The sequence below is a fragment of the Castanea sativa genome, chromosome 12 (genome assembly GCF_040712315.1).
Source record: "Castanea sativa cultivar Marrone di Chiusa Pesio chromosome 12, ASM4071231v1".
In the NCBI taxonomy this organism is placed as follows: Eukaryota; Viridiplantae; Streptophyta; class Magnoliopsida; order Fagales; family Fagaceae; genus Castanea; species Castanea sativa.
The window spans coordinates 8,948,256-9,070,151 of NC_134024.1; the positions used below are offsets into that span (position 1 = coordinate 8,948,256).

The 121,896-nt window shown below is 35.4% G+C and overlaps 7 protein-coding genes and 2 pseudogenes across 8 annotated transcripts; 3 read left to right on the forward strand and 6 right to left on the reverse strand.

Annotated features, from left to right (window-relative positions):
- Positions 1 to 508: 508 nt before the first annotated feature.
- LOC142620136 (uncharacterized) lies at positions 509 to 1,510 on the reverse strand. The gene has a single exon (XM_075793553.1). The coding sequence runs from the start codon at positions 1,508 to 1,510 to the stop codon at positions 509 to 511; it is 1,002 nt and encodes a 333-aa protein (XP_075649668.1).
- Positions 1,511 to 5,739: 4,229 nt separating this feature from the next.
- Positions 5,740 to 14,886, forward strand: LOC142618441 (laccase-14-like; annotated as a pseudogene).
- An 18,125-nt stretch (positions 14,887 to 33,011) lies between these two features.
- On the forward strand, positions 33,012 to 38,877 carry LOC142621035 (putative laccase-9). The gene is made up of 7 exons (XM_075794355.1): positions 33,012 to 33,144; positions 33,258 to 33,409; positions 35,409 to 35,653; positions 35,861 to 35,986; positions 36,666 to 37,257; positions 37,730 to 38,088; positions 38,359 to 38,877. Exons 1-7 carry the CDS (start codon positions 33,049 to 33,051, stop codon positions 38,556 to 38,558), a joined length of 1,770 nt encoding a protein of 589 aa, XP_075650470.1. The 5' UTR covers positions 33,012 to 33,048; the 3' UTR covers positions 38,559 to 38,877.
- Positions 38,878 to 70,783: 31,906 nt separating this feature from the next.
- On the forward strand, positions 70,784 to 74,567 carry LOC142619856 (abscisic acid receptor PYL8). The gene is made up of 3 exons (XM_075793193.1): positions 70,784 to 71,249; positions 72,271 to 72,486; positions 73,902 to 74,567. Exons 1-3 carry the CDS (start codon positions 71,088 to 71,090, stop codon positions 74,118 to 74,120), a joined length of 597 nt encoding a protein of 198 aa, XP_075649308.1. The 5' UTR covers positions 70,784 to 71,087; the 3' UTR covers positions 74,121 to 74,567.
- A 6,667-nt stretch (positions 74,568 to 81,234) lies between these two features.
- On the reverse strand, positions 81,235 to 94,316 carry LOC142619662 (ATP-dependent zinc metalloprotease FTSH 11, chloroplastic/mitochondrial). Its single transcript, XM_075792868.1, has 17 exons — positions 93,464 to 94,316; positions 91,543 to 91,696; positions 90,096 to 90,188; positions 89,394 to 89,479; positions 89,129 to 89,252; positions 88,489 to 88,608; positions 88,072 to 88,122; positions 87,127 to 87,188; positions 86,059 to 86,116; positions 85,423 to 85,548; positions 85,268 to 85,348; positions 84,648 to 84,777; positions 84,357 to 84,505; positions 83,000 to 83,281; positions 82,590 to 82,679; positions 82,450 to 82,503; positions 81,235 to 81,747 (listed from the first exon to the last, which is right to left on the reverse strand). The coding sequence occupies exons 1-17, from the start codon at positions 94,180 to 94,182 to the stop codon at positions 81,592 to 81,594; spliced, it is 2,535 nt and encodes an 844-aa protein (XP_075648983.1). The 5' UTR covers positions 94,183 to 94,316; the 3' UTR covers positions 81,235 to 81,591.
- Positions 94,317 to 97,026: 2,710 nt separating this feature from the next.
- Positions 97,027 to 104,884, reverse strand: LOC142619663 (polypyrimidine tract-binding protein homolog 2). Of its 2 annotated transcripts, XM_075792870.1 has the most exons (12): positions 104,687 to 104,884; positions 103,617 to 103,863; positions 103,216 to 103,425; positions 103,007 to 103,064; positions 101,700 to 101,762; positions 101,539 to 101,612; positions 101,049 to 101,144; positions 100,777 to 100,834; positions 99,999 to 100,103; positions 99,804 to 99,885; positions 98,995 to 99,107; positions 97,027 to 97,619 (listed from the first exon to the last, which is right to left on the reverse strand). In XM_075792870.1, the coding sequence occupies exons 3-12, from the start codon at positions 103,248 to 103,250 to the stop codon at positions 97,260 to 97,262; spliced, it is 1,044 nt and encodes a 347-aa protein (XP_075648985.1). In that variant the 5' UTR covers positions 103,251 to 103,425; positions 103,617 to 103,863; positions 104,687 to 104,884; the 3' UTR covers positions 97,027 to 97,259. The 2 variants fall into 2 exon arrangements, with proteins under 2 accessions (XP_075648985.1, XP_075648984.1); XM_075792869.1 differs by lacking the exon at positions 103,007 to 103,064.
- A 4,430-nt stretch (positions 104,885 to 109,314) lies between these two features.
- On the reverse strand, positions 109,315 to 111,539 carry LOC142619665 (uncharacterized). The gene is made up of 3 exons (XM_075792871.1): positions 111,129 to 111,539; positions 110,067 to 110,318; positions 109,315 to 109,832 (listed from the first exon to the last, which is right to left on the reverse strand). Exons 1-3 carry the CDS (start codon positions 111,483 to 111,485, stop codon positions 109,548 to 109,550), a joined length of 894 nt encoding a protein of 297 aa, XP_075648986.1. The 5' UTR covers positions 111,486 to 111,539; the 3' UTR covers positions 109,315 to 109,547.
- Positions 111,540 to 113,085: 1,546 nt separating this feature from the next.
- On the reverse strand, positions 113,086 to 115,980 carry LOC142620137 (uncharacterized; annotated as a pseudogene).
- A 457-nt stretch (positions 115,981 to 116,437) lies between these two features.
- LOC142620138 (uncharacterized) lies at positions 116,438 to 119,662 on the reverse strand. The gene is made up of 7 exons (XM_075793555.1): positions 119,377 to 119,662; positions 119,150 to 119,230; positions 118,990 to 119,058; positions 118,804 to 118,872; positions 117,700 to 118,100; positions 117,425 to 117,608; positions 116,438 to 117,327 (listed from the first exon to the last, which is right to left on the reverse strand). Exons 1-7 carry the CDS (start codon positions 119,660 to 119,662, stop codon positions 116,438 to 116,440), a joined length of 1,980 nt encoding a protein of 659 aa, XP_075649670.1.
- Positions 119,663 to 121,896: the final 2,234 nt, after the last annotated feature.

A 121,896-nucleotide genomic window follows, 5' to 3' on the forward strand; every position in this document is an offset into this window, starting at 1 on the left:
CACTTCCATCATCCACCAAGACTCGTTTCACGTTATATCCCCCGATACGAATAGTTACTACCAATGCATCATCATGGGGTTGACATGTTCCCTCCTTATCTTCCTCAGAAAAACCCAACACTAGCGTTGCCGAGAACCTCATCCTTTTAGCCAGTTGATTGCTTCCCTCCATGACTTCATTCCCAAAACTACTATGCACGGATATGATCCGAGAAGGATCCTCGGCTCCTCTTCTCGGTTGCGCCAAAATGACGTTAATGGTGCCTAATGCTGGCCGAGGAATATTTTCACGATACATTCTCGTACCTTGATGTCCAACTTGCCTGTCCGGCCTAGACAAGAAATGATTGAGCTTTCCCATCTTGGCCAATTGGTTCAAATGGTCACGCAACGTCCGACACTCTTCTGTGGTATGTCCCTTCTCTTGATGATAATGACAATGAAGACTTTGATTCCTCAAGGATGCATCTCCACTCATCTTGTTAGGTTGTCTAAAGTATGGTTCGTCTCATATTTTCTCCAATATTTGATGTATAGGTTCCTTGAACAGTGAATTAACCAAAGGAGTTTCAGCTGGCAATGGACAACTTGGAAAATCTCGCCTAGGCCGACTGCCTTGATACCCCATTCCCCGAAGATCTTTCTTCTCCGGAAATAGCTTTGCTTTACCCTTGCTTTGAATCTGGTCCTCCTCAACCTGTTTATACTTGTCTATACGATCCATAAGCTGGCGCATGTCTACAGCTGCTTTCATTGTCAAGGACTTCCTCAATTCGTGCTCCATAGGGAGCCCCACCTTAAAAGTTCTTACAGCCACATTTTCAACATCTCCATCAATTTCATTATACATTTCCCAATACCTATCAGAATAAGTTTTGAGTGTTTCTCCTTCCCTCATTGCCATAGATAGTAATGCATCTAAGGGCTTTAGGACCCTACTACATGTTATGAACCTCCCCCCGAATGCCCTCGTCAACTCTTCAAAGGACTTTAGGGAACCTTCCTCCAAAGCATCAAACCATCGCATGGCCACTAGTCCCAAACTGGAAGGACAAACTTTACACATCAACGCTTCATTATTCGAATAAACTGCCATCTTTTGATTAAAATGACTGACGTATTCTACAGGATCAGTCATGCCATTATAAATGGTAAATATAGGTTGAGAAAATCTATGGGGGAGTTTTGCCTTATTTATCCAGGCCACGAAAGGGGATTTAGAGATTTGCCTCAAGGCTTCACCCATTGCATCATTCCCCTCACCTTGATATGACCCATCCTCACCTCGCGTCTCCTCCCCCCTCTTTGCATTGCCACCAGAAAAAGTAATCAAACGGGACTCACTGGGAAGAGACTTAGATGCTTGATGATCATTTCCTCCTCGTTTTTCCTCGGAGCTATCACTGGACGAGTAAGATGGGCTCCTCCTACCATGCTTCCTACGATCTAAGCATTTGCACAGATAATCTATCTCTGATTGCATTTGCTGTAACACATCATCACGAGACATTTGCCTCTCAGTCTGTGATCATCGTCCAGCCACTCGATCACTACGATACGATTCTACCACCACACTTGGGGTGTGTTGCTTTCCATCCCCACGTTGCATGTTTATAGCTGGGTTTCCCCTTTGGGAACCTACTGATTCTTCCCTTTCCTGATTCACCTCCGCCATTCACCTTCAAACTAGAACGTCCCACTTTATTGTTCCCACAAACAGCGCCAATTGTAAGGACTAAAAATCATGCACAAGCCCAACAATAATAGCGTTTAATAATTTAAGGCCCAAAAAATGAATTTGTAGAGAGGGTATCAACAACAAAGTTCATTGTGTTGTGATTATCTCCCCCTTCTTCTTTTCCTTCCTCTCTTATTTATACTCCTTGCCCCTACTATCTCAGCCCTACACCTCTCATCTAATCAACCCCATTTACTGACACTTATCCATTCCCTTGTAGTCGGTAATGGAGAAAAGCTCTTGCTCTGTGTTTTGTACTGTTCAGGTAATTTCCACATTAATGCAACGGATAAAGCTGGTACTCCCTATTCAATGCGACCAGAAAGCCTGGTGCAAAACATTCAATGCAACGTTCATAGTTATCTATCTCAACCCAGATATTTGCAATATCCCCCATACATTACCAATCTACCTTTCGTACTTTTCCGGACCATCCCACTTCATCCTTGGGCCCTTGACTTTTCTTCTCCTCTATTCCTTACGCTTCCCAGTATGTCTTTGGGTCTTTAGGTCTTCGGGTCCTCGGGTCCTCATAAAAAGAATATTACCTCATAAAGCCAAAAAGCAGAGAGTAGAGATCAGAGGGCGAGGGCGAGACCGAGAAGGAAAAAAGAAAAAAAATACCATGTGTAATGTAGGCACAGACCCAAACACAAACACAAACTCACCCCTTTTGCTTTTCTAGTTCAACAAAATTCTGGAAAGCAAGCAGATATGTCCTCCTCCACCAACACGATTTCGATTCACAGACCTGAACTCTTCAGGTTTCCCTACGATGCCATGTGTTTGAACACTTCAAAGTTCAGATGCCAAGAGAGTGAGGCAGAGAGAGCGAGGGATATTCAAAGAGAGTGAGCTTGAGTTGAGTGAGGCAGAGAGGCAGAGAGCTTGAGACCGTGAGAGTGAGGCAGAGAGGCAGTGAGATGAGAGTGTGAGAGTGTTTAGGAGTTAGGACTTTAGTCTTTAGGGGTAGTTTTTAGGTTCTACGCCAAAACGACGTAGTTTTAGGCTAGGAAAAGGACGAAAAATCCCAACCGATCAGTAACCTATTCGACCATGACAGTTCCCGGTTATCCGATTGAACCGGCCGGTTTTCAAATTTTCTCGATTTTTAAGCTATTTCTAGTTTTTGCCCATAACCAGACCGGATTAAAGGCCAATTCCCGGTCAGTCTGGTCCGGTTTTTGAAACCATGGTTATAACACCTATTACAACGACATTAGTTGTTATTGTAATTGCATTGACTTTTTTGTCGTTACAATAACACCTATTACAACGACATTAGTTGTTATTGTAATTATAATTGTATTAAGTCTTTTTTCTTGTAGTGCCATTCGGACAAAATGTCACAACCCAAAAAAAAAAATAATAATAAATAAATAAAAGAGAGAGAGAGCAAGAACAAAAAACAAACTATTCTATTTTTGCTGAATCCGAACCAGTAGAACAGTAAAGAACGCATCCTGCTTATTTGATCAACTCTAAACCTAATCCAAATGGAAACGATGCCTATAAAAACGGCATGCGTGCTACACTCCAACTCGCTAAGCTTGAGTTCTATCATCTAGGTCATCATCAATCTCTCAAATAAGGTTCTCATAGTATAGTATAGTAGCTAGAGATCATTGGCCATTTGAGTTGATCTAAGCTCATGACTGATAATCAACAGGGCCGGCCTTAGGCTTAGGCCAATTAGGCCATTGCCTAGGGCCCCCTTACTAGAGAAGGCCCCAAATTTGGGGGAATTATTTATTTATTTTTTATATATAAATATTTTTGGGAAATATTAAAACATTTTGGTTTAAATTTTTTTTCACTATTAAGTAGGCTCAAAGAATTAAGTAATGCTAGAGATAGAGATAAAAACAAATTTAAATAAATAGGTCTTATAAACAGACGTGTTACTTATTACAAGTAATTCAAATAGGAAAATATTAAAAATACTATAAATTTTACTACATAAATTTTATTTATTTAATTATTTTTATACAAGATAAAAATTCTACTGTAGCATAATCTAAGTGTATATGTATGCGAAACTCTCTTCTAGAAACTTAAATCTCGGCCACACCCCACAAAAACTTATACTTATGAAGTGATCACTGCACCAAGGGTACGTGGTGGTCTCCATAACTTATATAATTTGATGTAACAATGATTATGATAGATGGATTTCAACAAACTATTGAATGCGTTTTTGAATGAATATTTGTGATTGGTGATATATTTTTGTAATTCTCATGTTGTAAATTTTATAATATTTCTAGTACTTTTGTAAGCCTCATATCATTGATCATATTCATTACAACACCAGTTTGTAGTAAAAATTTGTTATAATTTTAGCATTTTCTAAAAAAAAATTCATATTAAAAAGTAAAAAGAATGGATTTAAAAAAAATTATTATATAAAATGTTAGTTAAATATTATTTAAGTGATAACATAATAGCCCCATTTGAAGATTTCGCCTTAGGCCTCTAAAACGCTTAGGCTGGCCCTGATAATCGCTAACAATTTTATTGGGCTTTACAAAATCACCCCAACTTAATTATCTAATTCATACAATTTGGGTTAAGTTAGTCTTCATATAATTATAGATTTTGATAATTCAATAGTTGGAGAACGAGAGATTTAAAACTTGAATGTATTGTTCAAAACACCAAAAAATATTAGTTGAGTTATAAAACTCTTAACTTATTGGATTGTATTTAAAAAAAATTCAATTAAAAAATGTTACATTGAGAAGAAAAATATTCCAAATCCAATCCAAGTGAATCCAACTCATACAAACCCTATTAACCAAATAAAACCCCGACTCTATTGCATAGATACACTGATACACAAGCACTGTAGACGTTGCCTGTGCTGACAAAGCTCAAATATTGAAAAGTAATAACCCAGCAGATATCACGTTGGCTATTATTTTAGTTGAATTTTTATTTAAAAATAGACGTTAATAACAACTTTCAATTAAAAAATAAAGATTATTGCTAATCAACTATACTATTACTAGTTTATAAAAAAAAAAAAAAAACTATACTATTACTAACTGCCCACTACAGACTACCAATCTTTCAACGAAATTCAACATATATAACCACAAGGAACTCCAACTCAACCTAACTATATGAGTAACGAATGACAATCCTAAAATATTTCACAATATTTTTCACAATTGTTGAATTAGTATACTAATATCATTTTTTTTTATGTATCAATAACAATCTGTCATATTACGCAGTACTATCTAGCCTATTTGAAAAACTTACTTTTACAATTTACAGTCTATCATGTCAAAGTTATAAGGCGAGTTTTTATGGTATGCTTTCGATTCCTAACCTTGTCATCTCTATATATGTGGAATGATCCTTTAGTAATTAGTTGACTTGAGGCAATGCCGAGATGCTAGGCAGAGAAAGATGATGCTCTCATGTCATGTGGGGTGTATGGGTAGTCGAATTTCAATGTTGTAGAGGGCTTGGTTCAGTTGGTTGTATATCACATGGTCTGTGGTGCTCGGTTGGAATTTCAATACCTACGACGTCTAGAAATCAATGATTCAATCCCAAAAATGTGGCTCAAATATCGTATTAAAACTTCAAACTTTCCATATAAGAGATTGTTTTAAGTCAAATGGCATTTAAAAAAAAAAAAAAAAAAACTCCTGGAACTAGGGAAGAAACAACGTGAAAATAAGAAAATCAATTATCGTGGTGAAGATCAAAAACTCAGATTTTAGTCTACACAGCTATTGTCCGTTTTGCAACCGAATATTAAAAGCTAATTTTTTTCCTTAAGGTTCTCTTGCTTCACTTCCTGGCCAGCATTAAAAGATTACAACAAGCATTCAACGTAACGAGGAGGAAATCCAACGCAACCTAACCATACATGGACACCTAAGACCTAAGTACTATATAAGCTTAGCCTCTGCATATATCTGGCTCTCAGAGACAGTAGAGTGAGCAAAATTTCACAACAGATAGCTTGATCAGTAGGGCTTAAGATGATAGGTATGCTTTCAGGGTTTCTTAAGCTTATGCTTCTCTATGGGATGTTCCTTGGGTTGGCTCAAGGCAAAGTCCATTACCACGAATTTGTTGTAAGTGCCACCTCTCTCTCATCTGTTTTCCTGTTATTTTTTGTTACCGGATATGGAGGAATACTTGTTTGTAGTGAGTTGCAGTTTTATTTTTTATTGTTCATTAGTTCATGTAGCTGAAGGAGGCTAACTTTACAAGGTTGTGTGAAACCAAGAGCATGTTGGTTGTGAATGACAGTTTTCCAGGGCCGGTCATTCATGTAACAAAAGGGGACACTGTATATGTTAATGTCCAGAATCAAGGAAACTATGGTCTTACTATTCATTGGTAGTTGACTCTCTCTCTCTCTCTCTCTCTCTCTCTCTCTCTGTCTCTCTCTCTCTCTCTCATATTTATAATGTTCATTTTGAGAAAATACACTAATATCCCTTAAAATTTTATAAAATGATATTACTAAAACTATGGACAAATTGACATTCCTTCTTAACCAAATAGTGTCTTTTTTTAAATGAAAAAATAAAATAAAAAAATAATATCCAAAGTACGAGCATATTACACTTACTACCTTGATGTTTGTTAAAGTGGCACCAACAACTAATAAATACATATTCAGCCACTTCTTATATGATTCGTGACATATCAATTTGTTAAACTAAATTTGTCATATTCCAAGTATTACTCATCTGATTGATACCACTTTAGTAATATAATTGTTAGTGTATAGCTTAGACTAGTTTAGCCCATTGGGCTTAGCCCAGTATACTGTACTTGTAATTTACTCGTATTACTTGTACTACACACATACCAAGCCTATATAAGACTCTTTATTATACATTGTTATATACACATCTATATACAGACTATTCAGTCTTTCTCTCTCACTTTATATTGTTAACATGGTATCAGAGTCATTCCTTTGACTTTCTGGTTCCTGTGGACATCTCCGGTGTTCTTTCGCTGCCCTCGCCTTCATCTAGTAGTCACTGTCAGTAGCAAGTCATCGCCGTCACGCCCACAGCCCCTAGAACACTTAAATTTCGTCAGTTTTGTTGATCGAATTGCCAAAGTCAAAGCATAGATTGATAGATCTTCCAATCCTGAGCAAAACCCAACAAAGCGTCACCAGAAACCACCTCCCATGCGCCCACACGTGCTGGCTGAAGTTTCTGCCTCACGAGCACCCGCTCCACGCGCCGCCACGCTCCGTTAGCCATTCACACGCGCCTCACGCACTAGGACAGTGCCGTCACGCACCCCACGCGCCTGCTCCATTTCACGAACTGCCACGTCAGCCCTAGGTTGACGTCACACTGCCACGTCAGCACACGAGCCATTGACTTTGACCAGACCGTTAACCGTTGACTTTGACCAAAGTCAAAATTTTTCAACAGGACCTGTCTTACTTAGTTTTTCGCGTAGATTCCGATTTTGGGCTCCGTTTTTGCATTTGAGGTCTCTAAATCCCATTTTTTGGTCATTTTCCTCATTATAGCTCAACAAAATGATCGAGATATCATACGTCCTATCACCATTATGTTGGATGGTCTCACTAGCTATCATGCATGGTCTCAGAATATGACTGTCTTCCTCAAGGGTCGTAAACTGTGGAGATATGTGACTGGTTCAATCCCTAAGCCAGTTCCAAACCCTAAGTCCAAAGCCACAGCTGTTGAAGATGCCTCAAAGACTGCTGTTACAACAAATGATTATGAAGAATGCCTAGAGGAATGGGAGAGTATTCAGAGTAAGATCTTGTCTTGGTTTATCAATACCTCTATTCCCTCCATTCATAATCTTCTTCCTTGTCTTGAGACTGTTGAGGCTGCTTGGAAATTTCTAGCCGATCGCTATAATTGTACTAATGATTCAAGCTTGAAGTTCCAGATTGAATCAAAACTTTATCAAATGTGCCAAGAGACAGGTCAGTCTATTTCTGATTATTATTCTCAGACTTATACTATGTGGGAACAACTTTCTGCTGCAAATCCTCCACTAGTGTGTTCTAAGGACATTGAGCTCTTTGTCAAATATCGGGATCGCCGTAAATTTATGCACTTCATGATGGGTTTACGTGAGGATTTTGAGCCTACTAGGGCTTCTCTGCTTAGCCGGTCTCCTACTCTTTCTCTTGATGCTGCAGTCAAGGAGCTCATTTTTTAGGAGAACCGTCGACCTACTCATCACATGTCATCATCTAATTATGTATTAGCTACACCATCTCCACAGCCTCTCATTGCTGCATTCATTGCTCCTCCACGAATAAACTCTGGGCGTCCCACCTCTCAGTCTTCCAAAGGTACTTGCTGTGAGTTTTACCGTGCCAAAGGCCATGACATCTCATTTTGTCGCAAACTGCAGAAATTTGTGCAAGAGCAGATTAAAGCTTCTCTTCCTCGGGCAGCTGCTTTATGTCCTTCAGATCCATCAGTTCCTACAGGTCCATCTTTAGCTTCCTCACTTACTACGGCTGATATTGAGGCAGTTGTTCAACAGGTTTTATCCCGCACTTCCAATGCTCTTTCTGTCACCTAAGGTAAACAACCTTGGTTTTTTGATACTACATGTTGTAACCATATAAATCCTGAAGAATCCCAATTTTCTAATAAGGCACCCTTAGCACATCCAATCACCATTTACACTGCTGATGGAACTCCTGTGCCTGTTAGTCATAAATGAACAATCTCTTCTCCTTGTTTATCCCTTAGTGACACTTTTCATATCCCAAAGTTATCCCTCAATTTACTTTCTATTGGTCAACTTTGTGAATTAGGCATAGATCTTCTATTTACTAATCATGGTGTGGATGTGCAGGATCCCTGGATGGGTCAAGTGCTTGGGATAGGCCGTAAGGTTGGTCGCATGTTTGAGGTTCATGACTTGAAGATTCCTTCACAAGTTGTTTCTGCAGTTGCTACCACTTCCACCCTCTCACTTGATCTATGGCATGCTCGTCTTGGTCATCCATCCTTATCTCGTCACATTCGTAATGTTGTCCGCACCCTTCTTATTTCTGCCTCTCTTCCTGAGCGCTTTTGGAGTGAGGCCGCACTTACTGCTATGTACACCATTAATCGTATTCCTTCACCAACTACACACAACAAATCACCATTCGAGCTTCTCTATGGTCAAACTCCTGACTACTCCTCTCTTCGGATTTTTGGTTGTGCTTGCTTTGTCTCTCTTCCTCCTCATGAACGAACAAAGCTCTAGCCTCATGCTCATCTCTGTTGTTTCCTTGGTTATGGTGTATCTCAAAAAGGGTTTCGCTGCTATGATCCTCTTTCTCATCGCCTTCATGTCTCCCGTCATGTTGAGTTTTGGGAACATCGTCCTTTCACAGGTCTTCAACAGTTTCCTGCGTCCTCTTCCTCAGAGTCTCCCATTTTTACTGATCTTTTCCTTCCTCTCTATCCTGAACCTGTAGAGGATTCTTCAACATCGGCTGCCTCTCTAGACGACTCATCTCAGGTTCTATCCCCGGCATATGACTCGCTTGTCTTGGATCCTGTGGCACCACCCTCTCCTAAGTCTCCTGTTGGTCCTGAACTTATTCGTTCCACTTGGGTAAGCATTCCTCCCCCTTATCTCACTAATTATCACTGCTCTTTTGCTCTTGCCACCCTCTATGAACGTCACACCTATCGTGAGACCCATATTGACCCTCTTTGGTAGCAAGTTATGAACGAAGAACTAGATGACCTTCATAAGAATCACACTTGGGATATAGTTGATTTGCCTCTTGGTCAGTTTGTAGTGGGTTGTAGGTGGGTTTATAAGATCAAGACCAAGGCCGATGGATCTATTGAATGGTACAAGGCTCGCCTCGTTGCCAAGGGCTTTACTCAAGAGTATGGTATTGACTATGGGGAAACATTTGCTCCTGTTGCTCGCCTTACATCTATCCGATATCTCATTGGTGTGGCTGCTGTTCACCGCTGGCCTCTTTATCAAATGGATGTGAAGAATGTTTTCCTCAATGTAGACCTCCAAGAAGAAGTGTACATGCAGCCACCCCCTGGCTATCCACACCCAAGCCGTCAAGTTTGCCGCCTTCACCGTGCTTTTTATGGCCTCAAGCAGGCTCCTCGAGCTTGGTTTGAAAAGTTTAGCTCAGTTGTTGCTCAGCAGGGTTTCACTTCGAGTCCTTATGACACTGCTCTCTTTGTTCGAAGATCCTCTGCTGGTATCACTCTTATTCTTCTTTATGTTGATGATATGATTATTACTAGAGATGATTCTACAGGTATCCGCTCTCTTCAGCACTTCCTTAGCTAGCATTTTGAGATGAAAGACCTGGGCACTCTCAGCTATTTTCTTGGGCTTGAGGTTACCTCCTCCTTTGATGGATACTATCTTTCCCAAGCTAAATATGCTTTTGATCTTCTCTCCAAAGCCGGTATCACCGACAACAAGACTGTTTCCACTCCCTTGGAATACAATGCAAAGCTCACAACCTTGGATGGTGAACCTATATCAAATGCTACTCGCTATCGTCAGTTGGTTGGTAGTCTAATCTATCTCACTGTTACTCATCTGGACATTTCACATGCTGTGGGTATGGTTAGTAAGTTCATGGATGCCCCTTGGTCTGTCCACTATGCTGCCATTATCGGATTCTTCGATATGCAAGGGCACACTTTATCATGGTCTCCATCACTCCTCTCAATCTTCTTTTGAGCTTCATGCTTATTCAGATGCAGACTGGGCAGGTGATCTGACTGATCGATGCTCTATCACAGGTTTATGTTTCTTGTTGGGAACTTCTCTTGTCTCGTGGCGTAGCAAGAAGCAGGATGTGGTTTCCCGTTCCAATACTGAGGCTAAGTACTGTGCCCTTGCCGACACCACCTGCGAGCTTATCTGGCTTCGCTGGCTCTTGGCTGACATGGATGCTCCACAACCCACTGCCACTCTTCTTTATTGTGACAATCGTAGTGCTATCTACATTGCTCATAATGATGTCTTCCATGAACGCACTAAGCACATTGAGATCGACTACCACATCACTCGCCAGCATCTCAAGAAAGGAAATCTCACGTTGTTTTCCATCTCCTCTGCTGATCAGCCTGCTGATATCTTCACCAAGACTCACCCGTCGGGTCGTCTTCGAGATCTTATATCCAAACTCCAGTTGGCTTCCTCCTTGCCACCTCGAGTTTGAGGGGGGATGTTAGTGTATAACTTAGACTAGTTTAGCCCATTGGACTTAGTCCAGTATATTGTACTTGTAGTTCACTCATATTACTTGTACTGCACACATACCTAGCCCATATAAGACTCTCTATTGTACATTGTTATACACACATCTATATACAGATTATTCAGTCTTTCTCTCTCGCTTTATATTGTTAATAATAAAAAAAAAATTTAAATTAGTTTTATAATAAGTGATACATCCATTTGCAAGATTTATATAATAATACTTATACTAATCATAGCATCACTCTTGCTAAAGATTTGTTGAGTTATTTACTAAAATCTAAAAGTTTCTTAAAGTAAAATTATTAAAAAAGAAAAGAGATGAACTATACTCAATACGGGCACATCATTGTATTAGCCATTGTGAAAGCTACACTCGAGCCTTAGCATCTTCAACGCAATACAGGCAAATCATTGTAGAGACGACTGCATCTATGATTCTCAATGGAAAAAAAATGATTACATCAGAACATAGAAGCTCTTCCACCTAGAGTTCCATGTTTTATGTGGAAGGTATACAACATTTTTTAAACTGGTTACACCAGATTAGCCATATCAACAAGAAGGAGTGGAACTCGTCTTTAGAAGTATTTTATTTAAAATTGAGTTTTTATAAGGTAAGTTATCAATTATGATTATGATATTTTTAAGAATATTTTTTTTGGTGAGTTTTCCTTTCCTTAAACCTAATTCCGTGCCTAGCATGTATTATGGTTTTCTAGGGTTTCCTAGCAACCCTATGACTTCTTTACTATATGTGGGTTTTGGGACTAAAATTTTGTTGTTGTCGTAATTATCTATAAGTTTTTTTAAAGGAAAATATATAAAAGAAATATATAAAGGAATTCCAATTCCGAAAAATGAAAATATTAATTAAAAGATGTTATTAACATATCTAAAGAAACCTTTACACAATGCATCAATCAAGGAATCTATGGTCAAATGGTCCAGAGTACATTACACACAATGTCCAATTGAACTAGGATCAAACTTTACTTATGAGGTGATTTTCGAGTGAGGAAGAAACCTTTTGGTGGCATTCACATTGTGATTGGACACGACATAGTGTTCATGGTACTGTTGTTTTTTTGCCAAAAAGGAAATTGGTTATCCTTTCCCGTAGCCTATTGGAGAAGAAATTCTCTTATTTGGTATGCAAAATGTTCTTAGTATTCCTAAAGTGTTCAAACTTAGCGTTTCTAAAATAGAATATTTCTTCAATTTGTTCAATTGAGATGTACATCAAAGTGAAGCTACAGTTGATGTACTAGTATCTATAAATATACCAGTGGTCCAATAGTCCCATTAGTTTGAATATTCTGCATTAATGTTATGCATCACTTCTCTTTGTACTTGTAGGATCTTGGTATAAGGATGATGTGAATAAGGTAGTTAATGAAGACCTCGAAATCGGTAGTTTCACTCCTGAATCAGATGCTTACACTATCAATGGCCAACCTGGAGATCTCTACCCATGCTCTAATGGTACGTGGAGACGTGGAGAAACATTTACAGAGTTAATATATAAGATGTCGTATTTATTTTTTGGATGAACAAGAGAGTTGTATTTTGTAATAATTAAGTTGTTGTATGAATCTAGTATGTTTCACGACAAAATGGGATTTCATCACTGTAAAATGAAGTGGGATGATTAACTTTGGAGCTATATAGTTAGAGTAAACATTGTCGATCACAATTTCAAGTCCTGGGAAGTAGGACCTCTACTATAAACATCAACTATAACAAGTGAATAATTGTTCCAAGAAGTAATGATACAAACATTTTCATGATTTTTTTTTTCATTAAAATGACTTTCTATGATTGATGCATGATAAAAGTAGTATCAAGAGCAGACTCATATGAAGTTATATTCCTCTAATTACGACTTATCACCCTAACAAATTATGGCTGTACTTTTTTGTATTATTGATCTAATTGCTCAACATTTCTATATACAATCATTATTGTGTGGCAGAAAGTACATACCGCTGGCAAGTAGAATATGGCAAGACCTATGTTCTTCGTTTAGTCAGTGCAGTCATGAATGCAGAAATCTAATTTGCAATTGCTCAACATAACCTCACTGTGGTAGGAATGAGCAGATCATATGTTAAGCCCATACTCACCGATGTTGTCATGATAACATCAAGTCAAACAATGGATGTTTTGGTCACAGCTAACCAACCTCTTGGCCGTTATTACATGGCTGCTAGACAATATGATAGTCTTAGGTCGGTGCTGAGTATAACAAAGCGTGTCACATCAATTCTTGAATATAAAGGCAACTACACTCCCTCATCAACTCCAATTTTTCCTAGCAATCTTCCAACCTACACAGACTTTAATCCTGCAATAGAATTCATGAAACGTATTAGGAGCTTAGCAAATAAAGACCATCCTATTATGTCCCCCAAAACATAACTACTAGAATGTATGTAACAGCTTCCGAAAGCAATATTCTCCTTGGCTTGGGGGGAGAAAGTATACGTGCTCTTGCTTCGACCCTAAACAACATCAGTTGGGTTAACCCTACCACAGATGTACTACTTGCCTACTACAGGTATTTGCTTATTACCTTTATCTTTCTTATTTACATTTTGAGATTTATTTATGTTCATATTACCCCCCAAAAAAAACCCTTCAGTTAAATAGTTAAGTGAAAACAATTTTAGCGTGAAAATATGATAGTAGTATTATAACTTATAATTAAGTTATAAAATATTATAACTTAAATGCATTAATATTTTGGAGGTTAAGGAAGTACCAGATTCACTTGAGATATGGAGAGAGTCTATATCATGATTAAAATTTTATTTCTTGGATCTAATAGCGTGCGAAGTGTCATATAATTCAAAATTTTAAATAACATAATATTGTATACACTTTTAGATTTATAAGATCATCCTAAACCAATGGTTCCATTTCAAACGGAGATCCTTTCTCGCAGCTGTAAACTAGTTAACCACACTTTACGCCTATGCTTATACCTATGGAATGACATAACACCAAAACCTTTATAATAGGAACATGAGTGGGTTTTACACAGTAGATTTTCCAGACAATCCACCTTCATTTTTCAACTTCACTGAAGATGACTCTGCAAATCACACATTTCTAACTGTCCAAGGGACCAAGGTGAGGATGTTGAATTAATGAAGAGGTGGAGGTAGTGTTTCAAGGTATTAATCTGCTAGGTGCATCAGTAGATCACCCAATGCACCTTCCTGGTTACTCCTTTTATGCAATTGGCTTTGGTTACGGGGTCTTTGATAATGAGACTGACCCAAAGGCTACAATTTTGTTGATCCACCTAAGTTGAGCACCGTTACACTCCCTAAGAATGGATGGGTTGTCGTGAGATTCAAAGCGAGTAATCCTGGTATGTACATTCTTGTACTTTGTTTTTGGTATGGTATACTTTTTGAGTGATGCATGCTAGTAATATTATAAATTTTACCATATAATATTTACAAATTGATGTTGCATCAATCATCAATAAGTAAATATGACATTCATTTTTCATTTTTTTCAAATCTACTAATCACATTCAATGCTACAAGTTTGTAAAGGTTATGCAGTAAAATTTGTAGCACTTTTAGCATTTTTCATACCTTAATGTTCTTTGGCACACAATGCGAGATGCATTTACTTATGTTTGATTATGTATGTATATATTCTAATTTTGATACATAAATGGATAAATTCTTGAAGGAGTATGGCTGTGGCATTGTCACTATGAACTGCATTTAAGTTGGGGTATGAATAGCGTCTTTATAGTGAAAAATGGTGGGACACTAGGGACTAGTATTCGCAAACCCCCACCTTTCTTGCCTCCTTATAAGGATTCGTTTACCAATAGGCTCCAACAATACAAGAACTCGGATGGGAACAGATTGAATAAGATCGATTGATTAGCTGGACATCACTTAAGAAAGTAATTGTTAAGCTTACAACTTGATGTGGTGTTATAATGTGTCCAAAAAAAATTTTTGTAAGCATTCAAGTGTTTTTCTTTGGAAGTTTAAATGTTGTTTTGAACTAGTCTTAATAAGATGGATCTTGTCTTAAAATAAGATTAGTATTTGTTAAGTATTTTCTTGTGTCTTTTAAGTAGTATTTGTCTTGCAAGATGCAATTTGTTTTAAGTAGTGGAAGTTGTATTGACTATGAGATTGTTATTTATCAAAATAATTAAGACAAATTAGGGGTTTTATCTTTCTTTTTAAATTATGTATGTAGTAGAGATGTTCTAGATCATGTTTTTGTGTTAATTCATTATTGATTATTATTGTGGTGCTTTTTTTTTCCATTCCAAAATATATTATTAATTCACAAAGTTTACTTAATTAGTGCCTTCTGGTCCTTAAAGTTTTAAATGTATCCTATTGGTTCCTAGAGTTTAAAAAATGAGTGCTATTAATTCATCTATTAACTTCCGTTAGTTTATTTGTCTATGTATCTAACAAAATAATGATGAGGCACTCAATTTTTAATAACTTGACAACTTTTTTATTAGGCTAATTGCAATTTACCCACCTATAATTTGGCCAAAATTTAAGTATCCTACTCGTGGTTTGAAATTTGGCACTTTATCTACCTGAGATTAGCTCAGTTAGGGTTTTGTAACCCACTTCTGTTAAAAATAGAGTTAAATATGTATTTTTGCTCCTTTTTATGTTTCTCTCCTCCAAAAACAAGAAAAAACAAGATATTATAAAATCAAAAAGTGGTTGGTAAAAACTTTTATGAAATGTTTTAGCATTTCAACCTAACATTTACACTAATTGCATCAAATGGACAGATTCCAGCAAATACCCATACAAAGAGTTCGAAGGAACATAGTTCTTTATGTTTGAGTTTTCTTCACATACAGAGTTTGGATTAGTAATTGATCCAAGGGGTTGGTTATGGTTACCTTTATTTTGCAATTTAATTGTTTTATAATAATTAAGATGGAGAGACATCACTAAACAAATGATGACATATTCAAAGGTTTGATGCCACAACACACTAGAAGAACATATGGGCAAAAAAAAAGGTCTAAGAAAAAGAAAATCTAGAGGTGATTATAGATCAGTTAAGGATTCAACAGAGAAGGATGTCAAGAATCCTAATAGTGGAATATCACTCAAGGGAAAAACGATAGTCAGTGATGCCCACAAATCAAAATTATCCAAGGATGTAGATGTGAAACTGAAAATGAATTAGCTACAGGACCAAACTGAAAAGCAAAAGGATGAGAAATGTTTAAGGAAAATTAAGAGGTCAAAGAGGATTACTCCCACTAGTCGTATGATTCTAACATAAGAAAAACAAGTCCTCCAGTAAGCCCTCCCCCATTGCAAAACCAAACCAGAATATCATGCCTAATCAACAAATTCATGGCCCCAAACCCAAACCCACCATTATCAAACCTCAAACTAATTTAACAACTTAAATCGAAACCAAAGCATCTACGCCGAAGCTTTCCTTCAATCAAAACTCCTAACCCAAATCCACCATTAACGAACCCCAGAATCCAAACTCAACCCAAGCCCCAGCCTTCTTCTCAGATCAGCCATGGAGTTGCGACAAATTTGAAGTCTAAATTTTTTGGGTTTGATTTAAGCTTTAGATGCTATAGCTTTGTTGGTTGCTTAGAAATTAACAAAAGAATTTGTTTTCACTGGATCTGATGATTCTTAACAGAAGCTTCTATGGTGGTGGTAATTTTTGTTCTTAATTTTTACAAAACCCTCACTTTTGGATCTTATTTTCTCTTCTTCTTTTTTTATAATGTTTTTTCTTGTTTTTGGAGGAGAGAGACATAAAAGAAAGCAAAAATACATATTTAGTCCTATTGTTAATGGAGATTGGTTATGAAACTCTAACTGAGCTAATCTTAGGTAAATGAAATACCAAATTTCAAATCATGGTAGGCAACTTAAATTTTGGCCAAACCACAGGTAGGTAAGCTGTAATTAGCCCTTTTATTATTAAAAAATTACACACAAACATGGGTCTAACCTCAACCCAGATCAATTGAAACGAGTTTTGATGGTTTTTCACCTTCTTCTTTGGTTGTTTGGCTACCCAAACACCATTAAACACTAATATTCCCAATCCTACGACCATTGTGCTCACATTTTGTTGTGTCCATTTGATTCTCAGAGTTGTGACCTCCCCAATACAAACCCTTGAACAAATTAATCAAGCCGTACAAGGTACTTTCTTTATATAGGCAAACATTCTTTATATAGGCAAACATATTAGTTTTGTACAAGTATGTATGTAGTATAGGGTTTATGAGTGATGAACAAGTAAACTATAGCGAGTGTAAAGGCCAATGAGCTTCTACACTAACATTCGGAATATTAAGTTCTTTGTGTAAATTATAATAATTTATTGGCATAATTTGCTAAAATAGCCAAAAGAAAGTTTAAATTTATTCAACTTTACAAAATTATCCCAACTTGATTATTTAATTCATAGAAATTGGGTTAACTTAGTCTACATATAATTACTAATTTTGATAATTTGATAGTTGAAGGAGGAGAAATATAAATCTTGAATATGTTAGAAATACTGAATTCAATAATATTGTATTTCTCACAGAAAGAATATACATGAGTGCCTTTATATAAGAGGCATATGAGTGCAGTACAAGTAAGAGTGTAGTACAAGAATGTGTGCTATACAAGTAAACTAGTTGGGCCTAAAGCCCACAACACTATACATGTTAACAGCCCCCCTCAAACTCAAGGTGGATGTGAGACCAGCTTGAGGTTGTCAACTAAATCACGAAGGCGTCCCTTAGGATGTGACTTGGTAAAGATATCTGCAAGTTGATCTTTGGAGGAGATGGAGAAAAGCTTAAGAGCACCATGAACAAGATGATAATGGATAAAAGGACAAACAATCTCGATATGTTTAGTCTGTTCATGGAAGACATCATTGTGAACAATATGAATGACACTCTGATTATCACAATAAAGAGGAGTAGCAGGGGATGTGGATACACCAAAGTCCTTAAGAAGCCATCGTAGCCAAAGGAGCTCAGATGTGGTATCAGCAAGGGCACGATATTCTACTTCAGTATTGGAGCAGGCCATAAAGGTTTGTTTCTTACTTCGCCAAGAAATCAAGAAAGAGCCAAGGAGGAAACAGTAGCCAGTGGTGGACCTGCAATCAGCGGGATCTCCTGCCTAATCAACATCAGAGAATGCACGGAGTACAAGAGGAGACTGAGCTGAGTAGAAAAGGTCATGGAAGAGAGTGCCCTTCAAGTATCGAAGAATGCATAGAACAGCAGCATAGTGAGTCAATCGTGGAGCAGAAAAATACTGGCTTACCTAATGAACATCATAGGAAATGTTTGGATGAGTAATTGTGAGATAAACTAGACTGCCAACCAATTGTCTGTAAAGTGAAGGATTAGACAACGGTTTCCCCCCGAGGGAGTCAGATGCGCATTAAGCTCAACTGGAGTGTCAACAATCTTGCTGTCAGTGAGTCCAGCTCGAGACAAAAGGTCAGAAGCATACTTGTCTTGAGTAATACAAAGACCATCTGTGGAATGAGTGACTTCAAGACCCAAGAAATAGCTAAGGTGTCCAAGATCTTTCATCTCAAACTTCTAACTGAGAAAATCCTTAAGCTCTTGTATGCCACTGAGGTCATCACCAGTTATGATCATATCATCCACATAGAGGAGAAGTAAAATTGTGCTTTTATTAATGCGACGAAGAAATAAGGCAGAATCATAAGGACTGGCAGTGTAACCCAAGCAAAAGATGGTAGAGTTGAACTTTGCAAACCAAGCTCATGGAGCTTGTTTAAGGCCATACAATGCACGTCGAAGGCGACAAACCTTGTTTGATTCAACAAAGAGACCAGTAGGAGGTTGCATATAAACTTCTTCACTCAAATCCCCATTAAGGAATGCATTTTTAACATCCATTTGAAAAAGATCACATTTTCTAGCAGTGGCAACAGCCAAGAGGACACGAACAAATGAGATGCGAGCAACTGGAGCAAAGGTCTCTTCACAATCAATCTCATACTCCTGTGTAAAGCCTTTTGCAACAAGACGAGCCTTATAGCGCTTAATGGACCCATCAGAGCGAGTCTTAATCTTGTAGATCCATTTACAACCAACCACAGACTGTCCAGGAGGGAGAGTAACCAGATCCCAAGTATGGTTTTTGGTTAATGCATCAAGTTCCTCTTTCATTGCAATCTGCCATAAAGGGTCAGTGGAGGCCTCACGATAGGTCTGAGGCTCGTGGAGTGTAGCAAGGGCAGTTTAACAATGATAATCAAGTAAATGTATAGGAATGGATCTTACTCAGGTTGAGTGACGAGGTGGAATGTCTTGTGGAGGATCTTCAGGCGGAGCAGGAGCAGGAGACCCAGGCTCAAGTTGGGGTAGCTCGTCATCAACCTGTTCATCTTTGACCTATCCAGAAGAAGCATAAAAAATATTTGGAGGTTGGATAGAGAAGTCCAAAGGAGGATCAAGAGTATTTGGAGAAGGAACATGAGACTCGTCTGGAAAGACTTCTAAAACAGATGAGATAGTTAGGAAAGAACGAAAGTGAAAGAGTTCAACAAACAAGCGGTATTCGTAGAAGACAACATTACGAAAAACACGAAGATGATGAGAGACATGATCAAAACACCGATACCCATTTTGTGTTTCACCATAACCAAGGAAACATCAAAGTCTAGACCGAGGCTCAAGTTTGTTGTGCTCATGAGGCTGAAGAAGAACGAAACAAGCAGATCCGAAAGAGCGAAGGTGATGATAGTCAGGGGTAACCCAAAGAGGCGCTCATACGGAGTTTGATTATGGATGATAGTGCTTGGAATGCGGTTAATAGCATGAACAGCATGAAGAGTAGCTTCACCCCAAAATGGGGGAGGAACTTTGGTAGAAAGAAGAAGAGCACAAACAGTGTCAAGAATGTGATGAAGTTTTCGTTCAGCTCGACCATTTTGCTGAGAGGTACCTGGACAAGTTAGATGATGTACTGTGCCATAGGAGTGTAACAGAGCTTGAAAAGCATATTGAGTATATTCAAGTGCATTATCAAATCGAAAAATTTTGATACGTTTGGAGAATTGTGTTTCAACCATTTTTGCAAAGTTACTGTATATTGGCAAAATTTCAGAATGAGATTTCATAGGAAAGATCCAACTATAACGAGAATAATCATCAATAAAAACAACAAAATATCGAGATCCACCAATACTAGCAACAGGAGAAGGTCCTCAAATATCATAATGAATTAACTCAAAAATGCTATTAGAAATAGAATCACTATTATTAAAAGGTAAAGCTGGCTGTTTTCCTAACTGGCATGAAGTACAATCAAAATTGTCTTTGGACACAGAACCTAACAGACCCTTAGAAGCTAACTGTTGTACCCGAGAAGAGGGTGCATGACCAAGACAAGAATGCCAAAGTGTGAGAGAAGGTAAGGAAGAAACCCGCAGCAGCAGCAGCAGTAGCAACAGACACTGGAGCAACAGGTGGAAGATGAAGATTGTCCACGGGAAACATACTTCCAACTCTAGGACCGGTCCCAAGCTCTTATCCTGTCTTTGGATCCTGCATAATACACCCAGAATAGTAAAAACTAAGGCGATATCCTAGTTTAGCTAATTGTCCCACAGAGCACAAATTATAGGATAGATCAGATACATGGAAGACCCCAGGAACAGAGATGTTGGAGGTCGAAACAATACCTAGACTATTCCCATGCATGGTGGAACCTTCAACTATATGAATATTTAGAGGATGTGGTACAGGGTCAAGTTTGGAAAATAAGGACGAGTGAGGTGTCATGTGATTGCAACAGGCAGTATAAAAAAGCCAAGTTTGAGACTTACTAGGTAAAACTGAGAGAGCAGTGGAAAGAGATGCATTACCAGCCATACGAATAGCCTAAGCTATGATCTCCTGTAATTTAGTGGGTGAGAGGTTGATAGTGGATCCAGAAGACTGAGACTCGGTTGAAATTGGAGGCATTGGCGAAGTAGACTTAGTATTAGCAACTACAGCAGTAGATTTGTTGCGACGGTAACAAGTCTTAATAGTGTGGTCAGGACGCTTGCAATAGTTGCAGAACATTTTGTTGGTCTGTGCGACGATTGCTAGAGCCAGAGGGATCACCTGATTGCTGAGGTTGCTCTATGGGCGAAGCAAAAGGAGTAATAGCCAGAACACTAAACTTATTCTGGGCTTGAAGGGTTGTAAGGCGAGCTTCTTCTCTAACTAACTAGTTTACAGCAGTATCAAGAGAAGGAGGAGGACTGCGATTAAGAAGCTATACTCGAATGGGCTCATAGTCCTTGTGGAGTGACATCAAGAACTCATAAAGACGAACTTCATCTCTAACAGTAGCATATTGTTGAGCATCTTTTGAGCATGCCCAGGTTGGATCTGAAAGGTCAATTTGGTCTCAAATGAAGCGAAGCTGATCATAGTAGTCGTTGATGGATTTCCCTGGTTCTTGCCTGAGTTGATGTAATTTAACCACTAACTAATATTTCATGGATCCGTGAGTAGTGGAGTATCTTTTGGCCAACATATCCCATGCTGATTTTGCATCATCAAAGCTGCCCAACAGATTGGAGATTGAGGAAATGGAAATGTTTCGAATCCATGTGAAGATCATGTGTTTGTGACTATCCCATTCAATCATGCAACTGAGGAAGGCAGTATCTTCTTCACTTGCCCCCTTGACAGGAATAGTGATTGCACCAGTGCAATATTGCCCAAGCATGCGACCCTTAAGAAAATTGTGCATAGCTTGAGACTAAGATAAATAATTCTTATTCCCCTCTAATACAGTATTGATAGGGCAAGGAAGAAAAACATCATTTTTATCCATTTAGAGACACAATATGCAAAAAACAAACTGTAAAAATGAAATCTACGCGAAAAACTGAGTAAGGAGAACCTAGACTGCAAAAAGTCAATTCTGGAAAAAGTCAACGGTCAAAGTCAATGGTCCACTCGGTCAGAGGTGATGCCGTCAGCAAGATGACATGGCGTTGACGTCAGCAGGTGACTGGATGCTAACGTAAGCTAAGGCTTACGTGGCACTGCTAACATCACAAATGACGTCAGCTTGGAAGAGACGACAGCACGTGGGGCGCGTGAGCTGCAGCACAGATTCTTTGAGCGGCGCGTGCGGTCTCTGATGGCTTCGAGGCTTCCACGAACGTGTAGATCAGTGCAAGACGATCTCAGTGGTACCTGTAGAAAATTGATCGGAGCAAGGGTCACGGCGGTGAAGAAAATGGCAGTGGTCTTTGCAGTGTGGAACTCCTCAACGGCGGTTGCTACAGGTCAGAAACCCAAGGACGATGTCTGGAAGACGTCGAAGGTTCAACGGCAAAGGGCTGCTGCAGCTGCTGTGACGGCGGAAGCGATGTTGAGAATGGAGTAACACCAATAAAGACAAGACTACTAAAAAAAGGTCAGAGCAGTGGCTCTGATACGATGTTAGAAATACTGAATTTAATAATATTGTATTTCTCACAGAAAGAATATACATGAGTGTCTTTATATAGGAGGCATATGAGTGCAGTACAAGTAAATATGAGTGTAATACAAATAAGAGTGTAGTACAACAATGTGTGTTATACAAGTAAACTAGTTGGGCCTAAAGCCCACAACACTATACATGTTAACATGAATGTATCCATTAAAAACACTAAAAAAATATTAGTTAAACTACAAAACTCTTAACATATTGGGTTGTAGTTTTCAAAAAATTAAACATAGTTGGGTTGAAATGAATAATATTCTAAATCCAATCTGTCAACTCAACTCATACAAACCCTATTCACCAATTAAAACTCCGACTCTATTGCAACCATACACTGATACACGACAAACACCGTAGACGTTGCTTGCGTTGACAAACCTTAAAGTAAAAGAAAAAAAAAAGCCAAAAATTTTAAATAAATAAAAATAAAATAATAACCAGCAGATTCACATTGGCTATTATTTTATTTAAAATTAATTTAAAAATAGACGTTAATACCAACTTTCAATTAGGAAAGGATGATTATTGCTAATCAACTGGACTACTGACTGCCCACTACGGACCACCAAATCTTTCAACTAGAATTCAACATATATAACGACAAGTCTAACTCAACCTAACCATATGAGTAACGACATAAATAGTCAAAAAATTTCCCAATTTTTTTCATATCAGTGGAATTGGTATATTGTGAGTTTTTTTACTTACTATTAAAAATTCACCATATTAGTGGTTGTGAAATTTTTTGTCAAATTTTTTTCATTTGTAGACTTTCTTAGTACTATCTAGTTACCTTGAAAAACTTATTTTTACTATTCACAATATGTCGTATCAGAGGTGTGACAAAGTTGTGAACAATTAGAGTAGAGATGGGCTTCATGATATGCTTCGATTGTCCTCTATATATGAAAGAAAAAGTATAGGATTATAAAAATTTTCACAACTTCTTGCCATAATTGTGATACAGCAAAGTCTAAGTGGAAAAAAAATACATGTAAATATGATAGATAACCAATCACAATTTACAAAGTAAGACAATTATAACAAAATTTGTATCTTTTCAGACTTGAGAATCGAGGCAATACTTCTTTAAAAAAAAAGAGAGTCGAGGCAATGTCGAGATGCTAGGCAGTGAAAGATGATGCTCTCATGTCATGTGAGTGTATGAGTAGTCCAATTTCAACGTTGTAGTCTTGTAGAGGGTTTCGATGTAAATCACATGGTCTGTGGAGATCGGTTGGAATATCAACACTTACAGCGTCTAGAAATCAAGATAATACACCCTGTTATGGGTGTATGTTTCTCTCCTCTCATAGCTGGTGGGACCCACAGCTGATAGGTCCCACCAGCATGTGAGAGGGAGAAAGCATGCACCCGTAATAGGGTGTACTTCCTCCTAGAAATCAATGATTATGAATCTGTTCCAAAAATGTGGCTCAAATATCATATTAAAATATAAAATTTTTTAAGAAAATAAAGATTATGTAGACCGTACACCTCAAACTTTCCATAAAATAAGAGCTTATTTGAAGTCAAATAGCACTAAAAAAACACTAGAAAAATTCTCGGAACTAATGACGAAACAACTAGGAAATTGTTGGTTGAGGGAATCGATTATCGAGGTACAAAGCGGCCCAAGAAGCGAGAATAATAAAGATTATCTGTGTGTTTTATCTTTTGCTGATTTTTTTTGCCCAAATTCTTCGTTTAGGTTTATAAAAAATGGTCTCACTTGTTCTGGAATATCTCCTAGAGTTTGCGGTATTACTTGTGATTAGTAAATTAGAAAAAAGGGTCTCATTTTTTTCTCAAAATTTCCATTTTCGTGTTTTTAGTGTCTAACTCTACTACAAATTAGGATTTTCCTAAGGTTTTCTAGCCACTCTAAAAAAATTTCCATTTTCTACAATTTTTTCTATTTTTTTAGCAATTAGGGTTTTCCCAAGAATTTCTCACTATTTATTACTTTCTCCATCTCAATTTGTTTATCTTATTTCAAAAATCCAACTTTTTAATGGAACATTATTTATTATCTTGTCTACTGTATAAAAATGTATAAATTTCCAAAAAACTATTCTTAAATAAATTTATTAAAAATGGTTTTGAAAATAAAGTAGGGACGTAATAGAAAAATTAGTAAATTAATAGTTTTTAATTTTAGAAATATGGCAATATTTTGGGACATTTCAAAATGAAATTAAAAAATAAAAAATAAATTGGGACGGAAGGAGTAATAGAATTTAAATAGGTATTTCACAACACTTTCACAACAAATCTTAAATAGCAAATTATTTCTGGTTGTTATTAGTGGGCAAAAATAATAATTTCAGTAGTAGATTCAAATTAGAATCAATAACAACTTACCACCTATAATTTGTTGTGAATATGTTATGGACATAGCACTTCTCTATTCTTTTGGTAAATTTTTAAATAGTCTTCCTAATTAACTGTTGTCCCACTGTGTTACACCTGGTATAACTCTTTAGAGTTATACCTTTTCTAAACCATTAGATTTAAGTAGATCTAACAGTTAAAAAAGATACTCATTAATGGTAATATTCTAATTAGGATTTCATTAATTATCTCTTATTTATTATATTCCATACCTATCGCTAAACCCAAAAAAAGGTATACATATCTCTCCTTCTCCTCAACTATATGTTTCTCTCTCTTTCTTTCTCCTCCGCTGCTCTTCCACCTCCATGGCCAAGTTGCCGGCAAATGGAAAAAAAAAAAAAAAAAAAAAAGCCACAGCCGCTTGTTGCACAATGGGATTTCTGATCACCACAATTAATAAACAATGTAATGATTTGATATCTTATAATTTATGTGCTAAGTTATTTTCTTTTCCAATAGAAATGGCAATAGTACAAAATTAGGTTCATTTATATTTTTATCAAGAAGATCATACTATTTCAAAGTCGTTGTCTTGTCCCATTGTAAGCAAATATAAGTCACGACTTGATTGGGTTATGGTTCCTACTATAAAGTCGTTACAGGATCAATGTGAAAGTCATAGTACGAGCTTTTAGAAGGCCTAATATGAAAGTCATTTCCCAATCCCTTATGACCACCCCAAATACCTTTATCTGATTTTTTTTTTTTTTGCTAAACCTGTGCATGCTTGTAGGTGGCCCAAAGTACTGATAATGTTTTATAGTTCTACTAACATAAAATTGACAGGTTCCCTTAAACTATGCAAAATATCCATCACATGCACGCAACAGGAATGACAAAAGGCAGGACCATGACTATATGGCATTCAAGTTCCTTAATTAAACTTTATGCATCACCAAAGTCTAAAAGTTTGAATTGCTATCACGATTTTTACCTTCAGAGTTATCTTAGAATCCTTTGCAGTAAAAAGATTAATTTCTTACCAAATCTAAAAGAAAAAAGAAAAGGGAAGTGGTAACTAAAAGAGCAAGTAATTTGCATATGAAAGTTGACACAAAACACACTTTTGCATTCCAAAACCCACAACCATCACTAAGCATCTAAGATTGATCTTCAAGGATGGTCTTGTACTAACCAATTGGCCTATGATATGGCTATACACCAGCAATAGCATCTTTGTACACCATTTTGGTTTTTTTTTTTTTTTTCCTACTGGCAACCTGTGGAGGTGGTGGAGGAGAAAGAGAGAGAGAGAGAGAGAGAGTGAGCCAGAAGTCAAACTTTTTTAGGTTTAGAGATAGATTTAGAAGGTAATAAATTAGGGTAATTAATTAGATTTTAATCAGAATATTTGTAATAATTACAGTTTTTTTTTAACCGTTGGATCTACTTAAATCCAATGGTTTAAAAAATGTGTAACTCTTTAGAGTTGGTGTAACTTTAAGCAATGTTACACTACCCAATAACTTGTTATTAAATTAATATTTTGAAAATCCAACCGCTGAATTACATATTCTAGATGTTCTTAACGTGCATGCCAATTTTCATATCAATCAGATGTTATTTACCATTTGATCCATAAACTCATCTTTTTTTCATTATTTTAAACTACAAAAACTAAGAAAGTCAGTTTTAATTGTACATGACATGAGGTCATTTCGATTTGGTTAGGAATACTGCTATTTATATGTTTATAAACATATAATTTAAAATCTACACATTTTGTAAGACCAAAAATTTGCTAGCTTAAGAACATGGAAAAAGTTAATAAATGCCCAAAAGGCATTGGTTTAAAAAATATTTTTAGAAACTTTTTATCGGAAAAAGAATTGACTTTTTTAACCGTTTTTTATATTTTCTATAAAATGATATCAAAATTTTCCTAAAATGGCCCATTAGCAAACACCCCAACAGCATCCGTTAATAGAACCTTAAGAACACCAACCCAATCTATTAGTTTAAATAACATGTTTTATTATTTTTTTAAAACATTTTTAATTAATTTCTATTGTTCCAACTTAAACATCAATACCAATAAAAAAAACTTGAAAAATCCCCAATACAGTTGATACAAATCAGTACCGCCCAATATCATCTAGTACTTTCAAAGTAGAACCATTATCAATTTAATGACCGAAATGATATATGCTAGTACTAGTACGGTTTTGATTAATTACCTTTTGTTAGGTTCTAAGACCTTAGGGACTAATGTATTAGAATTTCAATGTGTATTGTGTTGGCAAGCCATGATCAAAACATTTAGTTTAGGTTTAGACTTGCTCAAAGTTTGGTTTAATGTAAGTTTGGGATCGTGAATCAGGAATTTTCTGCAAAATTTTAAGTCGGCCCAAACAGCAGTTCAAGCCCATTAAGGATTAGGGTTTCAGATTTACTTCTCCCACTATATAAAGGAAACCCTAAGCACGTTTTTATAAGACTTTTTAGAGAGAGAAGAGTGTGCCTCTTTTATATCTAGGGTTTTGTTCCTAAAAAGCTCTCTCATATCTTCTACCGGCGTTATTACTTGAAAAATCTCAAGATCCGAAGTTGTAGAAGTTGCTACCTTCTCTAGTCATCAAAGGTGCTGATGATCTAGTCCTTCAAGGGTGGTCTTGGAGTCACAAACAGGAGATTTTGTGTTGCTAAACCTTTGAGTGGGATCTCAAAATTACAAACATAGGTGTTTGTGTTTTGCAAAGGCCAAGGAAAGAAGTAGTTCGTGGACTCGGAGCTATCATAGAGTCGTGGTAGTAAGTTTTCTACTCGAGGTAGCAATAGAATGTTAGTGGTCTAAGTTGCTATTTTGTAAACTTCAATTCTTTCATAGTGGTTTTGCTGTTTTACCTTGAGGATAATTAGGTTAAATCCTCCCTAGGTTTTTTACCTGTTTGGTTTTTCCGGATCATCATATCATTGTATTCTTTATATTTTTGCTGCTTTGCATGATATGATTGTTATTGTTTTAACCTAGATCTGAATAATAAACCTAAGTATTCACTTAATTAATTAATTAGGTTAAACAATCTAGTTTACAGGGGTCTAAAAATGTACAAGTGGTATCAGAGTGGGTTAGCTCTAGTATTTAGATCTTTTGATCTAAGAGTTGATCCTTGATCCCTGTTATCATGGATAATTTTAAGTGTCTCACTATTTTTGATTGTGATGATTTGAATAAAAAGGACAATGTTGTTTCTGTTGATTTTATTGATGCTTGTGAAACTCTCCGTAAGGAATTATTGAAATCTATGAAAATTGCTAAGAAATTCAAGGAAGAGTTAAAATTGGCTAATCTTGAAAAAGAGGAATTGATTGTTAGATTAGATGAATCTAATAAAAAGAATGAATTTTTGAGAAATCAAATTTCCTCTCAAGATGAGAAGATGAAAAGCTTGGAACAAGAGTTAGTTGAATCTAAGGCTAAAATTGAAAATTTGACTAGTACCAAGTCTGCTGTTGATAACACAAGTGTTTCTGTTTCTTTTAAACCTAAAGCTGGAAAAGTTTATATCCCTCCTTTCAAGAGGAATTATAAAGAAAAGACTTATTTTGCTAGGTTAGTCAAAGGTAAAAGTTCTGATGTAGATGCTGAAGTCTCTAAACCTATGTCTAAACTTACTGTTAGAAAGCATAATAAATCTGTTTTTGTGCATACCTGTCATCTTTGTAGTGTTGTTGGTCATATTAGACCAAATTGTTCTTTGTTGAGGCAAAAACTAAAATCTGAGACTAGATTTACTGTTAGGAATACTGATGTTCCTAAATTTGTTCATGTTTGTCACTTTTGTGGTATCTCCGGTCACATTCGTCCTAATTGTCATAAATTGAAATTTAAACATTCTGTATTTCAATCTAGGATATGTGATGATATTTCTTCTGCCATAAGTCCAAATAAATTGTTTCATATGCTTTTGAAAAATTTAAGCTTGTTGACTGGTGAAATGAAATTACAGGATTTTAGTCTTTCTTAGAAGATTGGTGTAATTTCTCAAATACACTCTGTTTCTCATGGATTTTCACCTACAAAGCCGAAGACTAGTGCTATATGGGTGAGAAAAGATTCTCTAAGGTGAGTGTTGTTTACTTGTCCTTGATTTATTTCTTTCAATTAATTATGGACATGTTTTCTTTTAGTTTTTAGTTGTTTTATTTTCTTAAGCTGTTTTGTTTTAAAACAAAAAATCCAAAAACATTAAAAATTTTAAAAAGACAAAAATATTTTATTTTGTGTCTAGTTTTATTTTGCTTGAGGATTACATGAATTATGATATCTCTCTCTTGATTTAGAACATGCTTGACATTGTGGACAAACTTGAATAGTATGTGTTATATAAGTGCTAAGCTATTTCTGATTTTGTGTGAGTATGTACTAGTTTGTACATGTACTCAAGGGTTAATTAAGAAATTGATATTTATTGTTTGTGTACCCTCTATAGCTTAGTTAAGCATTGTCATGCATTGCATTTGCATTTTTAATCATTTAGCATAATGTGTGCTTTTAGTTTAAGTCATAAAAAATTTTTAAACCAAAAGGATTTTTATTTCTTTTGTATTACACATTTTGGATATGTAATTGAGATTGGCCATATTATCTTTACATAACATGTTTATGTACTTTGTTTAGCTTGGATGAGCTTATTTTATTGCACTTTACTAGTTTGAGCTTTGTAGTGCATATTGTGTGGGAAGATGTTTTTAGTTTTTGATCACATGATCTTGATCTTGAAGTCACATGCCTTTGATTGTCGGATTTGAACTTATTGAGAAATGCATAAATAAGTATCTCACCACTATTTTCTAGTCAATCATAAACACCTTAGTGCATATCGTAAGATTTTGTAGTCGAGAAAATATAGCACATGCACAAAAAGAACATAAGGTGTAGCCTCGATTTAAATGCTAAAATTGGTGTGTACATTATTGAGCTATAATTAAATCAATCAAATAAAATTAGTGTGTACATTATCCTAGCTATTTTTAATAAGTTTCTAATCAAATAAAATTGGTGTGTACATTATGAGGCAAATTCAAGAAACTTACATGATTGCAAACTTTTATTCTAGGAGATGTGGGAGTTATACGATGTAACTTTTTAAGGGATAGTCTCTCTTAAATTTATGTGATGGATTTTGTAGAAATTGTGATTGATTTTTATCTACTTATCACCTCACATGTATCTCAAGCTCTTGCTAGTTGCACACACTATACAAGTTACTCTTTGCTATCCAAGATTATGGTGTGTGATCTTGTTGTGGCCATCCAAGATTATGTGGTGTATGGTGTTTGATGCAAAATATGGTTAAAAGTTTTAAAATCTTTGTTTTCAAAGATCTGTGTTGAATTCATGTGTTTTTGAAAAACTTTTAATTTCATACTCATGCATTTCATTCATGAAATATTGTACTTTGAGGAGTTTCTGCATAAAATTGCTCTGTTTTTCAAAAATTTAAGTTTTTCAGATTTTCGATCAATCGAAACTATTTCTCAACCGATTGAAATTGCGATTAAAATCTTAGGTTGAATCTGCCTGGCTGGATTGATATTCGATCAATGCTCGACCAATTGAAACTTAAAAAATTTCAGTTTTTAAGTATTTGACCAAATTTTTTTCATGCATCATTTATGTTTAGGATTCACATGCATTGCATTGATTTTTTGTATCCATCTTGCAGTTTTGCAGTCATATCTCTCATTATTTTCACACATAACATGCATACACTTTGCTAAATTAGGTATTCAACTTGATTTAAAAATTGATTGATTAATTTTTTTTAGTCCTTTGTACTTTTTAGTATATGCTATTTTTCTTGATGTGTGAAATGCTGAAAATTGAGAATTTTTTTTTTGAGATATGATGGATAATCAATGTGCAAATATTATTCCTACTCATGCAACTGTTTATAGGTCACATAGTGTCAAGTTTGCATTTATTGAAAGAGAGAATATTTTTTTTCACGTGAATCTTCAATTTTTTTTCTTTATCCCCACCTCCTAAATTTTCCTCAAAACTGTTTTTCCCAAAACTTGTTTTGTTTTTCCTATATTTATAGGGAGAGAAACTTGTTTTTAAACTTTGCTCTTCATAGGGGGAGTTGTCTCTATTTTCTATAAAGTTGAATTGTTTTGTGTTCCCTCAATTCTCTATTTTCTCTTATTCTATATTGCGTATGTTTTCTGTTTACTCTTGGTTTGAGTTGTATTTGTCAATACATGACAAAAAGGGGGAGAAATAGATGAAGTGTGGGAATCCTGTTTGTTTTGTTTAGGGGGAGTTGAAATTGTTTTTGAAAAGGGAGAGAATATAAAAACTTTTTGATGTATCTAACTTAGGGAGAGAGTTAGAATTTACTTTTGTTTTTATATTGTGTTTCATATTATTGTTTATATGTCTTTCTTTCCATACATGCATTTATGTGTTTGTTGAGTGTTTTCAGGAAAGAGAAGTACATTCTGATCAAGACCTTCTACCTCTTCTTGCAACTTCTAGGTTAGGAGTCTTAGATTGGGATTTGTGATATAATTGGGCTTTTTGTAACTTTGAGTATTTCATGTTTGTGATGTGTTTTGTCACAGATTGCCAAAGGGGGAGATTGTTAGTTTCTAAGACCTTAGGGACTAATATATTAAAATTTCAATATGTATTGTGTTGGCAAGCCATGATCAAAACATTTAGTCTAGGTTTAAACTTACTCAAAGTTTGGTTTAATGTAAGTTTGGAATCGAGTAGTTGCAAGAAATTATTGTTCTATTTCTACACGGCTCGATCGATCGAAGAATAAACTCGATCGATCGAGAATCGTGAATCAGGAATTTTCTGCAGAATTTTAAGTCGGCTCAAACAGCAGTTCAAGCCCATTAAGGATTAGGGTTTCATATTTACTTCTCTCACTATATAAAGGAAACCCTAAGCACGTTTTTATAAGACTTTTTAGAGAGAAAAGAGTATGCCTCTTTTGTATCTAGGATTTTGTTCCTAAAAAGCTCTCTCATATCTTCTACCGGCGTTATTACTTGAAGAATCTCAAGATCTGGATTTGTAGAAGTTGCTGCCTTCTCTAGTCATCAAAGGTGCTGATGATCTAAACCTTCAAGGATGGTCTTGGAGTCACAAACAGGATAGTTTGTGTTGCTAAACCTTTGAGTGGGATCTCAAAGTCACAAATGCGGGTGTTTGTGTTTTGCAAAGGCCAAGGAAAGAAGTAGTCCGTGGACTCGAAGCTAGCATGGGGTTGTGGTAGTAAGTTTTCTACTGGAGGTAGCAATAAGATGTTAGTGATCTAAGTCTCTATTGTGTAAACTTCAATTTTTTCATAGTAGTTTTGCTGTTTTACCTTGAGGATAACTAGGTTAAATCTTCTCCAGATTTTTTACCGGTTTGGTTTTCCTATGTCATCATATCATTATGTTCTTTATATTTTCGCTGCTTTGCATGATACGATTGTCATTATTTTAACCTAGATCTGAATAATAAACCTAAGTATTCACTTGGTTAATTAATTAGATTAAACAATTTAGTTTATAGGAGTCTAAAACGTACACCTTTGATAACACTACTGCGCGTTCAATTTTCTCTACTTGTGGAAATTAACCTGTTTGCCTTTCTTGGTGCGAATGACACCTATAAGTTATATATTATCTATGCTTGTTGAGAAGCTGTGGAAAGGCATAAAAAAAACAAGAGATATAATAGGGCTGGATTCCTTTTTGCCGCAAGAATCCATGGGTGCCAGAACTGAATAAATGCAAACCAATATGTTAGCCAACAACGCTGCCATATGGCTTGGTTGATGAACTTATTAAGATGCTCTTGCTTTAATTATATTTCCACTCTTAAAAAGTACAACCATAGAATAATGTTGGCTATTATTTTATTTATGCTTGATTTAAAAATAGAGGGGAGCACCAACTCCATGACTACAGTCTACAAGGTTCTCTTGCTTCTCTTCCTGGCCAGCACTAAAAGGATACAACAAGCATTCAACGTAAAGAGGAGGAACTGAGGAAGTCCAACTCAACCTAACCATGCATACTTGGACTTCTAAGTACCATATAAACTTAGCCTCCACATATATCTGCCTCTCAGAGATAGTAGAGTGAGCAAAGTTTCACAACAGACAGCTTGATCAGTAGGGGCTTCAGATGATGGGTATGTTTTCAGGGTTTCTTAAGCTTATGCTTCTCTATGGGATGTTCCTTGGGTTGGCTCAAGGCAAAGTCCATTACCATGAATTTGTTGTAAGTACCCCCTCTCTCTCATCTGCTTTCCTGTTATTTTGCTTACGGGATATGCATGAATACTTGTTTGTAGAGTTGCAGTTTTAATTTTAATTTTTCATTTGCTCATGTAGTTGAAGGAGGCTAACTTTACAAGATTGTGTGAAACCAAGAGCATGTTGGTTGTGAATGACAGTTTTCCAGGACCTGTCATTCGTGTAACAAAAGGGGACACCGTATATGTTAATGTCCAGAATCAAGGAAATTATGGTCTCACTATTCACTGGTAGTTCTCTCTCTCTCTCTCTCTCTCGTATTTATAATATTCATTTGGGTAAATTACACTAATATCCCTTAAAGTTTTATAAAATGATAATTTTAAAAAGTCAAGATTTAAGTACAATACTTAGATACCATTTTTTAGGTTTCTCTTTTAAGATTTTGTCATGTGGATTTTTTTACATGGGATGGAAGTGTATTTTTTAGTTAAATAGCCATATGGCTAAACCTTAAAAAGGAAACCTAAAAAACAACACTTAAAGAACTGTACTTAAATTTTGTTCATCCCAAAATATGGACAAAATGACATTCATTCTTTACCAAATAGTATACCTTTTTTCAAAATGAAAAAAAAAAAAAAAAAATCATATCCAAACTATGAGTTTATATTACACTCCTAACTCCTTTCCTTGATGTTTGTTGAAGAGCCAACAACATTTAATAAATAAACAAATAAATATCTAAATATTTCTTTGTGCTGGGTGACATGTCAGTTTATTAAATTAAAATTTGTCATATTCCTAATAATACTCTTCTGCTTTATACCTCTTAGCAATATAATAAATATAATTTTAAATTGATTTTATAATTAGTGACATATTTATATAATAATACTGATACTAATCATAGCATCACTTGCTGGAAAGTTTATTGACTTATTGACTAAAACCTATAAGTTTGTTAAAGTACAATTTTAAGAAAAAAAGTTGAAAATATAACAAATTATGGGCAAAACAGATGAACTATACTCGATACGGGCATTGTAAAACCACATTGTGAAAGCATCACTCGAGCCTCAGCATCTTCAACCCAATATAGGCAAATCATTGTAGAGACTGCAGCTATGATTCTCACCCAAAAAAAAAAAAAAAAGAAAAGACAGCAATGGGCAAAGCAAATCATGAACTAGCCGCTGCTCATTCCATGGCTAGAAAAGCTATAGCGATTGATTCAGTACTTGGAACGAGTGTATGGTTAGAAGCTCTTCCACATGGTTTGGAATTGGAACGAGTGTTATAATTTAGTTTGATTCAGTAAGAAAATCACACTTACCTTCTTCTTTAATAAAAATAAAAAAAAAAAGAAAAAAAAGAACATGGCTAATCCAACTGGGCTAGTTTAACAAATGTTGCTTTTACATGGCTAATCCAACTGAGTTCCATGTTTTATGTGGAAGGTATACAACATTTTTTAAACTAGCTACATCAGATTAGCCATATAAACAATACGGAATGGAACTTTTCTTTAAAGTATTTTATTAAAATTGAGTTTTTATAAGGTTAGGTATCAATTATGATTATGATCTGTTTAAGAATATTTTTTTGGTTCGTTTTCATTTGCTTAAACTTGATTTCGTGCCTAGCATGTATTATGATTTTCTAGGGTTTCCTAATCAGCCTATGACTTCTTTCATAAATATTTGTGGATGTAGCCTCTAGGCATTAAGACTATTCCAAAAAAAAAAATTATGAGAGGTTTTCTCTCATTTTTTTTTTGGGGTGGATTCTAGAATTCTTATTGATAATTCAAAGGGTTTATTCTTAACATAGACATGTTTTGTTCCTTGTGGTGACCCATTGTATTGCCTCTACCCACTTTGTCTTTCTTTGCGACAAGTTGAAGTTGATCTTGTCTCTGCAAGCCTTCAACTTCAAGTGGTGTATTGGATAAAACTGCGATATTAAAATTTGGATATTTTTAATTGTTGATTGTTATGATAATGTTGATATCAAGTTGTGTAATCATTTTAGGTAACTACACATATAAATATAAAAGTTCTTTGTCTCTGATTTTTATTGAGAGACTATACCCAATTTTTTTTCTTAACTATATATGGGTTTTGGAACTAACTTTTGTGTTGTTGTTGCAATTATCTATTAGTTTTTTTTTTTTTTTTAGGAAACCACATAGAAGAAACATATATATAAAGGAATTTCAATATCAAGATATGAAAAAAAAAATTTAAAAGATGCTTTAAACATATCTAAAGAATATGGTTTCAATAGGCATGGAGTGCATCAGCCAAGAAACCCGTGGTCGGATGGTCCAGAGCACATTACACAATGCCCAATTGAACCAGAATCAAACTTTACTTACGAGATCATATTTTCAGATGAGGAAGGAACCCTTTGGTGGCATGCACATAGTGATTGGACACGACATAGTGTTCATGGTGCAATTGTTATTTTGCCGAAAGAGGAAACCGGTTATCCATTCCTGCAACCGGATGGAGAAGAAATTCTCGTATTTGGTATGCAAATTGTTCTTAGTATTCCTAAATTTTTTTCAAACTTAACATTTCTAAAATAGAACTTTTTTCCTTCAATTGAGATGTACCATCAAATTGAAGCTACTTTTGATATACTAGTATCTATAAATATATATACCGGTGGTCCAATTGTCCCATTAGTTTGAATATTGTGCAATAATGTCATGCATCTCTTCTCTTTACACGCAGGATCTTGGTATAAGGGTGATGTGAATAAGGAAGTTAACGAGGACCTCGAAACTGGTAATGTCACTCCTCAATCAAATGCTTACACTATCAATGGCCAACCGGGAGATCTGTGCCCATGCTCTAATGGTATGTGGAGATACACTCACAGAGTTAATATTTAAGATTTTGTGTTTATTTTTTGGAAAAAAAAATAATAATAAGAGAGTTGTATTTTTACAATAATTAAGTTCTTGCACGTATGTTAATGAGATTTCATTTCACTATTGCGAAACCAATTATAACATCTTTCTAAAATTGTACTTATCTTACTGTAAAATGAAGTAGGATAATTTAATTTGAAGCTATATAGTTAGAGCAAACATTTTTCAAGTCCCGGGAAGTAGGACATCTAGTATAAAATATCAACATCTTTTATCTAGGCCCTTATGTTTCTTTGCCACCAGCTTTTTGTTCACATTTATGTTAATGCCTTTTTGCGCTTAGGAAAATATAAAAAATTATTTCCCACACAATATCTTTTCTTGATTTCAACTATTATGATCCAAGATTAAAAAAAAAAAATTTATACAATGTTCCATGAAGTAATGATACATATATTTTCATGATTTTTTGTTTTATTGACATGACTTACTGTGATTGATGCATAATAAAAGTGGTATTAAGGATAGGTTTGTATTGAAGTGATATTTTTATAATTACAACTTATCATCTTAATAAATTATAAAAAAATGTTATAATTATTCTATATTATTGATCTAATTGCTTAACTTTTTTTTTTCTAAATACGATCATTTTTGTGTTGCAGAAAGTACATACCGCTGGCAAGTAGAACATGGCAAGACCTATCTTCTTCGTTTAGTCAGTGCAGTCATGAATGTAGAAATCTATTTTGCAATTGCTCAACATAACCTCACTGTGGTAGGAATGAGTGGATCATATGTTAAGCCTATACTCACTGATGTTGTCATGATATCCCCAGGACAAACAATGGATGTTTTGGTCACAGCTAACCAACCTCTTGGTCGTTATTACATGGCTGCTAGACAGTATGATAGTATTAGGCAAGGTGTCAAAAACTATGACAAAGAGAATGTCACAGCAATTCTTGAATATAGTGGCAACTACACTCCCTCAGTGAGTCCAAGTTTTCCAAACAATCTTCCAACCTATGCAGACTTCAATCCCGCAATAGAATTCATGAAACGTATTAGAAGCTTAGCAAATAAAGATCATCCGATAAATGTCCCCCAAAACATAACTACTAGAATGTATGTAACAGCTTCCGAGAACAATGTTCTCGTTGACTTGGGGGGAGAAAATGTAACTGCTCTTGCTTCGAGCCTAAACAACATTAGTTGGGTTAACCCTACCACAGATGTACTACTTGCCTATTACAGGTATTTGCTTATTACCTTTACCTTTCTTATTACATTTCGTAATTCATTTATGTTCATGTTACCCAAAAAAAAAAAAACACCTTTAGGTAAAATAGTTATGTGAAGAATTTCTTGGTGTGAAAATATGATAGTAGTATTATAACTTCTAAGTAATTTATATATTATAACCTAAATGCATTAATATTTTGGAGGTTAAGGAAAGTACTAGATTCACTTGAGGTATGGAGAGAGTCTATTTTATAAAGAAAAAAAAATTATTTCTTGGATCTAATTATGTACAAAATATCACATCATTTAAAATTTTAAATAATGTAACATTGTATACACTTTTAGATTTAAAAGATTTATTCTAAACCATAAAATGGTTCCATTTCAAACAAAGATCCTTTCTCCTAGCTGTAAGCTAGTTAACCCCACTTGGGGCCTTTGTTTATAACTATGAAATGACATAATGCCAAAACCTTTATAACAGGAACATAAGTGGGATTTACACCGCAGATTTTCCAGACAATCCACCTTCATTTTTCAACTTCACTGAAGATGATTCTCCGGATGACACAACTCTGTCTGTCCAGGGGACCAAGGTAAGGATGCTGAATTATAATGAAGAGGTGGAGATAGTGTTTCAGGGTACTAATTTGCTAGATGTATCGATGGATCACCCCATGCATCTTCATGGGTACTCCTTCTATGTGATTGGCTCGGGTTATGGGGTCTTTGATATTGAGACTGACCCAAAAGGCTACAATTTTGATGATCCACCTAAGTTGAACACTGTTACACTCCCTAAGAATGGATGGGTTGCCATAAGATTCAAAGCAAGTAATCCTGGTATGTACATTCCTCTACTTTTTTTTTTTTGGGTGTGAAATTACTTTTTTTAAGTGAAGCATGCTAAGAATACTACAAATTTGTAACAGTTATAAAGTAAAATACTACCAATCACCAAAAAGGTTATAAAGTAAAATTTGTGACAGTTTTAGCATTTTTTCTTACTTCTATGTTTTTTTTTTGTGCACATAACATGAATTGCATTTACTTATGTTTGATTATGTATGTATATATTCTAATTTTGCTACATAAATGGATAAATTCTTGCAGGAGTATGGTTATGGCATTGTCATTATGAACGACATTTAAGTTGGGGTATGAGCAGTGTCTTTATAGTGAAAAATGGTGGGACACCGGAGACGAGTATACGCGAACCCCCACCTTACTTGCCTCCTTGTAAGGATTCATTTACCAGTAGGCTCCTACAATACGAGAACTCAGATGGGAATAGATTGAATAAGATTGATTAGTTAGACATCACTTAAAAAGTATTTGCTAAGCTTACAACTTGATGCAGTGTTATAATGTCTCTAAATAGTTTTCAAGTAAGCATTTAAGTGCCTGTCTTTGGAAATTTAAATGTTGTTTTCAACTATTGTCTTAACAGATAGATATTGTCTTAAAAATAAGGTTAGTATTTGTTCAGTATTGTAATGTGTCTTGTAAGTTGTATTTGTCTTGTAAGATGCATGTGTTTTAAGTAGTGGTAGTTGTGTGAATACAGGAATGGGGTTGCTGTTATTCATCACAGTGTACCATGAGTTTACTTTGTTGTAAAAGGTAATTTGAAATTTTCTACAACGCTTAATAGTCAAAATGTGTCTGCGACTCAACGTTAGTTTCCCATATAATGAAAAGTCTATATGGTGATTGGTGAAGTATGAATAGGCCCAATAGGATAGAAGACATAATTTGTAAGAGTTATTTTAAATGAAATGAGCCACCATAGTTGCATGATACACAAAGATAGGAATTTTATTTTATCGCCCATTCTTTCCATGGTTTATGAGAATATAATAGAAGAGATAACATCACATAACATATACAGCCATTCTTGTAGTACATGATTTTTTATTCAAATTCATAATTTATTTGTGAGTAGTCTACTTACTCTTTTTTTTTTCATTTCTTTTTTTTATGACATATTCTTAAAAAAATTTTAAAGTCATGAACTAAATAAAACTTATACATTTAGCTGACATTTGATAACAATTCTAATGAAAACATCCAGAGTTCAAATCCTTTCTCTATCAAACAAAAAAAAAAAATCAGTGTCCATAATTTATTGGGTCTGAAGTCCTATAAGGGGCAAAATTTACAAAGCCCATTATATTGCTCTTAGTTCCCAGGGATGGGCTTAGAGATGTACATTTCAATGACCCAATGTTGTATAGTTGATGAATCTTTGGGCTGAAGTGACCACAAGAACAGTAAAAGTTGTGTGTATCTCTCTCTCTCTCTCTCTCTCTCTGGTGAAGTCACTAGTAAAGCCAAGTATCACATGCTCCAAAAGCAAAAATGTGAAGTATCACATGAATCATGATTTTTGGTAGATATATAATGGGGAGTGTTATTACTTTAGAGAGGTCAAAGACAAGAGACGTGTTTCATCAAACTAGTCCAAATATGCTCGACCACATGTTCACATCAAAGAAAGAGACATTTAATTGGAGAGACTTTACAGCACATGACTACATGACAAGAAAAACATATCACTAATGTAGGGTGTGTGTGTGTGTGAATTACAATATGACATCCTTTTCTTAACAATGGCTCATTTAAATATTTTATTTATTTGTATGTGTGTGTTTGTATGGTCTGATTCTGTGAGTGATATAATAAGAGACCAAAGGAAATGAAAGAAAAAGTTTCCCACCTTCCCCTCTTTCCTTTTCCATGTCTTAATTAATTGCAACCAATATATATAGACAAAGGGTAGGAAAATGAATCAACTTTAGCCCCACTGGCTTGGATATACTTATATATAAATATAATATATAATAAATATCATTTATAAATATTTGGCTATGAGAAAAATAAATGTAGTTCGATAAAAGTAAGTTATTATTAGCCCATAATCTCTTGTTTTTATTTTATTTTAGAACCCATAATTTTTCACGAAGAACATTTTTCAAGAGCTTTTGTTTTTTTCCTGTATTATATTGAGGACAAAACCCAAACTAAGGAGATGTACTCCTTTTGTTTTGTTTTTTTTTTTTTTCCCCCTCCCTTTTCTTTAGAAGAAGGGATCAGTTTCACGGTAATAAACTCAAAAATCACAACACAACCTCAAAGGGTGATAAAGGGCCATGCCTCGTGAAACAAAGATCATTAGTTTTAATTTATTATTCCTCCTTTGAGACAAAAGTTACTTATATAAAAATTAAAAATCACAACTCAATTATCTCTCAAATAAATTTTTTTTTTTTCTGTTTTTGCTTTTTATATTTTGGAATTTCCCATTGCCCAAATCTCTCTCTCTCTCTCTCTCTCTCTCTCTCTCTCTCTGTCTCTCAAGAGCAAAGATTAGGGATGGAGGAGATGTCAATTATTCCCTCACAACTACCAAAAAGAAAAAGTCAATTTTGAAATATTATGGGCAAAATAATTAGCTTCTCTAGAATTATGTACAACTCTAGCTTAAAAAGAAAGGTTTTCAATGTCCCAATGAGGTTGGGTTGGCTGGGGCTAAAGTAATACTAACTCCCAAAATTTTCATAAATATTAATTTTATGTAATCTTTTTAGACATAACTATTTATGATTTGACTCTCCAAATGTTTCCAGAGTTTTAACCCATCATATTTTAGAAATTTCTTTTAAGACAATAAAACATGATAAGAACTAAAAGTAAAAGTTTTCAACTTTCACATCATTCCTATTCCCTCTCATGTTTATTTTCTGAAAATGACAGCCATATTTTTCTTACAACTCTTTCTATTTGACTCGATTACTAAACAACTGGTTTGACTATTTTGTAACTTCATCAACTAGGTTGTAAAAAAATTTTGAGCAATAAAATTGTAGTTCAATAATATTATCTGATTTTCCTAATAAGAACAAAGGAGAATCATGTTTTAAATCTTGCAACGTAAGTACATTTTTAAAAATCACAAAAATAATTAGGTTCTTTTCTTTCCAAAAAAAAATGAGGACAACAAAAGTGAATGAAAGTGGGTTCATTCTTTGTCAAGATAAGAACCTAAAATGAAAATTGATCTCCAAAAATGAAAGTGGGTTCATTCTTTCCTATAAAAATAAAGGCGTAAATGCAATTTTGGTCCCTACATTTTGGGGTCATTTCTATTTTGGTCCCCACATTTTCATTTCACTACTTTTAGTCCATAAATCAATTAACGCGTTCCATTTTGGTCCTTACCGTTACTCATTTAATAGAATTTGCTGACGTGGCTAACAGCACAGTAAAATAATAATTAAAAAATCTATTTTAGCATTAAAAAATTGCCACGCCAGCATCTAAATTAAAAAAAATTGATTTATTAATTTTAATTAAATAAACAAAATTAAAAACAAAAAATCATATTAATTGAGATCTAAAAGTGCTTGAACAAGAACAACAAGAAGCCAAACCTAGATCTAAGAACACAAACCCAAAAATTTAAAAAAAAAAAAAAAAAACAACAACAACAACAAACAACCATTCAAGATCGTAAAAAACGCAAATCAAAAACCAAATCAAGCCCTCTGACACAAATCAAAAACCACACATCAAATCAAATCAAATAAAAAGTTTGTATGATAATCAAGAAAATGAATAAATCTCTTTTATTCAGCTGAACCAACATTCATCATCTGCTTCCAATACCCAAGATTTCATTTTTCCATTTCTTTTCATTGTTCTTCGGAACCAAACAAAACACAATTAGATCAGCGCAAAAAAAAAATCATTGTTTCTAAAACTAAATAAACCCCAGCAATTAATTTTCTTTCTAATCATTCAATTTCCCCAGCAAACAAACAGAACACAAGAAACTCAACAAAACCAAAACTTTAGCTAAAAAAGAAGAAACCCAGATCGGAAAGAAACCCAGAAGAAACTCAACAAAACGGATTTACAGACGGAGACGCCTCTCTCCCCGTCGACCACCACCACGACCCAAACCCAAACCCAAACCCAGACCCGCTACAACCCGATCTCCCCACCCAAATCTTCTCAATCCTCTCACGCCCCGATTGGCGAAAACACCCATCTCTCAAAAAACTAGTCCCTTCCATATCCCCATCCCATGTCTCCTCCGTTCTCTCTCAATCTCCACCAGCTCGATCCCCAAACTACTCTCTCTTTCTTCTATTGAATTTCCCTTTGAGTCAGAATCTGATGCCGATTCTTGCACTGGATGTCGGTCTTACGTGGCTTGACGTTGTTTTGACGGTTGTTGACAGCGTCGGTGACTTCCTCCGTCGTCGTTTTGACGGTTCTTGCACTGGATGTTCTATCCATGCTTCGATTAGAGTCTCCGTCGCTCCTTCACTCCAACAGTCCTCGCGTCACCCTCCTCCTCCTCCGTCGCGGGATCCGAATCTGAGGCTGGGTCGGGTGGCGTGGTGCGGACCCGGGCGATCCATTTAGGGAGATGGGTCGGAGGTTTGAGTGGGTTTGGGGATTAAGAGAGAGAGAGAGAGAGAGAGAGAGAGAGAGAAATGGTGAGAGAGAGAGAGAGAAAGTGAAGAAGAAGTGTCGGATCTGACTCAAAGGGAAATTGGCCGTCCATTGTGTTTTGAATCTTTGGTCTTTGTATTTTGTAGATCTGTGACTTTTTTATTTTGGGTGTTTCATGATTTTGGGTGTTTCATGTTGGCATGTTCTTGATTTTGAGGAAGAACTACTGGGAAGAACATAATGTAATTTTTTTTAATTTAATTAATTTAATTTCTTTTTTAAACAATCTGTTTTTATTTTTTTTTATTTAGTCAAAATAAATAAATAATTTTAAAAAAAATTTTATAAGCTAACGTGGCATTTTTAATATTATTTTATTGGTCACGTCAGCATTTAATCTGCCAACAGTGGACGCCGCTTGCCACGTCAGCAAATTCTGTTAAGTGAGTAACGGTAAGAACCAAAATAAAACGCGTTAATTGATTTAAGGATTAAAAATGGTGAAATAAAAATGTAAGAACCAAAATAGAAATGACCCCAAAATGTAGGGACTAAAAGTGCATTTACGCCAAAAATAAAATAAGTATACCTATAAAAAAAATAAAAAATAAAAAAGGAAAATGAAGGTAAACTTTAAATTAAGAAAGGTCCTAATATACCATTGATCTATGTGGTGTTCATATTAAAAGTTGATAGATTTTTTTTAATTAAATTTTTTTAAAAAAATTAAGTTGATAGACCTCACTTAGATCATTTCATCCTAATTAAGATAGTAAAAAAAATTTCTGGGATGGAACCTTTTGCTGCAATTGCAGCAGAAATAATAAAGATCATTCAATGAACTTCTATTAATTGGTTTTGCGAGATTCGATTAATTGTCTTTAATCATGAAATATCATTGAGAAATTGGGGAATTCGTGTTATCAAAATCTGTCATGGGGATGGTTACAAAGTTTTGCCCTTGACAACTAGTAAGTTGAAAATTTTTGCTTTTTTAGTCTAAAAAAGGTGAACATTCTCATATATGTTGCTGGAATCTAAGCTTCTTAATCAAAGATGCAATATACCGCAGTCTAGATTCTTGTTTAAAGCCTATATAAATTTTTTTTTTTTTTTGTTCCTCTTTTATAAAGTCGGACAGAATATTAAAGGTTCCTTCACTGGTGGATGCTTAGTTGAAGAGAAAATAAGTTTTTTTATGGGTACCTCACTTCCAAGCAGATTTTTGTTATGAAACTCTTACCACCTAGGAAACTATAAAATGGGCATGAAACAAAAGCCCTTCTAAGTAATGCAACAAAAAAAGGTACCATAAAAAACTAGATTAATAGGCTGTTCTAATTAATTGATCTTTGTGAAATTAGGAAAATAATAATGACTTTAGTCTTTAGGAAACATTTGGAAATAGCACAAACCAAAAAGCTAAAAGTTAGGTCTCATCCAACAGATCACTACCACCCGCTCTTGTAGGCAAGATAATACCTCCCCCATGCACAGAATATTTAGGGGTTCAGGGGGTGGGGTTTGAGTTGCAGGGTCAAAAATATATTAGTGTATATATTTCTAATCATCTAAATAAATAGAAAATAAAAAATTCAAGCATATCACTCTACTTGTCCAAATAATTCGCAGAAAACCCAATTAGCAAGTGTAATATCAATACCAAGTTTGAACGGTATTTTCTATAATTGATTAGTACTCAATCTTCTTGATTAAATTGAACCTAGCCATCTTCTTTAATGCAAATTGGGATGATTTACAAAACCACAACTAGTTTTAAATTATTAGTTTGCTTTGCACGAATAACCACTAATGTAAAGACTTGAAGATATTTTGGCCATATATGCTGTGAATTATTATTTATTAATCTATTAGTCAGTGGATGCTGCTTTGGTGTTAACTTAATTGTAGACAAGTGAAGTGGTGCTTATTAATATTTTAGTCACATTCATGATTTCTTAATTCTATAATTCATTTAAATTGATACTCCTACTTTTTATTAGTGTACGGATCTCCAGCTTGTAACTGCTGCATTTTCTCAATAAATAAATAAATATTTATACTAGAGTTAGGTTTAAGTTATACCTAGTGTAATTTTAAATAATGTTATAATATTTAGCATTTCTTTATTGGATTCAAATTTTAATAAATCCATCATTGCATTATATTATTTTCCTATATTCTACATGCTTGCAAAATTTCACGATGATTTAAAATTAATAACTATGTCATCGATTATGAATTTAAATCTTAAGTTTTTGTATTTAAAATTGTCCATAAAAGATGGGCTTCCAAATCAAGCAATAAATGATATTCGATCGGCACGAAACTTAGTATGCATATTAAAAACATAAAGAACATATAATCTAACGGTGTAATTTTTGAACTATTAATCTAATAAAAAGTTATTAGGTGATGTAACATTATATAAATGTATATCATAATCATAGACTAAATGTGGTGGATTATCTTATTCTGTAGCATAAAATTAAAGATTGGGGAAAATTTTTAATGAATGCAACATATACAACATTTTGTATAGATTAGCCAATCAATCAATCTTCAAAAAACTCTGGGATTGCGTAACCATATGTTCACTTGAATCACACCACTTCTCATCAATTAGCCAATTTACTATTAGAATAAACATTCAATTAATTTATTTATTTTAATATTGAAATGCATCAATACTTTCTTTTCTATTAAACTAAACATTCAATTAATTTATTTATATCAATATTGAAATGCACTGTGTCGAAGGACCACATTTTGCCTCCTTATGACCACTTTTAAAACAAGTGCATGAGTAACTATTTTAAATCCCATAAAACACTTGCGGTGGTATGACACAACTCTCATAGTTTGATAAATAATATTAGATGTCATGGATTCAAGTCGCTTGAGTATCATATTGTAAAGGGGGATTGTTAGAAGAGATCACAATTCAGCTCCATATGACCATTTAAAAATAAGTCCACAGGATACAATGTTAAATATCATAAAAAACTTTTGTGTGTCTTATTTATCACCGATTAGTTTATAAGGTAAAGTGACACAACTTATGGTACATTAAGAAATATGAGCACATTCTTCAAATAAAGAGCTTTCGTTTTTTTTAGTAACCATCGTTTTTTTTTTTTTTTTTTCTTTTGAGAGATTCATTACCCATGTATAGACAATAAATAGTTGTAAGAACCATGGCATTCACTTTGTTTGAAGGGGTAATCTTTTTCTTTTTTTTTTTGAAGAGTTTGAAGGGGTAATCTTGAGTTTCTCGTAAAACATTTTCCCAATAATTTAATTCTTGTCCATGATAGAATGACTCCTCTAGTGCAGCCAAAAGCTCCTGGTTAGAGTAGAATTCTATCTTGTATCCACACAAAAAAAAAAAAAATTTGAAGAGAAAGAGATAGAAAACCAAAGAATATGAGAGTTCCATATTCTAAGATTTTAATTCTCCCATGTCCACTTTTGTATTTATTTTCATGTTTTAAATGTGAATATTATCTTTTTGCCTTTTAAAATGTGCATCAATAAATTAATTGTAAACATTAGATAAAATCGTGGATGTAAAATGAGTGGAAGATAAGGGTATATTTGGTAATTGTTTTTTCTCCTTATTTTTTGTTTTCAAAAACAATTTTCTATTTTTAAGATTAAAAAAGGCAAAACTACACTATTGGTCCCTGAAGTTTACCCTGTGTGCGCAATTGGTCCCTCAAGTTTGAAGTAAGCACAATTAGTCCCTTAAGTTTTAAAACTGAGTTATATTGGTCCTTTTACTAATTGCTGTTAATGGTGTTACTTACGTGGCTAACGGAACAATGACTTGGCATTTTTTTAATGATGTGGCATGTTTTTAATTAAAAAATTACAAACTGAATTTACATGTGAGAAAAAATATTCATGGGCACCAAATTTAAAAAAAAAAAAAAAAAAAAAAGGAACTCTCCTTTTTCTTTTTCTTTTGACAGAAGTGATAGAAAAAAAATTTTCTATCTGCTGTAGAAAGTTTTTTGTGGGTTGTTTAACAGAGCATTACATATGCTTAGCCCAAAATAAAATAAAATAAACAGAAAAAGAAATGCTAGTATATGTCCAAAAAAAAGAAACAACTAGATTATATAATGGTAGGAAGAAGATGATAACTCACAAGTAAAAGATGAGGAAAAAAAATCTCCTTGACTGGATTCCTCACAATCTATGCCTATATCCAATCATCCTAGTCCTCCTCCCAATCCTCCGAGTCTTTTATTTGATGTCTTTGCTTGTTTAACAAACGGAACCCTACTGTCTCCACCTCCACACTCGCGGTAGCTATTGTAAACTCAACTTCATGGAATCCCTTCTCATCAATAGACCAGCCAGGGGTTTCCAGATCGAAGAAATTCAAGTAGTGCAGGCTCAGCGCAAGGTGATGCGATTCAATTGACACAGTACGTTTATACCATATTCCATCCCCTTTAATCGATTTGATTTCAATCAGATTATTGTATGGGTGATTATAATGTTCGCAGGGTACGAAAACAATGCACAAAGAAAGTTTTTACAGCAGATAGAAAGTTTTTTTTTTTTTTTTTCTATCACTTCTGTCCAAAAAAAAAAAAAAAGAGTTCCTTTTTTTTAATTTGGTGCCCGTGAATATTTTTTCCCACAAGTAAATTCAGTTTGTAATTTTTTAATTAAAAACATGCCACATCATTAAAAAAATGTCAAATCATTGTTCCGTTAGCCACGTAAATAACACCGTTAACAACAGTTAATAAAAAGACCAATACAACTCAGTTTTAAAACTTAAGAGACTAATTGTGCTCACTTCAAACTTGAGGGACTAATTGCGCGCACAGGGTAAACTTTAGGGACCAATAGTGTAGTTTCGCCATTAAAAAACTTGTTTGTCAATCTAAAATAGATAGAAAACAAAAATTATTCTCAAAATTCAATTTGTAAAGGAAACTGAAAACATGCAAAAAGCTGTTTTCAGTTTCTAATTTTCAAAAGTCAATGAAAACACGCATTTAATTTAATGAATTTGTCTCATTTAATAAGTTAGCATTAAAGTTCAAATCTTAGTAAGCAACATATTTTAGTATTTTCTATTTTTTCTTCAAAAAAATATTTTTTTAATTTTAACTAACCAAACATGTTTTTTATTTCAAAAATACAATAAAAAATTTTTCCTTTATATTCCCAAAAATAAATTTTTGAAAATAGAAAACAAAAACTATTACCAAACATAATCTAATATTCTCTTATTCCCTTTGCTTATTTGCTTTGCTATGCATCCAAAACTTTAATAGCGCAATGATACGTAAGAACTCCATTGTCTATGCTTCTTGGAAACTTTTTGCCTTTCTTGTTAGTAATGACACCTGAGTTTAATTGTCTATGCGTGTTGGAAACCTTGGCAACTCTCTTCATAGTACAATTTCTGTCTTACAAACGAAGCAATAAGATGCCATTTACCTAATAAAGTGTGTGTGTGTGTGTGAGTTTAATTATTATTATTATTATTATTTTGAATACAGCGTATGTTCTTATGATTCTGTAGCTTTCGATTCTTTTTAGGAGTTACAGTGCAACATATTGTAACATTGATGTTGATACTTTGATCACACGGCAATTTAGTGTATGTTTCAATACAGCTTAAATTTGTTTTTTTGCGTACAGCGTTTTTTATTTATGGCTCTTGTGCACTATTTATGGGACCAGCAAGTACAGATTTCAGCAATTTTTTTAAAAAAAAAAACTAGGTCTCATAGCATTATTTATATATTTAAAAATGATTTTGCTACAATGTTTTTAGTTTTCAGAAATAAGCAGTACCCAAATAGAGCCTTCGTTTTACCAATTAATTACACTTATCATGTCTCCATAAACACAAACTTATTTATGGTAAAAATCTCTTATTACAGTTTTTGGTTCCTAAACCAATAGAGTGCGTTTATTTAGATCCTTAAATCGGATTGTTTAACCTAATTAATTAACCAAGTTGATTATTAGATTCATTATTCATATCTAAATTAAACAATAATAAATCATATCATGCACAGCAACGAAAAAGTAAATAACACCACGATATGATGACCAAAGAAAACCGATGAAACTAACTGTCTCAAGATAAAAACCTGAGGAGGATTTGACTTAGCTATCCTTTAGATAAAGTGAATCCACTGTAAGAGAATTGAAGTTTTTACAAGCAGATTTAACCCTAAATCTATTACTACTTTATGTAGTAACTTACTGACATGACCATATGCAAATTCCAAATCCATGGACTCCTTCTCTTCTCGGATTTACACAAACACAAGTAGCCTTGCTTGTGACTTTGAAATCCTACTCAAAAGTTTCAGATCACCTTTAGTAATGATCTTGATGCAGCAACTATGTTCTACCAACGCTTGATTGTAGATCTTGCTCTGATAGATTCTTGTGTAGTTAGAAGGTACAAAACCTCTCAAATCTTACAAAGAGTAACACACAAGTCTTCCAAAAGTCTGAAAAACGTAGCTAGAGTTTCCCTTTTATATGTAGAGAAGTTGGAATGAAACCTTAAATGTTTTCGCGGGCTTGAGCCTATTTTAAACATTCCACAAAATTCTGATCCTGCAATTTTCGATCGGTCAATTCTCAATCGATCGAGCAAGGAAGAAACTATCTTCCTTTTTCTGCAGTTAGTTGGACTTGAACTTTGGAACAAATACTTTTAAGCATTGCCTAATACTTAGACTAGATTTGTTTTGTTCTCAGTTTGTCAACACAATAAAAATATGATTCTAGACATTTACACCTAAATCTTTAATTAGAACCTAACAATGTGGTTGACAGAACTTAGAACCTTTGGATCCAACGTGTACTTCAAGTCCATTGAACCTAGCACTTGATTGTCCCCCAAAAGATGGAGTTTGGTTCCTTAAACTAACCAAATTACCCGGCCTTGAAAAATGCCTCATACCAACATGCTAAATTCTCAACCATGATAAATTGTTCCCTAAAATGCTCAACAATGCTAGATTTAAAAACAAAATAAATTTATGGAGGCATTGCACATGACCTAAAGTGAAAGATTTATACCTAACTTCGTACTAATAAATCCCCTGCAACCTAGCTTATGGAATTTAGATTTTTGAACCTGACAAGTGTCTTAACCTATAATGCATGTTTTGCATAATGGGTTTGATTTTCTTAGTAAACATTATCGCCAACTTTTTCAGAGAATCATAGGCATATGTCTAGCCCATTTGTAGTTGCAGAAGATAAAGAATCCGAACACGCACTTTCTGTAAATGGAAGCCATTAATTTCTCAAAAAAATAAAATACTTCTCTCTAGTATGATATTGTACCCTGACAAAGGGCAGCCTCGAGAATTCATGTCTTACATAGATGAGATTTTTTTTTTAATAGTATAGAATTTTAACCTATGGCGTTAAATTCACAATTATTACTTTTATCATCACGTTAAGACACTAATCGATTTATAGTGTAAATGAAATTTGAATCCAAATCACAAAAAACTTTATCTATTAAGATAACTGAAATCCACCATTCGATTCCAAATGAGAAATTAGTGAAATCAATGTCAAAATAAAACCCTCAAGTTTTGAACATAAACTATAGGTTGCTTAGACAATATTGGTATAATGTCAGGAATATGACAATTAATGTTCTCTCAAGCCGAATTTATGAACATAAAGCCAACTTGAAGTTTGAACAGTCTCAGTGATTTATTGTCAACACTTTCATAAAGCAAATTCCTTGGAATGTCTTTCTCAGAAAAATGAAAATTGGAATCGACCTGCAATCCAACTTACGATAAAGCCCTCGGTGAGGCTACTATTCTCCAAATAAATTATTGATTCATCTAATAATACATTGTAGGGTGAAAAGAATAGTCGTGCATATCACTACCGGATTCTAAATCAACTCTCTTGGGAGATCTCATGTACTCATGTTTAGACTTTAGAGAGTTGAGTAGAATCTTCATCAATTATAGAATTAATTATTAACTGTAATTGATCATTTAATTTCCGGTTTATATTATTATTATCAACTTAGGGCTAAGAGCATATGTGTTATTCTAACCTAAATGGGATAAGTTCCTCAAAAAAAAAAAAAAAAACCCTAAATGGGATAATAAAGTATTACAAACCATTAAATTGTCTTCTCAAAAAAAAAAATCATTAAATCGGGTTTGAGGATTCATTTATGTGTTACAAAGGCATGTTAAGCATACCACAACATCCACTTAATAATGGCTATCCTATTTCTACCATTTTGGCCAGAGTCTCGACTCCAAATTTACAAGGTGTAATCTATCCAATTTTTTAGACCATACCTAAAAAAAAAAAAATATTTATAAATTAAGAAAATAGAGCTTACCTTATATAAAGGTTTTTTTAAAAAAATTATGTTCATGTTGGGGATATTACACAAAGTAATAATGGAAGAATAAGGTTAATATAAACAGAAAATAGATAACTTGGAGGCATTATATCGTTTTCCTTAAACAATATTTGCCCCCCACACTTTTGTTGCTAAAGGGTTATCGCAGATTTGTCCCCAGGATACAACCAAGATGTTAGGTTTTACAGATAGCAATTTTAAAGAATGACCACAGGATTTCTTGTATTTCAAGTGAACATAAGCCTCTATTTATACTCATAGGGTTATGTTTCATCAAAAGGCACGTATGGAGAATTTAAAATGTTTCATAAAACCGTTCACAAGGCTTGAAACCTCTTCAACCTTTCCGAACAGTCACCAAAAAATTTTTGCAGACAATTCAGTTTTCGAGTTTTGATCGGTTGAGAGATCCTTTCGATCGATCGAATGCTTTTTTCCATCGATCGAATAGGAATCGAATAGCAATCGAACCATCCAGAAACTCCAGGATTATTTTCTTACTATTTTGATCGATCGATTGACCGATTGAAAATGTTGTATTTCAAATTTTCACTTAGAAAATTTCAGAACTTGAATTTTCACTTTAACATCTATGTGAAACAATATTCTCCAAACTCAAACATCATAATTACAACCTATCCATGTATATACCTATATATACAACAGTTTAGGCCCTAGCTCGACTTGTAATTGATTTTAACAAATTTTACCTAACCAAGTGATTGACTAATCCAATTCAAAATTCAAGCATCATAGATAAACAATTAAACACAATGAAAACTATCAATAAATAAAACTCAACGCACACACAAAGATTACAGAGAGAAATCTGTTGGGACAAAAAAATCTTTAAGGCCTTGCCTAATAATCAGAATTCACAATGAAGATAGTTGCAGTACATAATGACTTACAAAACCTCCAGTTGTGCAATGTACATATACTCGAGCCTTCAAAATTTGCTAGCAACAAACTCTACTAATCGTTTTTCTTTATAGTCTCCAAACACAATTTGAGACACCAATGGCCAAAACAATTTCTTGGTTACTTCAAGGCCTCCTGAAGATGCCTAATGGTATTTACGTTTTCCAACAATCTAAAGCACTCAAGATGTGGTCAAGGTGATAGATGAAATCTCCTCTCAAAGATATTCAATGAAAAGGTCAGGGATTCTCAAATTTAGTCTCTTTTTACCATGTGGTTGTCTTCAATTCTCTAATCAAGGTTACAAAACCATTTTTATATATGCGTAGGGTTTGGGGGTTAAGTTGCTACAAAAAAGCCCATTAAAAAGTTTAGGTCGATGGCTTTTCGCAAACCTCTCTGTATCGAGGTGTTTGGCAAGTGTCAGGTGAGCTTCTCTAGAAGTCCACATTGATGGTTAGCGAGGGGTAAAGTTGTCAAAATTGGGATCCTACGTAGGATGTTAGGAGGTAGATGAGATTGTAGATTGTAGGATTGGATCGTGAATCGTAAGATCCTACATTATTTGAGAAAATAAATAAAAAATACACATTAATATATTAAATAATCACATTAATATATTAAATAATCACATTGATATAATTACCATACATCACTACATCCATTTGTAAGCATCATTTAAAGAGGCCAAAAACCTCAAAATGTGACACTCTATTGGGATATTTTTTATTTGGGTCTAACTGACACCCTCTCTACATTAGAGTAGAAAAACTTGGTCTATTGAGATTTTATTTTTCATTTAGATCCAATTGAGCTTTTTGTCAAGTTAAAGAAAATTACAAGAAGCCAAGGTTGTTTGGAATTGTCAAAGTTGTACGATCCTACCGATCCTAAACGATTACAAAGATCCTTGAAAGATCTGGATCATTTTGGACAGGTGAGATCATAAAATCGTGGAATCGTAGGATCCTAGGCGAGATTTTGACAACCATAGTGAGGGGTTAGCAAGACATTCTATTTGAAACTTGCTTAATATAACTACTAAACAAAAGTTTTTTTGACCACCTCTAGCCCAAATGCTACACATATAAAAGCCCCCTATGTTGATCCTAATCTCTAGAGAAGGAAGACGGCCACTGAAATACAAAGAAAACCCAATGAACCCATTTCCTTGTCTTCTAACCCCTTCCAACTAAATTATCCATGAGAGGAGAAAGGTCGGCGAGTAGAAAGCCTAGATCAACAATTACATGTATTGAAGGTCTTGTAAGTTAGCTTGTATCTCAACTTTTCTTTTCTTTTTTTTATAATGGATTTGACATTCCATGTTTAGATATGATATGGGGTTGCTGTTCGACTCCACTTGGATGAATGAGTTAGGTTACTTAAATTGAAAGAAAATTGTACCATAGAAAGCTACTTTATTTATTTTACTACTCTACTTTACAAAACATCTAACATCAGTAGTTTTATTTTAGCATTCAACACAATAAAATAACATAAATAACACATTAAAATAATATATATATATATACTACAATAAATAACAACCACTACCACCAACACAATAAAATAATATAACTTTTAATAAAATATTATTTTTTTTACCATCTTAGCTACAATGCACAACCATCTTTGGCTGTGCACTATAGCTCAATATCCAGATTTTTTGGCTTTTCCTCCACTATTACAACATTCTTTTTAGTTTTGATGGTGCTAAAAATAGTAATATGGCTTTTTAGCTCTACCAACACTAATGCTCTAACTACATTCACATAGAACCAACAAGGTCTACTGATATTCTCAGCCTAAAGAAATTATTCCCTAAACAAAATGCTCGTTTAGAAACAAAGCATTGGTTAGAGAGAGAAAGAAGAGCCTCGGAGACATAACATAATTGTGCTTAAGGATGTTTGATTTGGATGTGAACGATTTGTACTTCACCCTATACACGGATTTTGTGCAACACTAGTCCATGAAACTGAGAAACCGGACATGTATATAATTTCTGCATAAATAGGCTTCCTTTATTAAAAAAAGGCTTTATATTTTTTAAGTTCTGGTTGACGTATGTCTTTTAGGAATTTTTTATAAAAAGTTGAAAAAATTATCAAAAAATTTATTAAAATAATTTACTAATATGTACTCTAAGAACATAAATTATTAAGAGCCTATTTTTTAAAGTTAAGGGAGTCACACTGATAAATCTAGCCTAAATATCTAGTAAGTGACCTTATAAGTGTCTAAACCAATTCACTTGACATGACACTGACGTATCATGCATCTAAAAATGAAAATATGACATTTATGCATCCTGTACAATGTACTGGACCACCGGCAATTGCTTTAAAAAAAAAAAAAATTCTGGATAATCACAATTCACAACCTATGTAAAGATGCGTACATTAATAATCTTATCCCTCAATCAACGGCACTTCTAAGAAGTCATGCCTCAAATAGCCTCTTAATTATCTTTAAATTGACAAGTTTGGTAATACAAAACACTTATTAGCTAGGTTAGCCTATATTGGCAATTGAGTGAGGGTAATGCCTCTAGTATATGAGAATAGTTTTTTTTAAAGCAGAATCATGGATAACCCAAAAGATCGAACTAAGATTTTGAACTCTCATAGTGATATTTGGTGATTTGTTTTGTTACAACTATTATACAATGTAACACTATTGGAAATATTTATCTACAAAGATGAAATCCACCCAATACCAACTTACAATGAAACCCTCACTAGTTTAGTCCTATAGATTAAATGAAAATCGATCTGCACCGATAAATTATTAATTCACATCCATATCTGGGGTGAAAGAAAGGTCATGCATGACGAAACTGGACACAAAAATCCAAGATATTGATTTTGACAAGTGAAATGCGGTGGTTGAACGAAGACTTTATGAGGTATACATTCATACATATGGTCTAGACTCTAGTGCATGCAAATTAACGCAGAAAGGCTAATGTATTTAAGAGATCTGAAAAAAGATTGTCTTAATCAATTGTCAGTTCAGTAAGTTTCAGTTTTTAGCATTTTAGTCATGATACATCTGACTTCCTCTCTATGAAATCTTTTTCCCAACTCATGAGCTATAACTAGAAGAACATTGTCAACTATAATTCTTCCTAGAACAAAAGCTGCTTGAGTATTACTGGCAAATTCCCAAATACCCTTCAGCCTATTTCAACCAATTTGCCGAAATCATTATAAGTGCACAATTGCACCTGGACCCAAGAACAGTTATGGGCTCAGGCCCAATGAGCCTTAAACAATAAAAATTTGTAGAGAGTAGGCTTGAAACCCAGGTTAGAAGTGAGTGAAGATTAAATGACAAACTAAAGATTGCAAGTAATTGAAAACAACAAGGAATATTGTAATTGGGCCTCCTCGGACGTAAGCCGAGAGCTGTTCTTATATTATCTCTCTCTTTGTCTTTTTTCTTTTTTAGGTTACAGAAAGTCCCCCCCCTCTTGTCTGTTCTAAGTCCTCCCTTAAATACTCTTCTTTTTAATACTTTATACACGTGTTGCCCCAACTCCTCCCTTAGCCTAGATATTTCTTTTCTTAGTGCCTTTGAACAAGAATTCAGAAGTTTCCTTCCTTTGTTCAAGTGTCACCTCCCGATTAATGCGGCCGGGTGGTAGGTGCGAGTCTTTAATGTGGAGGTAAGCAGCCTTTATCTTTGACATTTCTTCAACACCTAAGCTTCGGGGCATTCTAGGGTTTCCCCTTTAACCATTGGCCTTAACTGTGCCATCCCCTAACCTTTACTATGAAATCCCGAGTTCTTTGGTGCTCATCCGAGGGTAAGTTCACCCTCGGGCCGGTCCTCGGATCCCCGCGCATGGGCTGATCCATAGTATTAACAACTTCTAAACCCGGGGTCAGGTCGGCCCTCCTTAACACGGCCCAAAAAGGCCCATGTTCCCATCAGGGATCTTTTTACCCCCCACAATAGCCCCTCAAAACTCTAATTTTCAACGTCCGAGGAGAAAATAAAGGGTTTCGATCCGACGAGAACTCCGCTTCTAATCCCTTTGCGAGTAATGCCCCGTGTGGAAATCGTTTCGCGTCCCAGAGTATGCCCTTTGGCGGTTTTCTTTTGAACACCGCGCGTATTTATTACCGCCGTTACATTTTGTCCCTCACGTTCAACGGTATGAGATGGACATCCAACGGCCCTCATCACTCCACGAAATTTTAGGCGGGACAAATATAATTTCGAGGCCGCCTTTTCGCACGTCGTGACGCTTCGGGAACCCGCGCCTTCATTTAAATCTTCGTGGATCAATCCCATCAAAACAACAACAATTATTCTTTAACATGTGAAAATCGTGGAAACCCGTACCTTCAACTTTGTAAGTTCTTGCTCTCTCTATTCTTAACCTTTTCCTGGATACTCCCTACTGTCTTCGTAAACACCCTCCTTTTAGAGTTTGGTCTATCGTTCCTCCGTAATGGGAAAATTAAAGTGTCTAGTTGATACCGCCGCCGGTATGGAAGGCTTTAGAGCCAAGTACCGTATTCCTAGCGATGTAGGACTAAAATATCGCGCCGAGCACGTGGCCGGTTCTAGGAAAGAGGGAGAGGTTATCATTCCTATGATAGCCTTTCTAGAGGGTGGGATGACCATTCCAATGAAACCCGTAACTAGGGAGTACCTTCGCAACCACCGGTTGTGTCCCGATCAATGCCTCCCAAACGTTTTTAGAGTTCTAGGCAGTGTAGATGCTTTAAACGAGCAGATGGGTTTAAACCTCACATGGCACGATGTCATGTTCCTAGATGAGTCCCACAAACTTTCTAATGTAGGTTATTACATTAAATCTCGGTCCAGCACCGTTAGGCTAATCTCCTGTCTGCCCAAATCAAACAAAGGCATGAAGGACGACTACTTGATCGTGTCTGGGAACTGGCACGACGGCTTCCATCGCTGCCTGGTTAGCCGGGGAGATCCAGGAGCGACGCCGTAGGAGGAACCGCCCCACAACACCACTTCTCCTAGCACACACACAAAAGCGTATACCTACTTGCTTAAATTTGTTAAACATTTACGTAAATCTGACCAAGTTTGTTTGTATTGATGTCTTTTTTGCGTATAAGCAACACGTGCGTCCTCCGTTCGAGTCACCGTAACGTCGCGCATCTAAACCGAGTACTTCGCTCCGAGGTGTTCGTTAGTGAAGACCTACAACTCCGGCTGCTCACCTTATTCTCGGTACACCCTCTTTCCAAAGACTTCCAAGAGATAGATAGCGCCATACTGTGCGACCGAAGAAGAAAGAGGATAAACGTAGCTCGGCCCCATTTTTTGGACGACCGTGACCTCCCGGACGCTCCTAACACCATTTTGTACGACCGGCCGATAGCAGCGGTCCCACTCGCCGTGCACTCACAAGCGACTGTCGTTCCAGAAGAACAGGTGTCTTCTTCACACACACTTGACGACGAGATAGACCAATTCCATCTCGAAGACACCGAAAGACCTCGCGGAAACCAGTTTGTGGTACTTTCCGACGAGGAGGAAGAAGGCACCGAGGCCTCTGGAATTGCAGGGTTTGTAGTTGCCCTTCCCGAGGACGAATCTATAGAAAACATGGGACGAATGGAGGATCTTCTCACTAACAGGGCTGCCAAAGTTGCGAGAAGAAGAAAACGGGACGTCCCAAGTTCCCCGGCCCTTACCTCCTCCTCCTCCTCTAGGCCGAGCCAAATCGCCAACCGAGGATCCCAAGAAGAAGAGGAAGGGGGATAATGACGGGGCGATCACTAAGGACCCCAAGAAACCACGCCAACAACTCCCACCGCCCAAGCGAAGCCGGACAAGTGCAAGGGTAGAGCACGTTCACCGAACTTGGGGAAATCGTGACGAGGTCAGAGTGCACCGAGCATCGGCCACCCGGTCCCCGATCTAAGGCTGGACGCAGCGCTCCTATCTCACCGCGTCCAGGTAAGGGGCGCTTCAACAAGGCCACGCCCACCACCCGGCCGAGGTCCTAGAACGCCCTTCTTCGCCGCCCAAGGACATGGAGACCTTGGAAAAGACGGGCCAACCACAACTTATTCCTCTCTCTAAAAAGAGACTTAGCGCCGGTAAGTGTTTCTCCCTTCAACAATATTTATAAGTAAATTAGTTTTTGTTATTCCTAACTCCATCATGCTTTTTACAAAGCTATTCGGTGAGGTCTTTGTAGCTGAAAAGTTTATTGAAGACGCTCGGAAAGTAGCCGTGGCCGAGCTCGAAGTTAGGGTGGAGACCGAGAAGACCTTAGGTACAGCCCTTGCCGAGAACGAGAAGCCGACCTCGGAGGTAGCGTAGGGCTGAGAGAGAGAAGAATGGGGTCGAGTCAAACTTGAAGACCATGAAGACTCGCATAGAAGGACAGCCGCAAACTCCTTAAGGAAAGAAATGAAGAGCTCTCCCAAGCTCAAAGGGAGTACTCGGATCCGAAGAAACAACTGCGCGCTCGATGAAGGAAGAAGCCGGCTCCTTCCAACTCTCTCTTCAAGCTGCCAAGCAGGGCAAGTTTTGACGAAGGGGTAGCGACCACCGAGGAACAACACTGACAGAGAGAATTCGCGGCTTTATGCCGCGAATACTGTCAAAAGTATGGGGGAAGCTTTAAACGTAGCGAGTTCCCGCTTCGGATTTGAGGAAGTCCGAGAACGTTTGGCTTCCCCTAGAAATACGGAGATTGAAGAGGCTCCCGTCGCTACTCCTACCCACGAGACAACTCTTCCGTCCTACCTCCGATGGTCCCACATTGATTCCCTGATCCTACGAGAACCTTTTGGTTCCAATAAAGAAAAGGAAGGAGGAGTAGATGCAGAGAAGGACTTGAACCAGATAGTGGAACCCAACGTCCTTCCAACAAAGACAGCGGATAAAGGAAAGCAGGTTATGACTCCTTTTGAGCTGGAGTTGAGAAAGACCGAGGGCACTAGTACCTCTCAGCAAGATCCTCCTCCAACAAACTCTTTAGGACTTAGCTTAGGGCTTCTCTTTTTCCATTCTTTTTTTGTTTTTGAATTATATATTGTAATGTATATTCAACTTGATTAATGAAGAACAATTTCGTTTGCTTTTCACTTGGATTGTGTCTGCTTTTTCTTTATTCTTTATGTGCTTATTACAAAAGTTTTCCCATTAAGTCATATCAGAAGTTTCTCAGAGCATCAAAATATAACTCCAAGGATTGCATAGTCATAACTTTCACATAATCATGCGTATATTATTAGAGATTTAATACAAGGTGACATGGTTAATTCATTCGAATAATACCTCGATTAAAAAAGGAAAGAGGACTTCATATAATGATTAAGCCTTCACAATGCATAACACTGTTTCTGTAGGATGTAAGATTCGAGGACCATTCCTTACACAAAATTGCTTAACACTTGGAGATATGAAACTTAAGATCCGAGTTTAATAAAAAGTAATGTATTAACGTCCAGACACAAGTAAAAGTTAAGTTTAAACAAAATCATAGTCCGAAGATAAATCTTAAGCAATCTTTAGTTTGATTCTTCAAAATTGTAACTGTAAATGGTAAGGCACCAATTTCCACAAGGTTTGTGGTCCGAGGACTGCACTTAACCAAGTTTCCGTTTGATTCTCAAAAATTGTAACTTCAAATGTTAATTTTCCCAAAGTAGGAGGTCCGAAGACCCGGCATAACTAAGGTTCTGTTTAACAAATGACAAGACATCAATTTCCACAAGGCTGGTGGTCCGAGGACTGCACTTAACCAAGTTTCTGTTTGATTCTTAAAAATTGTAACTTCAAATGTTAATTTTCCCAAAGTAGGAGGTCCGAAGACCCGGCATAACTAAGGTTCTGTTTAACAAATGACAAGACATCAATTTCCACAAGGCTGGTGGTCCGAGGACCGCACTTAACCAAGTTTCGTTTGATTCTTAAAAATTGTAACTTCAAATGTTAATTTTCCCAAAGTAGGAGGTCCGAAGACCCGGCATAACTAAGGTTCTGATTAACAAATGACAAGACATCAATTTCCACAAGGCCGGTGGTCCGAGGACCGCACTTAACCAAGTTTCGTTTGATTCTTAAAAATTGTAACTTCAAATGTTAATTTTCCCAAAGTAGGAGGTCCGAAGACCCGCATAACTAAGGTTCTCGTTTAACAAATGACAAGACATCAATTTCCACAAGGCCGGTGGTCCGAGGACCGCACTTAACCAAGTTTCGTTTTGATTCTTAAAAATTGTAACTTCAAATGTTAATTTTCCCAAAGTAGGAGGTCCGAAGACCCGCATAACTAAGGTTCTCGTTTAACAAATGACAAGACATCAATTTCCACAAGGTTTGTGGTCCGAGGACTGCACTTAACCAAGTTTCGTTTGATTCTTAAAAATTGTAACTTCAAATGTTAATTTTCCCAAAGTAGGTGGTCCGAAGACCCGGCATAACTAAGGTTCTGTTTAACAAATGACAAGACATCAATTTCCACAAGGTTTGTGGTCCGAGGACTGCACTTAACCAAGTTTCTGTTTGATTCTTAAAAATTGTAACTTCAAATGTTAATTTTCCCAAAGTAGGAGGTCCGAAGACCCGGCATAACTAAGGTTCTGTTTAACAAATGACAAGACATCAATTTCCACAAGGCTGGTGGTCCGAGGACTGCACTTAACCAAGTTTCTGTTTGATTCTTAAAAATTGTAACTTCAAATACGAGAGCTAGCCATAACTTTGAAATATTAATTGACAAAAGCTTATTTGATTAATAATAATACCTTCTAAGATTATTTACATTCCATGGACGTGGTACAACTCGTTCATCCGGAGTCGCCCAGCCTATACGACCCTATGCCCTTGCTATTGAAACAATGCGATAGGGGCCTTCCCGCTTAGGTCCTAGCTTACCCCATGCCGGGTTCTTAGAAGTGCCTACAACTTTCCTTAATACAAGATCACTGGTGCAAGTGGCCTTAGCGTCACGTGGGCATCATACCCTCGTTTTAGCTTCTGCTGATAATAAGCCAATTGGACCATAGCTGCCTCACGCCGTTCCTCAAGTAGATCAAGATCTTTCTCTAGAAGTCCCTCGTTTTTCTCTGGACTAAAAGAACTTGTCTTTAGAGTAGGAAAACCGGATTCCAAAGTGGTATCACCGCCTCGGCTCCATAAGTCATAGAGAATGGAGTTTCTCCAAAGGACCTACGCGGTGTGGTCCGATACGTCCATAGGACATGAGGGAGCTCTTCCACCCATCCGCCTTTCGCATCGTCCAACCTCTTCTTGAGCCCGTTGACTATGACCTTGTTAACGGCCTCGCCTGCCCATTTCCTCGAGGATAAGCCGGAGTAGAGTATCTATTTATAATACCCATCTCACCACAATATTGCCTAAAGGCTTTGCTATCGAATTGAACGCCATTGTCCGAGACGAGTGTATGTGGTATACCGAATCTAGTAACAATATTTTTCCGCATGAATTTCTTGGAATCAACATCTCGGATATTGGCCAAAGGCTCGGCCTCGACCCACTTAGTAAAGTAGTCCGTTCCCACGAGCAACCATCTTTTGTTTCCAGCCTCTCGGAAAGGGCCCTACAATGTCCAAGCCCCATTGCGCGAAAGGCCAAGGGCCGGGAGAGGGGGTTAAGAACCCCTCCAGTTGGTGGATATTAGTGGGCGAACTCGACACCGATCACATTTTCTCGGCATAGTCTCCGAGCCTCCCTCTCGCATATTGGGCCACCAATAACCCCGAGTCGGGCTCTATGGGCTAAGGACCTTCCTCCAAAGGTGGCTTCCACAAATTCCCTCATGCAATTCCTCCAAGGTAATGATTCCGTTGATTCGGTGTACACAACAAATACGGTCCCGAAAAGGATCGTTTGTATAGCTTCGGTCCCTCGGACAACCGAAACGCGGCGCCTTTCGACGTACCTTTTCTCGCTTCAACTTTGTCTTCGGGAAGGATGTCATTTTTGAGGAAAGATATGATCGAATCCATCCAACTAGGACCGTGCCTTATTAGATGGATGCGAGGTGCATTAGCCAGTACTAGAAGGTTCTACCAGATCCTCAACGAGAATCACCCTTGGTAAACCTTGAGCCAAGGATGTGGCCAATGTAGCCAAAGAATCTGCATGAGTGTTTCCACTCCTAGAGACATACGAGCTAAGGCAAATGAGTCGAATTCGGCCTAGCCGACGTTTAACCCGGGCCAAATATTCTTGCATTACGGGGTCTCTAGCCTCCATGGTCCCCATGACTTGGCCGACCACCACCGAGAGTCCGAGAACACATGGATTTCCTTGCCACCCATCTTATGTACCATTTGCATGCCTACCAAGATCGCTTCATACTCGGCCTCATTATTAGTAGCCGAGAAAGCCAATCTCGCAGATTTTTCAAAGACAATTCCTTCGTGGGACATTAGAACAAGTCCAACGCCGTACCCTTTATGATTAGCAGCCCCATCCACATAAACTTTCCAAGCCGAGGGCGATACGGCCGCGATCACACCAACCGATTTTTCTCACCCATGTGTGCCCCCTTTGAAGTTTCTTCTAACAATGGTTCAGCAAACTCTGCCACCAAATCAGCGAGGACTCGACCTTTCACCGAGGTGCGAGGCTTGTACTTAACATCAAAGGCTCCCAAAATGGTTCCCCATTTTGCCACTCGCCGTAATAATCCGCACTACGCAATAGCCACTTGAGCGGCAATCGGGTCAAAACAACCACGGTATGAGATTGGAAATAATGAGGAAGTTTGCGCGTGGCGTGGACTACGCCGAAGTGCCTTTTCCAAGGGCAACAATAGCGCACCTCGGCTTCATTCAAGGACTTACTAACATAGTAGATCGGCCTCTGCACTCCATTTTCATTCCTTATAAGGACTAGACTCACCGCATGAATAGCCACGGCCGGATAAGCGAATAACACCTCGTCCACCTCGGGCGAGATAAAATGGGTGGCCGAGATAGATATTGCTTAAGCCGTTGGAAAGCCGACTCACAATCCTCGGTCCATTGAAACCCTTTCCACTTGTTCAGCAAGAATCGAAAGAAAGGACGGCACTTGGCCAGTCGACCGAGAAATAAATCGTTCAACGCAAAGCAATCATTCCGCCGCTTCTGAATTTCCTTTGGGTTCCGAGGCGGCTGCAAATTCCCGAATAGCCTTAACTCCGCACCGGGTTCACCTCTATGCCCCTATGAGTGATCATATATCCTAAGAACTTTCCAGATCCCACGCCAAAAGAACACTTGGAGGCGTTGAGGCGCAACTTATACTTCCTCAGCATTTGGAAGGTGTCGGCCAAATCTGTCATGTGCGAAGGTACCGTCTTACTCTTTACCACCATATCATCCACGTATACTTCTATGTTTTTCCCCAGTTGCTGTTCAAACATTCGGGTCATCATTCTTTGATAAGTAGCCCCAGCATTTTTTAACCCAAATGGCATGACCTTATAATGATAGTTCCCCGTTGGAGTAATGAAAGCAGTCTTCTCCTGATCTTCTAGCGCCAAGGGAATTTGGTGGTAACCCTGGAAGGCATCCAAAAAACTCATCCGAGGATGTCCGACAGTAGCATCTACCAGCTGATCAATCCGTGGCATTGGGAACGAATCTTTAGGACAGGCCTTGTTCAGATCAGTAAAGTCTACGCATACTCTCCACTTGCCGTTCTTCTTCTTAACGACAACAGTATGAGCCAACCATTCAGGGTAGAAAAATTCTTTGATAGCCCCCGCCCTTTTGAGCTTAAGAACCTCTTCCTTCACAGCCTCAGAATGTTCTCGAGATGATCGCCAAGGTGGCTGCCTCCTCGGAACGATGGCCGGATTGACGTTTAAACGATGACAAATAAAGCTCGGATCTACGCCTGGAGCCTCATAAGGGTCCCACGCAAAGACATCTATATTGTCCTTTAGGAATTCCAACAACTCCATCTTCTCTTGGTGTGGCAAAAGTATGCCAACTTGGAAGAACCTCTCTGGGTCATCTGCTATTACAAACTTCTCTAACTCCTCGCAGACAGCCTCATCCTCTGTCGTCGCTCCAGGTGCCCTCCGGAGCCGCACTGCTATGACTCCCGGATGGGCAAGGTTGATGACTCCATTTCGATCGGACGAAGCACCGCAGCCGATATGCATTGCCTAGCAACTACCCGGCCGCCGAGGATTTCCTCAACATGCTCCCCCGAGGGGGAATTTCACCTTAACATGTAAGGTGGAAGAAACAAAGCCTCCCAAAGCGTGCAGCCATGGTCCGGCAAGGATGGCTGTATATGGAGAGTACGCGTCAACCACAATGAAATCTACCTCAACCGTTTCTGTGCCGGATTGAACGGGTAGACGGATTTGTCCCTTCGGCACAACGGCCCTTCCTTCAAAGCTTATAAGTGGAGAATCATAAGGAGTTAAATCTTCCAACTCCAACCTCAGTCCTTTAAATAGATCAGGGTACATGATATCTACACCGCTGCCTTGATCTATCATCACCCTTCTCACATCATAATTCCCTATCCTGAGGGTAACCACAAGAGCATCGTCATGGGGCTGGATAGTCCCTATTTTATCCTCCTCGGAGAAACCCAAGATAGGTAAAGTGCTCTTTAATCTCTTCGGCCTGCCACCCACATCCTCGGCCTGAGGTTGGGAAACCGCCATGACCCTTGTTGTTGTGATATCTGTCCGACCTGAAATCCCTTCTCTCCTGCGGGATAACCTTCTCCTTTCCTTTTCCTTGCTGCTGGTCTTCCTCTACCCTTTTATATTCATCAATACGATCCATAAGACGGCGTACGCTGCGAACGGGCTTTTTCGTCAAAGACTTTCTTAGGTCGTGATCAGTAGGGAGGCCTACCTTAAAGGTATTAAGCGCCACTTCATCAAAGTCGCCATCTATTTCATTAAACATCTCCCAATATCTGTCGGAGTATGCTTTCAGTGTCTCCCCTTCCTTCATGACCATGGATAGCAACGAATCCAATGGCCGAGGGACTCTGCTACACGTGATGAAGCGCGAAGCAAATGCCCTAGTTAACTCCCCAAACGAGCCCATTGCACCCCGATTTGAGACCGTTAAACCATCTCATAGCCACAGTCCCAAGGTGGAGGGGGAAGACTTTACACATCAAAGTCTCGTTATGAGAGTGCAATCGCCATCCTTTGTCAAGTGACTCACGTGTTCCACCGGATCAGTCCGGCCATTATAGATGGTAAAGGTGGGCCGGGTGAACCTCCCGGGAAGCCTCCCCCTCTCAATCCTCCGTGAAAACGGAGATTTAGAGAGTTGGTGCAACGCTCTACTCATGGTATCGTTGCCTAAGCCCCTAGAACGAAGCTTCTTACGTCCGCGGATTGCGTCGGTCGTTCTCCTCACCGCAGGATGTTGCACCGGCGGGGGAATATGACCTTGAACTCGTAGCCATGTCCCCAATCCTTCTCCGAGGAAGAACTAGACGAGGACGGGGAAACCTTACGTTTAGCACGGCGTAACTTCCTCTTCAAACGAGTGATTTCCTTCGCATGGATTTAGAACCCTCATCTCGGGTAGTGCTACCCCTCCACGAGTATGGCTAGCGCCCTCGGGTATTCGTATGGACGCTTCCCTCACGATCCCTAAGATGTTCAAGACGTTCGAAATGATCTTCCGGTTGTGACCCTTGTGACTCGCATGGTGAGAGCCTAAACCTCGCCATAATATCCCTACTACTTCTAGACTAGGTTCCAGCGTACGGCGCCAATTGTAAGTGCACAATTGCACCCGGACCCAAGAATAAGCATGGGCTCAAAGCCCAATGAGCCTTAAACAATAAAAATTTGTAGAGAGTAGGCTTGAAACCTGTGTTAGAAGTGAGTGAAGATTAAATGACAAACTAAAGATTGCAAGTAATTGAAAACAACAAGGAATATTGTAATGGGCTCTCCTCGACGTAAGCGAGAAATGCTTCTTATATTATCTCTCTCTTTGTCTTTTTTTCTTTTTTAGGTTACAGAAAGTCCCCCCTCTTGTCCGTTCTAAGTCCTCCCTTAAATACTCTTCTTTTAATACTTTATACACGTGTTGCCCCAACTCCTCCCTTAGCCTAGATATTTCTTTTCTTAGTGCCTTTGAACAAGAACTAGAAGTTTCCCTTCCATTGTTCAAGTGTCACCTCCCCATTAATGCGGCCGGGTGGTAGCAGTGCCTTTAATGTGGAGGTAGCAGCCTTTATCTTTGACATTTCTTCAACACCGTGTCGGGGCATTCTAGGGTTTCCCCTTTAACCATTGGCCTTAATCGTGCCATCCCCTAACCTTTACTATGAAATCCCGAGTTCTTTGGTGCTCATCCGAGGGTAAGTTCACCCTCGGCTGGGTCCTCGGATCCTCGGCGCATGGGCTGATCCATAGTATTAACAACTTCTAAACCCAGGGTCAGGTCGGCCCTCCTTAACACGGCCCAAAAGGCCCATGTTCCCATCAGGATCTTTTTACCCCCACAATCATAATTATGCATTTGTACACTATGTTGTAGCAAAATATAGACCAAAAATCTGCCATGTAGGATGGAGTAGATACTAAGGAACTAGTGTAACAATCTGATTTGGATTGGGTCCTGTACAATTACTCCATTTACGTTCATAAAATATTTTCACCACTTTAATTTTTTAACTTTTTCTTACTCTTTTTTATTATTATTTAATATTTGAGATTGAAAATTATTTTTTTTTCAATTTTCAATCTCAATTATTAAAAGCTATTGCATCATTCAATGTCCTAAGTATTGCACCATCTCAATCCATAACAATCATTAGCGTTCACCTCTTTCAAGAGCTTACTCAAGAAGAAGAAAGCTTGTACTGCCCTTACTAGTACGACCAGGAGACTTATCAGCCTAAAAGGAAAATATAGGGGTTGTTTGGTCCCTACGTCCCTACTCCCTATTTTCTATTTTGTATTTTTATAAACTATTTTTTAGGTGTTTTGACAAGGGTTTTACTGATGTATATTTTTAAGACATATATTAATAAATTATTTTAAGAATGGTTTTATTAATGTATGTTCTTAGAGTACATGTTACTAAATTATTTTAGAAAAATTTTTATCGAGAATTAAAAAGTTGTTAAAATTTTTAATTTCTTTTTCAATTTTTGATAAAAAATTTTCCTAAAATTGATTGTTAATGTATGCCCTTAACTAGACCCTTTTAAAAAACAATTTATGAAAAAATGACTTAACTTTTTTTAAAAGTATTTTTCAAATTCACATAAAAAGTTTTTAAAATGAATGATTAATGTATGTCTAAGAGCAACCTGATGTGGTTGCAAAGTCTTGCAAAATACAAAAAGTTGCTCAATTTATACATTTTAACCAAAAAAACACACACATCAATGAGTGTAAAATTGTGCATAAATGCACAAGTGCTATAGTAACCGTGCATAAATGCACGGTTACCGTAGCTCTTTTATACATTATTTTAGTATTAAAAAAATGAACTAATGTGAGTGTTTTGTAAAAGTGATAGTAAGTATTTTATAAAAAAAGAATATAAAAATATTATTTATATAAAATAAAGTGTATAATAAATGGACTGATATGAGTGTTTTGAAAAAATAATGATATAAAATAAATAAATAAAGTTTTTTGGTGTAAAATAAACAAAATCTTTTAAAAGAGTTGACGGATTGCTCTAAGAGCATATATTATCTGGATCATTATTGCTCTAAGAGCATATATTAGCAACAACAACAAACTTGCCATCCATCATCCACAACTTGCGACCTACCATCTTATCCCACAAAAGTCACGACTCACAACAACAATAAAGACTACATGGAACTTAGTCGAATTGTCCAGCCGCCGTGACCCAGAGAGAGAGAGAATAAAATAACAAAATATTACAAAAAAAACCATCAACTTTTTTACAAAAGTTCCATCCCAAAAAATGAAAAAATGTAGAGCCGTTTTCATAAAACTAATTTCCACAATAATTTTGGAGAACAGTATTTTGATAATTGTTTTAAGAAAAGAGTAGCCAAACACCTCAAACTTTATACAGTGAGACCCACCAATTTTTATTTTTAAATAAAGAAAACTAATTTTTTTTTTAAGATTCCAATTAATATAAAACACATATTAAGTTATTCATTTTTGGAAACATTTTATAAAAAATTGAAAAAATTGTAAAACTTTTCTAATTCCCGATAAAACTTTTTTTCAAAAATAATATACTATCACGTTAGTCAAATCTTTTTTTTAATGGGATACCAAACCAGGCACTATATATAATATTTCTAGCAGGAGCTCTACTTGATGGTTAGGAATGGTGTAATCCAAGCTTTGTCTAATGATGGAAACATCAAAGTAGCAAGTGATAGGTGATCCTAGCACCTTTTTTTTTTTCATAAAACTTACAAGCTACTAATTGCATTCTTATCATTTCTAACCATTTCCACCTTTGTGAACTCCAAAGTTCAGCCATTTGTTTCTAGACTTTACTTTTACAAAGACTCATTAGCCCATTCTTCTTCTCTAATCAAAAAAATTGCTGCTTTCCCTCTTATTTGACCAGTTAATAACAGTCAATAGAGGAAGGTCCATCACCTTCCTAATCATATAGACACTGACAGATCAATCACCCTTCACATCCCTAACTTCACAGTGAATAAACTGATTGGACTGTTTGGGCCTTCCTAACACTTATTGTTCCACTAAATCCACACTCTTCCCATCTAGATCAAGACAATCAAAAGTATGTGTGAGCATTGTACCTTTACATATTAGTATATTCTATTTATTTTTAATGAAAATATTCAGAGATTAAACTTTATATATATATATATATATAAAAAAAAGAGTCCTAATTACTTTTAAAAAGTCATGAATTTTGTAGTTTAATTAACATTTTTGGGTGATGTTTTCAACCGAGATATTTAAAATTTAAGTCTAGTCCATGACTATTGACAAATTACTTAGAAAAAAGCCATGAGTTTGTAGTTTAATTTTGATAATGTAAGAAGAATATAAAGACTTATACGATCCCTTATGTGAATCTAAAGTTTTTTCAAGCCCCACCTACATACATACATATAATATAGTTATTGATTTCGAGCATGTAAAGTATAAAAATAAAATCTAATCCAACAGGAGTTTTGTTAAAATTTGCATCCTATAAAAAAAATATTTAGTGATGTAACATAACTTACACAAGATGCAACTTGAATTTAATCTTATATAAATACTACTATATGGATGTTGTGTTCTAAGCTAATTTAGTTCATTAATAAATTCTTTCTTACCTATTCATCAACAATATATACATACGTGTGTGTGTTTGGTTTTGAGTTTGTGGTGTTGGCAAACCATGACAAAAAGTAAGTATTATTGAGTTAAAATGGTGTACTTTCAAGTCCAAGACAAAAAACTCAAGTTCAGGGTGAAAAAAGTGAGTTACAATTTGGATCTCTCGATTGCTGTTCGATTCTTCTCAATTCTTCTTGATTGATGTTCGATTGCTGTTCGATTCCTCTCGATTGATCGGAAGTCACATATTAGCAAAAAATCAGCAAATGTAAAAAATCTATAACTTGTCTATTTGAAACCCTAATCGCGATCCGTTATTTCCAATATTTAATGGACATTATAAGCTAACTCTAGATTTAGGTTTTTAGAGAGAAAAAAGTGCATCTTGTGCCTCCAATTGTAAATCTAGGGTTTTTGTACCCAAAACTCTCTAAAGCTTTCTACCTGCAATTTCCTTGAAGAATCTTAAGATCCAATTTTGTAGAAGTTGCTGCATACAAGATTAACATCAGCTAAAGATCTAAAACCTTTGAGTGAGATCTCAAAGTCACAAGTAAGGTTGCTTCTGTTGGTGTAAATCCAATGAGAGAAGGAGTCCGTGGATTCGCAACTTGCACATGGTCGTGTTAATAAATTACTACATGAAGTAGCAATAAATTTAGGATTAAATCTTATTGTAAAAATTACAATTCTCTTATAGTGGATTTACTTTAAGGATAACTACGTCAAATCCTCCCCAGGTTTTTACCTTGAGACAGTTCTTTTAATTGGTTTTCTTAGGTTATCATATCGTGGTGATATTTATTTTCCACTGCTTTACATGATATGATTTATTATTGTTTAACCTAAATCTGAATAATAAACCTAATAATCAACTTGGTTAATTAATTAAGTTAAATAATTTAGTTTAAGGGTCTAAACAAACAAACAAACAAACATATATATATATATATATTCTATTTTTCTTTTACTTAATATATATTTTCCCACTTCCTTTTATCCTAAAGATTCAAGATCTAATTGGAGCCCAAAAATTGCCTCAAATGGATATACATTTTTTTTTTCTTATATATAAAATTTGAGAAACCAAATGGATATACATCAAAATATATACGTCAAAAATGGTACAAAAGTTAGATGCTGCTATCATCAATAATAAAAATGGGTCACATCCACAACAGCTATAACCAATATCGCCGTCATCTCTTCTGTCTAAAGACAAGCAAAAAAAAAAAAAAAAAATTTAATAAACGCACTCGTTAATTAAACGGAAAACCGAGGACATATCAGTCATTAAAAAAAAAGACCAACAGCTAGACCACTAGTAAAAGACAAAACGATGGCAATCTCGTAATTATAATCCAAACCAATAGCATTTTGGAAATAAATAAATTTTTAAAAAAAATAGTAGTGGTAGTTTTCAACTTTTTAATTTTTAATATAAAAAAACTGATCCAACTATATATTATAATATATATTTTTTAAAATTTTTTATTATTTTTAATATTATAGTTTTATTCAGAGATAATAATAGAGAGGCTTTGAGGTAGGTCGGCTATGGCGGTGTGACTCTCAAAAGTAAAACACACTCACATACACACATGCTCTTCTGAAGTCCAAAGCTAGGCTTGGGTCTGATCGGAGATAGAGTCGTCGTCTGCCGGTGATCGGAGTTTTGGTTTTCCGGCCAGCGAGAGAGAGAGAGAGAGGGCTTGTGATATGGTGGTTTGAGTGAGAAAAACTGAGCTGAGAGAGAGAGAGAGAGTATAGTGAAGAAAGATGAATGGGCATGGAGATAGTAATGGTGATGGAGATGGAAATGGAAATGGAGGGTTTAGCGGAGTGGAGTGGGATTACATTCGGAGACACCATCGCCATGAACCAGCTGATAATCAGTGTAGCTCGGCTCTGGTCAAGCACATCAAAGCCCCAGTTCATCTCGTAAACTCTCTCTCTCTCTCTCTCTCTCTCTCTCTCTCTCTCTCTCTCTCTCTCTCTCTGTATGTATGTATATGCATATGTAGATATAGGTTTGTGCGTGGAGATTGGGGGATTGATATGGAGATTTGTTAAGTTTTGTGAGTAAGGGATCGGAGTTTGAGTTTGTGATTTTTTTTTTTTTTTTTTTTTTTGGGTTGAGATTTTTGGTAATTTTTTCAATGTTTGACCTTGATTTTTGATACTGGGTCGATCTCGATCTGTGTTTTTTTCCCCTTCCTTAGATTCATTTCTTGAGGGAAAGATTGCAAAGAAAGAGAGAAAGAAAAAAAAAAAAGAAAAAAAAAAGATGGAATCTTTTTGTTGCTTAATTGATTAGGCACGTATATTTTTTTGGGTGAAATCTGCATGCAAGAATGGATATTTTTTTCTTTGTTTTGGTAAGTTTTTGGATTTATGTTGGGTTAGATTGAAGTTTTTGGTTACTATAAAAGGTTTGTGGAAAAGGGGTGGAATGGGATATTTTTGTGAAGGTTTTTGCTATAAAGGTTTTTGTTGTTTATTGCTGTGGAAATACTTAAAAGGGAAACAGTAAAGAAAGCTAGTCTCTTGAAATTTCCAATTTTACGGTCATGTTAAAATGGCAACTTCCTAGCTCAATTCAATTCATTGAGAACCCATTACATTATTCTGCATAAAGCTCTGTTTTTGAGTCTTAAAGTTTTTTTCTTTTTTCTTTTTTGCTTTCTCTATCTCCAACCAAAGACTGGGTTTTGCTGTGTTTGTTGGATTTCTTTAATGATCAAAAAAAAAAAAAATTACATCAAAATTTGAAGGCTTAAGATGAGTCTGCATGTCTGTATTGATGTCTTATATGGTGAAGAGATGGGTTTTATTTGTTGAGAAGTATAGCTCTTGAATGGTTCTTTGTTTTTTTTTTGGGGAAACTTGATGGTTGAAATGTTGTATATTGGGTTTGCAGATTTGTTTCTGACATTTACTTTAATTTAATTCATGTAACCAGGTTTGGTCCTTAGTGAGGAGATTCGACCAACCACAGAAATACAAGCCGTTTGTTAGCAGGTGTGTTGCGCAGGGGAACCTTGAGATTGGGAGTCTCAGAGAAGTAGATGTTAAGTCTGGACTTCCTGCGACTACAAGCACAGAAAGATTGGAACTTCTTGATGATGAAGAGCATATACTCAGCATCAGGATAGTTGGAGGGGATCATAGGCTTAGGGTATAGAATCTCTTTTCTTTTCTGATTTAACCCTTTCTTCGCCCTTTTTTTTTTTTTTTTTTATCAATTGAAAAAAAAAAATGATCTCCACATACTATATAATTTTCCATCCCAAAATCAACTTGAAGAAATTTGCTTCTTGATGTGCATGTATTGAGAAATAACTGAACATCTAGCATTACTCTTGCTCTGCACCAATGAGTATTTTATTTCAGTACTGCAGTTTTTGCTTTGGACTCTGCAATTTTTTGGCTTTAGTTGAAATTTACCAGATTAGAAGAAGTTATGTGCTCAAGATTTACAAAGCATGAGCTATGAGGACAGTATGCTTCTCTACTAAATGTTGAGATTACTGAAAATTGGGTGGTTCACCTGGCATATGTTGATACTAAAATGAGAGTTTTGTCGTTTTGAAGCAGTCCTTAATTAGAGTTGTTTGGACTGTAATATTTTTCTAATATATTGTTTGAGTGGGTTAAGATAAACCCAGTAAATTCTGTTGGTTATTATCAGAATCTTTCAACAATTTTTCTTCTGGGTATTTTACTTATTTAAAAGATATGCTAGGGTTGTCCTTGATTTATGAAATTCAGTTTGACCTGATAGGAAGTGGTTGAATCTGGAGGATATTTTATATTTAGATCCAACTGATTTGAGCACTTGTCTGTGTAATGCTGGACCTTTCTTTTTTTGATAATGCTGGAAGTCAATGGAAGTTTTTGATCATCAGCATTTGTCAAACATGCAATTGACACAGGTGTTCAATGCAGTAATTGTGTGGTGTCCATTAATTTGTTTCCACTTGAAGATAGTTTTAGACCCAATTTGGACTCTTCTAATTCAACTCAAACTCTTGTGCTCTTTTAATTGATTTCGTTGGTTTTAAGAAAATGGTGAGCAGTTGAAAAGTTTTCTAACCATGGAAATCCAGTGTGCTTTTCCTGATGATGATATCAGCTCCATGAATAAAGTTCGAAAATTTTCTGTTGATTTTTATTTTGAATTTCAAGCCTGCTACATGGAGAGTTCATGTTACTTCCAGCTAAAGTTGAATTGTACCTTATTTTGGACTTTCCAGGGCCTTTGGTCCAATTGTGCACATGCACGTGTCATGTGCTCTGGTAAAATTATGAAGTTGCTCTAGCTTAACGGAGTGAGCCTCTGCCCATGTTTCAGATCTATTTGTAAATGATTATTTTTTTATTGGTGGCTTAATTGCAGCTGTACTTACATTATTCATCTATAACTCAATCATATTGACCAAATTTAATACCTTGAAGTTTCCATAAAGAGGAGCTTAGTAGGATAAGTTAGATCTAGTTTGCTTTATGGCTTGATCTTTTAGTTCTTTTGTTATTATGAAATAAGCCTAAAGGAGCCCAACCTATCTCTTTTTCTTTGGTTGGCTTTTTCAGAACTATTCTTCCATTATTTCCCTCCATCCAGAGATCATTGATGGAAGACCAGGGACTCTCGTAATTGAGTCATTTGTGGTGGATGTGCCTGAAGGGAACACAAAGGATGAGACTTGCTACTTTGTTGAGGCCTTGATCAAGTGCAATCTCAAATCACTTGCTGATGTCTCAGAGCGGCTTGCAGTGCAGGACCGAACTGAACCCATTGATCGGCGCTGAAAATTGGGGCTAGGGATATAGTGGAGGCTAGGGCAGCCAAGGATGAAGCTTCCGAGGCTTTCGAAACTCGGAGGCTTTGGAGACAGACTGGCAATTATACTACTTCCTTCTTCATACATACTTGCACACTCTTGTCTGCTATGTTATTTGCCTTCCTTTTTAAAATTGTAGTCTGGTTTTCCTGTCTTTAGCAGATCAAGAACCACAGCTTTTATAACAGTTTCTGAAACTTTTCATTAATGAAAATTGAAAAAAAAAATAAAAAGAAAAAAAAGGCCAAAAAACAACAGTGTAGGTTCTCGCTTTTCTTTAGGCTTTTGTCCCAATTGCGGTATCCTTTTATGGTTGTATATATGTGCTGGAAAGAGATGATGTTTGTATATTTGGTTTCTGATGTATTAGTTTCTTGCTGCATTTAATTGAAGTCTTGTGAATAGTTAGCAGTGAGTACTTTATTCATCTGTACCCAATTTTACTGTCCCTATATCCCCCATAGGCCATAAGGCCTCTAATCTTGAAATAGTAAAATTGCAGGAAATATGTTTGTGGATTCAGGTGCTGCTGTAAGGTTAGCTACTTACAAATTGTCATGTAAATTTTTTGGTTTTCCACCAATAATTTGGAGATCTTTGCAATCTTGTCTCATAGGCTGCTAGCTGGTACTGCTGTAATGCTGCTTAGGAGAAACTGTAGTCATTGTGTAATTAAAACCATTTGCCACAAGTTCATAACTCACATCACCTTCCCTCCTACTTGAAAAACCCCTAAAACTTGTTACTCCTTCTCTGCTGTCTTGTCTTTTCTTTTGAGATGGAATTTATTTTTGTACTTCTTACTGTAACATTTATGCTTTATGGATAGGTAATTAGTGGGTGCTTCCTGTCAAAGGTTTATTCTATTGAGGTTACACTTGTAGGGCAAATCGGCCCAATACCACATTTTTAAAAAAAATTTAGGCAAAAAACACTGTTTCGAAAATAATTGAGGAAATACCACTTTTTCCAATACTCGAGCTTGGTGAGTTCGAGTACCGGATTTTCTAGTTCCACCGTGGCATGCCAGCGTGGCATTTCGGATTTAAAAAAAGAGCTTAGTACTCGAGTTTCATGAACTCGAGTATCGTATAGTGTGGTACCCGAGTCCATTAAACTCGGGTACTAATCTGGGTTGGCCGCGATTTATTGAGTGTATCATGCTATTTGATACTCGAGCTTCGTGAACTCGGGTACTGTACTGTTAACACAGTACCCGAGTCCATGAAACTCGAGTATTAATCTGGGTTGGCCGCCATTTATTAAGCGTATCATGCCATTTGATACTCGAGCTTCGTGGACTCGGGTACTGTGTTAGCAGTACCCGGGTCCACGAAGCTCGAGTATCAATCTGTGTTGGCCTCAATTTCTGGAGTGTTTTAATCATGCAACTCAAATCTTTACGTCCATTTGATTTTTAGTGAACATTTTTTAGTGCTCTTTATTTAGGAAAGAGTTAATGAGGTGCTGTCATCTCCAGGCTCTCGGGTTTGTATGGGAAGACATCACATAATGGAGAGTGGAGAAGTGTAGGGGAAAATCTCTCCAAGCTGTGGTGTGTAAGCTAGCTTTAGGATCAATCTATGATATTTGGCATCGGAGAAATGCAATTATCCTTGGAAAAGGCATTTTGAAATATGAAAGCTCTCTCTCGAACAGTCATTGCAATAATTGGAGTTTCAACTTGAAGATTTTGCAATGCATTTCTTAAATGGGGTTTGTTTAGATTTTGGTTGTAGGTAGGGTGGTTTTACAAAGGCTACCTCTTCTTTATGTGTGTTTTTTGTCCTTTACTGTGACATGCAATTGTATAATTACTCTTTACTAAGACTAGGAGTTCTTTTGGTCTGTGAGTTGAGATAGTAACTGTACATTGTTTTTTAATTTTTAGTAGTTTATAAATATATTTCTCATTCATCTTTAAAAAAAAGCATAGAAAGGAACATCTAGAATGCAAAAAGCGATTTCAAAGATAAAACTAACATATGCATGGCTGATCCACATCAAGATTATCACATATCTTGCAATCTTCTTTGTCACACAATTCCTTTTGCCTAAAATGATGTGAATATAAAAATCCATGTAAGAAAAATCACCTGTCATGGAAGATAATTGAAGTAAGAAGTGAAAGGATTCTGTTAAATGAGTAACGTATCTTAATTGACAATACTTAGTCAATTTTTTAATAGATATGGACTTAAATGAGTAGTGTGTCTTAATAGCTTACTCTTATCTTGCATTTAATGATCAATTTCCTAACAAAAAGGGACTATAGGACCAATATGAAAATAAAATCAAACATGACGTGCCAAAATGAAAATAACCCCAAATTTTAAATGATAACTCTCACATAAAAATAAACAAACACTAAATCTATTCTTAGGAAAAATCCAATCCATATTCTCTAAGAATCTTCTCTTTTCTTGTAAGAATCTTCTCTTTTCTTATATGGGAGGACCCTTGGACCAAAACCACCAATCCTTTGCAACAATACCTATTTCTAAACCTTTGCAACAACACCTACTTCTGAAGCTCCAATTCTTATTCAAAACGAATTTTCCTTCCATACCAAGAAAAAAAAAACTTTCCTTCCACACCAAGAAAACCCAATAACAAAAATCAAATCCAAATAGGAATTTGACACAATTTCTAGCCTTATATATGCAAAGAAAGTAAGAAACTACTAAAAGGAGGCAGCACTATGAATGCAAAGGAAACTAAAATGTCTCAGATCTCTGACAAAATAGAAAGTAGAGATAATATTGCTGTTCTTTGGAGGCATACAATAAGAACGATGTGGATTCATCCACGAAGATTTTAAGTCGTTATAGTAGGTCTCCTTTAATGAAATGTACTTGGTTTGTGGGTGCAAATTACCCGTAAATTCTCTGCCTTGTACCATGTAAATGAAATGAAAGAAAATGGAACCTGTAAAAAGGGTTTCGAAGTCAAAACCAAAAGATGTTGGAGCAAATTAAGGGCCTCACAAGTTGGTATAAAAACTTGAATGGAAGCATCTTAAGCTTCGATTGCCCAGTAGGGTTTTGCCCTTGCATGTGTTGCTAATGCTTGGGTTTTTATATTTCTTCCATCTCTTTATAATTTGATCGACCTCAATAGTTATGCCCATTGCATCTTTCCTTGCCATTCTCACTTTTTTCTATTCAAGAATTTTTTCTCCAGTTGAAAACAGGTTCCAGACCAGCGTGCCTATGATGTACAACACAACAACCACCTTGAATACATCATCCCAAGAACCTACAGAAAAAGAGTTGGAAAGAATAGTGAGCTGAAACAAAAATTTCATAAGAAAAGCAAATTTCAGGTGGCAAATTGTTTCCTTTGCTCCTTCTGTACTAGCACCACTGTCATCAAGACTGCCCTTTGGGACCATGTGGACCTCACAAATGATGAAAATCCTGATGGAAATGGCACCAGTACAGCAGAAGTTCATACTTTTTCTCTTGTAGTGGATGTATGGTTTGTTTACCTCGTTGAAGTATGTAACCAGTTGCAGCTGTACTAAACACACCAGCAAGCACTCCAGCCGTGTTTGACAGTCCCAACAAAACTCCCTACGATTAATGTCAATAGCTTTCTTTCTTTTTTTGACTAGTGGAATAATAAATACTTTTTAACCTTTTAATTCTATAGACATTTTAAATTTTAAATAAATTAATGGCTTTTTACGGAAGAAATGAAATAAAAGTGGAACTTGATTAAAGGACAAGACAGATCATAATGTAGTTATGGGATTCTAAAAGGGGAAAAGTTTCTCTACTTTCACTATTAATTACAGTTCATGTTGTTCCTCAACAAAAAAAAAAAAATTCACAGTTCATGTTTCATTTCATTTCCTGGCTTCTTCTCCATGTACCCTTTCAAGATCAAAAGAATTTGAACTCAATATTTTAATGATTAGCCAATAAGAATGTTCTTTAACAATTTTCCTTTAATCAGACAAATAGAATTTGAAGTCGCAATAGAGTATACAAAGGTAGTTATACCTTGATTATTAAAAATAAATCTTGTTTCACAATGCCAATCTTTGAGTGCAAGAATGCCGACGAGAGGAGAGTTCTTGTTTTCACCGCCGATGAGATGCGCTTGTCTCCGGTGGAGTGAGTGCGAGGTTGCCGACGAGAGGAGAGTTCTTGTTTTCCGCCGTCGATGAGATGCGCTTGTCTCCGGTGGAGTGAGTGCGAGGTCGCCGGCGAAAGGAGAGATTTCTGCCGCCGATGAAATGGGCTTGTCTCCGGTGGAGTAGGGGTTTGGGGTTTGTACGTTTTGGGTGTGGAGAGTCAGAGTGTGTTTAGGTATGTAAGTGATGAGTGAGAAATGAGAGACAAAATTTGAACTCTCCATGGTTTTAGTGAGCAATACTCAAGTTTTATGGACTCGGGTACTATTAACACAGTACCCGAGTACATGAAACTCGAGTATAATGGGCATGATATACAACCCAGATTGGTACTCGAGTTTCAAGAACTCAGGTACTGTTAACACAGTACCCGAGTCCACGAAGCTCAAGTATCAAATGGCATGATACACTCAATAAATCGCAGCCAACCCAGATTAGTACCCGAGTTTAATGGACTCGGGTACCACACTATACGGTACTCGAGTTCATGAAACTCGAGTACTAAGCTCATTTTTTAAATCTGAAATGCCACGCTGGCATGCCACAGTGGAACTAGAAAATCCGGTACTCGAGCTCACCAAGCTCGAGTACTGGAAAAAGTGGTATTTCCCCAATTATTTCCGAAACAGTGTTTTTTGCCTAAATTTTTAAAAAAAATGTGGTATTGGGCCGATTTGCCCTACACTTGTAACCTTAAAGAATGGAATTCAAGTGGAGGAAAAAGAAATGCTTTAGCTATTGTGGATCTTCAATAGGAAGTATTAGGATTGGTTCCATACTAATGCAACCTCTAATACTGGTTTGGAGGAAACTTCTGTCAATATAGGAGATTGTTGATTGTAAACAGTACTACTCTATTTTGTAACAACGGTCCAAATTTTTGGCAAGAGACCAGAGCATGATCTCAAAAAAACATTGGCATATTCTCAAGTATATTTAGGGTGCATGCACTACAAGTTTTAGTAAATGCAAGCAATTACTCCAACATTTTTAGAGGACAAAAATACTATTTTCCTGATTCATGTTGATGTTGATACTCCAATTTTATTTTTAACTTTTTAATTTGAGGAATTGGAATCTAAAATTTTGGATGTTTCTGTTGAACATATTAAAAGTACTTAATTTCAACATAAAAAAGTACTTAATCAATTAAGCTACAGGCTTTTGGCAAATTTTTTTGTTTTTTGGTTTTTGTTTTTTGTTTGGGTTTTTAATGAAAGATGGTCGAACTTTCTTTGACTCATATTGATGCTGCTCAAATTAGAAATTTCTACATGGTGCTCAAAGGTGGAGGCTATTTGTGTCCTCATACATGAGGATCATATCATCATTGAAGCAACCGACATTGACACCATTCTAGTAATGTTCAACATAAATGAGTCCATTAGTATAGTAGCAACTGGATCTAAGTGATCGGTGGTTGTGGTGATTGGAAGAAATCTGTGGGAGGAGCTAATAAGTTTTCTTTTCTTTTTTTTCTTACATGGGATTTAACAAAAATGTTGGTGGCGTATTTGGTCCATTGATAAATGTCATTGATGTGACTTTACCTCTCTATTACCTTAGGATTATTTATTTAGAAATTTTTTGTTCGGGCTTTGTTTTAATATAAATGGTTTGAACAAAAATTATATTACATCATGAAAAATAGTAGAGTAATTTCACAAATGAAATACCCAAATGTGTTACTCGTTAAATGAGTTCATAAACAAGGTCTATCCTATTTTGGTAAAGCTCTAGCTCAAAAGGTAACTCCCAATAGTTCATGGATTTAGATATGAAAATTTACATTGAAGAAAGTTTCGGAGTTTTGCCAAGAAAAAAAAACTCTAATGATATCTTGAACTCAACTTTGGTGATTTTAACAATGAGATTAAGGGTTTTAAGTGATAGTTCAGTGATAATGGTATCCTTTGTGGTTTTCCGTGTATGTGATTTGAACCCCACCTCTCTCTCTCCCCACTATCAACATATTAAACAAAGAAAAAAATATTACTAAATGGAATGTCATTGTTTTATATCACTTTATTAGACGTTTCTTTTTTATTTGATTTTTTCATAGTTTAGGTACTTCCCAAACAACCTCAATCTTGCTCTTACTATTGCAAAAGATTTGAGTAATATATATGCACGCAAAAATTCGTGACTTGCTGATTTGATAAGTTCTGATTTCATCAAACTAATAACTTATGACTTATACAATAATATCACTTTCACATTAATTTATTACTAACACCACTTTTATTAACAGTGAACCATTTTTTTGTCGATTGATTGTTATTACATTCAAACAACTTTCATCAGCTTCATTTCATCTCAGCAGCTCTTAATGCTAATGAATCAATCAGTCTGAGGTATTGTAAATAAGTAATGCTGAAGGGCTTTAGTATCCGACTCAACCCCATTTCGTACCTCTGGCATAAGTTATCATAGGATTTATGACAATGGATGCTCAAAAACACATATACATAACGGGACACCTGTATATAGGAAAAAGGATATTGTGTTTCCCGTTGTATGTAGTGAAAACAAGGGATACCCTCTCTGTAAATAGGGTTTAGTGGCCATTCCCTATATCAAATCAATGTGTCAAAAGCATCAATTTCCTATCTTTTTTTTTTTTTTTTTTTTTGATAAGTATCAATTTCCTATCTTTAGATGTAAGTTGATCTTAATGCCATACCAAAAGAGTAATACTAAGACCCAACAATTTTGACAACAATTAAGACGACAGGTTTTCATTGCTTCTCATATTAGTCCACTACTGATGCCATTTTATCATCTACCATTCAAAACTTGATAGCTTGACAATTGTGAAATATTTTGTAAAAATTGTTGTAACTCTAGACTTACTGATATCAAAAAAGTTGCAGCCTCTAAATGGAAAGAAGGTGCACCATGCTGAACAGAGAACTCTCAACAAAGTACGATACAGTTCCTGTAATCCCAAATAATTGAATTTCCTTCAAAATTATACCCAAAATGGGGTAAAAGTTATACAAGATATTTGTCACCTTTATTGTCCGTGGGGGTAAACGTTACAGGGTAAAAGTTACAGGATTTCTCAAAATAATACAAGATATCTATCACCTTTATTGTCCGAGAGCAGAGGTCAGATGGTTGCTTCATATATGCATCTGGGCGTCTATGAATAGACTTCCAATAACAACTTGTGACAAGGAGAGGGTAATTGCAAGTGGCATAAATTATCCACCTGTGGACCTGTGCTGCTTCAAATAAACTGTACAGAGCCTCAACCAGTGTTAAGTAAACTACAGACAAGAAAGGGAGCCAAATTCTAAACTAATACTAGGTCCGCTTCTTCTTCTTGTTCTTCTTGTTGCTCTGGCAACCGTCCTTCACGGAAAGGAAGAAGAATACGCTTAATTTCTTCAGCATTGAGTGTCTCATGCTCTAAAAGTGCGATTGCCAGTGCATGTAATGCCTTCTCATGCTGAAAAAAGAGTTTAAGACAGAAAGTTAGCTAGCACTAGAAATTCCTAATTCCGACCTTGAACGTCAGTCATTTGGTTCTTGAACCTAATGGGTAAAGTTAAATGCGCATCCGATGGGCCTTGAACCCACAACCTCACCCTCCACCTAACGCTTATAAAGTGCCAATTGAGCTAGAAACTCATTGGCTGCTGAATTGGTTTAGACTTCAGAATTCTGATTTCCTGGTATTTTTGCAAATTTTCTAAAATATTTAATATAGCAATGACATGTATAGAAAAATATATTCCAATAATGCCCCTATTCCACCTAATCATTTTCAAGTTTCGTTACAATATTATAATATATTTTTTCATTTTTTTTTAATTATTTTAAAAAATAAAAATAAAAACATATGTTCTTGTAATACCCCTATTCAAAAAACTGTATGTTTCAATAATGCCATCATTTTGCTTAATGACAGCTCTCTCTCTCTCTCTCTCTCTCTTCTCTATATTTGTTATTTTTAAGAGAATATTGAGAACCTAAAAGCCACAAAAATAATATATTCTTTTTTTTTATAAGTGAAATATTCTTTAGTTTTGCCAAGTGGAAATAAGCCAAAATAAGAGCGCCCAACAACCTAGGATAGAAGATTTCTCTCTTTTTTAATTTAAAAATAAAAATAAAAAAACTGCAAACAAATGAAATCTAATGGACAAACCTTCTTTAGCAAGGCTTTTACACGATCATATGCTTCTCTTAGGAGTTTCACAACCTGCACAACCAATTAGAGAAATTTAGATTAAGAATACACAAACATCATTGTTAAATCACAAGAAACCCAGATTCCCAAAAACGTACTTCAGCATCAATGCGTGATTGCATTTCTGAACTTGGCCGGTCTTTGATGTGAACTGGCCCGATTGTATCACTCATCCCACAGCTTGATACCTTGCAGAGGAAAGAAGTACACCGCATTGAGTAATTGAAAAGAATAATTCTCATGTTGGGGACAAATATAACAGTCCAAGTCACAATATTTTGATTTATTCTTATTTCCTTATCCCATGGGTATGTCACCGGGAATTGAAAAGACAATAAAATGCAGTATAAATACTATTAATGTAGAACATGAACCTACTTTAACTACATTTAAAACAATGATGATAGGTTCCATATAATATTGGAAATGATCCCCAGTTCCTGTCAGATATAGATTGTTCAAGGCATTTAAATTAAAAAAAATAATGATAATAAATAAAAAATCATACCATATAGTGGGCTAGCTCTGTAGCTGTTTGAAGATCACTACTTGCTCCTGTAGTGACATGATCCTGACCAAAGATAAGCTCTTCAGCTACTCTTCCTCCCATACAAACATCAAGACGGGCTAATAACTGCTTCTTGCTAACTGATGTCTCATCACTTGATGGAAGCTGGGTGACCATTCCTAAAGCAGATCCACGTGGCAAAATTGTTGCCTTGTGTATTGGATGTGCGCCTTCTGTATTGTAGGCAACTATTGCATGGCCACCCTCGTGATATGCAGTGAGCTGAATGAAGTGTAAGGAATATCAGGAAGTATTACCATGAATTTTGGAATTCTAAATTTATGATTCCTAGGAAACTGAGTTTATTCTCCTGCAGATGCAATTCCCTACGTTTGATGCAGTGCTTGGACATCAGTGACCACATTCCCCCCCCCCCCCCTTCTTTTCCATCCCCAAAAAAAGAAAACAGAAGAAAAAACTACTAATCCCAGCTTAGGAGATCCCTGTCAAAAGTCAGCATCTCAAGGATCCCAACCATCTATCAATTCACTTCTTTGTGCATCATACCACACTTTTTTACGCACAGCAATGAGATGTCTAATATCATCTGCACAGCCTAGCTGTGATATAAAGATACTCACAAGAGATTTCTATACCTGGTCCCCCCATGTTTTGAAGCTGTTGGTATGCTAGCATTGTGATTCACTTAAGTCGTGATCACATAGAGATTTGAGGGAGAAAAAAACCAAGGATATACTCAAGAAGGCTCAACTGGATGACCTAATGCACCAATTTTTCATAAACATGACCTTAATTCAACAAACAAACCTCCTTGAAAAACAAATAACACCCCCCTTTCCTTCTGCGTGACTCTCCATTTTCCTCCCAACTCTTATTATTATTTGAAAGAGATGTCAAGTTCAAGTTACATTTGGTGTTATTCTTATTGATGTTATGTCACTTGAATTTTTTGACAAATCCACTGTTGGATTACATTGTCTCCCTATACCTTCTATAATAGTAAACTACCAAAATGGTTAGAGATTAACTATCTAAGTTCATGGATCATATAGCAAATAACATCTGACTGACATAAAAGTTGTCGTACATGTAAAGAGCAAATAGAACATGTAATCCAACGCTAAGATTTTCAAGTATCAATGCAATCAAAAGCTACTAAGTGATGTAACATTAAGAAAGAGTTACACTAAGTGCAACAACTTTATATATGAGTGTGTGTCTATATATATAACCCAAAAGAGTGAACATGTGATTCTATGGGTATAAGATTGCACTCCAACCATTGAAGCTACAGGTTCAAACCCAAACCTGGATTGCCTCAAAATGAAATGCATACCTTCTTTGACTCGTCTGATATGAACATTGTTTTCCGCTCTGTTCCCATTATTATCCTGTCTTTTGCAAATTCCAGCTGAGTAGCTGTTAGTTTTTCTGCACCTTCAACAGCAGCTTTGATGGCAGCAATATTAACCAAGTTTGCAAGATCTGGTAAAGAAGAAAATTGGGGAAAGTTAATTGGCAGGACACTCATATATTTCATTAGGAAAAAACCAAAAACAGTTGTTTAACAGATATTTCACAAATTTGCAGAAAGAACTCCTATTTAACAGAATGACAAGAAACTCACCTGCCCCATTGAATCCTGGTGTACCTCGAGCAATCGCTTTGACATCTACATCGTCAGACAATGGTTTATCCTGTAGATAGAGCTCCAATATCTCTTGACGACCTTTTACATCTGGATTTGGAACAACAATCTAAACAGGGGTATTTGTCAGTGTTCTCTCAAAAAGAAGTAAAAAAAAATGTCAAAATTAAACTGACAACAAGATTCAAATATATCTAAAGCAGACAATACTTTGGAATTAATGAATGCAACCAAGTGTAGACAAACTTGAACACCCATTCAACAGGAATTAATTTAGTCCAGGGACTGAAGTTAACCAGTGGGAATTCTAAAATGTGAAAAGGTTTTAGGGGGGAATTTTCAACTCGAGAAAATTTTTGGGCCAAATTCATCATCTGGCAAGAGCTTGATAGCCGATATTTCTCATTCTCAAGATTTAGAGACTGAAATGGCCACAAAACCTAAAAAGTGGAGAGAACATCTAATCAGATAGATCTCAGAATTGAGAAAACAAATCCCTTAAGAGTCCTTAGCCACTGAATACTGATAGAGTAAATCTGAAGAAAGAAAATTTGAAATAGCACTGTAATGGATGAAATTAAGTGATGACCAGAACTTACATGCCTATCAAATCTACCAGGCCTTGTTAAAGCTGGATCAAGAATATCTGGCAAGTTTGTTGCAGCCATCAATATTATGCCCTACAGAAAAAATGTCAAACATATTCAGAAACGTATAAAGCAACTCATTAACAGCACAACATGTTTATACATACCTCATTCTGTTCAAAGCCATCCATTTCGACAAGCAATTGATGCAATGTTTTCTTTGTATGGCCTTCCCATTGTTTTCTTGTGGACCCAACAGCATCTATTTCATCGATGAAAATTATACAAGGAGCCTATAGAAGATGGAATAGGCATATGACACAATCAGAAACACACACACTGAAGCAACAAGTATATATTTGCCTCCTAATGTAGCAACTTATCAATCTAGTCCCTAAAGCATGTAATATTTGACAGCTAGAACAATAATAGATGCTATAAGGAATATACTAATAAGAAAATGCTATAGTAAATATAAATGTGCCACATGGCACACAAAGGTTTCTCCACCAATTTAAATTACTTTCAGGTTCCTGTTGTGATTTTAGTTCTTGGTATGTTAAATGTTCCAGTATTATTTACAGAATTCTCAGAATGTAGTTTCCAAATTTCTCTCCACATTTTCATGTTGCACGGTCATGACCACCTTTGATATGAAAAATTGTGATTGGAAAGTTACATCTTTATCTCCATTTATATATCATGATTTCTAGTATGTTTATAAAATCATCAACCTCAAACACACGCCTGCATGCACGCTCTCACATTATTGTCACCAAAGAATGCCTCATAAACCAACGCACCTTTTTCTTAGCAGCTTGGAATAAGGATCTTACACGCCGAGCACCAACACCAACAAACCTGCCATATAGAAAGTACATCAAATTAGCATCCTACCACTCAAGTAATTCCAAGATCCCCAGGCAATACAGTTCACTCCAAAGCATACCCACAGGATCCCATCCTTCAGATCACAAATTTTAATGTAAAGCACAACTAGGGAAAACAGTAAGTACATTGTAGCCAAATATACACAATGAATTATTGATACCAATTATTATCAGTACAACATTTTCAATATCAAAAGAAAGTTGGCAAGGCAACTTAACAGCCAAAAGAGTTTAGTAGTATTGAAAGAGGCTCCTATGAGCAAATAGGAAGTTATCATATACAGAATTAAGGTCATCCCGCTTGAAAGTAAAGTTCTATGAAGGAGCATGCCACCCAGCCCAATCATGAAACCACTCAGAGACAGGGCTCCACCCATTTTTCGTATTTTAGGTCTCATGACAAAAATAGGCAGAAAAGAAGATGCACAGTCCTTGTATAGTTATATGAGGGACATGTATTACACAGATGGAAGTTTAACACATGCTGCAAATTTGAAGAGAAGCAAGAATCCCTTTCAAAGCAGATGAGAAATTTTCTCAGAAGGGCATGAGATTCTATAAGAAAGATAGAGTAAGGCAAAAAAAGAAAAAAAATGAGGGAACGTTCTTGTGGACAGCAAAGACTCGTGCATGAAAAAGTGAAATACAGCCCATAAAAGCCCTCCTCTCTCTGGATTACTCATACAAAACAGCATCATGATGCCTCCAAAAGGATAAATTCAATTCTTGCCCAGCAGGAAAAAAAAGTATAAAAGGAGAAAAATGGGAAATCTATTGCCACATCAAATGGTAGCTACAGGCATTAATTTTCATAAAAACCAATAAAAATAACATCAAAAATTATTTCATTATCCCCATAATTTGTGCCAATAGTTCATTAAATACAAATTGACACAGTATAATGTGTTTTATAAGAAGGTTTTTATTTCATATACTACATTTTAAGTTAGCCAAATTTATGTACAGTAAACAATGGCTTACATTTCCTCAAATTCAGATCCTGCTCTATAGAAAAAAGGTACCCCAGCTTCTCCAGCAATAGCCTTCAACAGATAAGGCAAATAGTTATCAGGAAGAATTACAAAATATCACTTAGATTAGATCAAAGGTCTTAATATCTGAAAAATATGAACATATTATTGAAATTTGTTTTTGATTGATAAGTCACACATGCACCTGGTGGGTCCTGACCCCACCATCCACAATGCTTTTACAAGAGGAGGTTCCATTTGAGCCAGAGCTCATTGGCATGAAAATCCTATTGAATATCAAAGAAACCAAAAGGCAAAAGGAAGATGTGATGGAAGCCCATACACACATGAAAATAAGTTATAGACATTTACTTCAGTATAAATCCATGTATATACAATTGATGCAGACACCATTACAACAAGGGAAACCAAATTAGAGTATTAGATTTCACACACCTTTAGGAGCACCCCACCCCCCACCTCCTCTCTTCTTTTATTTTCATGGAAACAAATTTCAACCAGTATAAACAATTAACATTTACTTCTTCTTGTGTGATGTCTGGAAGGTAGAAACAAACAAAACGGAGAACTTTAATTCCACCTGGAGTTTAAATGCACACCAATTCTTCATCAATCATCATTTTAGATAATGCATTTTGTAAATTACTGCCTACTTCCATTCACAGCATTCTAAATACATTTTTTTAGATAAATTAAATTCACAAAAAGTATCTTCATTAAATATATATGAATGGAACCTTACAGTAAAAGCAATAATCTTAAACATCTTAACAAAATGGTTGCTTGCAAACTGTAACACAACGCTCAGACAAGATTCCAATGATCATGCTGGCCACTCTAACAGAAACAGTGCTTTAAGTTCATATACAGATTGGAAAAGGGCTCATCACAAAGTAAATAACCATTTGCAGGATTATACACACTAAAATCTTACCTTGGCAAGAAGAGTCTTTCCAGTTCCAGGTGCTCCAGTCAAAAGAATTCCCTGCAAATAAGTATGTGTTAGGCTCTGTATTACGAAATTAATCAAGCAAAGATAAACAGAAAAATGCAAGTTACAAATAGATGAAATCAGAAAGATATTACCACTCTTCATACCAGAGAAGGCAAAGAATGACTACAGAATCTAAGGTTGTAGTTGAAGTAATTTAATCTCAAACATTCCACACTCTAGCATATAAAAAATTTCAGGTTTTCTAATAAACCATAAGCTATTCATATACTTGTGCAATATATGATTCACAAAACTAATCAGAATCAACATGTTACACTTCATACACAGCAAGGAACACCCGAAGCCTTTTGATGAGCATTCTCAATATCTGTAACATATAGAAATATAATAACAAACCTTTGGCAACTTCCCCCCAAGGCGAGTAAATTTAGATGGGTTTTTTAGGTACTCCACTACTTCCTCAAGCTCCTGCTTTGCATCATCACAACCTTTGACATCTTTAAATGTCTTAACATTCTGCAAGAAAACAAATTGGTCAGGGTGATTAAATAATATGCTCCAAATGCAAGCATACTGCAAGTAAGAGATGCAACTCCCAAGTTCCTTGGAAAATAACTCCCATAAAATATTCAAGAAACCATAATTACAAGAACTGAAGAAACACCTTTATCTAAACTATTATTGGCAATTGTAGGTAATATCACATCCCTACCTTACCTTTCAACTTTTTTTTTTTTGACAAGTCTTTCAATTAAATATAGGAACTAGAACTACACATTAAAGTCTCCATTTGTTTCTTAACATGTTTTAGTAAAAAATTTGAAACAAAATTTTCAGTACTTGACTAAATTTTCTACATTTCTTCTCCATATTCACTGGCTTCTGTCTCCTGTGTTCCCCCCCCCCCCCCCCCCCCCCGGGTTCTCCTCTCATTCCTTGGGGAACAGGGGTGGCAACCAAACCTCAAAGAAATACAAAAACAGCCATTCCATGTCAAAGAACACCAATATCAAGAGTACAGATACCAAATATCTACCTTCTCTGGCATAACTTCTTTATTTAACTCCTTCGGTGCATAGGAAGAACTAGAGCCAACACCTGATGTTCCTATCCCACCCAAGCTCCCTACATATTTTTGAAGTGCAGCAGCACCCAGTATCCTGAAAAGAAAATAATGTATGGAGTGAGTACAACTCAAGTATACAGACAAGCACTAACTACTAGTTACTCTGTGTGCGTGTGTGTGTGTGTGTGTGAAGAGAGAGAAAGAGAGAGAGACTTGAGGAACAGAAGGTTCATACCATACTAATCCAAGAGCTACAGTAAATAAGATAGTTGAGATAAGCTCTTGCGTAAAACGTGATTTGTTTGAGACTTTAGGTTCAACCTAGTAGGAAAACAACTCTTATTAAGTTGAATTTATAATTAAAAGAAGAAAAAAAGTCAGCAAGTATATAATAAATCTCAGACTTTGGCTTTCGTCTCAAATTTGACCCTGAAGTGTCAATTGCATCAGTATCAACCTTATAGTTTCAAATTGTTTCAATCTGGTGAGTCTCATGTTAACTAAAAATAACAGAAGACCACATATGTTGTACTTAGGACCTATTAGAGCACCACAAAAACACTCTATGTAAATTGAAGTTGGTATTTTGAAGCCAAATGAGCTCACAAATATATCGGTGAGTACAAATATCAAGAGTTTTTTACCGTTCAAATAGGTATTAAGTGCACCTTATCTGAGTTGTCATTACTTTCACTGAGTTTCCAAATTGAAACGATCTTGGAACTATCAAGTAAACATTGATGCAACTGAACTTTAGGATTTAATCTGAACCAAGGTCAAACTTCAGGGTTTTATGATATAATTAAACCCAAAAAAGAATACACAGTTACACACACACATATCAATCTTTCAACAGATAATCAAGGTTTATGCTAAAATCGGCCAATGCGGACCATGTCCTGCCAATATGACTCAAAATTTTTATATAAAATCTTACCATCACAACATGCAATGGTTGCTTCTCAGATATGCCAGGGTTTAGAAAGGGATCGTCCAAGTTGCCTGATGCCCGCTGCTTCAACTCTTGCAACTACATTTATAAAGTTAATCATTGGTTGAATTTCAATTATGAAAGAGAATGGTTTAAGAGTGTGGAATGGGGATCTAGATCTGCATTGCAAAACATGGATTAAAACAAACAAAAAAAAACATAGAACGTTCGTTTGAGTAGTCTCAAATGCAAGATTTGGTATCCCAAAACTCATGTACCATGATAATTAGCTAATATTGACACCGCAGAATGATAAAAAATTTCCTTCATTTCTCTTACATTAACATTATAAAAAATCTTTTTTTTTTATAAGTATATTAACATTATAAAATTTCATAGAACCCATATAATGTTGTAAATGCTAAAAGGTATTTCTTCATGGCTGCTCTAAGGAACTCATCAACTAAAGAAAAATGTATGGTGGGTTTTTGAAAAGTATTGTAGCAGATTATTTATTAATCAACCATTGTCAGCTAAGTGTGTGCATTTCATAAACATCAACCATATCCATTTGATATATGAGATCATGCAAAATAAGTTTTTTTTTTTTTTAATTGGTAAGTTACTTACGCACCCAATGGGTCTTGAATATACGACCTCATCCTCCACCTAGAACTTATAAGAGGAGGAGGAGCTAGTTGAGCCAGAGCTCATTGGCAGTAAGTTTCACATTATCATAGGCTCACACACACATAGTTGGTATTAGACCATTTTATAATTTTCATTATCTTTGTTCTTAGTGATGCACTATTTGGTTATATGTTACATCAAATGCATATTACTCCACATATACATAAAATGATTGAATGCTATGTTGCAACTTCTTAATTTATTTTCCATGATTTTGAACATTTCAGTAAGATGAGTTCGTTATTTACAATGCAGAATGCAATATAGGGTGATAAATTATGTGATACCAATCTCCTAACTTCTAAATTATATTAGAAGACACACATATAACTATATAGAATATTTATGCACCCATTTCTTTTTTTGCAACATGCACAATATATTGTTTCCACACACACGCATGTATGTATTTGTGCATGTGTACGAGCATATGAATGTATGAATTTCCATATGCCAAATGCATTTCTACTAAGTATCTCAATGTATTCTTTGATTTCAAGACATACCACATATATGGACCCTTAGAATAACATGAAATAAGATACAAAAAAAAAAAAAAAAAATTAATAATTAAACTCAATTAAATTTAAAACCATGACTAGCAAGATTCAAACAAGACAAGATACAACCAATCAAAGACAATTATCTAGGAACAACCAAATACCAAAACATGACAATTGGAACATTAGCCCAAGGGTAGTCACACACATGCAGCATGAAAGGAGAGAGGGGGGAGGGGGAGAAAAAGAACGGGCTTGATTACCAATGTAGGAAGACTAGAAGGCTTTCCAGTCTCCTCATCTGGAAGATATTCAGTGATGGCATTGGTGACGACAAGAGCTCGAAGATATTCTGCAACTCCTCTACTGTCTACTGCATGATCCCTTTGTTCAAAACGCTTAATGACTGATTCCGGACTGATAAATGAGAAGGAATAATAACTTAAAAGAAAAGAACAAAAAAATGCCATAATATAGAAAGAAAAAAAAAAATGTATTTGTCTGGCTCCTTGGAACTATAATTACACCTCCACTGATTGTGGCAGTACTCAAACAAAGAGGAAATTTACCCTTTTTGTGTGTGCGTGTGTGGGGGGGGGGTAAAAGTTTTTTATATTGGTAAGCTACACATGGCACATGCACCCAAAGGGTTTTTAACACATGACCTCACTCCACCTAGCATTTGTAAGGGGAGGAGGTGTCACTTGAGCTAGAGCTCATTGGCAAAATCTAGAATAAAATACACATCCCTGGGAAGGATCATATTGGATTACAAAATCTTTAATTTAGCTGATTTACTAATATTATGCACACATCCGTGCTGTGTGTATATTCATTGTCTTCACTTCCCCCCCCCCCCCCCAATATTCTTAGAAATCAAGTGAAAAAGAAAAAGATAAAACATACAGGCATACAGCTGAATCTAATACAATTAACATTTTGAACCCCACACCTATTATTTTTCCCAACAGACATGAACACAGATGTATGCCATACTTGAACAAAATCTTTCATTCTCCAAAAACCAAACAACAGCAACAAAATCTAAGCCTTAGTTCCAAAATTTTGGGGTTAGCCATGGATCCTCAACAGACTAATCAAGGTTGACCGCATGTATTTTATTCCACCTTCCTATTCTATCCAAAATCGTACTCTTTGTTACCTCATAACTGGCATTGTCATTTTCTACGACCATTATTAATGTCATTTTCTACTACAAAGAAAGAAAGCTGTTGTCTTGGCGCCTTCACTCCCTAAATGATTTTTCAAGGGAAGATGACAGAACAAAGACCCCTCAAAGTATATATTGTTGCAAAAGTCTAGAATAGTATCTCCTGATTTATTCTTTACTCCATATCAATGGCCACCATGAACTCTTCCAAAAACACCATCTATTTTATCTAACATGACCACTCAAGTCTCCTCCAACAAAAATCTTTTTGAATCAACTCATCCATGTCCTCCCAAAACTTTTACTTAATAGATTCTTCCAACCTATTTAAGGAGCATATGCACTATGTTGATTGTCTCTTCTCTTAAAACAAATTTTATTAATGTAATGTTGTCCCCTATCCTCCTAACCTCAACTACTTCTTTTTTAAATTTAAATTTCATCTATGATTTTCCTTTGTTATTTGTAATCCTAGTCTAGGAATGGATTATTTAGAGTCCTAGTCCTTCTAGGAAAGGATTTACCAATAACCTATATAAATGCTTTAGTATAGTCAATAAGATTGATGGTGGGATTTACTTATCAAAAGGAAAAAAAGATTGATAGTAGGATTGATTTTCTACCAAAGTGTAATTGCTTAGAAAAACCTATGTGTGACTGACTGACTGTCTAGTGTTTATCTTTCTTTATTTCTTGTTCTATTCATTGTTCAAAACCAAGCAGCCATCAAACATGTTTCAAAATTCAATCTTTTCATTACCCCCTTAAACATCAAAAAGAACCATTCAAGACCTCATCCATAACTCTAATTTAGTGCTGAATTCCTAAACATCCTACATCAAAATTGGTATCAGAGCCCATTCAAGCTTCAGTCCTACGTCAATTCTCTAGTTAATCCTTACCCACTTTTCACTGCACACCCCAAACCACAATTCCATTCCCTTCCCAACATTTTCCAACAAGCAAACAAATGATGACACACTAAATAATAACACAAGACTGAATGACCTTACCTGTGCTTATTGAGCTCAGCCAGCAGAGCACTTTGCTTTGCATGGTCTTTGGGATTTGCATCAGCTTCTGCAATCAACTTCTCCAACCGCCTTTCCTGCTTCCAAAAGGGCCACCAACTTAACCAATCCCACTTCATCATCTTCTCAAACCAAGTTTTCACCTTCACCCACATCCCCATCAACAACACCACCAATGGTATTTTACTCTTTATCAAATTCACACTCTTCCCCTCCTCACTTTCACTCAAATTCCCACCTTTTCCTTCACTTTCCTCCACTTTCTCACTCTTTCCCTCACTACCCACTTCCCCATTCTCCAAACCCACCTCCCCAAACTCACTCTTCAGCTCAATTTCATCAACTTTCGAATGCCCAGATTCAGAAACCGAACTATTCCCATTGAAACTCGCGCTCTCGCCATCAAAATCCACGCAATTCGAATCTTTGGAATCGGAAACCGAACTCGCATCCGAAAAATCCAACCTTTCGGAATCGAAACTCGCACTTTCGGGACGCAATGTGCAAGGAACAACAATACTAAGAGTCCGGGGACAAAATCGAGATCTTTGGAAAGTAGGGGAAGTGAAGGTAGAGAGAGAAAGTGGGTTGAAAGAGAGAGAAGAAGAGCAGCGAGGAAGAGGAAGATGAAAACGCTTGGAAGAAGATAGAGAAAGCGAGGGTTTGCAGCAAAGAAAGGCTTGCAGAGTAGTAGCCACCATTGTTGCAAATGCTAGGGTTTATCAGAATCGCTCTGCTTCAGTTTCACTCTCTCTCGAGCCCAAAGAGAGAGAGATATATTATGAGAGCCACAGAGAGATAAAACCTTATCTTTGGGTATGAAATTGGCGCCGGCTTTGATTGTGAGTTTGAGAATTGACTTGTTATGTTTTGTGTGGGAACTGAAATAAGACTAGATTTTTTTTTTTTTTTTTTTTTTTTTTTTTTTTTTGAGAGCAACTAATAAGACTAGATTAAAGAGTAGGAATTTGTTTGGGTAAAACTTGAAAAGCATTATTAATGTTACTTTGCTGGTGTTTGTTTTGTTCTTGTTTCCCAAGAATTCTAGGAACAAGTAAAAAGAAAATCACAATTTTTGTCTTCTATAGACAGAGAATCACAGTCTGACACATAGAATAATTATAAATGGTAACTAGGTGTTTTTTTTTTTTTTTAAGATTTGATATAATTTTAACCTTTAAGTTTGTCCATAATAATTACTTTTATTATTAAACAAAGATATCAATTGGATAAATATGATATAATTTTAACCTATAACAATATTAATTGATTTTTTATATCAATTTTTTTATAAGAATTGATTTTTTTTTTTTTATGTAAATAGGATATAATGAATTCACTTATTCAGACAAACACAAACACACACCCTTAATCTCTTTTTTAAATGTTGGTATATTTCAATGAGACGAAACCTCAATATTGCGTGTCTTATAGTCAAGAGTTGCAATGCCATTATACTAATCCTTCCTTAATTTGGATTCTAATCCCATTTCATTACTTAAAACTAAGAACCAAAAAAAAAAAAAAGAGAGCACCCTATTGTGTGCCTTAATATATTTCCTTTGTTCTCAATCCTTTCCATAGTACTACATATCTTAAACACGACTCACATATAGAGGTTAAAGTTTAAATTACAAAAGCCAAGAGTTTTATGGTTTATTAGCAATACAATTCTCCTTTATAAAGACTAATAAAGAGAACATATAAGTTCAAATCATTGCTTTTAGAGAGAGGGAGAGAGAGAGAGGGAGGGAGAGAGAGAGTTACAAATAATGTAATTCTTCGTGGATAATTTTTTCAAATTCACCGATGAATTACAATGCCTCATTTTATTTTCGCTTTTTATAAATGTCTCATTTATAAATGATTATTGTATGGGCATGATATAAGGGCCCAGCCCATTGTACGAGCATGGTATTGGGGCCCAGCTCATTGTACGGACGTGATATAGAGGCCCAACCCATCAATTTCAATATATCGAGAACCCTGATTCCAATACCAGGTAGTAGGCCACACCAGTTCAGAAATCTACTACGTATCGTGGACATAATTGTTCGACAACGGTAGTGCCTTAGAGAAAATCGCCTGCTGAGAACCAATTAGCAGCGGATGCAAGTTTCAAGATAGTCACATATGTCTTACGAAGTAGGTCCCATCTGGTCAGGAATATATCCTAGAAGGGCCGCACCCACCTAAAAAGCCTCACCATTATCATGACAATCCCACTAAGGGAAGTTTATAAATAGGGGCTGAAGGAGAGAGAAAGGGGGTTGGAAAAATCAAGGCAAGAGATACACACGAGAAAATTGTGAAGAATGACAAAAGAGAAGTAACTCACCATCAACCTTGGGACTCCTTGGGGGATACACAAAAAGGGGTATTAGGATATAGGCTGACCCAAAAACTCTTTCATTTAGGCCGTTAAAATTAGCACCAAGAGGTCTTTTCATTGTAGGAATCTCATTACCCACTTCATACAAGTAAATTTAGGGTCTAACCTCACGGCTAATCAGTCACGTTGGTAAAAAAGCTTGCATAATTATATTATAAAATAAAATTTTAATACATATATTTTTAATAAATGAACATATGGATTGAAAAGTGAATAATATTCTATTGATATAATGTACAATTTCAAAGAGAGAGATGATATAACTTTTGTGGGTAAGCTTTTTGTCCATCAAGCATTGGATTACATTTATACATTCAATATGTATAAATATCTCATTTATAAATGTTTAAATTTAATTCTTTTTTTTTTGTATTTAAAAATTATACACACATCATGCGCTTATGCATCTCCCTAAACGCTCACTTTGTATAAATGTACCATCTCATCTATAAATGTTATAATGGTTTGTTTGTTTCAACAATACTGTTTTTTAGAAAATAAGCTATTTTTCAAAAAGTATTTTTTATAAAACTATCTCATTTTCTTATGTTTGGTAGCAATTTTAAATAAGTTAAAAAAAAAAAACTCCTAACTTCATTTATTTAGGATACTGTGAGATAGAGTTGTTTTCCAAAAAAAATTAATGGAAAACAATCTCTAAAAATAAGTCATACTTTTTTAATTGACTAAAAATAGTTTTCTTTTGACTCACTTTTTCTGATACTACTCATTACTGGAAAATAATGAAAAAATATTTATCTTTACACAATGTTTTCCATTGAAACAAACAAAGCATAAATATATGAAATTTGTATGCATTCTAAGAACGGATATAATATATAATTTAACAATATGATTTTCAAAATATTAATTGATTGAAAAATTATGAAGTGGTGTAACATTAAGTTACATGAGTTACAATTGCACCAAATCAAGCCAATGGTATGCTAAGTTCATGATTCACCCGATTATTCAGGATAGAGATATCAAATCTTAGAACCTTTATCCTGGGAGATTGAGAGAATCAGCATCATAACCACCAAATTTGGAATATGATTGACTCACAATTACACGCGACTGTTATGGTGCACAGTAACCTCATATAGCGGCAAGTCAACCACACATAAGTAGTAAATTAGCATATGAGTCGGTATTGAAAACAAATTGGGAATAATCATAGATGAGAAACAAAAGAGGCTAAAACATGACTGTCTATATTTAGTTTAAACACAAAAAGAAACTAGCTTTGGTGTGTATTTTGAGCTCTGCCTTGGTTTGAGAGATTACAACCAAAGAAAGGGAGACAAAAAAACAAACCAAAAGCCAAAAGATGGAACAATCAATCAAGGCAGCTCCTTCACACCAACCTGCCTCCTCCATCTATAGCTATTGCATCTGCCCAGATCCATAACGGGGCAACATTGATGATTGAGGCATGCCACTCTGCATAGGAGACTGCATCATTCCTGGGGCAGCTTGAGGTGGCATTGTCCCAGGTGGCATGTAAGGATTATTATGCATTTGCATTGGCATGGACTGAGGCATTGGTGGAACACCTGGGCCCCACCCAGCTGAAGGTTGTTGAGGCAACCCAGGCTGCTCCTGACTTGGAGTAAAAGGAGCCCCACTGTATTGAACAGTGGAGCCCATCACTGAAGTCGGCTGTTGCCCCAGAATCGAGGGCTGGGAGGTCACCATGGGGGTGGTGTTAGGGATTGTATAGTCTCTGCTCCGATCATTGTTGACCTGTAATCAACATGCCAGGCTCCAAATATAAGGACCATTTTTTTTTTTTTTTATACATCGATACTTGGGGGAGGGGGGAATGTGTAAGGGCCATTTCTTTCAAATTTCAATCAATGAAAGGTGTGAAAAGGACTGTCATCAGTGTTCAATAACATATTTTTTTCTTCTTTTTAGTTCTCTATCTCTCAGCTTTGTAAAGCAAAAACTAGGGAGCTACCTCAAGCCCACCCCATTTACCACCTAAGCCTGAAACATGAGCACCACCTTTCCAGCGATACTATTCTCAATAAAAAATAAAATAAAATGGTACTCAGTAGTCACTCCCCTTCCCGCCACCCCCAAAGAAAAAGAAGAGAAATGTCAACAGATAAGGATAATGACAGCTGAATGCCCAGGGTTGCAGATTTTTAAGGGGGAAAAAAAATCACAGTACCAGTTTTAATTGTGTTCAAGCCGCAAATGTAGGTTCCTACCAGAAAAAAGCAAACAATGGGAAGTTTAATAGGATTGATTCCTAGAACTGCATTACTATTTCACCAATAGCAGCCTTCGGGGTTATCTATCACAGTGAACCATATCTAAGGCAAGACTTTAAGAAGATAAGCAGAATGAAAATCAAATTACCATCTACAATTGAGTAATTAATCCAATCCCAAAATGCAAATAATTTCAACTTTTTTCCCCTAATTGCACAAAGTTTCAAAATCTATGACTAAGATTTCATCTAAGCCCAAGCCTAGTTGCAAGATTGCCACAAAACCAATAATAAAACAAAGACTACGAGTTGAAATAAACTGAACAATGAAATATCAATCGAACTCAAATATGTTTCATAAATCCTAAATCCTAAATCACATCTTAACAATGAAGCCGCAAACAAAGATGCTGGTTTTGCACAAAATAAGAAAAGGTAAACAAGACTTTTATTTTTATTTTTTTGGATAAGTAAAATTATATAAAGAGGAGACCTTTTTTTTTGTTGGTTGATGTAAGGAAGTGGCATCCTTGCCTTTAGTTCCCTTCCCATGAGACACCCCATAAATCCCATGGACTGATAGTGTGTGGATGAAACCTAAGACCTCTGGGTTTAAGTCACTCCCCATACCAATTAACCCACCACCCAAGTACCCCATGGGGTAAAAAAAAAGGCAAAAAAGATAACAGCAGTAAAAAGTTATTGAGGGCCACAGTGAAAACATGTGTGTAGCAAATAAAGTTTCCCTGCCTTCTCCTTAACAATAATTGAGCTTAACCAAATGGTCCAGATCATAAAAGATTGGTTGTATCCACTATCCACCTTTCTCTTTCTAGTAATCATTGTAAGTAAATAGACAACATAAGACAAACTTCTTTTCAAAGGATATAGTTTGATTACCTTAATGCTGAGATCAGTATGGCGTGAATATGAGATGTGAAGCTTGCAAAACCCTCCATCATAGATGCAATGTCCTTCCAAGGCTTCCTTAGCAACAACAGCAGTTTGAACATCTGCAATCATGGCATGATCAGTACCAATTATAAATTCTAGTCCTAAGTGTTATAATATAAAGAAGGCTGCAAATCTTTTCTCACTAGCAATGTCTGCAGAACCCATACGGCACTAATGGGTACATACAAAAGAGTTATACAGTAACTGCATAGTAATAAAAGCATGTCTAACACAGGTAATGTATCTGAAACTAGCAAGATGCTCAGGGTCAACATTTGGGTAGATGAATATGATATTTACCTTCCTCAAGTCAACCAGTCCAGTATGTTTAATATGCCTATATAAATAGGGACAATTACGTAAGAGCATGACTTGTTGCCCGTTATAAATGCTCTGAAATCGTAATGCCCAGGCTCAATAGATTAGGGGATTAGAATGCACACCCACAACAAACAGCAACCACCATTCGGTTGCCATTGAGCAGAAAATAACAATTTATTTTAATGCAACCAGGTAACAGAAAACCATGATAATATATTTTTAATTGGCATTCACTTTGGGCAATTAAATAAGTGCATAGGCATAGCAGCCTAACGCGCATACTACAGATAACAGATAGGTTAACATCTTTACCTATCTCTCCCCCAGTCCCCCCCCACCCCACACACACAACACCCCTCTCCTCTCCTCCTGCTTGGTAAGCAGGATATTATAAATAAATCAATAAAACATGAACAGTCAGGTTTAGAGACTACCAGGGTACTGAATCAAAGCCTGTACACCCCCATTCTTATCAAACATGGCGATCTTTTGTACAGGCCCAAAAGCAGAAAACACCTAGCATGAAAACAAAGAAAATATCAGTATTGAGTATGACAAAAAAAAAATATATATATATATATAGCAGAGTTAACCAAGAATTTTAATATTTGCTGTGTGATTCTAAGTACCATGTGTAAAACGTCCAAGGTGACAGCGTATTGCATGTTCTCAATAGATGCAAGAAGAACGTTACTCTCTGGTTCTAGCTTCTTCCCATCCAAACCCATAATTACCTGCAATTACGACAAAATAATTCTATTTAATCAAAACAAAAATATCATACATTTTAAGCGTCTCTATATAACTAAATTCACCAAGAAAAATTATAACTTTCTGGGGACAACACTTTCTAGAAGTGGTTATGGCAGATGAAACACCTAGCAATGTTAAAACTTTTGCCTGTCATGTGATCATGTCTGCAAGGAAATATGGCCAACAAAGTCCAAACCGGTAAAGAAGAAAATAATGGTTGACAATACACATGAGCGAAGTGGACAAGCAGTGAAAACTACTTTACATGCATTCTGAGGGTGTGATGTAGCAAGGAAAGTATGGGACTACAGAACTGCTCAACCCCAAGGCCAGCCAATGCAACAACCATCTTTTCTATTGCTGGCATGGGATGTAGCAGAACAAAGCAAAAAAAAAAAAAAGACTCAGAACTCTATGCTAAATATGTCATGCATTCCAAGGTTTAGCAATAGCCACCCTTTGCTATGCTATTGTGCAGAAGAAATCTTCCCGAACATCTAAAGGAATTAACAAGGACTAAAAAGTAACATTTGATTTAGGAGACCTCTTTGGAAAAAAAAATCAAGCAACCACTAAAGATGCCAATGGAATGTCTAAGTAACATGAACTATAAATCTATATAATTAAAGAAATTGTCAATTCCCAAAATATTACCTGACCACTTCCATCTATGGCTGACGGAGCAACAGGAAGGTAAGGATTAGTGTAGTCCCTGAATCAACATAGAATGTAGTTATAATATTGCAAGGCAAATGATGATAAAAGGGGTGTGCAGGAAAGGATGAAGGATGAAAAAGTGGAAACAGACTTGTAATAAGTGAAACATATCACATGTACAACTGAAACAAGAAAGAAACATCTTATGCACAAAACAATGTTGGAGTGCAGATATTTGGAATCCTTAATGCCAAGATAAACAAGAATACCTGCTACGGTGGCTCTGGAATTTCACACTCAAATCTGTGTGTGCAGAATACGTGATCCTAAGGGTACATGGTCCCAAATGCTCAGGAAGAAGATAACTGAAACCAAGGACAAAAAATGTCAGCAAAGCACAATGCTGGACAGTTCATAACTGATAAGGTACAAAAAGTGCATAGCTTTGTCAGTGGAGCACATGGATGTGCTAGGATATACCAATCAAGGTCCTACTTAGCACATTTTCTACACAAAGAATGGTCTCATTGGCACAACACAGCAAGACAATATTTTCTACATGTTCAATGGAAAAAGATATTGAAATGAGTAGGGCAAGGGAAGTTTAAAAGTCCATCGGGAGTCTGACAGATCACTTATACCACAAATGTTGTTAACAGCCAATGATGACCAGTCCCAACGCATGTGCACCACGTAACAGCCATATGGTCCATAGAAGTTGGACTAAATACCATGTCAAACAATTAATACAACTGTCACCTAGGAATGCTTCTTCCATCTAGGGCATTCTTTGCAGAAGAGGCAGTCTCTGTATCTGAAAATTGTACCAGCGCCTGAAAAAGGATTGTGTACAACATGAGCTTGTATTCAATGGCCGGAAGAAAAGAGTGAAACAAAAAAAAAGAAGAAAAAATACAAACCTGGAATCCAGCTGTCTTCTCAAAGGTAGTAATCTTATGCACAAATCCAAAAGCAGAAAAAACCTGCATCACTAAATAACTTTCAGAATGACATACAAAAATAAATATTCTATGAAATAAAGAGCTAATAACAATTATAAAGCCTTCAAAGAATTAATTGCAGAAAACTGGAACCACAGATAATTTCAATTTTTTCTAGATATTGTGAAAGCAAAGGCCACCAATAGATTTCATCAATTACGCATGCTGTTAAAATTTTTTTTTTTTTTTGATAGGTAAGAAAAATTATATTAAGAAACTACAGTATGCATGAAAAGCACAAAGTAGTAGATAGTACACAAAGAGGAAAGAAAAAACAGGAAACAGAAAACTAATTACAGAAAAGAAGAGCCAGATTCATCAATTACACATGCTGTTAAACTTAGGAACCAGATTTTAAAAAAAATAATAACATAGGCAACCCTTCTAATGAATAGCCCTTTGAATTCCCTTTGAACTCACCTCTAGCCAGTAAGACATAGGAACCAAGATTTTGATATACATAAAATAATAATCAAGAATTGCTAGAGAAAATATATATCACTAAGCATCCACATTATTGCAAACAAAATGCTAACAAAAACTACAAGTTGACCTTCATATGATTCGTTTATGCGAAATAGATATCTCCCTGAAATAAAGACCAAGAATAAAAAGGGCTGGGGGGGGGGGGGGGGAGGGGAAATGCTAACAGCGTCCTGCTGTTGGGCACGTCATTTGAATCAAGCTTCGTAAAATCGTCTCTTTCAGAGTTTATGTTTTCCCTTAGATTTTCGTTCCCTTAGTTTTTCTTTCTTTGTATCTTACTGTTCATCGTCATGAACATCCTGTACTATTTTTTTCTTATTAATATTAGTTCTTTGATTACCTATCAAAAAAAAATTATAAACTTATTCAGCTACTGACTAGATTCTAAGGCTATAAACCCTCAAAGGAATGAAGATCAAAATCATAAGCTTGCATTCACTTTTCTACACAGACCTCAGTTTTTTTATTTTTTAAAAAAAACCTACAACTACAATTATAATGGATTCGCATAAATTTAATAACTGAATAACACAAAGTTCCATAAGAATTATACTGGATGTAGCTACGCTACTAACAAAAATCACGGCACAGAGCATGCAGAAAATAGAGGAAGGGGGATGCACAAGAGAAAAGAAAATATAAAATCCTAAACTATTAGAATGGTAGGTATAGGGAGTTGATGAGGAAGAGTAGGGAAGAAAGAGGCAGTGTTAAGGAGAGGAGAAAGGAGACAAACACACATGCGCTCTTTCTCCCGATGCACTAAGCTGCCATCGAAGATATTGCCTTGATATGGCCCTGCTGATCCATTTACATATATGTCAAACAAAAGCTTCCCAAAACATGACAAACCAGAACCTAATTACAATAACTCAGTGGATGCATCCTTATAGTACAAGTTTACTGTTTACCTCTTCAACTTTCATGAAAAAGCATGCAATTTACTTACCAGGTGTAAAACATCAATGCTAACAAGGCGTGCATCTGCACCCTCTATTGTTACCAAAAGTACATTTCCAGCAACATCTGCAGTAGTTTTGTTGTTCACTATTTCTTGCCTATTTGAATACTGTAGGTAGACAGTTTTTCCACGCACTTGAGCAGGCTCTGAGGATGAGGCATAATATGATATCATAGCAATAGCTTGATTTAAATCAGCCTGAAGAAATTAAGATATAAAAAAGTAACAATTAGTTGCGTTGTATAAACAGGAGGACAACAATAAAAAGATTGAAAAAAAAAACTAAAATAAAATTGTGCTAAAAAATTCAATAATTGCAATGTATAAACAGCAGGACAACAATAAAAAGATTGAAAAAAAAATTAAAACTAAAATAAAATTGTGCTCACAAATTCAATAAAAGCCTGATTTCGGTTTGCTCCAACATTGCACTTCGTGTTCACAACTTTACCAAATGGCTTCCCAAGTTCAATCAGTTCCTCCTCTGTGCACTCCCATGGCAAGTTTCGCAAATGGAGCACCTTTGATGGAGGTTGGGTGTAACGAAATTGTGGCTGACTGGATACCGATGCCATTCGAACAATAACCCCACTACTTATTAAAGAAGGCCACAAAAAAGTGTAGTCCCTAAGACCACTAGAAAAAAAGAAAAAAAGAAAAAAAAAACCATTTCATAGTCAGGTCCCGCATCAGAGAAGCACGAACTTATATTTCCTCATCTTTGCTACATATTATCAAAACTAAAAATTCACAACCTTAATGTTATCTCAAGTCTTGCTTCGATATTAACACAATATCACTATCATGACATGCACGCATCGTGTATTATAGTCATATACATACTACATATAACAGGGCGTAAATGTGCAGATGGATTAGTTTCTTATCCAACACAACAAGATGTTTTTGGGTCTGTTTGGTTAAGCATTTTGGGAGCCTAAAAGCGCATTTTTAAAAAACCCAAAACTCCGTTTTGCAATACCAACTCCTCATAACTTTTTTTACAAACACCCATTTTAAACTGAAAACACCATTTTGCAACAGCTGCTTCTACAAACGCACCCTTTGTAACAAAAATGCACTCTTTGAAAGTGATAGCAAATCTACCCAGGTACAATCAAAGGAAGTTATAGCTACCAAAATCAAACAGAAAATAGAAAGATAGAATTGCCCATCAACATTAATCAAATGCCCAATCAAAATCAAAAATTAAAAAAAAAAAAAAACCCCAATAGCAATTTATATACATAGCTACAAATTGTTAAACATTCAAGCTCATATACACACAAAAAGAGTTCGCTAAACCAGTACACATCCAATTGCAAAAACAAAACAAACCTGCAAGATATAAGTTTCAATCCAAAAAAAAAAATTATATAACCGATCAATATTACAATAGAGAAATTAGGGCAGAAGTCATAATCGAAAATTGAACCAAGAAAAATGAAATGAAAAGTACCTGAAGAAATTAAGGGAAAGTAGAGCTTCCGATTTTGGGTGAAATTTCTATGTTTGATTTTTTTTTTTTTTTTTTTAGGGTTTTGAAAGTTTCAGAGAAGCTGTAACGGAAAACAGGTTTTTAGAGCTACACAGAGACGTATACTTATGTTCTTAATTCTTATCTGCGTTTTATCGACTGGCTCTTTTTTCTTTTTCTTTTTTTTTGGGTTGGGGCTGTGCGGTGTTGATTCTGTTGAAGAGGGTCCGCGTGGAGTTTGGTTTGGGATTAAAAATTAATTAATTATATTTATTTTTACTAATATTTATAAGTCTAATTATATTTTTTGGTATTATTTATAAGTCTTATTATACTATTTTAATTAATTTTTACTTTTACTTATAGTACTTTCAACAATAACTTTTCAATTTCAGAATTCTACTAACACACTATTTTACCACAAAGATCTAAATAAATACTAGTATTAGACAATAAAAAAAGTTACCATGCTATTTAATATAAATAAAAAAAGTTTAGAAAATTCAACATTTTAGAGAATTATTATCTATAAGTTAAAAATGTTCAATTTTTCAAAACTATTTTTTTTATAAGTAAAACTTCAGTCATTTTATTCACCTTTTTTTTTTTTTTTTTTTAAGTTTTGGATTGTGCCGGGATAGCCTATTTAGTGTGTATTTGGATACCAATGAAAAATTAAAATTATTTTACTATTCGGCTTATTTTTGCTATTATTCATGGGTACCACTGCACTTTTTGATACTATTTATGGGCCCTGCTATATTATTTTAACTAACTTTTACCTTTATCTACAGTACTTTTAGTACTAAATTTTCAGTTTCAGCAATATAAACAATATCCAAACAGACCCTTAAGTCTATACCTGTGATTTCTAGACCTATAGAAGTGCTTTAAAAACACTACTGTGCTTTCTAAACCTATAATAGTGTTTTAAAAATGCTGGCATAGATCATTTTTTTGTTGTGTAACTTTTTAAAATACCCACCTAAAATAAGTTTTGCCACTTAGACCTATGCCTACAATTGGATTTAATTGGGTTTGGTTGGATTCAATTGGGTTTTAGACTTTGAGAATCACAATTATCTAATTTTAAAAAAAAATGATGTCCTTTTAGATAGTTGATGGGCAAGTATGGATTCAAATGAGCCTAAGGGCTTTTTAAAAAAAAATTTACTTAGCATACGGGTCATTTATTCTTTTCCTAAACATTTAAAATTATATCCATCAATTAATTAGTAATGTGGGAGCGAGTGATCCAAGTATGCCTAGAGGTTTTGGGCCCTATCTGAGGATGGCTAAAGATCCATAAGCATGTACATAGGAAGTCCAAGGAAGAAAGGTACCTCGGGAATACTTTAAGTGATCAACAATAAATTTTCAGTTTTAGCAAAATAGACAGTATCCAAACAGACTCTTAGGTCTATACCTGTGATTTCTAGACCTATAGAAGTGCTTTAAAAACGCCAATGTGCTTTCTAAACCTATAATAGCGTTTTAAAAATGCTGGCATAGATCATGTTTTTTGCTGTGTAACTTTTTAAAATACCCATCTAAAATAAGTTTTGCCACTCAGACCTATGCCTACAATGGATTTAATTGAGTTTGGTTGGATTTAGTTGGGTTTTAGACTTTGAGAATCACAATTATCTTTTCTTTTTCTTTTTTTTTTTAATTATGTTCTTTTAGACAGTTGATGAGTCAATATGGATTCAAATGAGCCTAAGGGCTTTTAAAAAAAAAATTTACTTAGCATATGGGTCCATTTATTATTTTCCTAAACATTTAAAATTATATCCATCAATTAATTGGTAATGTGGGAGCCAGTGATCCAAGCATGCCTAGAGGTTTTGGGCCTTGTTTGAGGATGGTTAAAGATCCATAAGCACGTAAATAGGAAGTCCAAGGAAGAAAGATGCCTCAGGAATACTTTACTTGATCAACTGTACCATAAAGTAGAACTTCAGGGAAGATAACAAAGCTGTGTAGGCAACGGAAAGAAGAAATATTTAGGAAGGTGATTGCCACCTCTATATTCAATGCACTGCGCCAACTAAACTGACTGTATTTATGAAGAAATGACACCTGAACAATGTTTTCACAGCCCATAACTCCTCCTACCACATCTAGAAGGGTTTTGATGGGACAAGTATTCAAAGATTTCTCTAAAAATTGGATAGATGGAAGGTTGAGATGTAAGGTGAGGGACTATATAAGGAAATGATCTCCACGAAAGGAGGGGACTAAAAAAAAAAGAAAAAGAAAAAAGAAGTATATGAACTCATTGTAAAATAAATATTATTGATCAATATATGAACAGTTCATCCTCGAACTTACTCAAGGAAAGATTTTATGCTATTCTCGTGTTTCTTACTCTAATACCTCGAGCCCAATTGTTCTGAAGCCTGAACTTTTACCTAGCTTTGCAGTAAGACCCACTCTCTTTACAAATTTATTGCTTTGGGCCTGTTGGGCTGGTCACATTGTTCTAAGTGGGCAGGACACCTTACTTTTTGGCCCTTACAAGTAACATGTAATAATCAAATTTAATATCAAATATCACATTGAGTATTGTTGTTATCAATTAATTGTATTATAAAAACTAAAAAGTAGAGATCAATAATTTTTTTTTTACATAATAAAAATTAGCACGTCTTTTCCATAAGTTTGAGAAATTCGTGAATTTTTTTAATAAAGTCCTCAATTTATTTTATGTGGGATTATAAGGTTTAACCTTTTGATACCATTTTATGACCATCAAATGATTATCCAGAGGAGAAAACATTTTGATGCTATTTTCCGCAAAAATTTGTGTGTCAAACATTTTGTTTCACATATAATAATAATGATGATAGCAATAATAATCTCTATAGTAATAGTATATAATCACAATAAAACTATTTGGTGTTCACCTTTTTTTTCAATGTTTAAGTTTGTTTCCAATAGTTAAAGAGGTTTAAAGTTTGTGCAGTGTATCAAAGAGTTAGACATTTTTTGATATATATCACTGTCAGTTTTTTAAGACATTCTCTCCTCTTTTTATGTGTGTGTTAAAATACTTAGTATTCTCAAAAGAAAAAACAGTGGATTAATCCAACATTAGAAAATGAGTGTGAGTTAAAGAAGTTTAAAGTCTGTGTTGCGTATTTAAGAGTTAGACCATTTTGAATATGCATCACTATCAGTTTCTTTAAGATATTCTCTCCTCTCCCCATATGTGTGTGTTAAAATATATTTTTACAAACTGTTGGTGTGACCCATTTCTTATTGGTTCTCATCGGACTCACCAATAACATCACTTTTTTACTTACCAATAATCACTCATCATATCAGCAGCTTGTAAAAATATTTGTATTTCTAGCATTTTCCTTTAGAGTTATAAATGTTAAAAAAAATCAAATAAAACTAATACTACTGAAATTTTAATAAAAATTTCAAATTCAGAATTTACTTATTTTAAATAGAAGTGTATTACTTGAAATTTTACTATTAATAATGGTGATGATTAACAGATTGCAAGTAAGGAGTATTTTTTTTGCAACTATACTTAAGGTCAATTTCCCAACTTTCCTTTTTTGGGCGCTATTAATGGTTTAGACTATAGAAGTGGGCTAATGGCTTAGACTTTAGAATACTTCGCACACTTAACTATTCTTTCAGATGTTGACTAGTAGTTTTTAAACAAAAATCTCTTGAATCTTGTGAGCCTTTGAAACCACTATAGACCCAACCCATTAGGAACCACTAGTGACCTCCCTTATTAGTGTGAAAATAATGTGGTTCAGTTCCTCAAGTCTTCACACAGTTAAAAAGACGAAACCAAAAAACGTTGGATAGTGCACTTGAGAGCTTGAGCTTCTTCCCAGGCCAGGCTGAGTTTGTTGCTACTTGTATTTGTTTGCTTTGTTAATGGTTTTTAATGAAGCTTCATCCTTATTTAGGGAGAAAAATATCACACGAAAGCCAAATGAAAAAGAACTGTGTCAATTTAATATAAGTTATGAATTTCACACCACGTGGATTTTAGACAAGCTTATAAAATGCACACAACTTATTTAACTTTTTATTGATTGTTTTATTATTATTATTATTATTATTTGTTGATATGGTGTTAAAATATATTTGTACTTTGGAAATGGAAGTTTTTGAAAGAAGCTAACTTTTATAATCTAGTCCATCCATTTATAAAACAGTATTCACAATTCAGCCCCAAAAGGAAAAAAAAAGAACAATTTGTAAACCGTAAAAGCCCAAATTGAACACACATTCAGCCCAGCGGAGTGAGAGCCCTGCTCAGCTAGCTTGACTAGACACACAATACCAGTACAGCACAAATAATGTAGAACTATGCTCAAAGAATGGGACCCTGTGCTGCACTACTACTTTTAAATTGTGCAATAGAACGAATTTCTAACTTTTGCAGCACCATATGATCGAGAGCTAGTAATGTCAATGACAATTGAGTACTACTTCCACCAGCCACATTTATTTTACGATTCAATTGGCAATGCCTTCATACTAATCAGTAATCACATAACAAACCCCAAGCATTGAGAAATAGAAAGAGGAAAAAATCTACTCTACCCACAATCCGAATTTAACATATACATGGAGGTAACTAGAGGCCAAATTAAAGGCCTGAGACTAATGTAACTTAGACATTCAGTTTAGGCTCTTGAGAGAGAAGACAGAAAATGAAATCACCTGTGTCACTTTCGCAACACATCAAACTGTGTTGTAACACATTAAAATGAGCTGTATTGATGAACCGCATAAAGTACAGGCAAGTCAAGAAAATGTAAGGTGAATCAAAGAACCAAGGCTGTTGTTACTAAAACAATATTATTTAGGGCTGACCAACGAGGACATCCTTATATGGAGTTGAAACAGGAGGTGCAGGTGACACTTTTACTTCCTCTACTGGCCTTATTCTTCTCCTCTGATGATCTTCTAGGATGAGGGGTACCCGGCCTTCCCTTTCATGGATAAGTCGGTCATGTGCCCCTCCCCGCAATTTCTCAAGCCTTAGTCCATCAATTTGTTGCAGCTTGAACACCTTAATTACATTTGCTAATCCACCAATAAAGAACAATAGGCTTCCAAAAATGCCTAGCCAAATCCAAGTCCTACCCTGCATAGAGACATTTCCAATAATTAAAATAATAATGTTACTCAAGCTGTGTGGAGCATTACTTGGGTGATCTACTAGGCCTAAATAGGAAGCTCATTAACATGCGCCACTCATGTGACTCAATTTTCAAGACATTTTTGTTTTCGGGTCGTTGCTATTGTTAATTTTGGAGACAAAATGAAGTAAATCCCTTCCCATTAACAAACTCAAAGATGGGATTAATAGGAAACTTACCAGTTGCTCTAGTCCATGATGAGCTAATCCAGCTTGCTCGTGGCTGTTGAGAATTGCACCCACCATGAACAACAAACTCCCCATTAAAAATGGAATGTGGACACTATGCTGCAAGATTTGGACATGCCCTCCAGCTCTCTCATATATTTGGCATGAGTTGAGGATCGATCCAAGCACCCATAGGACTGGGCCAGCAATTAGCATGTTCAAATCATGCTTTTGCAAATTGAAGTAATGATATCCTTTCTCTTCCTGCACTTATTTTGTGGTCACAACAAATTATAAATTGAAACTCATAGGTTGTGCTACTATGTACAAATTCATTTAAACTAGCTTGAAAAAACAGGTAGACAAAATCAAATACTATATACTCTAATTAATGGAGAGTTAAAAGCACATTCCATTTGAGTCTTCCCATTAATTTGAGTCGTTCGAAACCTCATATAAGGTTGCATAAATCCACAAATTTAAGTCTATACTACAAGAAACACAACAAAACTAATTGAACCTTATTATTATTATTTTTTATTGATACAATAAAAGTTAAACTTATAATGTATTCTGAACGTTGATGGTTTGTTTTTTGAACACTAGTCCCCATAAATAACAAAAAAAGAAAAAAGAAAAAAGAAAAGAAAAGATGGGGCCAAATAAGTAACTGAACATGTTCAAATAACGCTCCGTTATATTGAAGTAAAATATTTTCTAGTATTTTTCATTTTCAAGTGATTGTTTACAAGTAAAATATAATCAAACTTAAAAATTTCTGTTTGACCATGAAGTCCTTATTACATATTTTACATTTCTGTTGACCATAAAATCCTTTTTTACATTTTAAAAGTTTGGTAAAATATTTTTCATAGGTATATAGTAAACTTTCTCTCCCTTATCTAGTCACTGGATCACTGGGTCCGGTAGATAGAGTTAGAGACATCACTCCAAGTGACCAGTGCCGGCGGTCCGGGATTTATTTGTTGGCATTTACACTTATAAACGCTGCATAGAATATCCAAAAAAAAAAAAAAAAACCTCACAAAAGTTGGTCATTAAAAATGATCGTACCTGAATAAAAAGGAAAAGAATCCCCAAGAAAACAAAAATGGATCCGAGTGTCTGAACCACAGGAACCGCGAACTCGACCAGCGCGAGCTGTAGGTCGAGCTCCATCAACTTTAACCGGCAATCGATCCCACAAACATGAGCAACAAGGTCATGCACATTGACCAATATGATAAGCGCCAAAGCTATGAGCAAAATAACAAGACCAGATTTGGGCTCGCTTGAGAGTTGAGCCACAAACCCACCAAGAAGAACAAGGGTGGCAAACAAGTATAGCCCTGCGTTTATGTACTCCAATCTGTTTCGAGCTAGTCGAGGTCCGTACATTCGACTCTCTCTTGCAGATGCTAGTTTCACCATATTTGTGTGAATATGATGATGTTTATGTTTTTGGAAAAAGAGGAAAAAAAAAAGGGACTTTAAGGTTTTGATGCAAAGTAGTGATGGTTTTATAAGCTCTCCTAGTTTCTTTCTTGTTCTTGGTTTGGTCAGAATTTGGAGAAGCAAATGGTGTGTGTGTGTGTGTGTGTGTGTGTGTGAGAGAGAGAGAGAGAAAGGGAGAGATATGGTTGAAGTTTGGATAGAGACATGGGGGGTACGTGGCTTCGTGCATGGAGTTCGCAGAGTTTGAAACACAGATTTATGACGCGTGGCTGTTAAAAGACTAAATTTAAGGAAATGTTTGTGAAAAGCAGAAACTTGCAGTTTGGGATTGAAATTTTTTTATAATTTTTTAAAGTTCTTGAAAAATTAGATTGGGATTGAAAAGAGTAGTTTTAATTTAGTCCTTCGATAGAAAAATGTTGAACTAATGAGTAGAACCGGCTTGATGCATTTGAGAACATAAGGTAAAAATTGATTATTTTGTTTTAGATGCAAAATTATTATTAATTAATATGAATTACGTATAATTTTTTTTTTAGAAATTTTATATACAGAAAAATTTGATAATTTTTTATACTTTTTGATGCGGCATATTGATAGTAGATGAGAACTAGTAAAAATTTGCTAATTAAATTCTTATTATCTACTAGCCTCTGAGTACGCACTCACGCGCGTGCTCAGAGGTTCTTCTATTTTTTGGGTAAAGATTAATAATTTGTATTTATTATAATTTGAAATTTCTACTTTTTCCAATCACAAAAAAAAAAAAAAAAATCTAAGGGTGTGATGAATACATGGGGTGAGTTTTGTATATTAGAGGAGTTTTAAAACTAATAAAAGAGTGATCCTATTTTGTAGGAAGTTAGTGAGTAAATGTAGGAATTTAAATGAACACTAGCCTCTGAGCACGCGCTCACGCGCGTGCTAAGAGGCTCTTCTATTTTTTGGGAAATGGTTAATGTAAAGTATTTATTATAACTTGGAATTACTACTTTTTTTCAATCACAAAAAAAAACCTAGGGGTGTGATGAAAAATTATTTCACCGCACATAATACTCATTTTTATCATAAGATTGTTTGCAAATTATGTGCGGTGAAATAATTTTTCATCATACCCCTAGGTTTTTTTTTGTGATTGAAAAAAAGTAGTAATTCCAAGTTATAATAAATACTTTACATTAACCCTTTCCCAAAAAATAGAAGAGCCTCTTAGCACGCGCGTGAGCGCGTGCTCAGAGGCTAGTATTCCGTAACTATTATCCATTTTTGCCAATTTTATTTATGCAGTAATCAACATGTTATTGATTGGAAGATGATGCAATAATTTAGTATTAACCTTTAGGGGAGAAAAAAAAGATCCTCTGAATAAATCTTATAAATAATGTATATTAAAAATGCATAATAAAATTGTAACAATAAAACTACTTATAAAATACATGTGATGACCTTTACAAAAGCAATTATGAAGAAGTTGATGGATCAATGTAGAAAACTGAAATATTTACATTAGGTAAAATTGTAAAATAATGCACTACATCTGAAATATGAATATAGTAACTTATTAATATTATGCCGGCTACAGTAGAGAAGTTGGTGGAGCAATGCTATTTGTTCCACATTCTAATTGCTTTCCAGCAGCATTTGCCATGAACCTATGATACAAAATGTGTTAGCTTGTGTTATTAATAAAGAGTTTAAAACGTACATAATAATAATAAGCACAATAAATATCAAGCATAAACTTGTTAAATGAAATATTTGAATTGACCTTGTGATGATATTGCATAGCTCCATGTATGTGAAATGATCTACTTCAGCTTGGGACTTGAAGAACTATCATTTAATTACCAAAAATTTTAAAAAAATATATATAAAAACTATGTAATTAAGTTTTTTTTTTAAGTAGATGTGGTAATGATTTGTACCTGCTTTATTATCGCATCGTCCTTGACTCTCATTTTCTGTTTTTCTTTACTATTTTGGGTCTTGAAAATTGCATCGTCCTTGGTTTTTTTTCTTCGTATCTTTTTTTTCTCCTGGATGTTGGAAACCACATTGTCCTTGATTTTCATTCTCCGTTTGTCTCTGTTGGCATGAGTGTTAGAGATCACATCGTCCTTAATTTTTCCTTTGTCTTTTTTCTTATGGATGTTGCGCACCTCATTGCTCTTCTTGACATTGATTTTTTTTTTGTCTTTGTTCTTGGAACTTCAAAATGAAGAAAAAAATTGTTTGTATATTAAGACTATCAATTAGTTATTTTCCTATTTTAAAAAATACCGTAACAAACCTTTCCAATTTTTGTGACTCTAAAACTCGTTTCACTTCTTTCCAAAGCTCTTTCTTGTCCGCTCGAATAGTGAATCCCCAACCAGGTGAATAAATTTCCAATTTGCGAACCTAACCCATATGCAGCATGACATTTTTAATATTAATTTTGATAAAACAATTGAAAGGGATGCTGATTAAAGATTTCATTAAAAAGAAATATACCTTGTTATCAATGGCCTCCATGTTTAATAATGATTGTTCATCCTTCCAATTTTCCCAATGAGTAGTAGGAACAGCATGCACTCCATTACTTAGCATAGTGGACTCAATCCTCACATTTGAGTTGGGCATCCTTCCTGTTACCAATTAATTGTATACATAAAAAAGATGAAGAAATAAAATATTAAAACGTAGACCGCATAACCATTAAAATTTGTAAATTATTAAAATAAATTTATATGTAAGACAATTCTTTCCAATTGTTAATTAATACCTATGAGGAAGGGAACAAAACATCCTTATACACAATATTTCTTGTGTGAACACCTTCCTCCTCAGGTATTGTTCCTTTTTGCACCAATAGTTTTGTGTTGGATTGAGAGACTCCCCTTGACAACGCCACATATAATTGGCCATGACTAAAAACATGATCAGGAAGATAAATTCCAACAGTTGGAATTGTCTGACCTTGCGCTTTGTTTATTGTAAGTGCAAAGCTTAAACGTACAGGAAATTGTCGTCTGATCATTACAAATGGCAAGTGTACATTTTCTGTTGTCTTCAAAGGGATTCTTGGCAAGAAAACACGTGTACCCGCATATTGTCCAATCAAAATTTCAGCGTCAATTACGTTGTTAAAACATCCACGACATATCAATCTTGTACCATTACATAATCCGGCTTTTGGATCTATATTGCGCAGCAACATAATTGGAGCACCTTTTTTTAGCCTTAATATATGTGGTGGTAAACCCCCTGGAGATATAGAATTTAAAAATTCTTGTTGATATAGATGTTGCGTATCTCCTTCAACCTCATCAAAAGAATGTAACGTAAACTCATCTCACAGGAGCGAGAAATTATCTTTGCATTAAGCTGTTCAACATCATCATTGATAGGTGTTAGCAAAGCCCTATCAACCATATACCTTGCATCATTGGCATGTTCTTGCAAATTTGGAAAAACTTGATCAATCAAGTTGTATATAGAATGCTGACCCTCCCATTGCATTGCCATTGAAGAGGGTAGTTTAATCAAATCATCCATTATAAATGGTTCATTCCCATCACCAATGCGTTGTATAGAGCAAACTCTTCATCGTTGATAGATCTCATATTACGCTTCAAATGTAACACTTTGACATCTTTCCATAATGGAGACTTGACTATGCATGCATCAATCATGTTTGTCTTTGTACCCTTTGGAACAACCGGAAGTACTTGACGAAAATCTCCACCCAAAATTAGCACCTTCCCACCAAAAGGTAAATTTACTTCCATAATATCTTTAAATGTTCTATCTAAAGATTCAAGTGCACGTCTATTTACCATTGGGGCTTCATCCCAAATAATTATGGTGGCACGTCTAATAAGTTCGGCTAAGTCGATTGTTTACTTATTGAGCAAGTAGATGAAGCATCGGGAGTTAAAGGAATCTTAAACCTGGAATGCGCTGTTCTTCCACCAGGGAGTAATGTTGCTGCTATGCCAGATGTGGCTGTGGCAATTGCAATGTGACCTGCTTTTCTCAAGGTTGCCAATATTGTGCGATACAAAAATGTTTTCCCAGTTCCCCCTGGCCCATCAACGAAGAATATCATGCTTTCCTTACGATCAATAACTGTCATGATTTTCTCATATGCAACTCTCTGGTCGTTATTCAACTTTTCAATTAAAGTGAGTTCTTCATCTACATTTGGAACAGTTAGCTCATCTTGAATGAGTCTAGGTACAGCTGAATCATTGTCACATTCTCCAGTCGATATCGGCAAATCATACTCTGTAATGTGCTTTCCATGTTGCAAGAGTAACGCCCCTAAATCCTTAAGAAGTTTATTTGTACGACGTGTCTCTGTTGTAACAGATGTTGATGGATAGTCTTTTACCATATATGGGCAAAACTCATTCCACAATTCTCTTACTCCAGTTGGTAGACAAAATACCAATATTGTTGCAAACAATCTTCTTAAAGCTGACGGCATTCTAATGTCTCTTGCTTCAAACGGTTTCTTGTCGTATCTTTGTTATCATTATCTAGTAAACCCCTTTGTTTAGCTTCTTGCTTAAAAGTTGGATAGGTTATCCCATTGACGTCAATAAATCATCAAATCTTGTTGGCCCTTTTACATGATTAAGAAGAACACGCAGATTGAACTTCTCTCCATCAAATGGTGAAACAGTATATATCCTGCCCACTACTTTTTTATGAGATCTTCTTCGTGTCCATATATTGTTTTTATAATCCCAACAATAATGCTCTGGAAACTCTCTATATACATAATTTCGTGCATCGTGATTAATGATATTGATATAAAAAAATTCAGTAAGCATTGTCTTTTTACTTCGCTCCAAAACATTAGCAATAGGTTCATGTGGTCTAAAACGTACTTGTTGTCTATCTGGAAGATGAATTTGCAAACGAAAAACAGCAGGGTACATTCAATACATAGGAAAAGAAAATATCTTCCAACATGCCTCTGGAGCACATACCCATCTTGCATCAATGTACTGTTGGACCTCATCATAATTTGGGCCTGGCCTAACTTCCATAGAGACACGATCTGGGCCTTTATACACATATTTATATAAGTACTTTACACTCTTGATACTGCAACATATTTCAACATTAATATGACAATTATATTTCAGCAATAACCAAGGATTATATGGAACAACCCAAGTGTTGTCTACCATAATCCTACAATGATCATTCAGTGGCACGGGATTATTAGTATCATATCGTTTGTAAACAGGATATGAGTCATTGCCTTGGTATGTTTCTGATGAGAAAGGCTTTGGGTATCCTTTTTTACATCGCCCATTTTTCATGCACGGTGATCTTGGATTTTGTACTCCGCAAGGGCCATGTATCATATGCTTCAGTACAGCTTTATGTAACTGAGGTTGTTCCTCTTTACATGGTATTTCTGCCTTAACAACTTGATCGTAATCATCTGGATTATGCAATTTATCATCTTCATCGAGAATTATAAGCATGTGTGCATGTGGTAAACCCCTTTTTTGGAACTCAAAGACCTGCACGTATACAATAACTCTTCCGAGAACCCCCTTGACCACGATATCATCTTTCAATTCTTCAAATTTCGATTTGAAAACTCTTGCAAGCAAGTCTGGACGATCTTGTCTTGTTTGTGCAGGTAAAAGCTCATTTTGAATTTCTTCCCATCCTGGATTGCACGTCATTGTGATGAATAAATCTGGCTTCCCAAACTTTTGAACCAATGACATTGCATCTTGAAATCGTTGGATCATATCGCGCGGGCTTCCCACAAATGATGAAGGTAGAATGGTTCTATGTCCAACATTTCCTATATATAAGATGAAAAAGTTGGGGCACTAATAAATATTGATACTAATTCGCCATTAATAAAGTAATGTAACTTTCAAATGTAAAGTTTACATTACCAGTATCACTCTCTCCTTCATTGAAAGCATCTTGTAGGCCTTGGTACAAATCTGCCCTAATAGAATCTTGATTGTGCTCAAACCACCTAAGCTTGTGTGTTTCAATTTTTACATAATTATCAACAACATACTGTTGGGAAAGGCGTCCTCCAAGCCAAATCATTGATAAAGCATTGTCGCGAATCTTCGACATTAGTAAAAATAGATGTATGTTTAGTTATTTTATAATGTAAGCGGCATTTCGAAGTAATAGATTGAAAATAATAAAGCATTGCCTGAAATATGTATGCATAATAATCGCGACATGACACTTTATTTCTATTAGCGTCACGTGTGTTGATATCCCATCCATATGTTCCAAATGGAAAAAGTATTGGGTACTGCAATGGATCATAAAATCCTGTTGTATCTTGAACATTGATCAAATTACCACCAAAGGTTTGAACCAAAATTTCTCTGCCACTTAAATGACCAGCTTCTTCTCCTCCTACAATAATAGCTGCCACTTGGGAAGCATTGGGAAGGCAATATTGAGGTTGGTTTAGAGGTTGTTCTTTAATGAGGAGTTTACATTGATGTAAATTTGGATTTCGAGATAGTTGACGAAATTTCTCCACAAATGGATTGTGCATGTCTAAGATCCTTTGAATAAGTCGCACAATATCTTCATGAGCATCTATAGATTGAGACATTCTACGTTGTATTTCAAGATCGGTGTCATAGATATACAATTGTAGATGCCGCACACTTAGAGGTGTATGTGGTAAAAGACTACCAATTCTATGATAGATGGCACATTGGGCACAAAATGTATATATTCCTCGACTATTTGAGGCCACACTTTCATCCACATGCACACCCATTGAGGTAAATGCAAACATGTTGTTGTAAAACCGTATATATTGCCTGAAATGTACGCCGTGGTGTTTGCTCACAAATGAGTTCCATAAATTCAGGACAAATTGGTATATTGGGGAAGGATATTTTTCCATCCTTGCAACACATTGAGGATGTCTCTCGATGGAACAAACGGGCATTACAAAAGTGACATGTCTTTGGTTGTGGTAGTTGGTACCTAATGGTCTCTATACCTTCTTTAAAATTCTTTGCACAATTGTATCTGCCTCGCATACAATTTATTACATGTGCAGTACCATCAAATGTGTTGTCAACACCTAATTTTTATTTTGAGGAAAAAATTAGTGATAAACAGTGTCATGATAGTTATGAAAGAAAATATTAAAATTGTACCAAATATTATGTTGTGAAAAAAGCAAAATATTAATAATGTTTCGAATATGCAGCTTGATAACAAATAATAAAATTGATAATGATAAACATGTAAATTGAAATAAAAATGGTGACATTGAGTGACGAACCTTGTTCTCTATAGCCATCCCCATGATTTTGATCATTTATATTTTCAACTTCTTCAGTTCTCTCTACAGCTACAATGTAATTATAGAAAATGCTCAATTGGTCTAATTATATATAGAAAATTATGGTCAAAGCTCTATAGAAGGATATGAAAATAAAAATAAAAATGGTGGCAATGAGTAATAAACCTTGTTCTCTGTAGGCATCCCCTTGGTTTTGCTCAACAATATTTTCAGCTCCTTCAATTCTTTCCGTAACTACAATGTAATAATATAAAATGCTCAATTGGTTTAATTATATATAAAAAATAATGGTGAAAGCTTTATAAATATATTATATAAAACTTACCATTATTAACATCAGAATTTATATGACTTGGTCCAGCCTCAAAGTCATTTGCCATTATAGTTGGATAGGTTGGAGGGAGACCTAAATTTAATATTACAAACATTAACTTAGTAATTTTGTATACATTGACATACAACTAACATGCCAAAAAATATGAATTTTGTATAATCTCACCACTAACTTCTTGCATAGCCCTATCTGAACCGGCATATTGCGTGCCAAGTTACGGATATGTGTAAGACGACAACTTTGTCCGGCCTCGTGATTAGGCGGTATTAGTGATGGGTTTGTTGATGTTGAATTAGAATGTACAACATCTTCTTCACTAAAATTTGTTGGGCCTCCCACTAAAATGTGATCACCACCCAAAGTTTGTTGTCTTTGTCTTGCATAATTGGCACGACGTCTTGCCAATCGAATATTTCTGCTTTCATTGTCTTCTCTTTGTATTCTCAAGCGAGCATAATATCTCCATTGTTCTCGACGACGTTCTATGTCATCGGTATCCACCATCGCTGTATTTTGCGAACTCATTCCTACATAGAATTAAATAAAATTTATAGTGGTTGTTGCACATACATACACAATAATGAATAGATTTTTCCTTGTCACAAATAGAGTGTATTAAAACCTCAAAAAAGTGAACTAATTTTGAACAAATTAATCACATGTAAGAATTGTAATAATATGTGTAATTGTAATAAATTTTTAATAAAATAGGAGAAATAAGTTACACTTCTTAAAATTATTAAATTATTATTTGAGGTAGAAGTTTTGAGAATATATTTAAATTTAGGTAATGATTTGTAAGATCAATATGACTAAAATATTATTTACAAAATGTTTACTTTATTTCACAAAATCATTAATTATCCATAAAAAAAATACAGGGCTTGCATTTTTGGATTGGGATTTGGATGCTTCTACTAATTTTTACATTAGTGAGTATTTGATGAGTTTTAAACTGACAGACTATCATTATCCATACTTATGTTGTATTTTATGAGGTACGTAACATTTTCTATGGAATAGTAAAGTAATAAGCTTTTTGTTAAAGGAAATGTTCCTAAAAAGATCCTAAAATTTAGTAACTATTCATCCACTTTTTTTCTTTTTTTTTTTCCTAGTATTGTTGATGTTGTTCTTTTTTTCAAACTTTATGTATGACAATTACCATTTTTTGTCTAATCCTAAAATGTAGTTTTTTTAATCCTAAAATTTAGTCATTTACTACATATCCATAACATAAGTACATAAAAGTTTAAATTGAAAATTTTATGGCAAGAGATACATGTTAATTGTATAAAACCACAATTGTATTTTGAGATTTTTTTAAATAAAGTATTAAATGGTGCTTTAACCTTAACAAAAGGCTAATACAATTGGGAATTAATGATTGAAGTATCTTGAAAAAAAATTGTATAAAAACTTCATGATTGTTTGTTGAGAAGAAAAAAAAATAAATGTAGTTTAAGGTCATAGCAGTAGGAACAACATCTAAATTGATGTTTAAAATTTTTTTTTCAATAAAATATTTTTAAAGATATTTCCTAAAAAATTCTTTAAACTTTTCTGATTAAAAAATTCCAAAAAATATTTTGTAAACCAATGCAATTCTCCAAGTTAGTTTAAGCATGGGCTTGAAAGTTGGAAAGCGGAATATAGTTCATGCAGATTTGGCATTTCTTCCTTTCACTTAATGGAGTATGCAATCCAATGAGATCTAAGGAGGTTTGGCACACCCATGAAGATGATCTGACCGTTAAGTAAAATAGCTTTCTCTCTATCTCTATCTCTTTTTTTTTTTTTTTTAAATATCTTCCATATTTTTGACAAAAAAAAAAGACTTCTACTATAAAATCACTACTATAACTTCTCCATCCTTATCCTTATATTTAGGCACTAACATATCTGATTTTGAAAGAAAATAAAAGGCCAAATTTAGTTTCATAATTTTACAGGCAGTTGAATTTGGTTTTTGCTAAGTTTTTTTTTTTGATATGAGAATGGGGTAGTTTTTATTTTTTTAGAATGTGGGATGGTTTCAAGCTTGATTTGTTGACAGTGTGTCCAATTGTGGAGGTCACGCACAGCACATAGGTGATGTAGATAAAGTTGTTTTGTAGGCAAGATTGTTGGCTTATCATAGGTGAGCTCACGCACAGCACATAGGGAATGTGTGGGATTTTTTTTTGGATAGAAGGTGGGGTAGTTTTGGTTGTGTGTAGTTTTTTTAAAATAGGACTCTCAGGAACGTGTGGGACATTTTTTTTTTTTTTTGGATAGAAGGTGGGGGTAGTTTTGGTTGTGTGGTAGTGTTTTTAAGATAGGACTGTCAGGGAACTGTGGGCTATTTTTTTTTTTGGATAGATGGTGGAGGTAATTTTGGTTGTGTGGTAGTTTTTTTAAGATATACTGTCAGTAACGTGTGGGATTTTTTTTTTTTTTTTGATAGAAGGTGGGGGTAGTTTTGGTTGTGTGGTAGTTTAAATTTCAAATATATCAACAACATGAACAAATTTTTTTTTTTTTGAGAAAGACATCAACAACATTTAAATCTGAGAAAAAGGTACGTAACATTTTTTATGAAGTAGTAAATTAGTACTTATGAAAAAGAATTTAAATTGAATTTGACATAAAATTATACAAATGATAAATATATTTCTATTACGAAAGAAATTTTTTTACAACAATTTCTTAGATAACAACCACTTTATGTGAGGTTTAATACATATAATAATTCTTGT

Bases quoted from the DNA above. Each gene is read 5' to 3' on its own strand.
- LOC142620136 (XM_075793553.1), bottom strand. From the start codon at position 1,510: ATGTCTCGTGATGATGTGTTACAGCAAATGCAATCAGAGATAGATTAT.
- LOC142621035 (XM_075794355.1), top strand. From the start codon at position 33,049: ATGATGGGTATGTTTTCAGGGTTTCTTAAGCTTATGCTTCTCTATGGG. The intron at 35,654-35,860 runs GTATGCAAATTG...CTTTACACGCAG, and splicing joins AGAAGAAATTCTCGTATTTG to GATCTTGGTATAAGGGTGAT. The intron at 38,089-38,358 runs GTATGTACATTC...AAATTCTTGCAG, and splicing joins ATTCAAAGCAAGTAATCCTG to GAGTATGGTTATGGCATTGT.
- LOC142619856 (XM_075793193.1), top strand. From the start codon at position 71,088: ATGAATGGGCATGGAGATAGTAATGGTGATGGAGATGGAAATGGAAAT. The intron at 71,250-72,270 runs GTAAACTCTCTC...TCATGTAACCAG, and splicing joins TCAAAGCCCCAGTTCATCTC to GTTTGGTCCTTAGTGAGGAG. The intron at 72,487-73,901 runs GTATAGAATCTC...TGGCTTTTTCAG, and splicing joins GAGGGGATCATAGGCTTAGG to AACTATTCTTCCATTATTTC.
- LOC142619662 (XM_075792868.1), bottom strand. From the start codon at position 94,182: ATGGTGGCTACTACTCTGCAAGCCTTTCTTTGCTGCAAACCCTCGCTT. The intron at 91,697-93,463 runs GTAAGGTCATTC...CTCATTTATCAG, and splicing joins GCTGAGCTCAATAAGCACAG to TCCGGAATCAGTCATTAAGC. The intron at 85,349-85,422 runs GTATGTATAAAC...TTTTTTCTGTAG, and splicing joins ATGGCTTTGAACAGAATGAG to GGCATAATATTGATGGCTGC.
- LOC142619663 (XM_075792869.1), bottom strand. From the start codon at position 103,802: ATGGCATCGGTATCCAGTCAGCCACAATTTCGTTACACCCAACCTCCA. The intron at 100,835-101,048 runs GTATTCTTGTTT...ATGTTGATTCAG, and splicing joins TTCCAGAGCCACCGTAGCAG to GGACTACACTAATCCTTACC. The intron at 99,886-99,998 runs GTACTTAGAATC...TTTTCATGCTAG, and splicing joins CCTTGGACGTTTTACACATG to GTGTTTTCTGCTTTTGGGCC.
- LOC142619665 (XM_075792871.1), bottom strand. From the start codon at position 111,485: ATGGTGAAACTAGCATCTGCAAGAGAGAGTCGAATGTACGGACCTCGA. The intron at 110,319-111,128 runs GTACGATCATTT...AAATAAGTGCAG, and splicing joins TTCTTTTCCTTTTTATTCAG to GAAGAGAAAGGATATCATTA. The intron at 109,833-110,066 runs GTAAGTTTCCTA...GTCTCTATGCAG, and splicing joins ATCATGGACTAGAGCAACTG to GGTAGGACTTGGATTTGGCT.
- LOC142620138 (XM_075793555.1), bottom strand. From the start codon at position 119,662: ATGGTGGATACCGATGACATAGAACGTCGTCGAGAACAATGGAGATAT. The intron at 119,231-119,376 runs GTAACTTGGCAC...TATTAAATTTAG, and splicing joins TTGTCGTCTTACACATATCC to GTCTCCCTCCAACCTATCCA. The intron at 118,873-118,989 runs GTTTATTACTCA...ATTACATTGTAG, and splicing joins GGATGCCTACAGAGAACAAG to CTGTAGAGAGAACTGAAGAA.